The 114,480-nt window shown below is 31.4% G+C and overlaps 8 protein-coding genes and 4 pseudogenes across 9 annotated transcripts; 7 read left to right on the top strand and 5 right to left on the bottom strand.

Annotated features, from left to right (window-relative positions):
* Positions 1-1,882: 1,882 nt before the first annotated feature.
* On the bottom strand, positions 1,883-6,818 carry LOC125811795 (protein TIC 22, chloroplastic). Of its 2 annotated transcripts, none has more exons than XM_049491348.1 (9): positions 6,271-6,818; positions 5,822-5,884; positions 4,743-4,817; positions 4,187-4,237; positions 3,935-3,994; positions 3,759-3,824; positions 3,048-3,083; positions 2,269-2,453; positions 1,883-2,186 (listed from the first exon to the last, which is right to left on the bottom strand). In XM_049491348.1, exons 1-8 carry the CDS (start codon positions 6,706-6,708, stop codon positions 2,361-2,363), a joined length of 882 nt encoding a protein of 293 aa, XP_049347305.1. In that variant the 5' UTR covers positions 6,709-6,818; the 3' UTR covers positions 1,883-2,186; positions 2,269-2,360. The 2 variants fall into 2 exon arrangements, with proteins under 2 accessions (XP_049347305.1, XP_049347297.1); XM_049491340.1 differs by having other exon boundaries at positions 2,259-2,453; positions 6,271-6,811.
* Positions 6,819-26,435: 19,617 nt separating this feature from the next.
* Positions 26,436-29,780, top strand: LOC125811541 (UDP-glycosyltransferase 79B6-like). The gene is made up of 2 exons (XM_049491050.1): positions 26,436-26,955; positions 28,882-29,780. The coding sequence occupies exons 1-2, from the start codon at positions 26,436-26,438 to the stop codon at positions 29,760-29,762; spliced, it is 1,401 nt and encodes a 466-aa protein (XP_049347007.1). The 3' UTR covers positions 29,763-29,780.
* Positions 29,781-30,188: 408 nt separating this feature from the next.
* LOC125812012 (serine carboxypeptidase-like 13) lies at positions 30,189-36,734 on the bottom strand (annotated as a pseudogene).
* Positions 36,735-40,900: 4,166 nt separating this feature from the next.
* On the top strand, positions 40,901-42,470 carry LOC125811511 (UDP-glycosyltransferase 79B6-like). The gene is given in 2 exon segments (XM_049491019.1): positions 40,901-41,470; positions 41,565-42,470. Coding segments are annotated over 2 exon segments (1,476 nt in total).
* Positions 42,471-45,422: 2,952 nt separating this feature from the next.
* On the top strand, positions 45,423-46,823 carry LOC125811551 (UDP-glycosyltransferase 79B6-like). Its single transcript, XM_049491060.1, has one exon. It carries the CDS (start codon positions 45,423-45,425, stop codon positions 46,821-46,823), a length of 1,401 nt encoding a protein of 466 aa, XP_049347017.1.
* Positions 46,824-47,283: 460 nt separating this feature from the next.
* Positions 47,284-61,483, bottom strand: LOC125811606 (serine carboxypeptidase-like 13). Its single transcript, XM_049491129.1, has 14 exons — positions 61,337-61,483; positions 60,692-60,837; positions 59,666-59,742; positions 59,400-59,522; positions 59,210-59,312; positions 50,433-50,470; positions 50,226-50,327; positions 50,026-50,112; positions 49,780-49,923; positions 49,135-49,206; positions 48,259-48,395; positions 47,773-47,886; positions 47,613-47,658; positions 47,284-47,462 (listed from the first exon to the last, which is right to left on the bottom strand). Exons 1-14 carry the CDS (start codon positions 61,480-61,482, stop codon positions 47,379-47,381), a joined length of 1,419 nt encoding a protein of 472 aa, XP_049347086.1. The 5' UTR covers position 61,483; the 3' UTR covers positions 47,284-47,378.
* Positions 61,484-68,988: 7,505 nt separating this feature from the next.
* On the bottom strand, positions 68,989-71,920 carry LOC125813592 (serine carboxypeptidase-like 18). Its single transcript, XM_049493072.1, has 4 exons — positions 71,787-71,920; positions 70,740-70,893; positions 69,338-69,414; positions 68,989-69,139 (listed from the first exon to the last, which is right to left on the bottom strand). Exons 1-4 carry the CDS (start codon positions 71,918-71,920, stop codon positions 68,989-68,991), a joined length of 516 nt encoding a protein of 171 aa, XP_049349029.1.
* Positions 71,921-72,189: 269 nt separating this feature from the next.
* On the top strand, positions 72,190-73,576 carry LOC125813591 (UDP-glycosyltransferase 79B6-like; annotated as a pseudogene).
* Positions 73,577-95,579: 22,003 nt separating this feature from the next.
* Positions 95,580-100,981, top strand: LOC125811635 (UDP-glycosyltransferase 79B8-like; annotated as a pseudogene).
* A 675-nt stretch (positions 100,982-101,656) lies between these two features.
* Positions 101,657-108,584, bottom strand: LOC125811645 (serine carboxypeptidase-like 11). Its single transcript, XM_049491173.1, has 14 exons — positions 108,451-108,584; positions 107,608-107,753; positions 107,069-107,145; positions 106,499-106,621; positions 106,316-106,418; positions 105,973-106,010; positions 105,782-105,883; positions 105,592-105,678; positions 105,368-105,511; positions 103,806-103,877; positions 103,559-103,695; positions 102,797-102,910; positions 102,637-102,682; positions 101,657-101,740 (listed from the first exon to the last, which is right to left on the bottom strand). The coding sequence occupies exons 1-14, from the start codon at positions 108,582-108,584 to the stop codon at positions 101,657-101,659; spliced, it is 1,407 nt and encodes a 468-aa protein (XP_049347130.1).
* A 3,540-nt stretch (positions 108,585-112,124) lies between these two features.
* LOC125811563 (UDP-glycosyltransferase 79B8-like) lies at positions 112,125-113,699 on the top strand. Its single transcript, XM_049491071.1, has 2 exons — positions 112,125-112,658; positions 112,732-113,699. The coding sequence occupies exons 1-2, from the start codon at positions 112,154-112,156 to the stop codon at positions 113,598-113,600; spliced, it is 1,374 nt and encodes a 457-aa protein (XP_049347028.1). The 5' UTR covers positions 112,125-112,153; the 3' UTR covers positions 113,601-113,699.
* A 549-nt stretch (positions 113,700-114,248) lies between these two features.
* The window catches only part of LOC125813590 (UDP-glycosyltransferase 79B6-like), a 1,806-nt pseudogene continuing 1,574 nt past the window's right edge, over positions 114,249-114,480 (top strand).

The raw sequence follows: 114,480 nt of genomic DNA, 5'->3' as shown, positions 1-114,480 counted from the left end.
TATTACCATAAACAATTAAAATACTCCCATAAGTTGTTGTAGACTTGTGGTATGGTGGTCGACATGCATCTGAATTCAATTTTTTTGATGTGAAACATGAATTTATATATAAAAATTCTTTTAAATCACTATAATAGTAAATATGGATCCATAATTTTAATAATATAACAAGTTCAATGCTTAGAACTTTTTAAGTTAAACTCATACAACTTAATCAAGGATCCACTTCTGAATATGACGTTATATATATATATATATTATCGTCAAGGCTAGATCCACCCTTGTTATACTAGGTTCATCGGAATCCAGTACTTCCAAAGCGAAGAATAAATTTATGAGTAAAATTTTATAAAATTATAACAAATAGTAGATATAAACTTAAAATCATAACAGGTAAATACTATGAATATTAAAGGCTGAACTTATAAAGTTTAAAATTCATGATTCGCCTCTAATTATCAGAACATATGAGTTAAATTGTGTATTAGCTTATAAGCAGAGTGTCTTGCCATTTGGAGTAAGAGTTACTAAAATAAAATAAAATAGTGAAGACAAAATAATTAAGGAAATGTTAAAATTCACAATTTTGAAATATTTGGAAGGGCAGCTAATAGCTTAAGGCCAACAACTTGTATAGTTGGGCTGTCAATGTCTTATGAACAAACAAATGTCACTTTTAGCTGTTACAAAATTGCAAGGTCGCACCAATACTTGATTTTCTACACATTTTTAGAACTAATATAGTTTATTATATTGCTATATAGAACAGAATAAATAAATAAATTAAATAAATAAACAAGCAATGATTATCTTTAACAAATGATCATTTTAATAGGCTTTAGGTGAGATAACCACTCTTTACCAAAACAATAGATTCCCATGTTGATATTAGGGTAGAAAATCATTGTTGTACACTCAATGTCAACCCTTTCAATAATTTACATGAATATTACTCCACCGTCGTGATTTCTAAACATAATTATCTCAAATTATTTGTCATTTTATAAGTTTAAGATAAAATTAATAATTTGTTTCCATTCTGTCTTTAGTAGTAATTGTTCTTGAAGACTACAAACACATTAATATAGAATATTTAATGAAGAAAGATCATATCTTCTAACAAAAATGAGTGTAAGAACGAAACATGACTGGTAATTTTGAGATGAACAGAGTATTGCATAACAGGGCACCCTTGTAATCTATCATCTTCCTTTTCCTTTTTTTTGTTAGTTAGAGAGGAAATGATCAAAACTACTTTGTTAACAACATATTAAACCATGTTAATAGAAGGTACACTGTTGCAGATGAGTCAAAATTTCTCTTTTTTCTTTAGGTACATAGTCTAGGTAAGCTTTTAGTATAAAAAAAGTAGGCTTCTAAGTTATTTTGGCAAACTAAAAAGGTGCATGCCATTTTGACTGCATCACATATTTTTCCATTTCAAAAGGCTTCTGGGAACACTATTATCACAAAAACTTTTTTCCAGAGAAAAATGTAAAGGTAAAAAAGACCGACCAAAAATGAAAAGAAAAAATCAAGAAAGTCGAATTGTCTAAAAATAACCTTCAAATGAACTATTCAAAGAAGGCCGGCACATTCATTGAATTGTTCATTACATTATCACTACATATCCAGAAGAGACCTTTATTAAGTTTCCAATTATATTATACCAACAGCCTCAGCAGTTAGTTGGTGCAAATCACCAATCAGCGTGCTCAGCAACATCGTCTACTGGTGCATGACTCACAAGTCAAGACCAATAACACTGGATGACATAAAGCAACGCACCAAAATTTAAGAACATGTGGTTAATAGTGTACCAGAAGAGCACCACAACTTTAACAATTTTCATCGCAAACTGAGGGTACCACAACTTTAACAATTTTCATCGCAAACTGAGGGTACCACAACTTGTTATCGTTTCTTTCACTCTCAAATAAAATGGGAGGTGAGAGTGTGCAAAGCATCCTGGGATAATTTACCCCATCAATATAGAATATTGCTAAGAGTCAAAACATAATTCAACAATTCAAATTGTGCAATGTACAGATGACACCAAGTAAATTGTGCCTCTAGTTACCAACTCATTGACTTTTAATGTATAACATGTTAGTTGTTCCCTCCATTAAATATTCAAGCAAAAACTTGATCATTTATGTATCTTCTTTAAGCTAATCCAGCAGTACCTGAACATATCAAGAAATTAGTAAAAGCTTCTAGAAATTACTAATAAAACAAGTCAGAGGTAGAAAGCATACGGAGCTTAACTATTTGGATTATTCGGGTCGACCAAATGCAGAGGAGAATGTGAACCTGCCTCTATTTTGATTTGTTTCAAACAGGAGCTGCTTGCAAGAAATTCATGCTTTTGTAACATCTTGAATGTGCTGTGAATGGCTTTTACCGGGAGGAATAAAGATAAGGTCCTCCCAGCCAGAATTTCTCTGACTTATCTGCCACCGGAAACACGGAGAAGTTGAGAGAAGTAACCGAGAGAAGAGAAAAGAAAATAGGCGGCGGGTCCATGTCGGAATATTGTTACATTTGCTTAAACAAAGTATAGAATAGAAAAGCTTTAAGATGTTATCCCAGAAAACATTTCTTCTATGCTGTTTGAAATTCAAATTTGGCAATAAGCTACATAGCTTTTAAATTTTCATTTCTGCACTTGCGTGTTTTAATTTCACTTCCTTCTATCAATTTTCCAGCAAGGAACCATTTAACAATGGACAAACATCTTTTGACAGTATAAACTGCTGCTGTAAGTTTTTAGTATTTTCCTCATCCCTTTGGAAAAAAGGGTAGTGGGTAAAAGCTAGTAGATTAGCCTTAATTTCATTGGCTTATGGTTTACTCATTATGTTACTTTCTCTGAAATGAGTACTTATGGTATCAGTCCCTCAACAAGTTTCAGACCAAGATGTAATTGATTCATCTTTACAACATGTAGTGCGATAACAGATTTATTGATGCATGAAACTAAGAATTCGAAGTATAATTGAACTTCTGAAATTAACATATAAAATGTCCAAGCAGGAAGCACCTACCTCCATTTTTTTCAGGACATCTTCCAAAGTCCCTACCTGTTGATAAGGAAAAAGAATACTAGCAAGTTAACATTAGCTGCTATAGTATCTTGTTACAATGACAGGTCAGATGACAAAAAATCTCGACGAATACAGAAAAGCCAGTAAACCTTGTCCTTTCATGGACAAGCCCCTATGATAGTCCGTAAGGAAAAGAAACACTATTCTTTCGATAACTTACCAAAAAGATACGGCCAGTAAGAGGATCGGCAAGGTGATTTTTTACATACAAAAAGTTTTAAACAGCAAAGCATTAATGTCCTTAGCATTCATCAAACCTCTTTCAGGGTTCTTAACTCCGTTTCCTTCTTGTAATTGAAGTAAGCGATTTTGCATTAACATGATAATTAACTAGGGAGACATAGCTATATTTTTCAAGCAATAACTTTCAACCATTAATCCTCTCCATTACATGCAAAATTTACTATGGTAGACTCTCCAAGTGAAACCTGTTGCACGTAAATTCAAATTTTAAAATCCTCTCGGCACTCGGACAATGTTAGACTTGATGAAAGAGAGATCACTGCCAATGAAATTTACTCCAAGACACTTATAAAAAAAGTAAGTTCTCATAGACATCTTATATTCATCTTTTAGCATGTTTGACCATCCTAAATCTATCTGCACGCCCTATCAGAAAACAAACAGAAAGATAAAAAGTGATTGTGATACCATAATGTGCTGAGAGACACTAGATCCTCTCGATGCCCTTGACGATAACTCCTTTTCTATATCCTCCTGTATACCAGAAAAGGAAATCAAACGAAAACCATCACGAATAAATAGTTACATCTAGTTTTTTTTGTTTCTTCTGACTAGCTACAGTTAAAGATATTAAACCAACATACCTTTCGAAAGTATATTGGACAGTATCGTCTGTTTCTCTTTTTCACAACTAGGAGATCTGACTGCACAAGAACAAAAAGCTACAGAATTAAGCGGAGTTTAACCATATTCAGTGCAGCCCACCCCCCGATATACAAAATATTCAGCAAAAGCTTTCCAGTGAGTGAAGGTTCATAATTCAAAAAATAAACAGGCTGAGTATGTAATGCTAGAGGTTTTTTTGCATATAGTTGGCAAAAAAGTTTATATGGTACCTGGAAAACAGGGACTCCATCAAATCCAGTCTTCACATCAGAAGCTTTTAACTGTCACAGAAAAGGTCAATGTTGAGATGAACAGATCTTTTTAATAAGCATGCATTGAAATATTATGTTTAGCCAAAGAGGTATTTTCAGGAGGAGGAGACAGAAGTTGGGTGGCAATGGAGGTGAAGTCATTAGTAATCTATGCTTCATCTGCTAGGCTAGTGAGCAAGAGCCTACATACAGGGCATGTCAGTAACCCAAATTCAAATCTTGGAAAGACCTCCATTTTGGAAATTTTTAATTATCAGAAAAGAGAAGAAAAAATAAGGGCATAGCAGTGAACCTCCAAAATTGATGGGTTGCAAGCAATTCTACCGCCTCTGGAATCTGGTCATTAGTTAAAACTACATGCCAGTGTACTTTCACGTAATCACAGATAGATGAATATACAGTATAACTATCACTTGCACAACTGAACAGGCATCCTTGTGCAATTCTACTGCATTCAGTGGAAATTACAAGGATCCAGACCCAAAACTTAAGGAAGACCAATGCGGATAACTACCTCCATTGCATTCTTAATTTGAACAGGATCTGGCAAAAAACGAAATGCGATTCCTTCAACCTTCAACATGTAAACCTGCAAATTGATACCAAAAAGAAAGATGTGTAACCAATCAAAATGTGGGACAAGTGCCTAGCAACACCTTTAGGAAGAAATGGAAAAGCAAAAAACAGAAATTCTTGCACATACAGACAACTGCAACTAGTTGCAATAGATTACTTAATGTACACTGGACCTGTTAAATAGAGACAAAAATGTCTTTCATTCTTAAGTTAGGCTTCAACTTTTTCTTTTTAATTTAATAGCAGAAGAAGATATATTAAACGGGACAGATCAGACGTCTGAGGCTCAAAAGGAGTACGATAGGGTCCCCTTTTTTATGGATGAACAAGAGGTACGAAATGTATCAATAATGCATACAACTTATCTTAAAGATGTAAAAGAGAAGAAATCACTAAAAGGAATGGTAAAGGAAAATGGCTCAGTGAATTAATCTTAACCTGAGATGGTCAGGTAATCTAATCGAGCCTTATCTCAAGGGGTGCTTTTGAAAAGACTCCATTGCTTATGCTAAATAGCATGCATGCTCTGTTTTGATTCAATCAATCAACTATGTGTCAATCTAAACAAGTTAGGATCGGTATCTCCATTCTGCTGTATTTGAATCCAACACTTTTTTAACAAATGGACGATTCAATAACCATCAAAGTTTATACCCATTCTTGCAAGAAGAAGTTCTCAAAATATGCACAGAATTAGATCGAACATATACATACAAGTAGATCATCAGTAGCTTCTGACTTTCCACCAACCAATCTTGATGAGCACTAGAGACAAAACTATCCATCACTAATACCATATCTATTACCAGACAGTTTCATGGTACTAAAATTTCGCTAAAGTTCAATCCTTTAAACAAGAAAATGGCCTTCTCCATAGAGTAATCTAATGTCACTCCTAAAGTTTGCAATTCTTTTCTAATGAATGTACAAACTTGTAAAAAGAAAGAAGAAAAAAATCACCAAAGCAGATACATCTTTGGAAGAAAATTTCAAAGCAAAAGGAAACAAAAAATTCACCTGATCAAGCGTCAACGGAACTACCTTAGCTCCACCTCTCACTTCCCCCTTCCGCAACCGTACCTGAAAAACCTTCACATGTTTATTTCTCCGCAAACAAGCCTTCCATTGTATATCAAAACTTCTAAAACAACACCTCAATTGCAAACTAAAAAGGTCAACATTATCGGTCTTCTGTATCTGCTATCTTATGTATCAATTCCACTATATTCAGGTTCAATACATTCCAATAATAAATAATTTGTCCTTTGAAGGCAATGTTCCAATGATAAATACCCAATAATTTCTTTTAAAGCAATCATCTTTAACTTAGTTTTCTCTTTTGGGCTAGTTTATACATTTCTTTTTCCCTTCTTGCTTCCCTACTTTGATAAAGGAGTTCATCTCTCTCTTCACTCTCTTCTATAGAGAAAAAATTCTATAAATTTATTTTAAAAAATGAAGTTCACCTGAGCAAGAAATGCCTCGGCGTCCTCTTGACGGAAGCACAATAATCCGATTGACTTCGCACTATTCGGGTCCGAAATGAGCACGAATTCGTTGTTAGAATTGCTAACCGTGTATACAGAAGTTCCAGTTAATGTCTTAGCCACATAATCCGAGCTCAAACCGGTGTTTTTAGCAACCTTCTCTTGACGCTGCGACACCGAAGCGAACGGAAGAGATAGATGATAAGAATGCAACGGTAACGAACAACTCCTCCCTATCGCCGCCGGCAGCGGCTGCTGAATAAAATCGGCCGCGATTTTAGAACTCAGCCGTTTCGCTTCGTCGAAACGATTGGTGAGTTCGGCACCGAGTCGGGAGCAGTGCTGGTGGACGAAGGTGGAGAGAGAGAGTAGAGGACTACTGGAGGGGCCGAATCCGGTTGAGGGTTTGGACTCCATTGATTGTTTACAGAGAAAGGGGAAGGGGATTCGGAGACGAAGGCTTTCGTATTTCAAGTTTGGGCTTTCGGTTCACATTGGGTCCAATTATTATTGGTAATCCATCTACCAAAGGCCCATCCATCACAATATATAATAGCCTCGTTTGTCTGGATTATAGACAAATATTATATTAGAGAATATCGGCATAAGATATAAATTGACACACTCAAACTTGACCTCAATTGTCAAGTAAACACATCTAGACATCTCAACTTGGTCTCAACTGACAACTATATAAAGACTCCAATTTGTCCTCACTATTTCTCGTGGACACCCGACGCTGATGTGACACGTAAATTTTGGAGTTGTTTAAATGATCACTTACAAACCTGGGGTGTTCAATTGGACATTGGAGATGAGTCGAGGTGTCTAGATATGCAGACTCAAAGTTGAAGTGTTTACTTGCCAGCTGAGGTTAAATTGCTCGGTTGGCTGATCATTTTGTTCACAAACATCAAAAGCAAGATCAAGCAACTTGAAGCCAACTGTGGAGTTTTTGCCCAAATAAAAAAAAAAACTTTGGGATCTATGTTTATTACTACTTGCTTGTAAGATAGAATAGCAGAACATCTAGGGGTAACAAGGAGGGCAAATTTAGCCGATTTTAGTAACGGCAAGGACATAGTTGACCTCAACTAGTAACAAATGACAAATTTATTTCATTTGCATAGTTCAGAAGCAAATTTGACCCTTTTCTGTTCTCCTAAAGTAAACAAATACAAGGATGACTTCTCAATTAATTTTCATTTAACTTGTATACTAGAAAGTTGTGACACAATTAATTCCATATCTTCATTGTTGCATAAGTTATTTAGTTGGAGTAAGACCTAGTATAAACCACAAAGATGCAATAACAAAAAATAATCAAAGCTTATTAACTCAAATAACCTCCATTTTATGTTCACCAAATTAATGTTTGATAATACATAAAAAGTTTCTAATGATATGAAAAAGTGAAAATTTTCATATTTGACATATATTATATTAATATTTTCAAGTTATAGTAGTAGATTTAAACTTTCAAGTTGTAACATTAAAAATTTCAGGTTCTAATAATTTATTTTAAAAAAATTGTTTTTAATAATTGAAAACATTTGTTTTTTTAAAAAAAAAGATAAAAAAACATTTTCAAAGGCAAAAAGGTAAAAAATAGAAATAGGGGTGTTAATTTAATTTGAAATGAATGTAGATAATTAATAATTAGCACGAATTAAGGAATTCAAACTTATTAAGAATATTTAGTTTCCTTAATTCACTCAAATTAGTTAAACTTGATTAAAAATTTTGATTTTATCCTCTTTTTTTTGTTCAACGTTTCTCTCTCTTCAATTTTCTGCCAAAAATCTTCTCACTGTCGAGTAATTGAAGTTTTTTTTCTTTGAAAAATCTTGATTTTGTTGTGATGGACAACTACGTATCAATATTAATTAAACATGGTGGAAGATGGGATCCTTCAGGTTAGTATTTATTATTGTTTAGTGATTGGTCAAAATTCGTTTTTGTTAATTTTGTTCATAATACGTTTTGGTAAGTTTCCCTTTTTTTGTTGTTTGATTAATTTGTATACTGTCAAAACCATGATTTCGTGAGAAATAGGCGCAATATATGAAAGATTTGAGTATAAGTGTATAAAATATAAATAGTTTTATCGTTGTAGATTAAGTAGGTATAGTAAAATTGTAATATTGATTAGTGTTTTCTTTTTTCGAAAATATAAATTAAATGTAAAATGTTGAATGAATTTGGTAGTATAAATGAAATGAAATTGGTATGAAAGTGTGTTCACTAATGTATAAAAAAGTTATTTAGATTTTTGAAGAAAAGTATGAAAAGTGTTTTAATTTGGTATGAAATTTGAAATTTTATTGATTATATATGTTTTGTCATTTGTGTATAAATTTGTGTGAGAGTAATAAATTATTTGGTATGAGAAATGTATAAAATTGGTATGAATGATGATTGTTGTATGAAATGTGTATTAAGTGAGTATGAAATGTGAAATATTATTTTTTGTATGAAATTTGTTTTGTAGTGTACTGTCTGAATGATATTTGTATGAAAAAATAATGACGAGTGTGTATAATTTTGTTGTTATTATAATCAATTTATGATGGAACAGGAAAATATGCAATTCAAAAAGTGTCAGAGCATAAATTGATACAAAAAATATTGTTTCAGTGCGTATTATCATATTATATATAGTTTTGAAAAGTTTTTTGTACTTTTGTATTCTGTAATGCTAACACAATAATTTATGATGGAACAGGAAAATATGCAATTCAAAAAGTGTCGGAGCATAAACTATTGTCGTCTGGTTCAAAAAGAATTGTAGGGAGACTACAACATGAACGTTGGAAAGGATTTGTTGATGTGAAATGCAAGAGGTCTAAGGTTACATGCAGTACATATTGTCGGGAGGGACACAAAAGGAAGACATGTTCAAATTACTTTGATGGAAAAAAAAAAAGACATATTTATTTTTATTTTGTTTTGGTTGTTTTAATGTGACAAATTCATGTTTTGATTTATTTTGTCTTTTAAGTTAATGAATTATAATTTCAGAACATTTATTATGTGTACTAGTTAATCATTTGTGTATTAAGTGTTTTTCAAATGTATAGTAAAAAAAACTAGATAATGATGGTATGCAATTGATATCAACTGAAAATTCAAATCTTAGTATGAAATTGATATACATTTGGTATCCAACTGATGTCCCAGCGATAAAATTGAAAAAAAAAACTTGTAATTGATATTTCCACTGAAATAGCCAACCTAAAACTAGTTAATGTTGCATCTAATTTGTATATATTTGGTATCGAATTGATATCCCATTGGAAAAATTGAAAAAGGGCATGTAATTGAGATTTCAACCGAATTAGACAACCTAAAACTAGTTAATTTTATATCCAATTGGTATACATTTGGTATCTAATTGATATCCAATTGGAAAAATTGAATAAAACATGTAATTGAGATTTCAACTAAATTAGTTAACCTAAAACTAGTTAATTTGTACCCAATTGGTGTACACTTGGTATCAAAATAAAATTCCATTGGAAAAATTGAATAAAACATGTAATTGAGATTTCAACTAAATTTGTCAACCTAAAACTAGTTAATTTGTACCCAATTGGTGTACACTTGGTATCGAACTGATATCTAGAGTTGTCAATATGGGCTAGCTCACCCCATCCGGGCTAATCCATACAGGCTTTGACATTTTACGGGTCAGGCCAGGCTAGCCCATTTTTGGTGTGGGCTAGAAAACGGTCGGCCCAACCCACAAGTACGTGGGCTACAGGCTTGCCGGGCCAGCCCACTTTTCTAAAAGTTATATATTTTTTTATAATTATTAAATTAAATTATAAATTATAATTTAAAAATATTATCATAAATATCGATAAAACAATATTACATGGTGTTAATGTTACTACTTGTTAATCAAATCCACAAATAAAATTATCTTTATAATATTTATTAAGTTTTTTTCAAGTAAAAGTATAAATATCTAAATAGAAATATTAACCTAACTGTTTTGCAATGATCACAATAAAACACAAAAATTATGACAATATTCCAACCATAAAAATGTAAAAAATAAACTTCTTAAAAAATCATGAAACTTATGACGTATCTAACACTTCATGAAACCTATGACGTATCTAACACTTCATGAAACCAATGACGTATCTAACACTTCATGATCATCTTCATCTAGCATATCTGAATCAACTTGTGGGAAGGTTGTCTTAACATCTTCATTTTCATATGCAATTATATGCGGTTTCAATTAGTTAAATATTAAAAAATAACTAAATTGAGAATTATAATATTTAAATGTACACAAAAATATATTACCAGTTTGAGAAAAACCATGTAACCAGTTTCGAGTAGCAACAAGTGTTTGGACATTTTCATGGTGGATGCAACTTCTATACTTAGTGATTTCCTAAAAAACTTTAAATAGATTTTGAGTTTGGATCTCTTTAATTTTAAATTTTAATATTATATTATATTTTTAAATTAATTTGTATTAGCCCACGGGCCGGCCCTACCTATATTTCTCAAGCCCCACAAATCAGCAGGCTTATTCAGGCCGGGCTAAAAAGCCCTTTTTTTAAATGGACTCCAAAATTTTTAGCCCAGTCCTATTAAATCCCAGGTTAGGCCAGGCCGGCCCAACAGGCCTAGCCCATATTGACGGCTCTACTGATATCCCATTGGAAAAATTGAAAAAAAACATGTAATTGAGATCTCAAATGAATTTGCCAGCCTACCAACAATATTCATGTTTCATTCCGATACCAACTTCATTTTATAAGTAGTTATAAATTAATTATTTCACATAATTTATACAAAACTTAAATCAATTTCATATCAACATTCATACACTATATATAAAATTCAGTTCAGACCAATATTATTATGTTTCATTCCATATTCATGTACATAAATTTTAATAAAACTGTATACCATATTTGAAAAAAAATTCACACCAATATTATTCAAACATCATACCAGATTTCATGTGCACTGTGGCATTTAACAAATGACACTAAAATCAATTAATTGGGCTATTGATATCAAACTAATTTCATACCAATATCAAATAACACTTCATACCAGTTGAATACCAACATTCCATCACATTCATACAATATTCATATGTAATATATTAATGTCATATTCATACAAATATTATTCAAATTTCGTACAGTTTTCACATCAATATAAGTTTCATAACAACAATAATCATAATACAATATTTTTAACACAAAAAATACTAAATTGAATAATTCAATAATAAATTAAATATACTTATCCTAACCACTTTTTTGCCTTTTTTTGAAATTGGGATTTCTGAGTCCTCCTTCCTTGTTATTCTTCTTGTTGATTGGTTTTGAAGACTGACTAATATCGACATTTGTTGCTTTTTTGTTTTTTTTTCTTTTTAATCTCACTTACGAAATCTGAATCCGAAACAAAATGAGTCGCTTCTACAATTTTCACCTTCTTCTTTTTTCCCTTTTGATTTACATGGCTAACTGTTTTCTTTGCTTGACTAATCTTCGACTGAGAAGAAGCATCTTTTACCGGAATTTCATTATTTGTTGGCATTGCAGCACTTATCTCTAGTTCAAGAGCAGAAACCTTGGCCAACGCCTCTTCTCGAGCTGCCTGCTACCGACAACAAAAGAGTTGATAGAGAGAACAAAAGAATAGAAAGAAAAAAATCATAATTCATATCTGACATTCTTTCCTGCACATATAATTTTTAAAACATGTGCTGATTTTAAAACAAATACAGATCCACTTTTAGTGGGGCACAAGTAAGCATTCGCTTCTTCCAATTATCAAACATAACAAAAAATTCATACAGAAAAGAAAGTATGTTATCCTATTTTTTTCCTTCCACATCCATGGGCTCAATCGTGAGTTCTGCTGATTTTCTTTTTTAATGAAGAAGACAAACGTTGAAGATGGTGAGAGAAAAAATTAGTTCTATGTAAAAGAGGAACGTGGGGGTGGGGGTGTGAAAACTGGAAAAAAAATCTCTAAAATGGTGTAAGAGATAATGTCAATTGATTCTCTATTAATGTTATCCTTAAAATGGTGTAAGAGATAATGACAATTGATTATCTTATTTCTCTTACTTATTAATTGTAAGGTAATTATAAAATAATAACTAATTAATTAAATCAAATAAATTAAATTATAGATTAAAACTAATCTGTTAATACTTGTAATTAAACTGTTATAAGTAGTAATATAAAAAAAGTACATCTAAAGGCTGTAGTATTAAGCCTTAAATAGATATGTGGGGTGACTTTTCCTATGAAAAACGTCTTTCCGTACGCATATTGTTTTAAGACTTTGCATTTATATGCAAGTTAAAGTTGTAACTAGTGCTGGCAAAATGAGCCCATATTTTGGTAACCCGCCCAACCCATCTATATTTAATGAGTTGGGTGAGTGATTTTTTACATGGGTAAAATATGGGTTGATACCCATATTCAATCCATAAAAATATGGGTAAAATATTAGTAAACTATGGGTAAAATCTGGGTAAAGTATGGATTAGTCAAATAGGTTAAGCTTCTAACTTTTATTCACTATAAATTCATGATATCACTAAAAATATTGTAATTTGTCTTGCTTTTTATGTTTTTCTATAGAACTAATTATTTTTCACTATAATTGAAAAGGTAAAGTCTTTGGTCCTCCAAAAATATATATTTTAAATGTACATTTCTTTTGTTACTTATAATTATATTTTTTTTATTTGTTTAATTTTATATTGGATAATAAATAATAGTGTAAAATAAGCAAATCATGTATTAGTCTTGACATAGCTTAAAGTGCATTAAGCATGTTTTAGTCCTAAAATGCAAATATTCATTTACTTTGAAATTAAAAATATTTTTCCCTTGTTATTACATAATTTTATTTATATTGAAAGGTTATAGGATTTTTTTTACGTTTATGATACAATAAAATTAAATGAAGCATTTTCAACATTTTTCATCTAAAAAAAGACTAAAACATTTTCTTCATGTTGAATTTTTAAGTAGAGTACTATTTACTCATGAAAATATGGGTAAACTAGTAATTTACCCAACCCATTTCTTACCCAATCCATTTTTACCCATATCAAATATGGGCTGGTTGAATTATTACCCATTTTATGTTGACCCATTTTTAACCTGCCGAAATTTGACCCAACCCGCCCATTTGCCACCACTAGTTATAACTATTAGACTGACACTTCAATCTCATGTCAAATTATGTTTACATACACAAATAATGAAAATAATTACATGTATAAGTGATTGGAAACTGGATGAGAAACAAGTTATTCATATTAATTTTTGTATAACTTGTACACGTTTAGTGGGTGGATAGAATCATAGAAAATAAGTTATTCATGTATAAAATTAATACGATGTTTGGTTGACAATTTAGAAATCTGCACAACTAATACATGTATAAGTTATGATGTAATCTATGTATTATTTTATGTAGGATAGAAAGAGGAATAACTAATTATAATAATCTAATATATGTCTTATGTATAACTAATACATGAATAATTAATATCTGCATAAAACAATGTATCGACTAATTCATAAGTAATCAATACATTACTAATAGATATCGATGCATAACTCTAACCAGCTACCGAACGACCATCAGAGGTCGTTTGGTTATTTCTTATCCATTATTTGGTTACTGTAGCAAGATTAGTAGTAATTAGTATCATGATAAGTTATCTCGGGGGTGGAACAATAGTATCATAATTAATTATCTCGAGATAAAATAAGACAATGACAAAAATACCTTGACGTCCTTCAAACTATTTTCTACTATAAATGGAGGATATTTTTGTAAACAAACAAATTATTTTTTGAAATTATTCAATGCATGTTATTTTTCGTACTCCTAAAATAACTAATTGTACCATAACTTGTCTTCAAACCAAACGACCCCTTAGTGCATAGGCTTGCATATATAGGGGTGTACATAGTCTAGATTGGTTCAGATTTTTTAAATATCAAACCAAATCAATAAAAATCAGATTTTACAACCTCGAGTTTTTTCGTATTTTTCAGTTTTCTCAATTTTCTTTGGATCTTTTCTGATAAAGTATCGATACACAATGTATAGGAGAAATAGGAATGTTAGACCCTTATACTTGGCTCGGATTGTCAACTAGACATTTCTATTGATGATTGGTTTTGGCCTTTTCAGTTTAGAAGATTTACTGTTCTTGATGAAATGTCCTATTTTCTGTTCTGTTTTACCAATTGAATTTGCTCTGTTTCTATAAGTAATAACCAAGTTCAATAGATGGATGAACTCACTTGTATGAAACGTAGTATTGTTGAATATACTTGAAGAAATACCGTGTGTATCACTGAATTCTAATTTATTTAGTCTGTTCCTAATATGAAAATGATTGTCATTGTAGATTTGACTCTACTTGAAGAGTCTGGTCTTGGAGATCTAGAAACTAGCAGTACGTATGAAGGAAAGGTCGCTAAAATCTGTCGGCTTGCTGGAATAATCGAACAATACTTAGAGAAACACGTAGGACCACAACTACTGAAGACCAAATTGCTGTTCTGGAATCCCTCATTCAGAACCAAGAAAACATAAATGAGAGTGTGTGAAATTTTCTTATGAAATTTACTCATCAACAAAATAGTAGACTTTTTGGAAAAATACTTGTGTCTAAATATCCTCTATGTTGTTCTTAGGAAATTCTTTTTCTATTTATATTTGATTAATTCGATGTTTATGAAACACTAATTAAATTACTGAATGATTTTGATCCATTTCAGATTCAACTATCTCAAGTGAAGAAACTCATGACAACTATGCTGATCTTCCCAATGAAGAAATACCCGACCAGCTAGAACAAGAGAAAACAAAGCCATTTGACATCATGCAGAATTATGCAATGCCTTTTTCTCCAAATCTTCAACGTGATGAGGATGCAGTTGCAAGTTCCATTATGACAAAACTGCTTACTGAATCTAAGAAGGAGCCAATAGAAAATAAGAAGTTGAACGTTGATGATGAAGATGATGTTAAGGGCCTAGATGATGAACGTACCATACGCAGATGGGGCTAGAGAGCAAAACTGTAATAAGCAGTCCAAAGGAGATGGTTTACGGAAGGTGGTGGCTCAAGCTAATTAGTGGCCTAAAGCCAAAAATAAGTTGGAGGCATGAATTATAATTATTTTTTTATATCTGAGATTCAAGTTATTTCTTTCTTTTTAATAAAAAAAGTTTTATTTATTTTTATCTTAAACTAAAGATATATATATACCAAAATATTTTTTAATCTTGTGGTCTTAAACATATCATGTAAGTTAAATTTAAAAATTGATCCATAAAAAAGAAACATTCTTTAATGTTTCGAAACAAATTAAAACATTCTTTATTTTTTTGGGTTAAAAAAATCTTAAGAAAATTTTATTATTACTAAAAGATTATGCCTTTCGATTTTGGGGGTTTAAGGCATATGCCTCATCTTTAAAGGCATTGAGCCACCCCTGCATCTACGTGGCAATGCTAACCCTCCACAAATTTCTCCAAGTGAGGATCATAACTGTAAGCCTTCTTTTGTATGTGTAAGATATTTGAATGATTGATTAGCAACTTAATCAACCAAATGGTTTCTTTTCTTTAGAAAAAATGCTTGAAGTTACTACGTTATGCTTGCTTGTGTCTTACTGTGAAAATGAACCAGCGGATGTATAAAGAAGTAAAGGCATTGTTGAAACATTTCAAGTCTCGAGGCATTGATGGTGAAACATTTGGCAGAATGGAATGGTCGATTATGAAAGCCCTTGACTGGAAGATTCATGTGGTTACACCTTTTGTTTTCACGACGTTTTTTCTATCAAGGTTGTGCACACATTATTAGCTGGCTGATTGACATTAAAATCAAGTCGGACAAAATCATATTGAATGTTGTTGATGGTAATTAATTAACTCTTAGTTCGTTACCTTTTCCCTATTTAATTTGTCTTTTGTAATAATCATGAATTAAATTTTTGTACAGAGGGAACCTGTTGAAATATGAACCCCTCAAATAGCAGTAGGGGCAATCCTATTGGCATTGGATGATACTTTGACTGTGGAAGCCTTTGAAGCCTTGCCTTGTAGAGAATAGTAGAAGAAAAGTATAATTGGAGAACCCTTCTACTAGCCCAAGATCGTTAACTAAAATCAGAAGATTCAACTAAAGAAGAGGAAGCTAGAAAGGAGAGGAATAATTTGGATAGGAGAACTTGTATATAGAAGAAGACTCTTTTATTTGAGTTGTTCTTAGGTTGCTTGGGTTTGGGTTGCTTACAAATGTACAAGACCACCCATATTTATACTTGTTCACGGATGGTTCTAGAAATTCTTCTAGATACTTCTACAAAGAAAATTCTAGTGAACTTTATCTTCTAGATATCTAGATATTCTTTAAGATAATTACCCTAGATATTATCCTACACTATTCTAGAAACATTACTAGAACTAGGGGTGTTCACGGTTTGAATAAAAACCGATCCAAACTGAAAAACCGAACCAAACCGATAAAATAAAATCGATTTTATTTGGGTTTGGTTTGGTTTGGTTTTAGATTTTTGAAAACCGATAGTATTTGGTTTGGTTAAGCTTTTTTTCAAAAAAATCGAAGAAATAACTGAACCGAATCGATGAATTATATACATATATTTTATTAATATACATACTTAATATATTTATTTTATAAACAACTTTAAAGATCTTATATATATTTTCATTAAAATTTCTTTATAATTTACTTATTGAAAGCAAAAATGTCCAAGATGAAAATATTTTGTCTTATTGATTTTGTAACATCTCGCAAAGTGAAATAACTAGGAAGATATCAAGAAATTGGAAATAGTGATTTTAGGAAATAATGAAAATCTGGAAATTTGTTTAAATAAGTTAAGGCTGAGTTTTAGTCAACTTCAAACGACCATAAATCCTAGCTCAAAAGAAGTTAGATGTGTTTCCAGATATCGTTGGAAAGATCTTGGAATAATCTTTCTAACGCCACCGAGTTTGCATGATTTCGAGTTTGTATGAGTGAGATAGTCCCTTTGGAAGTTGGGCAGTTTAGATAAGAAAAGTCTACTCCGAATTTTGGAAGGGTATTTTAGTCTTTTCCTTGCCCAATTGTTTTATTTCGTTTTTGGTAATTAAGTTAGGGTCTAATCAGAATTAGACCAGTTAGAGAAGTTGAAGTTCACGCTAGGGCTTGGAGAAAAGAGAAAAGAGGAGAAAGGAGAAGAAAAGTTCAAAGTTCATCGATTTCTTGGAGATTTTCGTGTGGATTTCGCCAAGGATTTAATCCTACAAGGTATGTGAGGCCTTCATAACATTGGGTTCGTTCACCCACATGCCAAACATGTTTATTTTAGTGTGAATTCGTCTTAAAAGAGTTTGAAAGTTGATGCTCTTGATATGTATTCTTGAATTTGATATTGTTCTTGAGTTGGGCTGAAATTGGGAAGTTTCTGAGATCAATACGTCAAATTATTGAGTTGGTTGAAGTTAGGTTCTTAGGTACATTTGTTGAGTATCTGTATCTAAAAAGAATTTGGGAAAAGAAACCGAGTTTGGGCGAATTGAGACTGGAAAACGAAGAAGATATTTAGTCGGGAAAATCTGGGTATTGGCTTCGCGTCACGGACCTGCACCCCAAATTTGGGGAAAATGCTTTCGCATCGCGGAGCATTCACGGGCCGTTCTGCCTCAAAAAGTATTTTCGCGACCAAAATTTAAATACCTCTCCGCATCGCGGACCCATCCTCAGACAATGATTTTTTGATATTTTCTCATGTTTAGCTATCTAAAATCATTCCTAAACATCATGAGATCTTTCCTATCACAAATCACAATCCTTGAATCCATAATTCAATTCAAGGAAAGTTAAGAGTCAAGTCATGACAAGTCAAGTCAAGAGAAGTTTATAAAGTTTTCAAAAGTCTTTCACAAACGTTTTAACTTTGTTTTAAGACTTAAGTTTCAAGTTAAGGAAAGAGTAAACAGTTGAGTTCATTTCTCAAAAAGCTATAAGGGAACTAAGTATTCCCAAGAGTTTAAAATGTTTTCACATTTGAACAAGAAAGGGAAACACCAATTTCCAAGAGAGCTTTTAAGCTAAAGTTTTGAGTAATTATTTCAAACCAAAGAAAGAAGTTTTGATTTTTAAATCATATGAGCTAAGTATATTTTGGAGTAGTATTGAGCACCGATATGGAGATGCGAGTTCATATTAACTCAAGTCTTCATAAACTATGTAGTCATCATGGGTAGTAAATGATCATACTTTTTAGATGACTCCTTAAGATGTTTTTAGCATAGACTAGTAGATCCACTTAGTTAATCATTCTATATGACGGCAAAGTATATGACAGTTCTGGCAGCGTGGGCAAGAAATTGTATCACCACTTAGGCTCATAGTGATGGTTGTCGATTGGAAAAACACCCACATATATATTACTTTATTATATGAGTAAAGTTGAGTTTGTTATTGCATTTTCTTTAACGAACTAAATTGTTTTTCTACTATTTGAAAGTCATTCTATATATTGCATGTGGTTTTATTGCTTTATATTGAGTTAAGTTATTCAGGAGTTGAGTAAAGCCAATGTAAGTGTTCCTTTCAGATCCTTTTCAAGCTTAAGTTGTGTTTAGCATTCCAACTCGCATACTTGTAAATTCAATGTACTGATGTTAGTTGGCCTGCATCATCTTATGATGCAGACACAGGTAATCAGGATAACATCCAGCGCCTCGTTGATCATGTTGAGCACTCAAAGTCAGTTGGTGAGCCTCCTTGCATTCCGAATGACTCTTTTATCATTTGCTTTTCTAGTTTTCAGTTGTTAGGATGATCGGGGGTCCTATCCCGACATCCCTATTTGTTTTAGAGGCTTTATAGACTGTTAGTAGTTCAATTGTCTTTATATTATCATTTCATATGTTAAGACTTTAGTTGCCATTTTCGCCAAGTTGAATGTTGACTTTTAAACATTCTAAGTTGTTTTATTTAACAATTGAGTAAGTGCATTTGATCATTGTAATAATGCTTAGAGTCTTCCGCTGAATAAGTAAGCCAGGCCAAGGGTTCGCTTAGGGCCAGCAATGGTTCTCGAGTGCCAGCCACGTCCGGGGTGTAGTCTCGGGGAATGACATATTTCATGTTTATTAGCTCTTTCTTCTAGATCAATATAGTGAATTTTAAAGCTTATTAATGGTAAATTTAGTAATCAAAAGTTCAGTAATTTAAGTCATTCTAACTATTTTTCGTTTCGAATGGATTGTTGTCAATTTTTCACATTTTGAATGAATTGTTTCTTTTATTTTTTTGTATGGTTAATAACCGAATCAAACCAAATCGAAACCAATAATTTGGTTTGGTTTCGTTTTGATAATTTTAGAGCCGATTAAGTTGGTTTGGTTTTGGTTTTGGTTTTGACCAATAACCGATCCAAATCGACCTGTGAACGCCCCTAACTAGAACAATCTATCATATTCCCAAAAAATCAACTTTAACTTTTTCACACTTCCCCTTAAAGTGATTTTTTGAAAACTATCCCACACTTGTCATAGAAGAACTCAAACGAAGCTTTGAGCTACGTCTTGGTGAAAATCTCAATATTTTCTTCTGGACTCCTCTTGCTTCTTCAAATGATAATGATTTTCCGTTATCGAATGGTCCATGTAAATTATCTCCTTGCTGAGTTTTTGAACTCCCCCTTTCTCTTAACTTCTCGGCATCACTTACATGTGAAGTGTCAACACCAACATTGGATCCACTGCCATATTCTCTTATCAACTCCTCGATAAATTTGTTGGCAGTTTCAGAGCTTTCAAAAATCATATCGTTTGTCTTTAAGACTTCAATATCAGCTTCTTTCTCTATTTGATCTCTACTTTCTCCATCTGCTTTCAAAATTTGCTTTGAGTCATTAGTTGATGTTGATTTAGCAAATGATTGACCAGATACTTTCGTTTCCAATACATCTCCCTCGATGCTTTCACTGTAAAGGTCGCCACTAACACATATAGTTTCAGATATTTTTGGTTCAAGATCTTCTTCTTTGATTTCATCAATAACAACTACCCTGTCGCCAATGAGAATATCCTTAAAAATTTCTTGCTTCATGCCAACAATATCAATTTCTTGCTTCTCCACGTGATTGGCTGTATTATATTCTATATCCTCGATCCACCCCCTTTGAGTATTGATGGAAATCATGGCATCTATTGCTCGAGCCTCAGCTACTAAACAATTTCCCCACTCTTCATCTTCTTCTTCAACAAATTTTTTATCCATATTGCTCTCCTTGGCTCGGCAATATCTTTTTATGTGCCTTATTTCACCACACCGATAACATCTGATAGGCTTATTACCATAATAGTTAGAAGACTCTTTCTTCTCTCCAGGTGAGCGTGAACCACTTGAGGATCGAGAGTGTGGCACATCTCTTGTTTTTCCTTTAAAGTTCCTTTTGTTGGCTACCAGAGCATTTTCTTCTCCTTCTTTGACAAATACACTAGCTAACTGCTTGGCAAGTAGTTCCTGTGACGACAATAAATTTTCAAACTCCTCCAAGGATGGTTGTTGAGCCCATCCTTGAATCGACATCACAAATGGAATATATTATGGCTTCAAACCACGAATGACTATTCTTCTTATTCGTGCTTCTGAGATAGCCTCTTCCAGATTCAACAAAGATATCTCAGAACATAAGTTCTTAATCTTAAAAAAATACTCGGAGATAGAAAGATTACCTTGAGTGATGTTAGCCAATTCATTCTCCAATATCTGCAGCCGAGCTTCATTTTTTTTGTTGAACAAGTAATCAAGGGTCCTTCATATTTCATGAGCTGAGTTACACTTTATAATATGATCGAATAAATCGAAAGAGATTATCCTTTTCAGAATGAACTCTGCCTTCGCATTAATCTGCTTTAACTTTTTGTACTCACTGTTATTTTCCGATCCGTCATCATGAGGACTTGTGTTACTCTCATTCACAACATCCCACAAATCCTTGTTCACAAGGTATGATTTCATGCATGTTTTCCATACCTTGTAATTGGACTGACTCAACAACTCCATCTCCAGTCCATTAACACGACCACTAAAATCCATATAGACAAACCAGTTGAATCTACCACTAACTCGATCTTGAAATAAAATCCAGAAGTCAACGAATGACTATGGCTCTGATACCATGTTGAGAATAACTGAAGAAAAGTATAATTGGAGAACCCTTCTGCTTGCCCAAGATCGTTAACTAAGATCAGAAGATTCAACTAAAGAAGAGGAAGCTAGAAAGGAGAAGGAATAATTTGGATAGGAGAACTTGTTGATAGAAGAAGACTCTTTTATTTGAGTTATTCTTAGGTTGCTTGGGTTTGGGTTGCTTACAAATGTACAAGACCACCCATATTTATACTTGTTCATGGATGGTTCTAGAAATTCTTCTAGATACTTCTACAAAGAAAATTCTAGTGAACTTTATCTTCTAGATATCTAGATATTCTTTAAGATAATTACCCTAGATATTATCTTACACTATTCTAGAAACATTACTAGAACAATCTATCATATTCCCAAAAAATCAATTTTAACTTTTTCACATGCCTGTACAAGGATTTTTTGACATTGCAAGGTGTCCGGTCTTCACTTTAATTCTTTTTCTATCTTGTCATATTCTAACAGTTAATTTTTGTTGTTTTCAGGTTGATTTGTTCAAATGCTATGATAAATTGCGTGATCAGATGAAAGGCTCCATTTATTTCTCTCTCTGAATATATACGTTCTCTTTGAATATATACCATAGTTGTGCTTCCAAGACAAACTTATGACTGTTCAAGTTTGTTAGTTATGGGATAAACGTTTTTTAGATTGTTCAACTTTGTTACTATGCTTGCAAGTGTTATGGGATAAATGAAAGTGTGTTAAAATGGTAAGTTGTACTATAAGGACTATTGCGTGTGATGCATTAGTATTTAGTTAACAACTTGGTTAATTGGGATCAGAATGAATAACTAACACTTCCGAATCATCTATTTTAAGACTATTGTCACGGACTTAGAGTCTCACTAAAGCTCCGTGCGGCACTTGACAACTTACTCACTAATCTTTCAAGATCTTGTAAGCTCAAGTAAGCCCTTTGAAACTAAGATCGCTAAGAGAATGCAAGAAAACTAAGATCGCTAAGAGAATGCAAGAAAGACTTAGAAAGACTTGGGAAGTTTTGGAATAAGGCTTTGTATTGCTTTGTGGAAGATTGCTTACAACTTGGTTGGATGAATTTACAAATGGGAGGCCCTCTATATATACTACTTCCTAGAGGCCTAAGTATAAATAATATTTACTTTATAAATCCCTACAATATTTACACTTTAGTCCTATTCTAGAATTCTCTCCAATTTTAGAGAATTCCAAAGCCTTCATAGAAAATATCTAGTCCCTCCTCTAGAATTCTCTACTAGTCTAGAGAATTCTAAGACTTTTAAAGATATTTTCTAAGCATTCTAGAGTCTTCTAAGGAAAGATCTGAGGAATTCTAGAGTCTTCCACTAACCTCTCCATAACTCTAGATTCTTCCTCCTTATTTTATACCAAATTTGAAGGGCAAGGTGGCGGGTCATGACAGTCTCCCCCACCTATTGATGCGACGACCGTGTCGCATTGCTGTTGCATGGACAATCGAGTCTTGTCTTTTTGTATGCGGAACTAGTAGTCCATTGAATCGGTCAATGCCCTTGTGCAACTCCCTTAGCTGCTTCCTTATCTATTCTAGCTCGGTCTTATGATCTATCTCCTTCCTAAGAGGCAAGTGCCTTGGCGGCTCCTCTGGCATCACGAAATTGTTCTCTTCTAGAACCTTCTCCATGTATGGTGGCAAGGACTCTTTAGCCCCATTGTCTTTTTTCAAACTTGCAATGGTGGCTATAAACGTCGGTTCCTTCTTCTTAGGGCTTCTCACGAGTTGCATGACTGTTAGTCGGACTTGTCCTTCCGTCTTTGGTACCTTAACCAGGGGTACCATACATGACCCTTTTTGCTCCATGACCAGAAGTCGTTGGAGGTAAGGATCGATCACCATGTGGCACTCTTGGAAGAACTCCTGCCCTAGAATGATATCAAAGAGGTCTAAAAGAGCGACAGTAAAATTGGTTTTACTTTGCCACTCGTCTAGCGTGATGCTTACTTCATGTGCGACTCAGCACACGGGATTCATATGATCACCACTGTTTAAACGTATGAAAAAGAAAAAACCTCAAATTTATATTCATGAAATTATTGTAAATACATCAAATTTTAATGACATGAAAAAAGTTCTTTGGTATATCTTTGTAGGGGATACATATCTTTTCTTAGTTTTGTAGCACTGGTTATATCTCAATCACTTCAATCTGATTGGCGCAAGCATATTTGATTTCAAATACAACTCCAACTCATATTTGACTTTTATAATCAAACTCCCACTTACTTTGCGTTATTCAGATATCATGCGAGTTAAAATTATAACCATTATTAGACAATAACTTTAATCTCATGCCAAATATATAAGGTTCACATAGACACAAACGTAACAATATAGCATATTAATTACCTGTATATAAGTGATCAATAAACTTTAGGGCTTAGGTGTGCATGATATGGTACAACATTATCTACCTTGAAGGTGTAGTTGGGATGTGAGCCTCCACTCATATCTTTCCTACAATTTACTCCAACTTCCTATGATTCCTTATGAAGAGTAAAATTACGAGTACTTAGTGATATGGTAAAATTGTCATTTTATTTATTGATTTTAAGAGATGTATCAAATTAATACTGAATAAGTAAAAATGAATGGCTGAAATAGTTAATTATGTGATAGATACACTCGTATATATTGTAGTCCACGTGCCTTTCAAATATGAAGAGCTTGTTAGATTTCCGGGTCATTAGACCAATACTTCATGTGCTTGTGCCAATCAGACTGAAGTAATTGAGAATAAGTTTTTACGATTGGTAGTATTTTATTTATTTTTTTAAGTCATATACGTTGACAGTAATAAACAATTTTTTTTATATACTCATAATAATGTTAAGACTGTCAAAATGACAAAACATGTTTTGTTTAAGGGATAAAGCCCGATCCATTATCGACCATTTTCTTCATTTTTATTTGTCTTCTTCTTTTTTTTTAAAATTTTAGGAGATAATTTCTCAAATGGATGAGTGTATTTTTCATAGAAAATCACTCAAGTTTATTTTATAATCCAAAGTCACTCAATTAAGGATATAAAACAAAGTTAAGTAATTTTCCAAGCAACTATCTAGAGTTAAATGACCACGTGAGATATAATCATCTTTTTTTCTTCTTTTTTCTTTCCTTAATTTCTTGTTGAATGATTATTATGGAAAAAATAACGACTAAGAATTACCTAGAGTGAGAGACTTTTATAAATTGTTCTTGCCGCCCACCGAAAAAGAGAAGACTAACCACCATCCTGCTCGAACCTTAATTAACAATGTTTTCATTTCTTCACAAACGTTAAAAGTGCAACTTGGTAACTCTCATGACATTATTGTATTTGTGGGGTTCCTAGCTCCTCGTCCTTTTTACCTTTCACATGCTACTTGTTACGAGAGAGAGTTGTTCAGATGGTAAACATTTTTCACCTTCAATATTGCCATTTTTCTAATAATACAAGGATGTCTTTTGTTGACGTAGTTTACACAAATGCACTTTAGGTTTGAGTCAAGGTAAGAATTAGCTATCTGGTAGAGGGTGGCATTGTTCAACCATTTATTTGTTCTTCCAAAATTTGACATGTAGCCCATTCCCTAAAAGGTGATGCTCTGTGATAATGTACTGTGTTTAGTGTATCAGTAATTTTGCAGCAACAAATAACTTTTAGCGGTAATAAATGTACATATTAACAAAGAGTGTTAAAGCTTTTACCGACATTAATTAGTTAATTGTCACTAAATCCAATGTTATTAAGACTACCAAAATGACATAACATGTTTTGTATAAGGGATAATGCCCGACCTATTATCGATCATTTTCTTCATTTCTATCTGTCGTTTTCTTTTTCAAAGTTTTTAGGAGACAGTTTCTGTGATGATCACTCAACTCTGAAAAAATCACTTAGAAAATCACTCAACTTTATTTTATAATCCAGAGTCGCTCCATTAAGAGTATAAAGCAAAGTTGTCTAACTTTCTAAGTTCTAAGAGTAATAGGTTGATTATTTATTTCTCGTATATTGTTTCTCATAACAAGATGGATGTGTACCTCCATCAACAACAACACTAGAACCATAGACTCCTATATATTCTGGGAGCATATTAGGGCATAAGTCTAACCACCTCCAAGTTTCTGACATGCTATAGATATTAAAGTCTCTCAGACGAAAATCAGAAATATTTATAGAAAAAAAAAACTTATAGTACACTTGTCTTGACGTTGCAAGGATATCGAGTTTATCATCAAGTAATCATTTTTCACCAAACAATTGATATGGGTGTGGGGTTGGTACGAACGAGGGCTCACTCTCATTGTAGACTTGTTCTACAAAACACAGTGGCTATTACCATCATCCATACAAATCATCTCCATCATGATAATTTATATTTGATAAATTTGAACTTCACCTCTAATATTACCATGAAAACAAAGTTTTGAAATAAAGATCCTCTCGTTCTCAAAGAAATACATAAATAAATTCAATCGAGCTCACTCGGCCTTTAGATGGAACGGAAGGTGGCCATGGAAACCAGGAAGATAATAGTAGAACGGGAAGCAACTTCTTGTTGTTGTTGAAGAAGAAGCAAAACTCGCTGTTTCAACAATAAGTTTTCCATTATTCCTAAATTATTGATAGCCATTTTACTAACAACTTAAATGTAAAAATAGAAGAGATAACAGTTGTCTGTATATTATTTTATTGATGATCATAAAGAACCAACTAAGCCATCCATAATAATTTTAAAAGATACCCAAATCCGTATCCACCAACCCACCAACTATCAACTCTAATAAAAAAAACAAATATGACCCTTTTTCGGCGAATAAGTTGAAAGAGATATAGCGTTTCATCAAAGGCAAAAGAGAAAAAAAGAAGAAGATGGGAGAGTCCACGGAAGAGTCAAAGCTGGAAATAGTGATGTTCCCATGGCTTGCTTATGGGCATTTAATCCCATATATGAATCTGTCAAATGAAATTGCAAAAAGAGGTCATAAAATCTCATTCTTGTTGCCCAAAAATGCTGAAATTAGACTTCAAAAATTCAATCTTTATCCAAATCTCATCAAATTCCATAAACTGACAATACCTCATGTTGATGGCCTTCCATATGGAGCAGAGACTACAGCTGATGTTCATAGATCTTTGGAGAGTCTATTAGCAACAGCATTGGATGAATTGTTTGATGAAATCAAATCTTTTCTTCAAAATCAAAAACCCCATTTTGTTATCTTTGATTTTGCTTATTGGATTCCTGATTTAGCACGAGAAATTGGGGGCATCAAAACTCTGTTTTACAGAGTTGTTTGCCCTGCTGTATCATCTGCAACATTGATTCGATCACCGGATAAGGCTATTTTTATGGCATCAACTGCAGCTGAATTAGTAAAGCCACCACCAGGTCACCCTTCTCCTCCTCTTTCTTTTTTTTTTGTGCTTTTTTGGTGTAGTTATATTCAAAGGCGAATTTAGGTTCTGTTTGGACATGGTTTGAAATTAGATTCATTTGTAGCTGAAGTTTTGTTTGAATATATGCAAACTATAGTTCATAAACAAGATATTAGATATAAAGTGAATATATCTATATTCCTTATATAATAGGGCCACAAAGGTTAATCGCATTTTGTGGCCAAAAGGTAAACGAAGGGTATATTTGTATTAGACCCTTCTCCGTATAAATAAATATATGCGATGTTCTTAATTTAATTTTGTACATGTTTAGTAGTTAATTTTTTTATCACAAATAAGAAGTTCAGACTAAGGGTGTGTTTGGTATGAAGGAAAATGTTTTCCTAGAAAATGTTTTCTTGGAAAACAAGTTGATTTTTGACTTATTTTCTCATGTTTGGTTGGTGAGTAGAAAATATTTTCCGAAAAAGATTTTTAGTGTTTGATATATGAATGAAAAATGTTTTTGAAAAATTTCTTTTATTTTTACTAGAGTAGAAAATAATTGTTGAAATTGAAAATACTTTTTAAAAACAAACTTAAATTTTTTTTTGGGGGGTGCGGGGGTTGGTAGGGGGTGGGGGGGCTGGTAGGGCGTGGGTGGGGGGGTCAAGGGTAGGGGTGAAAAATTGAAATTTTAAAGTTAAAAATATTTTTTAAAAACAAACTTAAATTTTTTTTGGGGGCGTGGGGGGGTTGGTAGGGGTTGGGTTGGGTGGGGGGTCGAGGGTAGGGGTGAAAATTGAAATTTTGAAGTCGAAAATATTTTTTTAAAAACAAACTTAATTTTTTTTTGGGGGGGCTGGTAGGGGATGGGTGGGTGGGTGGGGCGTGGGGGGGTCGAGGGTAGGGGTGGAAAAAAAATGAAATTTTGAAGTCGAAAATATTTTTTAAAAACAAACTTAAAATTTTTTTTTGGGGGGTGGGGGGCTGGTAGGGCGGGGGGGGGGGGGGGGGCGAGGGTAGGGGTGAAAAAATGAAATTTTGAAGTCAAAAATATTTTTTTTAAAAAAATTAATTCTTTTTTGGGGAGTGGGGGGGCTGGTAGGGGGTGGGTGGGGGCTGGGTAGGAGGGTCGAGGGTAAGGGTGAAAAAATGAAATAATATTTTTAAAAAACAAACTTAAATTTTTTTCTTTTTGAAGGGGGTGGGGGGCTGATAGGGGGCTGGGGCGAGGGTAGGAGGTGGGGGTGTAAAAAAATAAAAAATTGAAATTAGAAATGTCTTTTAAAAACAACTTTTAATATTTTTTTGGGAGGGGTGGTGGTAGGGGTGGGGGTAGGGGTGAGGGTGGGGTAAAAATATTGAATTTAAAAACAAACTTTAAATTATTATTTTTTGGGGGTGGTTGGCAGGGCTGGTTTGAGGGTAGGAATCAAATAAATTGATTTTTTCAACAATTTTTTTTTAAAATTAGAAGTTGGAAGAGAGTTTTGAAAATGTTTTCCTTAAGTTTTGAAGGGAAGTCATTTTCCTTAAATTTGAGGAAAATGAGTTGATTTGGAAAACATTTTCCAAAACATTTAACCCAACCAAACATGAGAAAATTGTAAAACATTTTTCGAAAAATGTTTTCCTTCATACCAAACACACCCTAAAACTATTGAATTCTACTGAACGAGTATATTATGTTCAAACCTGCATCCGCCACGGGCTATATAGTATTTAGTAAGCAAAAGACATTAAGTTGTTTTAGGTCCCAAATTTGAATTTCCTGACTCCGCAACTGCTTCTATAGCTTGTTTGGAACAACCAAAGGAAGAATCGCCAAAACTGTAATTTAGTAATACTATTATGTATCATATAGTGCCATGATTTGCTAGAATAATTGCTATTCTATTTTGCTATCTAAAGATGTGGTCAATTGTTGGATCTCCAGGTTACCCTTCTACTACTGTGGTGTTGCGCGAATGTGAAGCTAAGTTGTTGTCATTTATATTTCATGAATATGGCAAGGGGGTGACATTTTATGAACGAGTTAAGAAGGGAATGACACGATGTGACGCAATAGCTATGAAAACATGTAGAGAGATTGAAGGAAACTTTTGTGACTACATCTCAACACAATTTGAAAAGCCAGTCCTTTACACAGGACCTGTTATTTCTGAGCCGAAAAAGGAGCCTTTAGAAGAACACAGATTATCGAATTGGCTTGAGAAATTCAAGCCAGGATCAGTAGTGTTCTGTGCATTTGGGAGTCAATTGATTCTTGAAAAGAAACAGTTTCAAGAACTTGTTTTAGGCTTTGAACTGACTGAGTTACCATTTCTTTTAGTTGTTAAGCCACCTCAAGGGACAAATTCAGTAGAAGAAGCCTTGCCAGAGGGATTCAAACAGAGGGTTCAAGAAAAGGGACTGATTCTTGATTGTTGGGTGCCACAATTGGAGATTTTAAGACACAAATCAGTTGGTTGTTTTGTGACTCACTGTGGTTATGGGTCGATGTGGGAGTCTTTGGCACTGTGTGATTGTCAATTGGTACTTTTGCCAAGGCCTATTGATCACATTTTTAATGCTAGGCTGATGGAACAACACCTTAAGGTTGGTGTAGAAGTGGAGAAGGATGAAAATGATTTGTTTACTAAAGAGAATTTGTGCAAGGCTGTGAAATGTGTGATGGATAAAGATAGCCAAATCGGTTGTCTTGTGAAAGAGAATCATAAGAAATGGAAGGAACTTCTTTCAAGTCCTGGCTTCATGAGTAACTACATCGATAACTTCATTCAAGACTTGCATGCACTTCTAGTTGAAAAGACCTAGATAATTAGCAGGGGTGAATCTACGGCGGACAGAATCCAATGTATGTCTAATCTATTCCAATCAATTGTTATCCTGTTTTGATATTCAGAACTCATAAGCTTAAAATCATGTATCGAATAATGTAACTTGCCTTTATCAGATACTTTCATACAGTGTGTTTAGGAGTAATACATCTTCCCTTCAAATTTAGACCTTTTTTTTTAATTAACATTTTTAGATCATTTAAATGCATTTATGAACGCTCAAAGAAAGATTGCATAACTGTAGATAATATTATGAATACGAATCCAAGAATAAATACATAATATCTGATTCATTCACAATTTAATACATGATTATTCTTTTCAATGATATTGTGGGCAGTAAAATTGATTTCCAAGAGTTAAAGAAAAGATTGTTTCATGAAAATAAAAATAGTGAGAAGATATATATAGATGAAATTGAGGACTATTTATAGAGGATCATGATTTATCCATCTTTTGAACATACCAAAACATTCTTCAGGTTTGTATCTACAAGCTGTGTGTCCCGATCCCTATTTTTTTTATAAAAAAAAACACACATAAAGTTAAATACAAATATAAAGTTAAAATAAGTCTCTTTAAATAAAGCTCAACCTGACTAAATTGAGATAAATTAATTATTTTCCAATTTTCATGAAAATTATTTCTACAATTAATTTCATACCTTCACTGTTGCAAAAGTCATTTTGTTGGAGTAAGATCTCGTATAACTACAAGGATGCGATATTAGAAAAATGATTAAGCATTATCAACTCACATAATAATAATTAGTTTTAAGAATTCATAATTGTAATTAAGGATGTTAAATCTGGAGATTAATTACCCAGCAACTTGATTATTTACGTTCCATGGACGCCAATCATCAACAATGGAGTAGTTTAGAGACTTTATCCATTTTTGTGTGGATTGAAAAGGTACCGAATAATCATGATCGCCACTGTTTAAACATGAGAAGAAAAAAAACCTCCATTTTATATTCATGAAATTATTGTAAATACATCAAAAAATAAAATTATAATGACATGAATAAAGTTCTTCTGTATATTTTCGCAGGGGCTCACATATCTTTTTAAGTATAATCTTTTTTTAGTTTTGTAGCACTAGGTGAGATTTAGGACCCGCTTAATCATGAAATTTATTTATTTATTTTCAGAAATTCTCTTTACTTTTTATGAAATTAGTATTTCGTCATGAAAATTTCAAATACAACTTGAATTTGTATTTCGAATCTAGAAAATACTCAAAACCGTGTTACCACTTTTATTATATTAGAAAAAATACATTCAAATTATAAACATTATTTGCAAAAAGTATGATCAAATACAATTCTAACTTTAAAAGTTTCAAACAAAATAAACAATAATTTTCATGATGAAACTTCCATTTACTTCGTGTTATTCATATATCATGCAATAACTTTAATCTCATGCCAAGTATATAAAATTTGCATAGACACAAACGTAACAATATTGAGTACTAATTACCTGTATATAAGTGATCGATAACCTTTAGTGCTTAAATTTGCATGATATGGTACAACATTATCGACTGTGAGAGTGTAGTTGGGAGGAGAGCCTACACTTTGAAATTTTGTTACATTGTACCCAGCTTCCTATGCTTCCCTGTGAAGAGTAAAATAACGAGTAACTAAGTGATATAGTAAAATTGTTATTTTATTTATTGATATTTAAGAAGTGTGTCAAATTAATATTGAATAAGTAAAAATGAATGGAGAAAATAATTATATGATATATATATATATATATATATATATATATATATATATATATTGTAAACCACTTACCTTTCGAATATGAAGGGCTTCTTGAACTTTCGGGTCATTAGCCCAATACTTCATATGCTTGCGCCAATCAGACTGAAGTAATTGAGAATAAGTTTCTACGATTAGTAGTATTTTATTTATTCATTTAAATTATATACAACAGTAATGTATTTTAAAAAAAGTAACTTTCATATATAGCAAACATATAAATTATATTTATATGTTTATATCTATAGTTTGTATAATTGCGCTCCATAGCAAATTTTATGTTTGCTATGGAGCTTTTGATTTGTACAATTCGCTAGATACATCCAATTTTATACAAATTGTTCAGTTTTGTATAAATTCATTTATATATTGTAATTTGTATAATAAGATCTGTATTTGTATAATTATAAGTGTATATGACGAAAATATATGTATTTGTAATACACTTTTCTCTCGCTTTTTACAAACACAAACACATTTTATACATTTTATACATTTGTATACAGAATGAGTAATTGTATATCGAAAATGGCTATTGTATACCAAATCAGATGGCAAAAAAGTGGGATGTTTGCTGCGAATTACAAATAAAATAAAGGGAAAAGGGTCAAATAAACCCCTAAACTATTCGAAAAGGTCTAGATATACCCCGTTTAAAGTTTGGCTCACTCATACCCTCATCGTCCAACTTTTCGTGTAGATATGCCCTTGTGGGCGTTAGTTGGCCTGCTGGAAATATCCAACTCATTTTACATTTTTTTAAATGCCAAATGAAATTGCCACGTCATTTTTACATTACCACGTGACATTTATATTTAAGGGAAAAGGGTCAAATATACCCCTAAACTATTCGAAAAGTATACCCCCTTTTAAATAAACTACCCAACCCGTTTTCAACAAAAAAAAAATTATTTTTATTTTTTCGGTAAATCCCGAAAATGAGTAATTGACTAATAAAAAATGGCAAAAATATGAAAAAAATATATATAAAATTAACGCCAAAAATTCACAAATAAATATAGTAACCTTAAATTCAACAATTTCAATAATTTTTTTTAATTTTTATTTTTTTAGATAAATCCCGAAAATGTGAAATTGATTAATAAAAAATATGAAAAATATGAAAATGACTTTATGCTGAATTTTTAGGTTATATTTTTCATACTTTTTATTAATCAATTACTCATTTTCTGGATTTATCGAAAAAAATAAAAATTTAAAAAAATTGTTGAAATTATTGAATTTAAGGTTACTATATTTATTTGTGAATTTTTGGCGTTAATTTAATTTAATTTTTTCATATTTTTCCAATTTTTGATTAGTCAATTAATCATTTTTGGGATTTACCGAAAAAAATAAAAAAATTTAAAAAATTGTTGAAAACGGGTCGGATAGTTTATTTAAAAGGGGGTATATCTAGACCTTTTCGAATAGTTTAGAGGTATATTTGACTCTTTTTCCTTTAATATAAATGTCACGTGGTAATGTAAAAATGACGTGGCAATTTCATTAGGAATTTAAAGAAATGTAAAATGAGCTGAATATTTCCAGCATGCCAACTAACGCCCATAAGGGTATATCTAGACGAAAAGTTGGACGGCGAGGGCATGAGTGAGCCAAACTTTAAACGGGGGTATATCTAGACCTTTTCGAATTGTGTAGGGGCATATTTGACCCTTTTCCCTAAAATAAATTATGACTATATCATTTAATTTAAATTAATAATTTGTTATTTCACACAATTTTCCCTTAAATTTTTTTATGAATTTCAAAATAATAAATTATGTTTTGTATAAGGATAAAGTCCCGTCCATTATGGATTATTTTCTTCATTTTTATCTGTCTTCTTCTTTTTTCAAAATTTTCAGGAGATAATTTCGGATGATGGTATTTTTTTTTAGAAAATCACTCATTTTGTTTAATAATCTAAAGTCACTTAATTGTATAAAATAAAGTTAAGTGACTTTATAAATTATTTATCTAGAGTTAAATAACCATCTGTGATATTATCAAATATATATTTTCGTTTTTTTCTTCCTTTTGTTTTAGTAGTATTTCTTTATCATCAGACATTGTAGGTTGAACGTTTATATATATACTGGGAGACTCAATTTTATTTTATAATCTAAAGTCACTTAATTGTGTTAAACAAAGTTATGTGACTTTCTAAACGAACTATCTAGAGTTGAATAACCATTTGTGATATTATTTGATATTATTTTTTATTATTATTTTTTTTTTATTTTAGTAGTATTTCTTTATCATCGGACATTATAGGTAGAACATCTATATATATGCGGGGAGCATATCAAAATATAAGTCTAACCGCCCCAATTGTCGTTTCTGACATACTATAGATATTAAAATCTCTCAACGACGAAAATCAAAGACCCACAAAAATTATTATTATTATTATTATTATAAAGAACTTACAGCACACTTGTCTTGATGTTGCAAGGAGATGAGTTTATCATCAAGTAATCTTCTTTCACCAGATATTTGATATGGGCCTTGAAGATAATCATATTTGCAAAAGGGCTCTAATATGTGTTCCCCATTAATGTTTTTTACCAACTGCATAACTATATGTTAATTTACTGACATTAAAATACTAACAAATAACCTTGTTAAACTACATCAATCGAATCGTTAATACTGTAAAACAATACTTATAAGTTATAACCTGCTTGAAAATTCGAAAGTCATTTGCACATCCTTTATTGTTGGGATCTATTTTTGTATATTCTCCTCCACAATTCTTCTCTAATGACTGTTAAGAAAAATCAATATTCAAGTTAAATTGACATGTCAATTTTTAAACCTAATTATATATAATGTAGAAAGTAATTAAAACAAATTAATTATGACTTAACCTTATAGAGTTCATCAGATATAAGTCCCATGCCATAGCTAAAAAGTATTTGATAATTGTCTTCTTGAGGACGAAATGTTCCAGGACTGCCAATTAAATATCCCTAAAAAATTTTTTAAAAAAAAAACATATTACTTGATGATGGTAATTAATTATTAGATAACAAATTCTAATTAGAGAACTATTAACCTGAAGATTAACAAATGGCTCTTTGCCTGCTGTATTTCCTGCATTTGCAAAATCAAAGAATAATTTCTTTAAGATTATTATATGTTATAAACGTAGTTTTTGATCTATAAGTATAATTTTCTAGATATACATTATATAATTTTGGATACGTATGTAATATTTTTATCGATAGTATACATGAACCTTACCATTTGATATCAATTGGGCTACAACTGGTATCATCTTGCCAGCATATGAGTTTCCAGACATGTAAAATGGATTTGAGATGTATTCTGGATGATCACCGAGCCACTGAAATAATTAATTCATGGTTAAGTAAACATGATTTCAATTTTAGTTTATAATGAAAAATTTCAGAAATTGTGTACCTACCCTTCTTAGGAATTCATAGACATAGTCAAATGCTTGTACATCAGTTTGCTTATATGCAGCTTCATTTGTTACATATGAAAATCCTGTGTTTATTGGTTGATCTAAGAATATTACATTTGCTATCTGAAAATCGATAATCGAATGATATATATGTGTGACTATTTTTTAATTATGTAGTATATAATTATAACAAATTTTTTTGGTCAAAACAATATTGAAAAAAGTAATAAATAATTACCTTGGTCCATGCGTGTGGGTTTAGTACGAACGAGGGCATACTCCCATTGTAGACTTGTTCCACAAAACGGAGTGGTCCTAAACAAGAAAATTTATTATTCTTATTTTGGAATATATATATATATATATATATATATATATATATATATATATATATATATTCTTAGCACTAATTAATTATTTCTAAAATGTATACATCAATTAATAAATGTAGTATGGGTAAATAGTTGTGACAATCATTAGTTTTTAATAATATGTCAAATTCTTTGGGATAAGGCATAAGTATCCCCTTAGATTATTTCAAATGTTCCTGGAAACTCTTGCTCCCATTGGACCATTTGTATCTGTATGCATCAGGATCTCGTTTTATGGATCTCTCGGTTCGACAAATCAAAATAAGAGGCTCGAACCATTTCTTCTGACTCTTTTTCAAATTCGATAAATATTGGTTGATCGTATATTTTATCATAGTTCTATGATTCAGAGTATTCTTTCTTATTTGATTCTTTTGTATTTTATATTCAAAGTTGCGATCGGATCTATTCATTAAAAATAATCGATTCAATACATTTCTTATGTACCCATAGGTACTATATTGGATTTGAATGACCTAAATCTCAGAGACACATCTTAACTAAACTAATGTCCTATTACTCCCAAATTCATTTTTTTGTAATTTTATACACCTTTTGGTTTACGTGGCACACTCCATGACTCCATGCAGTTGAGGTGCGTGAGAGATGTTTGGATGTTACGTAAGTAAAAAATGTGTACAAACTTACAAAAAAAATGGATTCGAGTAATAAAATTGTACTTAAATTAAGATGTGTCTATGAAATTTCAATTATCCTCTTTTCTTTTAAGACTATAAAATTGATAATATCAAAATCAGGCAAACAAATTAAATAAAATAAGAAGATGTACCTATCCCATTAACAATGGCAGTGGCAGCAGAGCAACCGGGCCCACCTGATAGCCAAATCAAAAGAGGATCGGTAGTAGGCTCGGATTCTGATTCCAAAAAATAGTAGAAAAGTTGCAACTCCTCATCTTTACCAACTCCAACATACCTATTTAATTATAATAATTAATTACAGTCATATAAATAAAATAAAATAGGAGTAGAAGGAGTAGTAAATGAAATGACATAAAATCACTTTTACTAATCAACCATTACCACCAAACTCCTTACAAATCATCTCCACCTTGATTATTTATATCTAATGTAGTTATTCTAAAATTTAAAAATTCAAACTTCGCCTCCAATATTACCAAAAAAAAACATAGTTTTTAGATTCTTCTCGTTCTCAAATAAATAAATAAAGTATAATTTATATAAATCACATAGTGTTATGCTCACCCGGTCTGTAGAGGGAACGGGAGGCGGCCCTGCAAACCGGGAAGATACTCAACAGTAGAATGCGAAGCAGCTTGTTGTTGTTGTTGAAGAAGAAGAAGAAGAAATAGCAACAAAACTGGCAGTTTCAACAACAACTTTTCCATTGTTGCTAAGTGTTATTGATACTCGTTTTTTTACTGATAAATTACTATGCATTATATATTGATGATAAGGAGCCAAGGGACCTCTTTTAAATTTTGCTGAACCAGAAGGTCCAAGGGAAGAAAATTCTACGAGCCCGTCGCACTCTGGATAGATAATGCCATCAATATAAAATTAGATTGATATGAATATTTAGATATGTAATTTAGAATGATTAAATTTAACTTTTGAAAAGCAAAGACTATATCATATATTACATAAAAAATTATTTTACGTTTAACTTGTTAAAATTTCATACAAAATTATAATGAAATAATTAAATTGAATTGAAGAAAGTATATATGTTTTGTGTGTTGTGTGTATATTTCTCTATGTGGACAAATTATAACAACAATTTTAGGTATCCGCAGAAGTAATTTTGGTGAATCAGTGGTCCTATACGCAAGAGGATTCGTACGTATTTGTTAATGTGGCAACAATAATGAGCTTAAATTCTCGAAAAAGACTAAGCAACTACTAATATGCTATCAATATCTTGGTATGACAAATAAGATGAAATGAACTTGCAAAAAGAAATTCTAATTTTAATTCAATGGAAGGGGCTAATTTAGTTTCTAATATTATAAATCTTACTAGTGGTGAGTCCAGATGCATGTATCTCGAGATATGTAAAGTTAAAATTAGGCGAAACTTGTTCTAGGTACACCGTATCCAAGTGGATTCACATGTATGTATCTGGGGTAGAATATCCTATGATCCGTTTGCACAAGCGATATGAAATTAGACTGATTTGAAATACAAATTTTATTTGAACATAAGCATGAATATCTCACAAATTGTAAAAACTATCAAAATTCTCTGCTCTTTAGCTAGTCCGAGAGGATGATTAGCCACACTAGAATTGAGACATGACCCAGACTCCTACAGGAGGTTGGGGAATTTTCTGCAATGGGCGAAAGCCTGACAGAGCAATGTTGTGTGGAGGTAGAAGGCCAACATGTCATGAACTTCTTTTTTTGGAGAATAAACAATGACGGCAGGGGTGGAGTCAGCCTTGTCCAAGGGGTGTCAAGTGACACCCCTTTGCCGAAAAATTACATTGTATATAGAGTTCACATTTATATATATATATATATATATATATATATATATATATATATATATATTGAAACGTCTCGACACAAGATGAAGATTTAGTTTAGTGATTAAGTGGTTGCAAAAATTCCTTGAGGTTGTGTGTAGCCTTGCTAGTCTCATATTTCTTTCTTTTTAGTATAACCATTGACACCCCTTAATGAAAATTCTGCTTCGTCACCCACGATTCATTTAATTTAAATTCTGACTCCGCCACCCAGACTCATTTAATTTTCTGATCCTAAACATTTTATTTCAAATATATAAATTTTATTTTAGAAAAATGGAAGATTAATGCCCAAATTCACGGTTAAACTTAAATTGTTTGACTCTCAAAATTCAAACTATGTCACATAAATTAAGACAAAGAAAATACCTTTTATTTTTACCGGTAAGATTACTTTAATCTTCGGAGTCTCATTTTCTTTCAATTTATGTGATACTTTTAACTTCTCGAAATATAAATTATGTAATTTGTTTTTATAAATATATCAAAATATTCCCTCTTTTGGTCTACAAAGTACAAACACATTCAACATTTCATTAGCATAGAAGAATTAATCCATTAGCTGCATTTCAAGATTTTAATCCAATCTAAAATTATACTTTTTAAAGAATTTAAAATTTAAAATCGTAACTTCAAATCACATATTCAAATATTAATTCGAAATTATAATTTCAAATCCTGATACAAAATTAAATGTCCAAATACAACCTAAAGCTTTTGTAAACGATTCATTTAATTTTGTGGTCCCAAATGTAGCCTAAACCTTTTGTTTTGGTCCGTAGAATTCTTGTATCTTTAAGAGACCCAATACATTTTTCTTTCTTCACTTTTTTTTTGGAATTTAAATTAAGTAAACATTTTTATAAATATCTCAAAATGTATCTTTTACCATATAAACATAAGAAGAAATTGTAACTTATCGTATAATTTTGAAACATTCATGAATTAATTTAATCCAAATCTAACTTTAAAGATAATTTAAATTTTAAATAGCAAAAACTATATCATAAATTAAAATATTACATAAGAATTTAATTTAATCTTTACTTTTTTTAAAGCTGATAGAAAATTTAAATAAATAATCAAATTATATAAAATGATGAGAGTACTAGATTGTTTTATTTGTTGCACGTACTTTTCTCTACGTGGATAAAATATAACCACACTACTTCAATTTAATATTTTAGGTATCCTCTGGTCCCGCAGAAGTAATTTTGTTGAGCTAGTGGGTCACGCAAGCTGGTTAAATGTGTGAAATAGAAGACTAATGGTAGGGGCTGATTCGAGGGGCGTTCAGCCATTTGACTGTAAGGAGAGGGGGCCTTCCGCTGCACCATAACACTAACTTGACTTTCTATTATATTAGTAAAGTGCTACTCGTACGTATTTGTTAATAAGGCTACAATAAAGAGATTAAAATCTTGAAAAAGATAACAACTATCGACCTGCTATCAATAACGAAATAAGATAGAATATTAAACTTAATTCTGAAAGAGAAAGGAATTCACTATCAAGATAGCTAGCAAGAGAAGTAGAGAGATATATATCTTATGGATCTGCCCAAGACATTGATGAGCTCAAACTTTAGCAATGGGTTTAATTTATTTGGTTAAGATTGATAAAAGGTCGGAAGTTTTAATTTGAAAATTACTTGTTTTTAAGAAAAATGGGTATTTTGGGCTGATTCGAGGCTTTCCATCAAATTAAGGATACGAGTGACAAGTTTGTAAATGAAGATAAAACTAGCAAAGTTGCTCAATATCTTTGACCCTTCTCCTATTATCCCAAATTAGGAAAAATTAATTAAATACACAGCTTATTTTATCATATGTTCTAAAATTTCCTACTATTTGAAAAAATTACAAAAATCTATACTCTCTCCTATTCTCGGATACATTACTTTACATGATGTGTCAGTCAGATACATCACTAACGCTATGATGTATTCGAAATCGAGATGCGATGTATCAGGATATTGAAGGATGTATCCGAAGCCGGGACACAATGTATTGGGACATTTTGGGATGTATCCAGATTCCAGCAAATTTAAGAAATTTTTGTAATTTGCAAAAGAATGGGGATAAGATGTAATTAGTTCTTAGCAATATCAAATTTGTGTAAAATTCGCTTAAAATTATACTGTATTTGATTGAAATTCTAATGTTATAGAAGCATAAGTTAAAGAAGTGGTATCAACATGGCTGTGTCTTGGCCTTTCAATTCAAACTAAGGGTAGTTTTGACATTTCATGATGTGATTATTTGATTTGAATTTGTGGACGTAGTTAATGTTGTAAATATCACATGAATGAAACATGTATCTATTCCTACTCTCTCATTTCGGACCAAGACAAAGTTAATACTCCCTCCGTCCCATTTTATGTGGCAATATTTGATCGGGCACGGAGTTTAAGAAATAAATGAAGACTTTGAAATGTTTACTAAATTGCCCTTTAAAAAGTAGACTCTTTTTTCTCTCTCCTCATAAATGTATTGAAGTATTATTTTAAGATTAAGTGAGACCAACAAAGATAAAAAAGGAATTGTACCTTTATAAACTTACCATATAAGGAAATGTGACATTCTTTTTGGGACTGACCAAAAAGGAAATAGTGTCACATAAAATGGGACGGAGGGAGTACATCAATTTCTTCACTCATTTTAATATCCATCTAAACAAAAGATAATGACAAATGTTATTCTCTTTGTCTAAGTTTATATAATTTATTTTCATTTTTAGTCAGTTCAATAAAATAAAATAATTTTATATTAAGTAACAATTTCACTTTAAAATAATCATTTTACTTTAATGAAATGATTTACAGTAATACAAATATCTATCACTTATTTTAGACTATAAGTTTCAAAAAAATTCTTTTCTTTCTTTAATTCTGTATCAAGTCAAATTAATTTATATTTACAATGTTGGGCCGGTGCTAGCACGGGTGTCCACCGTCTAGTTTATGAATATATCTCAACCTCCCGTAGGATAAATTGAAAGCAATTCATCAAAGGCGAATTTAGGAAAAAAAGATGACAGATTCTACAGAAGAGTCAAAGCTGGAAATAGTGATGTTCCCATGGCTTGCTTTTGGGCACTTGATCCCATATATGAATCTGTCAAATGAACTTGCAAAAAGAGGTCACAAAATCTCATTCTTGTTGCCAAAAAATGCAGAAATTAGACTTCAAAAACTCAATCTTTATCCAAATCTCATCAAATTGCATAAACTGACAATACCTCATGTTGATGGCCTTCCATATGGAGCAGAGACTACAGCTGATGTTCATAGATCATTGGAGAGTCTATTAGCAACAGCTTTTGATGAATTGTATGATGAAATCAAATCTTTTCTTCAAAATCTAAAACCCCATTTCGTTTTCTTTGATTTTGCTTATTGGATTCCTGATTTAGCACGAGAAATTGGGGGTATCAAGACTCTGTTTTACACTGTTTTTTGCCCTGCTGTAGCATGTATATCATTCATTCGATCACCGGACAAGGCTATTTTTATGGCATCAACTGCAGCTGAGCTAGTAAAGCCACCACCAGGTCACCCTTATTCCTGAATTTCATGTTTCTTTTATAATAAATAAATGTTTGTGATTACAAATTTTCAGATACAGTTATCTACTAGTCAATAATAATAGTAACTAGGTATTCTTTAATCATATAGTGTCATTATGCATTCTTAAGATGTGGTCAATTGGTGCATCTCCAGGTTACCCTTCTACTACTGTGGTGTTGCACGAATGTGAAGCTAAGTTGTTATCATTTCTATTTCATGAATATGGTAAGGGCGTAACAATGTATGAACGATTGAAGACGGGATTGACACGATGCAACGCAATAGCTATGAAATCATGTAGAGAGATTGAAGGAGCCTTTTGTGACTACATAGCAACACAATTTGAAAAGCCAGTCCTTTACACAGGACCTGTCATTTCTGAGTCAAAAAAGGAGCCTTTAGAAGAACACGGATTATCAAATTGGCTCGAGAAATTCAAGCCAGGATCAGTAGTGTTCTGTGCATTTGGGAGCCAATTGATTCTTAAAAAGGAACAGTTTCAAGAACTTGTTTTAGGCTTTGAACTGACTGAGTTACCATTTCTTTTAGTTGTTAAGCCACCTCAAGGGACAAATTCAGTAGAAGAAGCCTTGCCAGAGGGATTCAAAGAAAGGGTTCAAGAAAAGGGCTTGATTCTTGATTGTTGGGTGCCACAATTGGAGATTTTAAGACACAAATCAGTTGGTTGTTTCGTAACTCACTGTGGTTATGGGTCGATGTGGGAGTCTTTGGCACTGTGTGATTGTCAATTGGTACTTTTGCCAAGGCCTATTGATCACATTTTTAATGCTAGGCTGATGGAAAAAGAACTTAAGGTTGGTGTAGAAGTGGAGAAAGACGAAAATGATTTGTTTACTAAAGAGAATTTGTGCAAGGCTCTGAAATGTGTGATGGATAAAGATAGCCAAATCGGTTGTCTTGTGAAAGAGAATCATAAGAAATGGAAGGAACTTCTTTCAAGTCCTGGCTTCATGAGTAACTACATTGATAACTTCATTCAAGACTTGCATGAACTTCTAGTTGAAAAGACCTAAAAGTCAAAAGGTTGGCAGAATTCAGTGTATTGTGTTAAGAAATCTACTTAATATGAATGATTAATCCATCCCAACCAATTCAGAATTTATAAACTCAAACTGTCTATCTAGTGATGTAACTTGCATTTATCAGATGTTTACATGCCGTGTTGAGGGTTATACACTTCCTCTCAAATTTAGAGTTTTTTTTAACATAACATTTTTAGGCTAAATGCACCACTGGGCACTCAAAGAAGTGTATAAGTTTACATCTAAAGTTAAGTATGGTATATTTTAACTACAGGAAAAAGGGTCAAAAATATTATGTCTTTCTTTTGGTCTACAAATACGCTCAACATTTTATTAGCATAGAAGAGTTTAATCCATTAGCTGCATTACAAGATTTTAATCCCATCTTCAGCCCCTCTTCCAAATGACATGTAAAATCAGAATAGGGAAAGATTTTGTTCACAAACATCTAAAGTTGGTAAAGTTAAGAAAAGATTATTTTCAGTAAAATAAAATAGAGAGAAGATATATAGATGAAATTGAGGACTATTTATAAAGGATAGTGATTTATCCATCTTTTTAACATAACAAAACATTCTTCAGGTTTGTCTGTGTGTCCTGATCCCTGTTAAAGAAAAATAAATAAATGCAAAGTTAATACAAATATAAAATAAAAATAAAGCTCTTTAAATATAACTCAATCTGACTAAATTGATATAAATTAATTATTTCTTAATTTTCATGTAACTTATTTCTACAATTAATTTCATACCTTCACGGTTGCATAAGTCATTTTGTTGGAGTAAGATCTCGTCTAACTACAATGATACGCTATTAGAAAAATGATTAAGTATTATCAACTAACTTAATGATTAGTTTTAATTGAAAATTCATAATTGTAATTAAGGATGTTAAATTTGGAGATTAATCACCCAACAAGTTGATTTTTACTGCTAGGCTGATGGAACAACACCTTAAGGTTGGTGTAGAAGTGGAGAAGGATGAAAATGATTTGTTTACAAAGGAGAATTTGTGCAAGGCTGTGAAATGTGTTATGGATAAAGATAGCCAAATCGGTTTTCTTGTGAAAGAGACTCATATGAAATGGAAGGAACTTCTTTCGAGTCCTACCTTCATGAGTAACTACATTGATAACTTCATTAAAGAATTGCATGGGCTTCTAGTTGAAAAGACCTAGATGATTAGCAGGGGTGGATCTTAGGTTGAAGTTACGGGGTTTGCATAATCCAGTGCATTTTTGTTAAGAAATTTATTTAATATGTATGAATTATTCATCCCCAACCAATTGTTGTCATGTTTTAAAATTCAGAATTTATAAACTCAAAAACCATGTATCTAGTAAAGTAACTTGCATTTATCGGATGTTTTCATGTCGTGTATAGGAGTTATACACCTTTCCCTCGAATTTAGACTTTTTCTTTTTTATAAAAAGGAAAAAGAACTTTTTTTACCTCTATATACACTTCTGAGTTCTGAACACTCAAAGAAATGTACAAGTTTAGATCTAAAATTAAGTTTGGTATATTTTTACTATGGAAAAGGATAAAAAATATCTCTTATCATATCAAAAATACTCAACCGTGGAATGCGAAGCAGCTTGTTATTGTTGTTATAGAAGAAGAAGAAGCAGCAGCAAAATTGGCAGTTTCAACAACTTCTCCATTATTTCTAAATGACATAATACATAAATGTGCCCTTTTACTTGGTTTTAACTGATATCTATACCTTCCAACTTTGAGAATGCACAAGTATACACTTAAACTTGTAAAAAACTGAAAAAGTAGACATATGCATCCTGTGGCATAAGACACGTAGGGCGCCACATAGGACACAAAATTGTTATGTAGGACGCCATGTAGGACGAATGTGTCTATTTGTTCAATTTTGTACAAGTTTAAGTGTCTACTTGTAAACATTCAAAGTTAGAGAGTATAAATGTCAGTTGAAGCCAAGTTAAAGAGCATAATTGCCTTCCTAAATTATTGACAGTCATTTTACCAACAAAATAATGCTATGTATTATTTTATTGATGATTAGTAGTGGTGGCAAATGGGCGGGTTGAAAATGGGTCAACATAAAATGGGTAATAATTTAACTCGCACATATTTGATATGGGTAAAAATGGATTGGGTATCAAATGGGTTAGGTAAAATACTAGTTTACCCATATTTTACCATATTTTCATGAGTAAATAGTACTCTACTTAAGAATTCAACATGTAGAAAATATTTTAGTCTTTTTTTAGATGAAAAATGTTGAAAATGCTTCATTTAGTATTATTGTATCATAAAAGTAAAAAAAAAAATCCTATAACTTTTCAATATGAAATAAATTTATGTAATAACAGGGGAACATATTTTTAATTTCAAAATTCATTTGCATTTTAGAACTAAAACATGCTTAATGCACTTTAAGCAATGTGAATACTAGTACATGATTTGCTTATTTTACACTATTATTTATTATCCAATATAAAATTAAACAAATAAATAAATATAATTATAATTAACAAAAGAAATGGACATTTAAAAAATATATTTTTGGAGGGTCAAAGACTTCACCTTTTCAATTATAGAGAAAAATAATTAGTTTTATAGAAGAACATGAAAAGGAAGAGAAGTTATATTTTTGGTGATATCATAAATTTTGAGTGAATAAAAATTAGAACCTTAACCCATTTAGCTAATCCATATTTTACCTATATTTTTATGGGTTGAATATGGATATCAACCCATATTTTACTCATTTAAAGGTCACTCACCCAATCCATTAAAATATGGACCGATTGGATGGGTTATCAAAATATGGTTTCATTTTGCTGGCCCTAATGATAAGGAACCAATGGACCTCCTTTAAAGTTTTATGAACAATTAAATTCCTTATATCCAAAGACAAAATTGAAAGAGAGGAAGCATTTCGTCAAAGGCAAAAGAGAAAAAAAAAATGAGAGAGTCCATAGAAGAGTCAAAAATGGAAATAGTGATGTTCCCATGGCTTGCTTTTGGGCACTTAATCCCATATATGAATCTGTCAAATCAAATTGCAAAAAGAGGTCACAAAATCTCATTCTTGTTGCCCAAAAATGCTGAAATTAGACTTCAAAAACTCAATCATTATCCAAATCTCATCAAATTACATAAACTGACAATACCTCATGTTGATGGCCTTCCATATGGAGCAGAGACTACAGCTGATATTCCTACATCATTGGAGAGTCTATTAGCAACAGCTTTTGATGAATTGTATGACGAAATCAAATCTTTTCTTCAAAATGTTAAACCCCATTTCATTTTCTTTGATTTTGCTTATTGGATTCCTGATTTAGCACGAGAAATTGGGGGTATCAAGAGTCTGTTTTACAGTGTTTTTAGCCCTGCTGCAGCATCTATACAATTTGTTAAGTCACCAGATAAGACTACTTTTATGGCATCAACCGCAGCTGAGCTAGTAAAGCCACCACCAGATTACCCTTCTACTACTGTGGTGTTGCGCGAAAGTGAAGCTAAGTTGTTATCATTTCTATTTCATGAATATGGAAAGGGGGTGACATTTTACGAACGAGTGAAGAAGGGAATGACAGGATGCGATGCAATAGGTATGAGAACATGTAGAGAAATTGAAGGAACCTTTTGTGACTACATAGCAACACATTCTGAAAAGTCAGTCCTTTACACAGGGCCTGTTCTTTCCGAGCCGAAAAATGAGTCTTTAGAAGAACACGGAGTATCAAATTGGCTCGAGAAATTCGAGCCAAGATCAGTAGTGTTTTGTGCATTTGGGAGCCAAATGATTCTTGAAAAGAAACAGTTTCAAGAACTCGTTTTAGGGTTTGAACTGACTGAATTACCATTTCTTTTAGTTGTTAAGCCACCTGAAGGGACAAATTCAGCCGAAGAAGCGTTGCCAGAGGGATTCAAAGAAAGGGTTCAAGAAAAGGGATTGATTCTCGATTGTTGGGTGCCACAATTGGAGATTTTAAGTCACAAATCAGTTGGTTGTTTTGTGACTCACTGTGGTTATGGATCGATGTGGGAGTCTTTGGCGCTGTGTGATTGTCAATTGGTACTTTTGCCAAGACCTTTTGAACATACTTTAATTGCTAGGCTTATGGAACAACAACTTAAGGTTGGCGTAGAAGTGGAGAAAGATGAAAACGATTTGTTTACAAAAGAGAATTTGTGCAAGGCTGTGAAATGTGTTATGGATAAAGATAGCCAAATTGGTCATCTTGTGAAAGAGAATCATAAGAAATGGAAGGAACTTCTTTCGAGTCCTGGCTTCATGAGTAACTACATCGATAACTTCATTCAAGAGTTGCATGAACTTCTAGTTGAAATGACCTAGATAATTAGCAGGGATGGATCTAATGTTGAAGTTACGAGTTTGCGGAATTCAGTGTATTTGTGTTAAGAAATTTTGCTTAATATGTATGAATATTCAATCCCAACCGATTCAGAATTTATAAACTCAAAACTGTCTATCTAGTTATGTAACTTGCATTTTTCGAACGTTTTCATGCCGTGTTTAGGAGTTATACACCTTCCTCTCAAATTTAGAGTTTTTATTTTTAGATAACATTTTTACCTCTAAATGCACTTCTGAACACTCAAAGAAGTGTACAAGTTTAGATCTAAAGTTAAGTCTGGTTTATTATAACTACGGAAAAGGACCAAAAATATTCTATCTACATTTTATTAGCATAGAAGAGTCAATCCATTAGCTGCATTACAAGATTTTAATTCCATCTTCAGCCCCTCTTGCAAATGACATGTAAAACCAGAACAGGGAAAGATTTTGTTCACAAACATCTAAAGTTGATAAAGTTAAGAAAAGATTATTTTCAGTAAAATAAAATAAAATAAAATAGAGAGAAGATATATAGATGGAATTGAGGACAATTTATAAAGGATCATAATTTATCCATCTTTTGAACATAACAAAACATTCTTCAGGTTTGTCCGTACAAGCTGTGTGTCCTGATCCCTATCAAACAAAAATAAAAATAAACTCAAAATTAAATATAAATATAAAATAAAAATAAATCTCTTTAAATATAACTCAATCTGGCTAAATTGATATACATGAACTACTTCTCATTTTTCATGTAACTTGTTTCTAAAATTAATTTCATACCTTCACTGTTGCATAAGTCATTTTGTTGGAGTAAGATCTCATATAGCTACAATGATACGATATTAGAAAAATGATTAAGTATTATCAAGTCACATAATAATTAGTTTTAATTAAGAATTCATAATTGTAATTAAGGATGTAAAATTTGGAGATTAATTACCCAGCAACTTGATTGTTTATGTTCCATTGACGCCAATCATCATCAATAGAGTAGTTTAGAGACTTTATCCATGTTTGTGTATCTTGAAAAGGTACCATATAATCATGATCTCCATTGTTAAATTAAACATAAAAAGGAAAAACTTCCATTATATATATATTCATGAAATAAGTTGTTTCACTATAAACTAGTATGCAAATTATATCTCAAAAGTAATCTTAAAATAAATGATAAGTATCTTTAAATATTAAAAGATCATTTTTAATAATATAACACGTAGTTTGTGTTTGGTACGAATAATTCCTTTGACCTTTTGACATTATTATTGAAAAATACATAAAAACATTTTTTCCAGTTCGATTTATTGATGATTTGATTTTGCACATTCCTAAATTTGGATATCATGCGAGTTGAAATTATAATCACTATTAGACAATAATTATAATCTCATGCCAAATATATAGAATTAAAACAAACAATATTTATCTGTACATAAGTGATCGATAGCCTTTAACGCTTAGATTAGCATGATATTGTATAACGTTATCTACTGTGAGTGTGTCGTTGTGATGAGAGCCCTTAATTATATCTCTCCTACATTTTATCCAGCTTCCTATAATTCCCTGCGAAGAGTAAAATCACAAGTAAAAGTATCATTTTATTTAGAAAAAAATATCTAATCAGATAAATATCCTTATATTCGTTTTTATTTTTGTTAAGAATGTAATTACATCAAATACATGAATTTGGATAATTATATTTTAATCTTTATTTTTTTAAGTATGTAATTAAGGCGTAATTACATGACTAGATACTTATATCTTAATGAATATATCTTCGTATGCATTATTTTCCCTAAGTATGTATTTATGCACAGTTATACCGTATACATCACAAAATTGATATCAGAAAGATGTATTTATGCACCAATACACTAATATCATTATAGATACACTGAAAAAATCAATGCATTTTTTTTATACTAGATACACTAGATGAATTTGATATATACATATACAGTAGATACATCAGTGCATATTTAATCTTGAATATACAGATACTTGAAAGTGTGAAATGCAAATACATTATGAATACAGAAAAATAGAGAGACAAGAGAGGCAGGAGATAAATGAGTGATGTGAGATACAATCCAGTAGATACAATGTATCCAGAGACAACTCAAACAAAATACATAGTTATTGAATGCGTTGAGTAATTAGCATCTATACTATTATACTTTATGAAAGTTGCCCTTTTATTTATTGATTCTTAAGAGGTATATCAAGTCGTTATTATAAGTAAAATAAACGGAAAAACTAGTTAATTATATATATATATATATATATATATATATCCACGTACCTTCCGAACATGAAGAGCTTCTTGGACTTCAGGGTCATTTGCCCAATACCTCATATGCTTGCGCCAATCAGACTGAAGTAATTGAGAATGAGTTTTTACGGTTAATAGTGTTTTATTTATTCATTTAAGTTACATACACAAAAAATAAATATAATAATTTATATATATAGCCTAGGCCATTATCAATCATTTTCTTCATTTCTATTTGGCTTATTCTTTTGTCAAAAAATTTAGGATATAATTTCTCATATGGATGAGGGTAGTTTTTTTTTTTATATATAATGTCATTCAATTTTTGTTAACCTAATGTCAATCAACTAATTATAGTATAAAATAAAATTGAGCGGCTTTCTAAAAGAATTATACAAAGTTAAGTGATCATCATTTTTTTTTTTTTTTTTTTTTTGGTTTTAGAAATATTCTTTATTGTTATTAAACATTATTAGCTGGGCATCTATTTCTCATATATTGTTTTATATATAGAAAATTAGGGATATGTACCTTCATCAACTACAACAATAGAATAGACTCCTTTGCTAAGAGTATATGGGTATAGAGTCTAACCACCCCAACTTCCATTCTGACGTGCTATAAATATTAAAGTCAGAAAATATGAGATATAAAAAAAAAAACAAAAAAACTTACATCACCCTTATCTTCACGTTGCATGGAGATGAGTTTATCATCAAGTAATCTTCTTTCACCAGTCATTTGATGAATGTCTTTAGGATCATCATCATTTGTGCAAAAGGGCTTTAATATATGTTCCACATTAATGTTTCTTATCATCTGCATAATTATATTTTAATTTAATCACATAAAAATAATTAATAATATATTATCCACGTTAAACTACATCGATCGATAATACTGTAAAACAATACTTATAACCTGTTTGAAATTTCGAAAGTCATTTGCACATCCTGTATTGTTGGGATCTATGTTTGTATATTCTCCTCTAGGGTTCTTCTCTAATGACTGTTAAGACAAATTAATATTCAAATTAACTTGATATGTCAAATTCTAAAGTTAATTATATATATTTTAGAATAATGTAGAAAGTAATTAAAACAAATTAATTGTGACTTAACCGTATAAAGTTCATCAGATATAAGTCCCATGCCATGGCAAAAAACTATATGGTAATTTTCATCTTGAGGACGCATTATTACACCATTGCCAATTAAATATCCCTGAAATTAACCATGCATGAAAAAATAATATATATATATATTAAAAAGAAAGATTACTTGATGATGGTAATTAATTATTAGATAACAAATTAGAGAAATATTGACCTGAAGATTAACCAATGGTTCTTTGCCTGCTATATTTCCTGCATTGCAAAATCAATGATTAATTTCTTTAAGGGTGATGAGATTTAATATATGTATAAAAGTAATTTTTGATTGATATATACAACACAATTTTCTATTTAAGAAATATAATATTTTGACAAATTAAGAATATTCAATTGACCATTGACATTGTTATTGAGAGGCCAAAATTTCTTATTTTGGAGATAAAAACACCTTATTTTTGTGTTTGATCAATCAATAAAACTGTTTTTAAATGGAAGAGAAGTAGAAATAGAAAATTATTTTTGTCTAGATCAAAATATCCCTTTCATATTTACATATATCCCTTATATTTATTTAATTTTGTGCTCAATTTTTTGTATATAGTGATTTAATTATATTTAATCATATTATATCAATGTTAATTTTTTTTCTATGTATAATATTGATTGAAAAATTGAATATGTACATTTTCATTAATAAAAACAAAAATTTAACTAATTAGATGTGTGGAATAGAGGACTCGTACGTATCTATCAGCACAACTGGCTACCGTTAAGAGATTAAACTCTCAGATATGACTAAATGGCGCGCTATCAACTTCTCATCAATTAAATCAGCTCTGAACGTAGCTATATGAGATAGTTTGGTATGCAGAATTAAAATTATATGCTTTGAATATAGCTATTAAATGAGCTCTAAATGTAGCTATATGAGGTCGTTTGGTACGCCAAATTAAAATTATACTATATTTGGGTAGAAGTTATAAATTTATCTCAACCTCCTGAGATAAATTGAATAAACTGAAACAGAGGTAGCAATTCATCAGAGGCAAAGAAGGGAAAAAAAGATGTCAAAAGTCGATAGAGTCAAAGCTTGAAATAGTGATGTTCCCATGGTTTGCTTTTGGACACATGATTCCATATATGAATCTATCAAATGAACTTGCAAAAAGAGGTCACAAAATCTCATTCTTGTTTCCCAAAAATGTTAAAATTAGACTTCAAAAACTCAGTCTTTACCCAAATCTCATCACATTTTACAAACTGACGATACCTCATGTTGATGACCTTCCATATGGAGCAGAGACTACAGCTGATGTTCCTACATCATTGGAGAGTCTATTAGCAACAGCTTTTGATGTATTGTATGATGAAATCATAGCTTTTCTTCAAAATCTAAAACCCCATTTCGTTTTCTTTGATTTTGGTTATTGGATTCCTGATTTAGCACGAGAAATTGGGGGTATACAATTTGTTAAGTCACCAGATAAGACTACTTTTATGGCATCAACCGCAGCTGAGCTAGTAAAGCCACCACCAGATTACCCTTCTACTACTGTGGTGTTGCGCGAAAGTGAAGCTAAGTTGTTATCATTTCTGTTTCATGAATATGCAAAGGGGGGTGACATTTTACGAACGGGTGAAGAAGGGAATGTCAGGATGCGATGCAATAGGTATGAGAACATGTAGAGAAATTGAAGGAACCTTTTGTGACTACATAGCAACACATTCTGAAAAGCCCCGTCCTTTACACAGGACCTGTTCTTTCCAAGCCGAAAAATGAGCCTTTAAAAGAACACGGATTATCAAATTGGCTCGAGAAATTCGAGCTAGGATCAGTAGTGTTTTGTGCATTTGGGAGCCAAATGATTCTTGAAAAGAAACAGTTTCAACAACTCGTTTTATGGTTTGAACTGACTGAATTACCATTTCTATTAGTTGTTAAGCCACCCCAAGGGACAAATTCAGTAGAAGAAGCGTTGCTGGAGGGATTCAAAGAAAGGGTTCAAGAAAAGGGATTGATTCTTGATTGTTGGGTGCCACAATTGGAGATTTTATGTCACAAATCAGTTGGTTGTTTTGTGACTCACTGTGGTTATGTGTCAATGTGTGTCTTTTGTTGGGTTTATGACTAACCTGAATACAGGAGATAACATCTTTGGCGCTGTGTGATTGTCAATTGGTACTTTTGCCAAGACCTTTTGAACACACTTTAATTGCTAGGCTTATGGAACAACAACTTAAGGTTGACGACTTGGCGTAGAAGTTGAGAAAGATGAAAACGATTTGTTTACGAAAGAAAATTTTTGCAAGGCTGTGAAATGTGTGATGGATAAAGATAGCCAAATTGGTTGTCATGCGAAAGAAAATCATAGGAAATGGAAGGAACTTCTTTCAAGTATTGGTTTCAAGACTAACTATATTGACAACTTGCATGCACTTCTTGTTGAAAACACCTAGATTAGCGGGAAGGTTAATAGGTATGAATAATTCATGTACAATCAATGGTTATCTTGTTTTGAAATTCTGAATTTATAAATTTAAAATCTTATATTTGAATAAATATATTATACTAATATTTTCATAAATATAACGATCATTTAATATTGATTTTTTTAATTAAAAGTTCAGTTTAGTCTTTGATTACATCGGAATTTTAAGTTTTTTTGTATTTTGGATATTTTAATGTAGTTATTTAAGAGTTATACAGCTTCCTTCAAATTTAGTGTTATTTTTTACTACCTCAAGAAAAATACTATCCAGAGTTAGAGATACATTTGTTATATCTTATAACATGTATTGTGTTAGTAATGCTCCAACCTAGTATGATTAAGTTATTTTCTGAACCACTTAAGTTACTATGAACTAAAATTATAGAAATATTTTAGATCCCAAGGTGTTGATAGCAAAATATTAGGCGAATTGAAATGGTCAATTATATAAATTATTCAAAGTTTAATAGAAGTATTGAGATTTTTTTCATATTTACTTTTCATTTAATGAGGTTTTTAACTATTTTACATTTTCTATCCTAACATGATGAGATATAGACCCTCTAAAATATGTGTTGGTGAGAAATCCAATGTTTCAGTTCCTTGGAAATGGACGATAGATAAAGATTTTTAAAAATGTTATAAAAACTTTGACTATATAGTATAATATGTTAGATGATGTGCTAAATAATTTAAACTAATAAATTTTATTAGATATATTTATGTTATTTGAATTTTAAGAGTACTACATATTGATAATGCATCTTCACATAAAATTCATGAATTTACTCATTTTATAGGATACCTACCACTTAGGCTATCTAATAATAAATGTATCGTGAGCCAAACTCCCCACTTGACGATACTTTTCATCGATCTGATAATCGTTTGTGAATAATTCTCTCATAAATCATGTAGATAAACTTCACTCTATACATTTTACAAATAGCAGAAGAAAAAATTGTCATAACTAAAGCAAATATTATTAATAAATTTTTTAAAATAATAACATAATATCTTATGTATTCAATATTCAATAGCATGATAATGTTTTCAAAGATACGGTGAGTGATAAATTGACCTCAGTTTATAAGTCTTTTTAAAAAGTGAGAAAATATATAAGATAATATTAAGGATATTTATAAAGGATCGTGACTATTCCATCTTTGGAACATAACAAAACATTCTTCAGGCTTGTAGGAACCAGTTGTGTCCTGCTTCCTATTAAAAAAAACAAATAAAGTAAAAATATAATAATCAAAAGCTCTTAAAAAAATTCAATTTAGCTAAATTAAGATAAATTAATTATCTCAATTCTAATATAACTTATATAGTGTAAAATTAGTGGCACAATTAATTTTAAATACCTTCACGGTTGCACAAGTCATTTTGTTGGAGTAAGATCTTGTATAACTACAATGATACGATATTAGAAAAATGATTAAGTATTATCAACTAACTTAATGATTAGTTTTAATTAAAAATTCATAATTGTAATTAAGGATGTTAAATTTGGAGATTAATCACTCAGCAACTTGATTATTTACGTTCCATGGATGCCAATCATCGTCAATAGAGTAGTTTAGAGACTTTATCCATGTTTGTGTCTTGAAAAGGTACTATATATCATGATCTTCACTGTTAAATTAAACATAAAAAGAAAAAACTTCCATTATATATATTCATGAAATAAGTTGTTATCTGTTGGAAAGCTATATAATTTGATGATAAGGAAGGAGCCAATGGACCTCCTTTAAAGTTTTATGACACATATTTGTGAACAACTAAATTCCATATCTCCAAAGACAAATATGTGCACAAAATTGAAAGACAGGTAGCCAAATTGGTCGTCTTGTGAAAGAGAATCATAAGAAATGGAAGGAATTTCTTTCGAGTCCTGGCTTCATGAGTAACTACATTGATAACTTCATTCAAGACTTGCATGGGCTTCTAGTTGAAAAGACTAGATAATTAGCAGAATGAATCTAATGTTGAAGTTACGAGGTTGGCAGAATTCAGTGAATTGTGTTGAGAAATTTTGCTTAATATGTATGAATCTATAGACTCAAAACTGTCTATCTAGTGATGTAACTTGCATTATTCGAATGTTTTCATGCCGTGTTTAGGAGTTATAACCTTCATCTCAAATTTGGAGTTTTTTTTTTTTAAGATAACATTTTTACCTCTAAATGCACTTTCTGAACACTCAAAGAAGGAGTCTAGGAAAAAGGATCATAAATATTATGTCTAAATTTTATTATTAGCATGGAAGAGTTTAATCCATTAGCTGCATTACAAGATTTTAATCCCATCTTCAGCCCCTCTTCCAAAAGACATGTAAAACGAGAACAGGGGAAGATTTTGTTCACAAACATCTAAAGTTGGTAAAGTTAAGAAAAGATTATTTTCAGTAAAATAAAATAGAGAGAAGATATATAGATGAAGTTGAGGACTATTTATAAAGGATCATGATTTGTCCATCTTTTGAACATAACAAAACATTCTTCAGGTTTGTCTGTACAAGCTGTGTGTCCTGATCCCTATTAAACAAAAATAAAAATAAACGCGAAGTTAAATACAAATATAAAATAAAAATAAAGCTCTTTAAATATAACTCAATCTGGCTAAATTGACATACAATAATTACTTCTCAATTTTCATGTAACTTATTTCTAAAATTAATTTCATACCTTCACTGTTGCATAAGTCATTTTGTTGGAGTAAGATCTCGTATAACTACAATGATACGATATTAGAAAAATGATTAAGTATTATCAACTAACATAATAATTAGTTTTAATTAAAAAATCATAATTGTAATTAAGGATGTAAAATTTGGAGATTAATTACCCAGCAACTTGATTGTTTACGTTCCATTGACGCCAATCATCATCAATAGAGTAGTTTAGAGACTTTATCCATGTTTGTGTCTCTTGAAAAGGTACCATATAATCATGATCTCCACTGTTAAATTAAACATGAAAAAAAAAAAACTTCCATTATATATACTCATGAAATAAGTTGTTTCACTATAAACTAATATGTCAATTATCTTTAAATATTAAAAACTGAAGAGTAATTGGGAACCTGGATTTAAAAGATCATTAATAATATAATAGTTTGTGTTTGGTACGAATAAGTCCTTTGACCTTTTGGCATTATCATTGAAAATATTTTAATAACATTCTTTTCAGTTCAATTTATTGATGGGTTTGATTTTTTATACACTTCTAAATTCGGATATCATGCGAGTTAGAACTATAATCATTAGTTGACAATAACGGTAATCTAAAGTCAAATATATAAAGTTAAAACAAACACAAACGTAACAATGAATATTAATTACCTGTATATAAGTGATCGATAGCCTTTAGTGCTTAGATTTGCATGATATGGTATAACATTATGTACCGTCAAAGTGTAGTTGTGATGAGGGCCTTCACTTATATCTCTTCTACATTTTATCCAACTTTCTATAATTCCCTGCAAAGAGTAAAATCACAAGTAAAATTATCATTTATTTTTAAAAAAAATCTAATTAGACAAACACTCTTATATTTGTCTTTATTTTTTATTGCAAGTATGTAATTATGACGTAATTCCACCAAATACATGTATTTGAATAACTATGTTATCGTCTTAATTTTTTTAAGTATGTAATTACAGCGTAATTACACCGGACACTTATATCTGGATGACTATATCTTCGTTTGCATTTTTTTTTAAGTATGTTATCTATGCATAGATATCCTGGATACATCACAAAATTGATACCAGATAGGTGTATTTATGCACAGATATACTAGTATCATCCCAGATACAGTGAAAAAATCAATGCATTTTTATACTAAATATACTAGATAAATTTGATACACCCAGATACATTGAATATATTAGTGCATATTAAATACTGAATATATAAATACATGAAAGTGTGAAATATAAATACATTATGAAACATAAATACAAAAAACTAGAGGGATGGGAGAGGCGGATGATAGAGGAGTGAGATAAGATACATTCATTAGATACAATGTATCTAGAGGTCAAACAAGATTCATAATTATTGAATGCATTGATGAGTAATTAGCACATGTACTAGTGTACTTTATGAAAGTTTATTTTTTATTTATTGATTCTTACGAGGTGTATCAAGTCAATATTATAAGTAATATATATATATATATATATATAATCCACATACCTTCCGGACATGAAGAGCTTCTTGGACTTCAGGGTCATTAGCCCAATACCTCATATGCTTGCGCCAATCAGACTGAAGTAATTGAGAATAAGTTTCTACGATTAATAGTATCTTATTTATTCATTTAAGTTAAAAACACAGACAACAAATATAATAATTTGTATATATAGCCTAGGCCATTATCGATCATTTTCTTCACTTCTATTTGTCTTATTCTTTTTTTTCAAAATTTTTAGGATATAATTTCTCAGATGGATGAGGGTAGTTTTTTTTTAATGTCATTCAATTTTTTTTTAACCTAAAGTCAATCAACTAATTATAGTATAAAACAAAGTTGATCAACTTTCTAAAAGAACTCTCCGAAGTTAAGTGATCATCTAAGATTTTTTTTTTTTTTAGTGATCATCTAAGATATTATCATTTTTTTCTCTTTTTTTGTTTAGAATTTTTTATTATTATTATTGAACATTGTTAGCTGGTCATCTATTTCTCATATGTTGTTTCATATCGAGAAAATTAGGGATGTGTACCTTCATTAACTACAACAATAGAATAGACTCCTATGCTGAGAGTATATGGTTATAGAATCTAGCTAACCACCTCAACTTTCATTCTGACATGCTATAAATATTAAAGTCTCTTGATGGCGAAAATATGAGAAATAAAAAAACTAAAAAAAAAACTTACATCACACTTATCTTCACGTTGCAAGGAAATGAGTTTATCATCAAGTAATCTTCTTTCACCAGTCATTTGATATATTTTTTTAGGATCATCATCATTTGTGCAAAAGGGCTTTAATACGTGTTCCACATTAATGTTTCTTGTCATCTGCATAATTATATTTTAATTTAATCACATAAAAATAATTAATAATATATTATCACACGTTAAACTACATCGATCGATAGTACTGTAAAACAATATTTATAACCTGTTTGAAATTTCGAAAGTCATTTGCACATCTTGTATTGTTGGGATGTATGCTTGTGTATTCTCCTCTACAATTCTTCTCTAATGACTGTTAAGACAAATTAATATTCAAATTAACGTGGTATGTCAAATTCTAAAGCTAATTATATACATTTTGGAATAATGTGGAAAGTAATTAAAATAAATTAATTGTGACTTAAACCTTATAAAGTTCATCAGATATAAGTCCCATGCCATGACAAAAAACTATATGGTAATTTTCATCTTGAGGATAAATTGTTACACCATTGCCAATTAAATATCCCTGAAATTAACCATGCATGAAAAAAATAAATATATATATATATATATATATATTAAATAGAAAGATTATTTGATCATGGTAATTAGTTATTAGATAACAAATTAGAGAAATATGGACCTGAAGATTAACTAATGGCTCTTTGCCTGCTATATTTCCTGCATTGCAAAATCAAAGATTAATTTCTTTAAGGGTGATGAGATTTAATATATGTATAAAAGTAATTTTTGATTGATGTATACAACACAATTTTCTATTTACGAAATATAATATTTTGACAAATTAAGAATATTCAACTGATCATTGACATTGTTATTGAGAGGCCAAAATTTCTTATTTTGAGATAAAAACACCTTATTTTGTGTTTGACCAAACAATAAACTGTTTTTAAATGGAAGAGAAGTAGAAGTTGAAAATTATTTTTGTCTAGATCAAAATATCCCTTTCATATTTACATATATCCCTTATATTTATTTAATTTTGTGTTCAATTTTTTGTATATAGTGATTTAATTATATTTAATCATCATGTTAATATTATATCAATGTTAATTTTTTTTCTATGTATAATATTGATTGAAAATTCGAATATGTACATTTTCATTAATTAAAACAAAAATTTAACTAAAATTGTATAATAAATATTTAAAATTATTGCTCTCTATAAAATAATTTTAATAATAAAGTGCATTGATATTTGTCCTTTTACGTACTTTGACTCTTAAAAACATTTTAAAAAAGATTAGTCAAACATTATCTCATTATATAAAGCACATTTAAATGAATTAGCCAACACATATTACCTTTTTTCAAAATTACTTTTCTAAAAATTCAGTTTAACTAAAGTACTTCTAAAAATAAGTAGTTTTTGAAAGTAATGGCAAACAAGCTCGATGTGTCTCCATCATGATATTGATCTATTTTGTGTGTATATTACTTTGCATAAATTCTGCAATTACACTAAGAATTTGTTTTACTAAAAATGCACATAACCCAATATGTATTGAGTACCTGTATTTGGAATATCTACTCAATATTTTTATCGATCGTATAGATAAATCTTACCATTTGATATCAACTGAGTTATAATTGGAATATCCATGCCAGCATATGAATTTCCAGAAACATAAAATGGATTTGAGATGAATTGTGGATGATCATTGAGCCACTGAAATAAAATAAAAAAACTAGATGATTAAGTTAACATGATTCCAATTTGTTTTATAATAACAAATTTCAAAATTTACGTACGTACCTTTCTTAAGAATTCATCGACATATTCACATTCTTGCACATCAGTATACTTATATGCAACTGAATTTGTTGCATATGAGAATCCAGTGTTTACTGGTTGATCCAAAAATATTACATTTGCTATCTGAAAATCGATAATTGAACGATATATATGCGTAACTTTTCCTTAATTATATACTAGTATATTATTTCTATATTTTTTTTTTGTCAAAACAATATTATTGGATAATATTGTAATATGTATAAATAAATATACATGTAGCTAACCTTTGTCCATGCATGTGGGTTTAGTACAAACGAAGGCATACTCCCATTGTAGACTTGTTCCACAAAACGGACTGGTCCTGAACAAGAAAATTTCTTATTTTTAGCTTGGATTATTACTATTTTAATTTTATTTTTAAAAAAAGTGTTTGTTTGAAATGGAAAAAGAATTATGTTATGTTTGGAAAACATTTGTAAAAAAAACATATCGACAAATGTTTTCTAACAAAATTTTCTTTTGTAATTTAAACACAATTAATTCTCCCTCTACTTGTCCATTATTTCAAAATTATTGTTAATTGTCATTTTTAACATGTCAGTTATTAATTTTTCATGTTTTACCCTTAGCTTTATTTAGTTATTTCTCAAATCATTTTCCAAGACTCAATAATATTAAACATCAATTGATAGATATAGTGATCGAGGTCAAATAGTTATGCCAAATCTGAATAGTGAAAACTATCTTATTACATATCTTACCACTAATTATGAGTTTCCTAACATATATTGAGGATGATACACCTAGATACATGCATTTTTGCTATCAGATATTCTAAAATAGGGAGTGAGAGACGGGCGTGATGAGGATAGAGGCGCACGAGATAATCATGTATCTCAGATACATAGAAGAATGACGAGCGAGATGGGAGGGAGGTGAGCGAGCAAAATTTGTTATATATCTCAGAAACATGTGAATTCACTTGGACACAATGTATCTAAAATTAAAATTGCATCTAATTATGACATCACGTATCCTGAGATACATGTATAGTTAGATTCATAATATTGAAAACTAAAGTGTTTCTTAGTAATTAACTCTTAAACTCGTAAATATATATAAATATATATATATATATATATATATATATATTATTTTTTTTTTTTACATCTAAATGTGACAAATAAAAGAGAACGGAGGAATATACATTTTAAAATTTTAAACTGTAGATTCTTGTTTAAAAAATGTAGTTTCTAAAATTTGTACAATATCAAAATCAAATGACCAAATTTTAAAATAAAATAAAGTACCTATCTCATCAACAATGGCAATGACAGAAGAGCAACCTGGTCCACCAGATAGCCAAATCAAAAGAGGATCAGTAGTAGGCTCTGATTCTGACTCCAAAAAATAGTAGAAAAGTTGCACCTCCTCATCTTTACCAACTCCAACATACCTATTTTTAATTATAAATTATTATTACACTAGTGTCATATAAAATAATTAAAATATTTTAGCTACTTCGTCTATCTATTTTTACAGATTTTAAATTCTCTTATTGAAAATCTTGACCACGCCACTGACCACAATCATTACCTTCACCACCATTATTAGACACCTTTTAATCACCCCACAATCACAACTAGCATCAAACATTATTGAGTAATCACTAACATTAACTAACTTCATCATTACAATCAACACAGTCACAATTATTTGCCACTATCAGATTAGTCACTACAATATTTACCTCTTTCAGTATCATAATCACTATTATCACTGTCATCTCTACCAATCATCTTTACCATAATAACTATGTTTGACATAATTATTCTAAAATTTAAAACCTATAAAATTGATATTCAAACTTCAAGTTTAATATTACCAAGAAAATATAATTTTAGGACAAATATCCTCTCGTTTTCAAATAAATAAATGCAAATTAAGGAGCTCACCCGGTCTCTAGAGGGAACGGGAGGCGGCCCTGCCAACCGGGAAGATACTCAACCTTAGAATACGAATCAGCTTGTTGTTGTTGAAGAAGAAGAAGAAGAAAAAAAAGAAGAAGCAAAACTCGCAGTTTCAACAACAACTTCTCCATTATACCTAAATCATTTTATTGATAAATCATTTTACAGTATTTATTATTGACGATAAGGAACCAATGGACCTCATTTATTAATGATTATTTTATGTCCACGTTTTCTTCTCCTACCCTTTCAATATTAAAATTTTCTAAAGTTTTTTTTTTTTTTTGTTTAGTTTTGATGACTCTTTAATTTTAATTTTTCAACTGACATAATTAAATCATAAAGTTAAAAAATATATGATATATTTACTTGTATACTATTTCACAATTAATTTTGCACTTTTAATAAAAAATTATGGATTTTTACAAATGAATGAAGTGGGTATATATATTTTATTTAAATATATAAATTTTTATAATTATAAAATTAAAACAAGATCAAGATCAAATAAACATAAATAAGGACAGAATTAAGATCAACAATAACCAAAAGAGGATTAGTAGTTGCACCTCCTCATCTTTATCAATTCCAACATACCTACTTAATTAATTAATAAATAATAATTATACAAGTCAAATAAAATATAAAATAATAAAGTGAGTGTATATTTTATTTAAGTCTATAATTTTTTTTTTCAAAAGTTTAATTTTCTTAAAATTCGAGCAATATCAAGATCAATGACAGAAGAGCCACTGAAATAATTAATTAATAATTAAATAAATATGATTTTAGTTTTATTTATAATAACAAAGCACAACAATTGAAATAGGTAGTAAAAATTCATTAATATAGGAGTACTTGTTTACGGTTGAATTTGCTGCCCGGGTAGATTGCCAAATCAAAATCCAACCACACTCCAAAATAAGCTTTACTCTATCGATAGAGAGGTGAATAATAATTCTCTAAATTTAAAGAATTATTATTTATCGTATGCATTATATTTTTAAATAATTTTAATAATATTTTTATTATATATAATATTTGTAATTAATATATTATAAATCATATAAAATCATTTGTGAAGTCTCTAATATTTGTAATTATTTTCTAGAGCCATATATTTATTATATTAGTTTTAATTTTTATTAATGAGGTTCCATAAAAAATATTTGAAAAGTTAATTTTTTTTTATAATTTATAATTCTATTAAAAAAAATAATCATCAGGAAAATAGAAGGTGCACATGTTAAACGAGTAATTAAATAAAAAATATCTAAAATTATAATATTGACAAACATACTACTTCCATCTTGAATTAGCACTTTTTTTATGACTTTAAATATGTAATTTAAAATTATTATTTTTCAGTCTAGAATGTAAAAAATTTAAATGATAATTCAAACAATCTATTTTTATGTTATAGATATGTAATTTTATTGTATCAATGATTTCACTTTTATTTGAATTGTCTATTAATATGTATAATATATAATATTTGCTTGCAATTTATGTTATTTAAAAATTTAGAATAAAATATAATTTTATAGTACATGAAAATTTTGAAAAGAATAAATTCAATGATATTTGGAATTCAAATTGTGTAAATATCTCAAAATGTATATTTTATCATCTAAAGAAAAGAAGAAATTGTAACTTAATCGTATAATTTTGAATAGCTATATGTTAATTTGGAAACATTTATGAATTAATTTAATCCAAATCTAACTTTACAGACCGATCAAAGTTAACTTTTAAAAAGCAAAAACTATATCATAAACTAAAATATTACATAAAATTTAATTTAATTTTTACTTTTTTAAAGTTCATACAAAATTTCAAATAATCAAATAATATAAAATGAAGAGAGTACTAGATTGTTTTATTTGTTGCACATACTTTTTTCTACGTGGATAAAATATAACCACACTACTTTAGTTTAATATTTTAGGTATCCTCGGGTCCCGCAGGAGTAATTAGTAATTTTGCTGAATTAATGGGTCATGAAAGCTGGTTAGATGTGTGAAATAGAGGACTAGTATGTATTTGTTATTGTGGCTACAATAAAGAGATTAAACTCTCGAAAAAGACTAAACAACTACCGATCTGCCATTAATAGCGAGATAAGATAGAATATTTGAGAAATAACTTAATTCTGAAAGAGAAAGTGTCACGACCCAACCCACTGGGCTGTGCGGGCACCTATTCCAACACCTAGGTAGGAGAACCCTCATACCCCAATAGTTAAAACATGCGAATTTTTTTTAAAGGAAACAGAGATAATTGAAATAACATGATTTTATAAATAAGAACTTTTAAACCAATTCCGGGTTAAGACTTGTAAAGAAATTAACAATCCAAGAGATCTAGTCTAAACAAGTACAAGAGCTACTAAGAGTACAAATCAAGACATAATAATGAAAAGACACAACTCCCACAATGCGGAAGGAAAAATAGAAGCTGCTGGAGATTTACTTCGTCTTCACCTAATGAAACTCCACCGATCCTGCATCCAGACTATGCCAAAGGCATAGCAAGAGTAGTATAAGTACAAAACCACACGTACTGGTAGGCATCATCGGTCAACCCGACGCACACCGCATAATATAAGAAATCAACTGGCGAAACATGCAATAAAACCACTCGCTTTTCCACTTTTACCCCTCTCGAATACCTCAAAATTACACTAATACCCTTTCTACTAAATCCCGACTCAGTCAACCTACTTACTAGGTTCTTGATCATAGCCTAACCATTCTAACCCATAGAAGAGTCCACCATTACCAGCACCACATCCCCCCCGAACAACTAATCACACACGACATACCCCTTGCCTTCTCTTCATCTTACCCAGTCCTTGCCAGACACCTTTTATCAAGGTTTTCTAACTACTAACCACGAATCCCTTTCATTCCACGGTGGGATTTACCTAAGTATTTTCATCACGTACACTACCCCCCACTTCTCACCCTTGCCCACACGGGCAACTTTCCTCTCACATACCAGCAACTCTTGAACCCTTGTCCCTTCCCATATACCGCATCACGTTCTGGTTTAGGCTTTCCCTTTTCGATTCATTCAACAAGGAGATACATAATAAGTTTACTCAACAGAGTAGAACAATCAGATATAGGTCATCATAATCATTTAGCGATTCCGGAGAAATACAATATCAATTATCGAACAACACATAATTTCACAATTCTCAAGATATACAGTTATGTCAAGTCAATGGTTCTCTTATGAAACCCACACCCAAATAGTTAGTGTACCGGTACGTGGTACTAGTTCTAAGTAAGCGTGTTGGATCATGACACCCGTTTCAATATTTATGTCGGTACGTGGCAACCGATCCTAGTTGGTGTGTCAGAACACAACACCCGATCCATTCAACAAACCACAATCACAATCACAATCACAAGTATATTCTCATAATCATACAATCAAGTCATGATTCATGACATTCAATTATCCATCCATTCTCATTTACAATTAGTGTGATAAATAATGTAACATTCGCATACATCCATGTATCATAATGAAGCAAGAACAAACATATATCACACAACATGAAATCACAACCATCACCAACCCTAGTTCATCTTCTAAGGCTTCTTCCTATGATCTAATCATCTTTTATTCGGTACATGAAGGCTTACGTATAAATCCTACCATTGATTAAGATTATACTACGCAGTGAACACAATTTTACAACTACTCAATTAATAAACCTAACCTACCTGGGCGCCAAATAGCTGTACGGAGTTTTTGGCTTCGATTCTTGTTTCCGAACTTCGTGACGGTGGGTTTGACCAAGGATTCACAAGCTATCGACCTCCTTACGCTAGAAATTTCCTTATCCTTCCTTCCCAATCTTAGAGCAGCTTTTTGAGGGTTTCTAGGGTGGTTTACGTCTAAATTAAGTGTTTTAGGAAGAAAGAGAAAATAAGATTTCGCGTTATTTACATTCTGCCTTGCCCAACCCGCTCTGGCGGCAACTTACCCTGCCGTGGCGCCGCCGCCTTAGCGGCATCTGGCCCGCCCTGGCGGGACAGGGCCCCCAGTACTTTTCCAAAGTTTTGCTTTTCCTAAATAACGATGGGTCGGATCATTATAGAAAGGAATTCACTATCAAGATAGCTAGCAAGAGAAGTATAGAGATAGATTATAGATATCTTCTGGATCTGCCCAAGACTTTAGCAATGGGTTTAATTTATTTGGGTTAATATAAATAAAAGGTCGAATGAGTTTCAATTTGATAATGACTCGTTTTTAAGAAAAATCGATAATTTGGGCTGATTTGAGGCTTTTCGTCAAATTAGAGATATGAGTGACAAGTTTGTAAATTGAGGGATATAAATGACACATAGTATAACAGAGGATAAAACTAGCAAAGTTGCAGAATATCTTTGACCCTTCTCCTATTAAAATTAGGAAAAATTGCCTAAATATACAATTTATTTTATCATGTTCTCTAAACTTTCCTATCATTTGTAAAAGTTACAAAAATCTCTACTTTTTCCTATTCTCGCATACATCACTTTACACGATTTATCGGTCAGATACATCACTTTACATGATGTATCGGTCGGATACATCACTTACACTATGTATCAAGACGTTGAGTGATGTATCCGAAACTGAGACGCGATGTATTGAAACCTTGAGGATGTATAAGCTGGGACACGATGTATCAGGACGTTTTGGGATGTATTTGAATTCCACCAAATTTAAGGAATTTTTATAAATTGAAACAAAGAGCAAGGATAAGATATAATTAGTTGTTAACCATATAAGATTTAAAATTATGCTATATTTGATTGAAGTTTATGAATATATCTCAAACTGCAGTAGGATAAATTGAAAGTAAGTCATCAAAGGCAAAGTAGGAAAAAAAGGATGATAAATTCTACAGAAGAGTCAAAGCTGAAAATAGTGATGTTCCCATGGCTTGCTTTTGGGCACTTGATCCCATATATGTTGTCATGCCCCGAGCCTACACCCTGGGTGGGACTGACACTCGAAGATCATTGCTGGCCCCAAGCGAACCCTTGGCCTGGCTTACTTAACTCAGCGGAAGACAATATTCATATCTATAATGATCAATGAAATTAACTGAACTGAATAATAAAATAACTGAGAATGTTTTAAAGATTAAACATTCAACTTGGCCAAAAGTGGCAATCCAAGTCTTTAACATAAGAATGATAATGCAATGACTACTGAACTACTAACTGTCTATTAAGCCTCTAAAACAAAGAGGGATGTCGGGACAGGACCCCCGATCATCCTAACATCTGAAAGACTAGAAAGCAAATAAAAGAGTCTTCTGGAATACAAGAAGGCTCACCAACAGACTCTGAATGCTCAAGTTAGATCAACGAGGCGCTGGATGCTAATCCTGGTTACCTGCGTCTGCATCATAAGACGATGCAGGCCAACTGGTATCAGTATATTGAATGTACGAGTATGCGAGTTGGAATGCTAACAAACATAGGCTTGATAGAGGTTCTGAAAGAAACACTTACCTGGCTCTTCTCAACTCATAAATACTCAACTCAATGTAAAGCAATAAAACATATATATATATATATATATATATATATATATAAAAGGCTTATAAAACAACTGAAAACAATCTTAGTTCGTTAAAGATAAAGCAATAACAAACTTAACTTTACTCATTTAGAAAGTAATATAACTTTTGTGGGAGATTCTTTAACCGACAACCATCACTATGAACCTAAGTGATGGTACAACGTTTTACCTCACGTTGCCAAGGACCATCCTATACCTTGCCATCGGTATAGAACCTGAACTACTAAGTGGATCCACTAGTCTATGCTAAAAAGCACTAAGGAATCATCTAAAAAGTATGATCCATTTTCTGCCCATGATGGCTACATGTTTTGTGGGGGCTTGAGTTAATATGAACTCGCGTCCCCATATTGGTGCTCAATACTACTCCCAAAATATACTTAGCTCATATGTTTTTAGAACAACTTCTTCTCTAGTTTGAGGTCAATGCTCAAACTTAGCTTAAAAAGCTCTCTTGGAATCAATGTTCCCTTTTTGCTGTTCAAAACTCTTTTGGAAATCTCAGTTTCCTCTCATTTCAAATGTGAAAAACATTTACTCTTGGAAATACTTAGTTCCCATATATCATTTTAAAGAAGATGAACTTTGCTCTTACTCTTTACTCAACTTCAAAACTTAAGTCTTAAAACAAAGTGAAAGCGTTTGTAAAAGACTTATGAAAACTTGAAATGAACTTCTCTTACTGACTCTTGACTTCTTTTGACTTTACTCTTTACTTTCCTTGAATTTGAATTATGGATTCAAAGATTATGATTTGTGATAGGAAAGGTCTCTTGATGTTTAGGAATGATTTGGAATAGCTAAACTTGAGAAAAGTTACGAAATCACCGTCTTGGAACAAGTCGCGACGCGGAGATGTTTCTAAATAATTATTCGCGAAATTAAATTTTGAGACAGTGGAGTCCGCATCCTCTCCGCGACGCGGAGCATATTTTTGTTCACTGGGAGAACAAGTCCGCGTCGCGGACTTGTTTCATGAAGCTTACTCGACTTTTTCCTTCTTCGTTTTTCAGCCTCAATCCACCTAAATTTGATTATCTTCCTTAAATTCGTTTTAAATCCCGTTGCCCAGCATGTATACTCAAGAAACTAACCCAAAGCAACCCTAAACTCAATGTAAGGATCTCATAAACTTCTCAATTCGTCCTAATTCGCTAACAACTTTCGAATTCAAGAATATTTGTCAAGAACATCAATTTTCCAACTCTTCTAGGATAAATTTCAGTGAACTAAACATGCTTGGCGCGTGGGTGAATGAACCCAACGCTATGAGAGACTCACATACCAGGTGGGATCAAATCCGAGATCAAATCCTTTCGAAATGATGAATCTTGCTTTTCCTCTTCTCTTTTCTCTTGCGTTCTTTCTCCAAAAACCCTAACTCTATTTTTCAAAAGCGTAAACTGAACCCACTCAGTTTAGCCCCTAAAAATATTACCAAAAATGAATTAATTAAGTTGGGTAAGGAAAAGACCAAGCTACCTCTTAAAAATCCGGATTGGACTTTCCTTATTCCAACAGCCCAACTTCCAAAGGGCATAACTCACTCATCCAAACTCGGAATCGCCCAAAATTAGCGGCGTTGGAAAGATCATTCTAAGAGCTTTCCAACCATATCTGGAACTACACTTAACTCATCCTGAGCTAGGAGTTATGGTCATTTTAAGTTGACCAAAAACTCACTTTAACTTGTAATTTTCCAGATTTCTTTTACTTTCCAAAAATAACTATTTCCAGATTTTAAACTTCTAGTTCTTTCTAGTTGCGAGATGTTACATATGTATCTCATTTCTCAAACTAATAAGTGATAGTTTAGGTATGAAATTCACACTCTCAATAGTTTAGGTATGAAACTAAAAAAAAAAAAAGATTGTTTAAATGTGTTTTTGACAATTATCTCAATATTTTGACAAATTAAGAATATTCAACTGACTATCCTTTGGTCTAAGTATCTCCATCATGATTTTAATCTATTACTGTATATTACTTTGCATAAATTCTTCAACTACACTAAGAATCTACGTTATAAAAATATACATAACCTAATATGTATTGAGTAGCTGCATTTGGAATATGTACTCAATAGATCGAATCTTACTATTTGATATCGACTGAGTTATAATTGGAATGGTTATGCCAGAATATGAATTTCCAGAAACGTAAAATGGATTTGAAATGAATTGTGGATGATCACTGAAATAATTAACTGATGATTAAGTAAACATGAATTTAATTTTATTTATAATAGCAAATATAGGAAATTACGTATGCATTTGTTGCATATGAAAATCTAGTGTTTACTGGTTGATCCAAAAATATTACTTGCTATCTGAAAATTGATAATCAAACTATATATATACGCAACTTTTCTTTAATCATGTAGTAATTTACCTTTGTCCATGCGTGTAAATTTTGTACGAACGAGGGCATACTCCCATTGTAGACTTGTTCCACAAAACGGACTGGTCCTGAAAAAAAAAGAAGGAAAAATTACATAAATACACAACTTATTTTTACTATATTTTTAAAAATTTTCTATCATATTATTGGGTACATCACTTTACGCGATATATCGATCGAATACATCACTTTATGTGATGTATCGGGATGTTGACTCGTTGAGTGATGTTTATGAAATCGAGACGTGATGTAAAGGGATGTTAAGAGATGTATCCGAAACCGAGACGCGATGCATCAGGACGTTTTGAGATGTATCTGAATTCCACCAAATTTAAGGGATTAATTTGGAAAAGAGTAGGGAAAAAATATAATCAACTCTTAACACTCTATGATTTGTGTAAAATTCCCAAAAAATAAAATTTCTTACTCTTAGCTTGGACTAGTTTTTTTAAAATTTTTATTTTTACAAAGGTGTTTGTTTAATCTTATTTTTAAAAAGTGTTTGTTTGAAAAGGAAAAAGAAATATGTTACGTTTGGAAAACATTTGTAGAACATATCCATAAATGTTTTTAAACAAAATTTTCTTTTGTAATTCAAACACAATTAATTCTCCCTCTAAGTTGAATAATTAATTTTAGGGAATTAATTTCTTTTTAAAACCATTTTAATTTATTTTTTTTGTCTTTTTTCTTGTTTTGACGACTTTTAAATTTTAATTTTCCACTTGATATGTTTAAAATTGCAAGATTAAAGGATATATAGTACTTATTCTCTCTGTTCACTTTTACTTGTCCATTATTTCAAAAATAAATTTTTACTTTTACTTGTCACTTTTAATGTATCAAGAACATACAATAACTAATTCTAATTATACTTTCAAATAATTATGTATCTTACCATTAATTACTAGTTTTCTATCATATATTGGGGAAGATACACGTAGATACATGTATTTTTGCTACAAATACAGAGAGAGAGAGGCGAGCGAGATAATAATATATCTCAGATACATGTAAATCACGCTAGATACATATATTTGTATGTATCTACCTTAATGGACACTCATCCTTATGTATCTCAAATACATTCGAATCCACTTGGATACAATGTATCTAAAACAAATTACACATAATTATGACCTTATATATTCAGAGATACATGTATCTAGATGTATCTTTATGCACCAAAATATGATAAAATTTATAAATATTACAGACTAGAGTGTATCTGAATAATTAACTTCTAAACTAATAAAATTTCTCATCTAAATATGACAACTTAACAAAGTAATATATTTTTTAATTTAAAACTACAACATTTTTGGAAAAGTTTAACTTTCTAAACTTTGCGTAGTATCAAAATCAAACCAATAAATTAAAATAATGAAAATACAAAAGTACCTATCTCATTAAAAATGACAATGACAGAAGAGCAACCTGGACCACCAGATAGCCAAACCAACAGAGGATCGGTTGTAGGCTCGGATTCAGATTCCAAAAAATAGTACAAAAGTTGCACCTCCTCATCTTTACCAATTCCAACATACCTACTTAATTAATAATTAATTACAATTTATAGTGTAATATCAGTATAAATTTTTTAGAAGTAGTAGTAAATGAAATGGCATGGACCCGTTATCACTAACACATCATCAATCACTATATATTTTTCAGGCACCATTATTATCGGTGTTATTTTCACCACCTCCATTATTACTATCCACCAGTGGCAAGGTGAACGCACAACCTTGAGGAACTTTTGATACATCTTAATCACTAGATTAAGCCTTTCACTTGTGTCAAGATGTGTCAATATTTACATATATATTTTTAAATCAAATTTGATCTCTATATACACTGTAATTTTTCGATAAAGGGGTGTCGCTTGACAGCCAAGGGTGGATCCGCCCCTTTCACTTTTAAACTTTTTTTTTTGGAGGGGAGAGGAGTGGGATAAGAAAAAAATAAATCTTATTTTAAAAGCATTTTTTTAGGGGGGGGAGTCGGGGTACTCGGTAAAAAAACTTTTAAAATCTTTTGGGGGATTGGGGGTTTCTGGGTAGGGGATGGGGTGAGGTAAGAAAAAAAAAAATCTTCTTTACTAAATTTTAACATATAATTATTTGAATATTTTTTTTTACTATATATATCTATGAGTACGCAACATATACACATAAGTGGATAAGATGAGTGTTTTTAAATTAGTTAATCAAGTAGATGAGTGTTTTTAAAGTTGTCAATAATTGGGAGATTAAAGTAATAATTCATGTCAAGTTTAAGAATGTTTTCAATAATTATCTCTTATTACAATCATTAACACCAATCATTATCACTACCATCTCTACAAATCATTTCCACCATGTTTGACATAGTTATTCTTAATTTAAAACTTGTAAAATTGAAATTCAAACTTGTTCTAAATATATTAATTCGAGCTCACCCAGTCTCTAGATGGAACGGGAGGCGGCCCTGCAAACTGGGAAGATACTCCACCGTGGCATCCGAAGTAGCTTGTTGTTGTTGAAGTTGAAGAAGAAGCAGAAGCACAACTTGCAGTTTCAACAAGTTCTCCATTATTCCTAAATTATTGATAGTCATTTTACTAAGTAATAAATAATAACAGTTATCTATAGTAATAAACAAAGGGACAAAATTTATAGTAATAAAGTTTAGTTCCCACAAGTCACTCTCCATGCAGGTGTCCCACTCAATTGAGTTATTTTTCAATAGTGAACCGAATTAGTTTGAACCATAGAATCGAACACCAATATCTGCACAGCCGTACAAGTAACTTTGTCCCTTAATACAGGCAAGTCCCGAAACAGAGTAGCAATTCATAAAAAATGACAGAATTCATAGAGTCAAAGTTGGAAATAGTGATGTTCCCATGGCTTGCTTTTGGTCACTTAATCCCATGTCAAATGAACTTGCAAAAAGAGGTCACAAAATCTCATTCTTGTTGCCCAAAAATGCTGAGATTAGACTTCAAAAACTCAATCTTTACCCAAATCTCATCACATTATATAAACTCACAATACCTCATGTTGATGGCCTCCCGTATGGAGCAGAGACTACAGCTGATGTTCCTGGATCATTGGAGAGTCTATTAGCAACAGCTTTTGATGAATTGTATGATGAAATCAAATCTTTTCTTCAAAATCTAAAACCCCATTTTGTTTTCTTTGATTTTGCTTATTGGATTCCTGATTTGGCACGAGAAATTGGGGATATCAAGACTCTATGTTACAAAGTTGTTTGCCCTGCTGCATCATCTATAGCATTGATTCGATCACCGGTTAAGACTACATTTATGGCATCAACTGCAGCTGAGCTAGTAAAGCCACCAGCAGGTTACCCTTCTACTACTGTGGTGTTGCGTGAGAGTGAAGCTAAGTTGTTATCATTTCTATTTCACGATTATGGCAAGGGTGTGACATTTTACGAACGATCGAAGAAGGGAATGACAGGATGCGACGCAATAGGTATGAAAACATGTAGAGAGATTGAAGGAACCTTTTGTGACAACATAGAAACACAATTTGAAAGGCAAGTCCTGTACACAGGACCTGTTCTTGCTGAACCGACAAAGGGGACTTTAGAAGAACATGGATTATCGGATTGGCTCGAGATATTCGAGGCAGGATCAGTAGTGTTCTGCGCATTTGGGAGCCAAATGATTCTTGAAAAGAAACAGTTTCAACAACTTGTTTTAGGCTTTGAACTGACTGAATTACCATTTCTATTAGTTGTTAAGCCACCTGAAGGGACAAATTCAGTAGAAGAAGCCTTTCCGAGGGATTCAAAGAAAGGGTTCAAGAAAAAAGATTGATTCTTGATTGTTGGGTGCCACAATTGGAGATTTTAAGTCACAAATCAGTTGGTTGTTTTGTGACTCACTGTGGTTATGGATCGATGTGGGAGTCTTTGGCGCTGTGTGATTGTCAATTGGTACTTTTGCCAAGACCTTTTGAACATACTTTAATTGCTAGGCTTATGGAACAACAACTTAAGGTTGGCGTAGAAGTGGAGAAAGATGAAAACGATTTGTTTACAAAAGAGAATTTGTGCAAGGCTGTGAAATGTGTTATGGATAAAGATAGCCAAATTGGTCATCTTGTGAAAGAGAATCATAAGAAATGGAAGGAACTTCTTTCGAGTCCTGGCTTCATGAGTAACTACATCGATAACTTCATTCAAGACTTGCATGAACTTCTAGTTCAAAAGACCTAGATAATTAGCAGGGGTGGATCTAATGTTGAAGTTACGAGTTTGCAGAATTCAGTGTACTGTGTTAAGAAATTTTGCTTAATATGTACGAATAATTCATCCCAACCGATTCAGAATTTATAAACTCAAAACTGTCTATCTAGTGATGTAACTTGCATTTTTCGAACGTTTTCATTCCGTGTTTATGAGTTATACACCTTCCTCTCAAATTTAGAGTTTTTATTTTTAGATAACATTTTTACCTCTAAATGCACTTCTGAACACTCAAAGAAGTGTACAAGTTTAGATCTAAAGTTAAGTCTGGTATATTTTAACTATGGAAAAGGACCAAAAATATTCTGTCTACATTTTATTAACATAGAAGAGTCAATCCATTAGCTGCATTACAAGATTTTAATTCCATCTTCAGCCCCTCTTCCAAATGACATGTAAAACCAGAACAGGGAAGATTTTGTTCACAAACATCTAAAGTTGGTAAAGTTAAGAAAAGATTATTTTCAGTTAAATAAAATAAAATAAAATACAGAGAAGATATATAGATGAAGTTGAGGACTATTTATAAAGGATAATAATTTATCCATCTTTTGAACATAACAAAACATTATTCAGGTTTGTCCGTACAAGCTGTGTGTCCTGGTCCCTATTAAACAAAAATAAAAATAAACGCAAAATTAAATACAAATATAAAATAAAAATAAATCTTTTTAAATATAACTCAAAATTGGTATAAGATAGTGTTAAATTAGGTCTTGGGCCTAACTCACACCCCAAAAGCTAGCTCAAAGGGAGGAGGATTGCCTAAGCCTTATAAGGAGTTCACCCATCTCATTAACCACCGATGTGGGACTTTTGTCATTCTTTAACACCCCACCTCACGTCCAGTGCTTAGCATCTGGTGCGTGGGCAATTTTTGATTTTGGGGGTCCCAACATCGAGTGAGATGGGCCCTGCTCTGATACCATGTTAAATTAGGTCTTAGGCCTAACTCACACCCCAAAAGCTAGCTCAAAGGGAGGAGGATTGCCCAAGCCTTATAAGGAGTCCACCCATCTCATTAACCACCGATGTGGGACTTTTGTCATTCTTTAACACCCCACCTCACGCCCAGTGCTTAGCATCTGGTGCGTGGGCAATTTTGATTTTGGGGGTCCCAACATCGGGTGAGACGGGCCCTGCTCTGATACCATGTTAAATTAGGTCTTGGGCCTAACTCACACCCCAAAAGCTAGCTCAAAGGGAGGAGGATTGCCTAAGCCTTATAAGGAGTTCACCCATCTCATTAACCACCGATGTGGGACTTTTGTCATTCTTTTGGGGTGTGAGTTAGGCCTAAGACCTAATTTAACATGGTATCAGAGCAGGGCCCGTCTCACTCGATGTTAGGACCCCCAAAATCAATTAAGGTCCCATTTTTTCTTAAAAAATAAAAATCGCTCTTTGTTTAAGTATTTTCTCAAAGTTAATTTAATAGTGTAAATTATTATTATAACTACTTACTTAGTCATTTTCTCAAAAAAGGTTAGTCAATTAATTAAAAAATGATTTTTATGCCTTAATTTATTAAATTGGTTTAAATTATTATTTCAAAATGAATAAAATAAATTCTAATTAATCTTGTTTTATTAATATTCTAATCACTTGTATTTCGAGTCAGTTGTTCCATTTTGAATCCTTTTCTCTAAAAAATCAAAATAAAATGTGTCATTTATTTAAAAAAAATTTTAGTTAGCCAAATATTGTAAGTTATTCTTCTCATGTTAAATCACCTTTTCCAAAAATTGGTCAAAAATATGGTTTAGTCAAGTCGCAGATCAATCGCATGTTAGCGGACACTTCGAATGCTTAAACCCTTTTCGAAGTGTAAATTGAACTCCGAACCTTCTTTGGTATTTTCAAATGATTTTTTTTCTGTTTAAATCTTTGAAAATTATAAGTTTTCTTAATTTCTTTAAAAAATTAAGTGGCAACTCTTTCTAAGTATTTCTCAAATTGTTTTATACTTAGTGTTATGCCGTAATTTTCCTAACCTTTAGAAAAAATCACTTTTCCAAAATGTTCTAAGTATAAAACATTTTAAGAAAAATACTTAGAAAAGAGTCGCCACTTAATTTTTTTTTTTAAGAAACTAAGAAAACTTATAATTTTCAAAGATTTAAACAGAAAAAATCATTTGAAAATACCAAAGGGGGTTCGGGGTTCAATTTACACTTCGAGAAGGGTTTAAGCATTCGAAGTGCCCGCTAACATGCGGTTGACCTGCGACTTGACTAAAATATATTTGACTATTTTTAGGAAAATAACGATTTAATATAAAAATAATAACTTACAAAATTTTATTAACTTTGAGAAAATAATTAAATAAATGACGCATTTTATATTATTCTATTTTTTAGAGGAAGGGATCCAAAATGGAACATTTGACTCGAAAATCAAGTGATTAGAGTATTAATAGAATTAGATTAATTAGAATTTATTTGATTCATTTTTGAAATAATAATTTAAACCAATTTAATAAATTAAGACATAAAAATCATTTTTTAATTAATTGACTAACCTTTTTGAGAAAATGACTAAGTAAGTATTTGTAATCATATTTTACATTATTAGATTAACTTGAAAAATAGTTAAACAAAGAGTAATTTTCATTTTTTTTAAGAAAATGGGACCTTAATTGAAATATTTGAATTAGAGACAAGTAATTAGAATTTTAACGAAACAAAATGAGTTGGTTTTTATTTGAGTCATTTTTGGTTTATAAAAAAAATTATTTTTAACTAATAAAAGAAGAAAGAAAGTTTCGACTAAAGATTATAAATGAAAATACAAGAGTTGATAAAATAAGTTTTGTTAGAAACAAAACAACTCAGATGAATAGTTCGTCTTTTGGGGAATTCAACTAAGTTAATTAAAATTCTAAAGTTAGAGTTAAACAACAAATAATAAGTAATCGCAATTAAATAGTTAAAGCGTAAGGAAGAAATTGAATTTGGGCCTTTCTTGGGCCAAATTCGCTACTTTTTTGGGGTTTAAACAAAACCCGTTTTTGGTATATAGCTCATGTATATCAGTGTATATGAGCATGTATATCAGCTCTTTTCGTGTATCTCCTGCTTCCGAACACCTGTATTTCGCCTCAGCCCTGTATTCTCACATTTTCGACCTGTAACTTGCTGTATAATAAGTGTATACTGCTGTATACAACATGTATATTGGCTGATATATTGACTCCTCCCACATGCATATCAGCTTCCCAGTGACTTGAACAAGGTGGGATTGCCTCGAAGAAATTTTACTCGATGAAATGCGAGGAATGAGTCCGAAGTGAACTCGAATTGGTGTCATATGCACATAAGAGAATTGAATTAGCCAAGGGAACATGACATGGAGTTATAAAATAATGGAACAATCAAATGAATCACCTGCTCACTGAAGTTATGCCAAGAAAGAGACAAACAAACTTTACACTATTATACATTTAGAACAAATCAAGCATTAGTTTACTACAATAACAACACTGCAAAAGACTTTTTGTTTCAACACACTAAGGAAAATATAGCTTAAATATTTAATCTAAACACATACATAGCTATTAAGCTGGTCAAATTACTACATCTGCTCCATTCAAGATAAAGCACACAAAATCTGAAGCTTTAATTCATTAACGAACAACAATCTAATGGTACAAACTATATTCGGAATTGAAATGAAGAAAAGAAAAATAAGAGGTGACAATACTATTTTCATCATAGGCAATGCAAAGAAATAAGACCAAACCACCTGATGAAATTATGCAATAAAATATATAACTTTACATTCACACTCGAAGCCGGTATAGAAGTTTTCTTTTTGACGTATTTAGAGTAAACCAGATTAAAAGGCAAACAAAGACCAACTCTAGATATAAGAGACATGACCTCAAACAAAATTTCAAATGGTATTCCAAGCCAAACATTCATTCACGTACTCTTGATTAAAAGAAATAAAAAGAAAAGATACACCTAGTGTCAAGAGCATAAAGCAACAACAATCAAAACTCTAAACTAAAGCAGTGGCAACCTAAGAGATGAATACAAATCAAGGTACTTGAAATTCATAATAGGGATGAGAACAACATAAATGTTCATAACTATCTAAAACAGTAAACATAACATAAGTTATTAAACTAACAGAACAACCGAATGGATACCGATAAAGAGAATAATTACAACTAAATTCATCTTGCGAGAATAAGCAGCACGTTAAACTAAAGTAAATCGAGATTGGAAGAAATTTTACCTTTTCGAGGATAGTGAGCTGAGACGAACGAGCTTGAAACAGTGATTCTTCTACCACAAGATTCAAATACTAATAATAGCAAGAATTCTGGGCAGAATTAGAGCAACTATCTTTTCGGAATTTAGAATCAAAGGACTAAAATGTGAAATTCTAAAGTATAAAACCTATTTGCCGAAAACTCAAATCCCAAAAACTCCCCTAGTTGTGCTTTTCTGTAAAAAAAAATTCTCCTTTTTCTTTTTCTTCTCCTCCCAAACGTTAATGGAGTGAGAGTATTTATAGGGGAAATTTAGGGCAGAACTTAGGGGGGAAAAAGAGTGGAATAAGGATGAATTCGAATTTGAAATTTGAATTCTTTTGGAGATAGGCTTTGGCAAGATGTTCGTTGTCCCAATTTTCAACGGAAACTAAGGTAAAAGAGAAGAGGAGGACGCGATTCGCTAGGCTCGAGGTCCGGGTTTGCCGGGATTTTCTGAGTTTGCGTGTTGTACGCTTCTGGATGTTGTCCGTCTTCTTCGCTGGAAGAAGAAGAAGAAACCAGGTGGGGTCGGGCGTTTGGTATGCTATAAGTTTGCTTTTGGGAATGTGGGTATGTATGTCTTCTGATGGGTTACTTTGATATTGTGATTTGGGCTGCTGGTTGGAAGAATGGGCCGAAAAGAATTGAATTGGAGGAGGAAGTAATGGGTTGGGTAATTGGATTTAAGTTGGGCTACGGGGATGAGTCCAAATTGATGAAAAATTGGCTTATGAATTGAGATGGAATAAAGCTGAAAAGGGAATTGAAAATTGGCCAATTTGTAACTTTATGACTTTGGGTAAAATTTATATAAGACGAATTAATATAAATTAATCAAGGAGCTTCTTAATCTTAACGAAATAAAATAATTAAATCAATTATAAAATAATTAATTTAATTGCAAACTAATTAACTCAAAATTATAACTATAATTTAAACTAAATTAAATTAATAAAATATTTAACTAAATGTAAAATCTTTTGTGATGATTTTCAAATATTCTTAAAATATACTAATTATATACATAATTATATAAAACACATATATTATTTAAAAATTATAAAAATGACACAACTATTTAAAATAACTTGCAAACTATATTATTTTTATTTTGCGATTTTATAAAACTAATTGTTTTATTCGTTCGAAACTGAAGAAGCTCAATAATTAATCTATAATGGGGAGGTCTAAAATTGGATGTCAACACTTAGAACATTTCAAAAGTGATTTTTCTAGAAATAGGACAATAACGGCACAACACTATATTTCCAGCATTGCAAAATCAAAGATTAATTTATTTAAGGGTGATGAGATTTAATATATGTATAAAAGTAATTTTTGATTGATATATACAACACAATTTTCTATTTACGAAATATAATATTTTGACAAATTAATAATATTCAACTGATCATTGACATTGTTATTGAGAGAATATTCAACTGATCATTGACATTGTAATTGAGAGGCCAAAATTTCTTATTTTGAGATAAAAACACCTTATTTTTGTGTTTGGCCAAACAATAAACTGTTTTTAAATGGAAGAGAAGTATCCCTTTCATATTTACATATATCCTTTATATTTATTTAATTTTGTGCTCAATTTTTTTTTGTATATAGTGATTTAATTATATTTAATCATCATGTTAATGTTATATCAATCTTAATTTTTTCTCTATGTATAATGTTGATTAAAAATTCGAATATGTATTAAGTACCTGTATTTGGAATATCTACTCAATATTTTTATCGATCGTATAGATAAATCTTACCATTTGATATCAATTGAGTTATTGATAAGAAAAAAATAACTTGAGAACAGAAAATATAGAGTAAAACAGAGACAATACACGAGAAAAGAATAACTTGGCTTCTCAACATACTTACACTGCTGCAGGAGTCTTTTTATAATGCAAAAATACAGCAATGGCTAAAGCCAAAAAAAAAATACTTCACCAAATTTTTCTCCTAAAAACTAGATAACAGTCCTTGTTTTAAAGTACTTCCTAAAGACTAGGACAAACATAACAGTAGGCATCTTATTTACTAACGTGACTTATTAAAAACTAACAGCCTCCCTTAAACTGAAAGCTTTCAAGCTTCAGTTTAGAGTCAGTTTCTTGAACTCTTCCATAGTGCCGATACCCATCAACCTTCTGAGATTTTGAAAAAACAGAAACTTGAGAGGTTTAGTGAAAATATCCGCCAGCTGATCTTCACTTCGGCAACTCTATCGTTCCTCCATCGTTCTTCCATCGTTGAGATCTAGCAGGAAATAATACTTCACATCAATGTGTTTGCTTCTTCCATGTAACACTAGATTTTTAGATAGCTTGATAGCAGAGTTGTTATCATAGAAAATTGTAGTTGCTCTTTCTTGTTTAAACTGTAGCTCTTCAAGAATTCTTCTCAACCAAACAGCTTGACAAGCACAAGCTATAGCAGCAATAAATTCATCCTCAGTACTTGATAAAGCGACAATCTTTTGCTTTCTGGAAGACCATGAAACAGCCCCTCTGCTCAACATAAAAACATAACCTGATGTGCTTTTCCTGTCGTCCTGATCTCCTGCATAGTCACTATCAGCAAAACCAAGCAAACTTGATTTCTCACCCTGCTTATAGAACAAACCAAAATCCTTAGTTCCTTGTAAGTAGCGAAGGATTCTCTTGGCAGCTAGCAGGTGAATTTCGGCGGCGCTCTCCATATATCTACTTATAAGACTTACAGCATACATGATATCGGGCCTTGTGGCAGTAAGATACATCAAACTACCTACAATTTGCCTAAACAGTGTGCTGTCTACAACATCTCCTCTTCCAACTTTGTTTAGCTTCAGGCCGAACTCAACGGGAGTATTGACTGGATTGCAATTCTTCATCTTGAATCGGTCTAAAATTTTCCGTACATATTTCTTTTGGGAAACAAATATACCATCATCAGATTGCACTACTTCTAAACCAAGAAAATAATGCATCTTACCTAGATTAGACATCTCAAATTCATCCATCATGGACTTTTTAAAATGAGAAAACATGGCATTATCATTCCCGATAAATATAAGATCATCAACATATAAACACACAATGAACATTTTTCCTGGTTCTTCAAATTTAACAAAAATAGAGTGCTCATATGGACATTTCAGGAAACCAACCTTTTGAAAGTAAGTCTCGATGTGACTATACCAAGCTTGCGGAGCTTGTTTTAGTCCGTAAAGAGCCTTTTTCAACTTGTATACCTTATGCTCAGATCCAATTTTAATATAACCAGAAGGTTACTCGATAAATACCTCTTCCTCCAGGTATTTATGTAGGAAAGCCGATTTGACATCCAAATGAAAGATAGGCCACAAATTTTGTGCCGCCAATGCAATTACCATTTTGATGGTGTCATGCTTTGCAACTGGTGCAAAAAATTCTGTGTAGTCCACTCCATGCTCTTGTTTGTATCCCTTAGCCACCAATCACGCCTTATACTTGTCAATTTCACCATTTTCCTTGAGTTTCGTCTTATAGACCCACTTGACACCTATGATTTTGTGCCCCTTGGGAAGATCTGATAACTCCCAAGTGTCATTTCTTTCAATAGAATCAATCTCATCATTCATGGCTTTACGCCATTTCTCCTCTTTGACAACATTCTCAAAAGTTGTAGGATCGCAGTCTGCAAATAATGCAAAATGGGAAACATCTTCATTAACATCAATCCCTGTTACCTTAAAATCCATCATCCACGCGGGCCTTCTGCGAGCACAACGAAGAGGCTGATCAGCTGTATCAGTCTCTTCCAAAATTGATGCTGAACTTTCAGCAGCTGCACGAGGAGAAGTTTCATAAATATCAGGTACAACTGATGGTGAATTTTCAGCAACTTCTTAAGTAGAATTTTCAGAAATTTCGGGTACCGCAACTACTTTTTCGACTTCATTATTAATTAGGATTGGAGTAGACTGCTGCATATTCCAATCCCAAGTTCTTTCTTCATCAAAAACAACATCTCTGCTGGTCACAACCTTTTTTATCAATGGATTGAACAGTTTGTACGCCTTGGATGCCTCGCTAACTCCAAGAAAAACACATTTCTCTCCTCTATTATCAAGCTTCTTCCTTTTTGCTTCTGGAACATGTGCATAAGTAATTGAACCAAAAACTTTGAAGTGGTCTACTGCCGGTTTCCACCCGCTCCAAGCTTCATCAGGTGTCATATTTCTAAGAGCAAAAATGGGACTTCTGCTCAAGATGTGAATGCTCCAATTCACTGCTTCCAGCCACAATTCCTTTGGAACTCTTCCTCGAGCCAGCAAGGTACGAACCATATTGAGAATGACTCTATTCTTCCTCTCTGCTACACCGTTTTGCGCAGTGTATATGCTGTTGTGAGTTGTTTTCGAATGTCGCGGGTCTCACAAAATTCATCAAATACATTAGAGCAATATTCTCCTCTGCGATCTGTCTGAAGGTTCTTAATGGTCTTTCCAGTCTCATTCTCCACATGAGCTTTGAAGGTTTTAAATACATTAAAAGCCTCCGACTTTTCTTGCAGAATATACACCCATGTCTTCCTGGAATAATCATCAATAAAGGTAATAAAATACCTTTTACCACCATCCGAAATTGGGTTGATTGGGCCACAAATATCTGAATGCACCAGCTCCAAAACACTACTCGCTCTCCACGACTTCCCTTTTGGAAATTGAGAACGATGTTGTTTGCCAACAACACATTCTTTACAAATTTAAGAAGGAGTGATGATTTCTGGAAGACCTATCACCATCTTTTTCTGTTGGAGAGTTCTTAATCCATCAAAACCCAAGTGACTATATCTAAAATTCCACAACCATGAAGGATTTCTCACTTCTCCCATATAGCAAGATTGAACATTTTCAATCTTCAAAGGAAACAACCTGTTTTCACAAAAGCAATAACTCCTTTGGAGGGATCAGAAATTTCACATGCATCATTTCTTAAGGTGATTACATACCTTTTTTCTAACAGTTGATCGGCACTTAACAGATTGCTTTTCAAAGCTGGAACATAGAGCACATTGGATATGATTTCCACACACCCATTTTTGGTTCTAAAATTGATATTACCCTTTCCCATCACATTCACAGTTGAAAGATCACCAAAACTAACTGACGACCGAAAATTTTCATTTAAAACAGTAAAAGAAGACTTACTTCCAATCATGTGGTTACTGTAGCCAATATCTACATCCCAAATAAGTTGTTTCTCGGGCTCGTTCCAACATGAACCGCCATCAACAAGGTTTCTCCTTCCTTATTCTCAACAAAAAATTGACTTTTCTTCTTTCTCATTAGGCAGCCTTGTACGACATTCGGAATGATAATGACCAAATTTATGGCAACGATAACATTCTACCTTGGATTTGTCAAAATCTCTCCCTCTGCCTTTGTCGTAGTCATTATTGGCTCTGAAATTTCGATTGCCATCTTTGCTGCCTTCATCTCTATATCCTCGATCTCTTTTTCCTCTTCCCCTACCTCTACCCCTTCCTCTAAGATTTGAGAAACGAGTATTAGTAGAAGCCTTCAAAGCCTGCTCTTCAGAAGATGAACTGCGGTTCATCTTTTGCTCATGTACCAACCAGGAACTTTGCAATTCGTCAAGCGATAACTCATCTATATCTTTTGAATCCTCAATGGAGCAAATGACATAGTCATACTTCGGTGTCAGGGAGCACAATATCTTTTCCACAATTGTGACATCGGTCATCTTTTCACCATGAAATCGCATTTTGTTGCTTATCTCCATTGTTTTAGCACAATAACTCATTACAGACTCTCCTTCCTTCATTTGCAAAGTCTCGAAATCCTTTCTCAAGGCTTGAACCTGTGCGCGCTTCACTCTAGTAGTGCCTTGATATTTTTTCTTCATCGAATCCCAAATATCCTTAGAAGTTTCTTTGCAAAGAATAGTTTCTAGGATGGGACGATCGATAGCCTGAAAGAGATAATTCTTTGCCTTCAAATCTTTCAACTTTCTTGCTTCGAACTCTACCTTTTGAGCATTCGTTAAGGTTTCACCTTCCGCCGGAGCTCCGATTCTGTCCTTGATAATTGGCCAATACTCCTTTGACCGCAAGAAATTCTCCATCAGCATACTCCAATGGTCATAGTGACCATCGAAACGGGGAATAGCTGCTTGAACGTAATTGTTCTCCGAAGCCATAAGCTAGCGAAATTGCTCTCTGTTTTTTTTTTGTTGAATCTATTGGCTCGGATACCACTGATAAGAAAAAAATAACTTGAGAACAGAAAATATAGAGTAAAACAGAGACAATACACAAGAAAAGAATAACTTGGCTTCTCAACAGACTTACACTGCTGCAGGAGTCTTTTTATAATGCAAAAATACAGCAACGGCTAAAGCCAAAAAAAAATACTTCACCAAATTTTTCTCCTAAAAACTACATAACAGTCCACGTTTTAAAGTACTTCCTAAAGACTAGGACAAACATAACAGTAGGCATCTTATTTACTAACGTGACTTATTAAAAACTAACAGTTATAATTGGAATAGCCATGCAAGCATATGAATTTCCAGAAACATAAAATGGATTTGAGATGAATTGTGGATGATCATTGAGCCACTGAAATACTATAATATTTTTTTTGTCAAAACAATATTATTGGATAATGTAATATGTATAAATAATTATACATGTAGCTAACCTTTGTCCATGCATGTGGGTTTAGTACAAACGAAGGCATACTCCCATTGTAGACTTGTTCCACAAAACGGACTGGTCCTGAACAAGAAAATTTCTTATTTTTAGCTTGGATTATTACTATTTTAATTTTATTTTTAAAAAAAGTGTTTGTTTGAAATGGAAAAAGAATTATGTTATGTTTGGAAAACATTTGTAAAAAAAACATATCGACAAATGTTTTCTAACAAAATTTTCTTTTGTAATTTAAACACAATTAATTCTCCCTCTACTTGTCCATTATTTCAAAATTATTGTTAATTGTCATTTTTAACATGTCAGTTATTAATTTTTCATGTTTTACCCTTAGCTTTATTTAGTTATTTCTCAAATCATTTTCCAAGACTCAATAATATTAAACATCAATTGATAGATATAGTGATCGAGGTCAAATAGTTATGCCAAATCTGAATAGTGAAAACTATCTTATTACATATCTTACCACTAATTATGAGTTTCCTAACATATATTGAGGATGATACACCTAGATACATGCATTTTTGCTATCAGATATTCTAAAATAGGGAGTGAGAGACGGGCGTGATGAGGATAGAGGCGCACGAGATAATCATGTATCTCAGATACATAGAAGAATGACGAGCGAGATGGGAGGGAGGAGAGCGAGCAAAATTTGTTATATATCTCAGAAACATGTGAATTCACTTGGACACAATGTATCTAAAATTAAAATTGCATCTAATTATGACATCACGTATCCTGAGATACATGTATAGTTAGATTCATAATATTGAAAACTAAAGTGTTTCTTAGTAATTAACTCTTAAACTCGTAAATATATATAAATATATATATATATATATATTTTTATTTTTATTTTTTTTTTACATCTAAATGTGACAAATAAAAGAGAACGGAGGAATATACATTTTAAAATTTTAAACTGTAGATTCTTGTTTAAAAAATGTAGTTTCTAAAATTTGTACAATATCAAAATCAAATGACCAAATTTTAAAATAAAATAAAGTACCTATCTCATCAACAATGGCAATGACAGAAGAGCAACCTGGTCCACCAGATAGCCAAATCAAAAGAGGATCAGTAGTAGGCTCTGATTCTGACTCCAAAAAATAGTAGAAAAGTTGCACCTCCTCATCTTTACCAACTCCAACATACCTATTTTTAATTATAAATTATTATTACACTAGTGTCATATAAAATAATTAAAATATTTTAGCTACTTCGTCTATCTATTTTTACAGATTTTAAATTCTCTTATTGAAAATCTTGACCACGCCACTGACCACAATCATTACCTTCACCACCATTATTAGACACCTTTTAATCACCCCACAATCACAACTAGCATCAAACATTATTGAGTAATCACTAACATTAACTAACTTCATCATTACAATCAACACAGTCACAATTATTTGCCACTATCAGATTAGTCACTACAATATTTACCTCTTTCAGTATCATAATCACTATTATCACTGTCATCTCTACCAATCATCTTTACCATAATAACTATGTTTGACATAATTATTCTAAAATTTAAAACCTATAAAATTGATATTCAAACTTCAAGTTTAATATTACCAAGAAAATATAATTTTAGGACAAATATCCTCTCGTTTTCAAATAAATAAATAAATAAATACAAACGAGCTCACCCGGTCTCTAGAGGGAACGGGAGGCGGCCCTGCCAACCGGGAAGATACTCAATTGGTGAAAAAATTTGGCTCCAAAAATAAACTCAAAAATTTAAATAGTCATTCAAATACATTTTAATTTTTGAAATCTAGCATATTCATCATTTATTGAAAAGTTGACTTAAGAAAACATTATATAACAGTAAAAGGGTAAAGTTACTTAATTTCTTAATGCAAGTGCAATCTAAAAAGATGACATATAAAAAGAAACAGAGGGAGTATATACCTTTTCTTTTGGTCCGTAAGTTTTCTTTCTTCATTTTTTATTTTTTTTTGAATTCAAATTATGTAAACATCTCAAAATGTATATTTTATCATCTAAAAATAAGAAGAAATTGTAACTTATCGTATAATTTTGAATAACTATATGTTAATTTGGAAACATTCATTAATTAATTTAATCCAAATCTAACTTTAAAGATTGATCAAATTTAACTTTTAAAAAGCAAAAACTATATCATAAATTAAAATATTACATAAAATTTAATTTAATTTTTACTTTTTTAAAGTTCATACAAAATTTAAATAAAATAATCAAATAATATAAAATGAAGAGAGTGCTAGATTGTTTTATTTGTTGCACATATTTTTCTTTACGTGGATAAAATATAACCACACTACTTTAGTTTAATATTTTAGGTATCCTCGGGTCCCGCAGGAGTAATTAGTAATTTTGCTGAATTAATGGGTCATGCAAGCTGGTAAGATGTGTGAAATAGAGGATAGATTATAGATATCTTCTGGAGCTGCCCAAGACTTTAGCAATGGGTTCAATTTATTTGGGTTAAGATAGATAAAAGGTCGGACATGAGTTTCAACTTGGGAATGACTCGTTTTAAAGAAAAAACGGGTAATTTGGGCTGATTTGAGGCTTTTCCTCAAATTAGAGATATGAATGACAAGTTTGTAAATGGAGGGATTTAAATGGTTACATAGTATAACGGAGGATACTACTAGCAAAGTTATGGAATATCTTTGACCCTTCTCCTATTAAAATTAGGAAAAATTACCTAAATACACAATTTATTTTATTATGTTTTTTAAAATTTCCTATCATTTGTAAAAGTTATAAAAATCTCTACTCTCTCCTATTCTCGCATACATCACTTTACGCGATTTATAGGTCAGATACATATATCACTTTACATGATGTATCAGTCAGATACATCACTTACGCTATGTATCAAGACGTTGAGTGATTTATCCGAAATTGAGACGCGATGTATCGGAACATTGAGGATGTATAAGCTGGGACACGATGTATCATGATGTTTTGGGATGTATTTGGATTCCATCAAATTTAAGAAATTTTTATAAATTGAAAAAAAAATAATAGGACTAAGATATAATTAGTTGTTAACCGTATGAGATTCGAGTAAAATTCCTTTAAAATTATGCTATATTTGATTGAAGTTTATGAATATATCTCAAACTCCAGTAGGATAAATTGAAAGCAATTCATCAAAGGCAAAGCAGGAAAAAAAAGGATGACAAATTCTACAGAAGAGTCAAAGCTGAAACTAGTGATGTTCCCATGGCTTGCTTTTGGGCACTTGATCCCATATATGTATCTTCTGAGAGGTGTGTTTCTTAAACGAATAAGTGATAGTTTAGGTATGAAATTCACACTCTTAATAGTTTAGGTATGAAACTGAAAAAAAATAAAAATTGTTTAGGTGTGTTTTGACAATTATCCCAATATTTTGACAAATTAAGAATTAGAGGCGGATTTAGGATTTAGAGATCGTGGGTGCCACATCGCCCAAGTAAGATAAACGGGTCGGTTCCTTTAATTTTGGGTTACAATTCAGATTATTTATCTTTTTTTATTTTTATAAAACAATTTGATTAAATGTGCATGTTAGTATATTTTCTTTTAGTTATTCTAAGATTGGAGATAACTAAACAATTCAACTTTTTTTTGGATTTAGAGGCATTCTCTAAAACTTTGAGGAAAAAAAGATTTTCCACATTAAAAATACGAATTTGTATAAACCATCTAATAGTGTTAACTTAATATATTCATATTTCATTGCCTTTGTGTTATTGCATATATATAGTAGAGAAAAAATTAAAATTGGTTTCAACCCAACCATCTTACTTATAAAGAACGTGAAGATCGGAATAACCTTAAAATTAAAAGAACTCTAACATGATAATATTCATCATTTTTTAAAACTTATATTTAAAAAAAAACAATTTAAATATATTTATAGTAATATTTATGTGACTTTCTTAATACAATACTCATTAATTAATAAAGAATAAACACATAAAAAATTTCACAGAAAAAATGAGTCAATTTGAATTATGTAATAAAGAATAGTAGCAAATAAATAAGAACCATTCGGAAAAAAAAGACAAGAAAAAACAGAAAGAAAAAAAGAAAAGAAAAGAGCTTAGAAAGCCTTCAGTTCATACAAGAATCCAAAATATAATGTTAAGAGAGAGAACCAAACCCACATTGCGGGTGCGGAGATTTGTGTCTTTTGCCAACGACACCAATCACCAATTTGTTTAATGGGTGGCAAATTTTATTTATAACGATTTCTTAAATATATACACATATATATACGAAATTTTAACTGAGATCACTGGGTACCGTGACACCCCCACACATACATATAGATCCGCCCCTGTTAAGAATATTCAACGGACTATCCTTTGGTCTAAGTATCTCCATCATGATTTTAATCTATATATATTACTTGCATAAATTCTTCAACTACACTAAGAATCTGCGTTATAAAAATGTACATAACCTAATATGTATTGAGTAGCTTCATTTGGAATATGTACTCAATAGATCGAATCTTACCATTTGATATCGACTGAGTTATAATTGAAATGGTTATGCCAGAATATGAATTTTCAGAAACATAAAATGGATTTGAGATGAATTGTGGATGATCACTGATTGAGCCACTGAAATAATTAACTGATGATTAAGTAAACATGAATTTAATTTTATTTATAATAGCAAATATAAGAAATTACTTACGTACCTTTCTTAGGAATTCATCGACATATATATATACGTAACTTTTCTTTAATTATGTAGTATAAATATACATGTAATTTACCTTTGTCCATGCGTGTGGATTTTGTACGAACGAGGGCATACTCCCATTGTAGACTTGTTCCACAAAACAGACTGGTCCTGGAAAAATACGCTTGAATCTTAACCACTAGACTAAACCTCCCACTTGAGTCAAGAGGTGTCAATACTTATATATATATTTTTTTAAATCAAAATTTGATCTCTATATACAACGTAATTTTTTGGCGAAGGGGTGTTGCTTGACACCTCGGCCAAAGGATGGGTTCGGCCCTGCTACCCACCCACCCAAAAAATAAAAAATTTTAAACTTTTTTTGGAGGGGAGAGAAGTGGGATAAGAAAAAAATAAATCTCATTTTAAAAGTAATTTTTTAAGCGGGGTGGGGGGGGGGGGGAGTCAGGGTACTCGGTAAAAAAACTTTTAAAGATTGGGGAGTACCTGGTAGGGGATGGGGTGAGGTAAAATTAAAAAAATAAAACAAAAAAATTCTTCTTTACTAAATTTTAACATTTAGAGTGTGTTTGGTATGAAGGAAAATGTTTTCCATGGAAAATGTTTTCATGGATAGAAAATGTTTTCATGGAAAATTAGTAGATTTTTTACTTATTTTCTCATTTTTGGTTGGTGAGTAGAAAATATTTTTCGAAATTTTTTTTTAGTGTATGATTTATGAATGAAAAATGTTTTTGAGAAATATCTTTTATTTTTACTAGAGTAGAAAATAATTTTTGAAATTGAAAATATTTTTTAAAAAACAAACTTAAATTTTTTTTTCTTGGGGGTGGGGGGAGGGGTCGAGGGTACGGGTGCAAAAATAAAAATTTGAAGTTGAAAATATTTTTTAAAAACAAACTTAATTTTTTTTTGGGGGGTGGGGGGTCGAGGGTAGGGGTGAAAAAATGAAATTTTGAACTTGAAAATATTTTTTTAAAAACAAACTCAAATTTTTTTTGTGTGTGTGTGGGGGGGGTGGGGGGGGGGGGGTCGAGGATCAGGGTGAAAAAATAAAATTTTGAAGTTGAAAATATTTTTTAAACAAACTTAAATTTTTTTTCGGGGGGTGGGGGATGGTGGGGGGAGGGTCGAGGGTCGAGGGTAGGGGTGAAAAAATAAAAAATTGAAGTAGAAAATATTTTTTTTAAAACGAACTTTTTTTTTTTTTTGAAGGGAGTGGTGTAACAACCTGATTCCGTCGTTAGGGAAAAGCCAATGAAGAAAGAATTGGGGCCAGAAAACTTCTTCATAGTAACTTAAAATTTCCCAACCTAGTCCAGATTTGGACGAATTGAAGTCATTAAGGTGTAGGAAAATCTGGTAATTAATGAGAGATCTAATTATGATTTGGACCACATGAGTAGATAGCAAAGACGTTAAGAAACCTGTACGACTTTACGGAATCAAATTTGGGCGAGTAGAACTTTGGAAAATGATCGTAGCGTGAACGGGTAACATTCTATCTCCGTGTAGGCCGCCAGAATGAGATTGGTGTCGCCAGAAGGAGCCGCTGTAGCGGGATGGGTCCGTCGTGGCGGGCCAGACGCGACTTAAAGTCATTAATAAACCCCTACACGACCTTAGTTGACACTTCTCAATTTTTAGAGCTAAAGAATGAACCTCAGGTGACTCCTACTCATTTTTCACCATTCTTGAGGCTAAATGTAAGCTTTTCACTCCCCAAATCCGTTTTTCGATCCGTAGAACGTAATAGAATGGGTCAATATTGATGGAAGAGGATTTTGTTATAGATTTTATGGTGGAAACAACCCTAATTTGGATAATTGGGATCATGGGTTTGATCTAAGGTTCATAGAATTATTATAGTTTTGGGTAATTAGTGATTATTTGTTGATTCCCGTGTTATTATGATTGTTTTTAGACCACGAACAAGCGAGAAGAATCCGAAAAGGAAGATTCAAGTGCCTTAGGGGATTAAAGCTTGGATTCAAGGTAGGTGATGGTTGTGATTTCATGTTGGTGTGATATATGTTTGTAATTGCTTCATTATAATGCATGTATGTATGTGAATTTTGCATTATTAATCACCCTAATCATAAATAAGGATAATTGAATAATTGTATGCCATGAATCACCTCTTGTTGTATGATTGTGAGAATATACATTGTGCTTGTGATTGTGGTTTGTTGAATGGGCGGGTGTCACGATCCGACACACTAACTAGGATCGGTTGCCACGTTCCGGCATAAATATGGGATCGATTGCCACGTTCCGACATAAACACGAGGTCGGCTGCCACGTTCCGGCACACTAACTTGGATCGGATACCACAAATCGGTATGCTAACAGTTTGGGTTTGAGTTCCATGAAAGGACCATTGAATGAGGTTCCATAAGAGGACCATTAAATTGTGTTGTGTTTCTACTTGTGATGATTACGTTCATATCTAATGATGATTGATATTGGAAGACAGTATGTTGCTCTAAATTGATAACCAATGTGTATTATTGAGAATGTGGGATGCTACATTGATCTTGAAAAGATGACTAATATTGTTTATGTTCGGTATATGCATGTTTATAATGTTGTGGTTACTTGCATGTGTTTTACTTATTGGGATAGCCGCGTGATCCTACTAGTACATTATGGTCGTGTACTGATACTGCACTTGCTCTTTCTTTGTTGAGTATAGGGCATCTTCATGTGGCTATTGATAGACCTCAGCTAGGTGACTAATGAGCGTGACCAGATTCAAGGGTGAGCTAGTTCTTTCGGGTTGCCATGGGGATCTCTTGTTTAAGTCCATTCTTTTTGGACTCATACTATTTGTTAAGGTGTTGTTTAGTTTCGGGGTTGTACCCCTGGTTCTTAGACTTGTCGTTAGTAGGGTTTTGGTACAATGACTTTCAGGTTCTAGGTATTTAATTCCACATTTGTTTAGTTAATTGACTTGCTTTCGTAACTTAATTGTCTTAGTTTTGATTTAGTTGCTTAGTTTGGGTTGTAGTAGTGATTCTCCCACCGGATGGTTAATGTGGGTACCAATCACGACGGTCTGGGTCGTGACAGGTAGAGGGGTTGCTAGGGGGCGAGGGTAGGGGGTAAAAAAATTAAAAAAATGAAATTAGAAATATCTTTTAAAAACAACTTTTAATTTATTCTTTTTGGGGGTGGGGGTGGGGGTGGTGGTGGTAGGGGGCTGGGGTAGGGGTGAGGTAAAAAATTGAAGTTAAAAACATTTTTTTTAAACAAGCTTTAAATTATTATTTTTTGGGGAGGGGGTGGGGTGGTTGAGGGGCTGGTTTGAGGGTAGGGACAAAAAAAATTGTAATTTGAAGTTGGAAAAGAGTTTTGGAAAATGTTTTTATTAAGTTTTGAAGGGAAGTCACTTTCCTTAAATTTGAGGAAAATGAGTTGATTTGGAAAACATTTAGCCCAACCAAACATGAGAAAATTGGAAAACATTTTCCGGAAAATGTTTTCCTTCATACCAAAACACCCTTAATTAATTGAATATTTTTTTACTATACATATCTATGTGTACGCCACATATATGCATAAGTGGATGACATTCTGCATAAGAGGGGGTGTTTTTAAATTACTTAATCAAGTAAAGGGGTGTTTTTAAGATTGTCTATAGTTGGAGGACTAAAGTAATATTTCATGCCAAGTTTAGAGGTATTTTCAATAATTATCTCTATTACAACCATTAACACCGATCATTATCACTACCATCTCTACAAATCATTTCCACCATGTTTGACATAGTTATTCTAAATTTAAAACTTATAAAATTGAAATTCAAACTTCGTTCTAAATAAATTAATTCGAGCTCACCCAGTCTCTAGATGGAACGGGAGGCGGCCCTGCAAACCAGGAAGATACTCCACCGTGGAATTCGAAGCAACTTGTTGTTGTTGAAATTGAAAAAGAAGCAGAAGCAGAAGCACAACTTGCATTTTCAACAAGTTCTCCATTATTCCTAAACTAGGGTACTTGGCCGTGCTTTGCGCAGTTATAAAAAAATTAAAATAAAAGTTACATACTAATATCAGTAAATTAATTTAGTATTTTATTTTTTACTAATCACATGATTTCATAGAAGAGAAGCTATGAAAAATATTTAGGTTAAATATAAAATTCATTAATAAATCAATATATATAAGCTTCTGATAGTTAAATATTAAATTAAAAATAAATTTAATAGAGAAAAAGAGAAGGTAATATTAGAACTACTGAAATGTAAACTTGAGATGTGATCATTTTTTTTTTATTTGGGATCTTTTTTAGTATAATTAATCTATATATATATATATATATAAACTTGAAATTTGATCATTCTTTTCTGCTTCATTGTAATCTTTTTAATTGTATTCTTAGTATAATTTTTCGACAATGTGTAAAATCAGATTGTCATTAATAGTTATTATCCATGACTACATCGTTAGCCAACACTATTTTTAATCATTATCCACAATTACTATTATTTATCGTCGTCATCACCAAATCATCACATATTTTAATTATTTTTATTGTTCAATATGAGATTAATTTAATATTTGATTAATAACTTTTTACTAATTAAATATTAAATAAAAATAAGTGTACATATTTAAATGATGAAAAATAACAATCTTAATTAGTTAGTTTTCATATCTTAATATATTATTATTATATTTAGGTTCAAATATCCAATTATTTTTTGGACAACTTATATTGGGAAAACAAAAGAATGTAAGAAAATAAATTTAAAAATAAACATAAAAGAGAACAAAAGAGAGAATTAACTACGCAAAAAAGATTTAAAAAAATGACACATACAAATTCCTATTTCTTTTAATTTTGGTTGGCTTAAACACAAAAATATTATAAAGTATATTTCACATTTAAAATAAATATTACATTCAATATAATAAATTCCTAAGAATAAAGAGTCACAGTAATTAAGAGGTTTAAGAATGTGGCTTTGGACTTGTTTGTAACATAGTAAGAGTAATACTTGTACATTATTTCACTAATAAAGAACATTAATTATAGAAAATGAAAAGACAATCAAATTAGAGTTATTGAGACAAATATCTTATTATAAGTAAATAGAAAGCAAGGAAACCAACTGTATTTTTAAAAGTATAAATTAATCGCAATTATGAAATAATTTGGAAACTCCTGAAAAACAACAAAAATGAAAAATATAAAGACTGTTTCTTGACTTATTAATAAACAACTTGAAATCTCCTATAAAACAACAAAAATAAAAATTTAAACACTGCAATTATACACATTAATAAATAATTTATTTTTAATAAAATCAACTATATTTTCAAAATTTTAAATTAACTTTACATTCTCATGTTCTATCATTTTTGTTAATAAAAATTGCTCAACCAGACTATGAAAGTATATGTATGTATTTCTTTATATATTTTTAATATAATATCGATATCCATTGACTCATTTCCTGCTTCTATGTGTTAAAATATTATAGCCCACAAACACAATAAACTAATATTATCAACAAAAAATGAATTTACCTGAACAAATAAATTTTTTGAAGAGTGTTATCAATATAATGTAATCAAATTATCTAAGAATTATATAGAGGTCTAAAGAGAACAAGTTAAATATTTTTGTTCAAAAAACTCAGGATTATATCTTCACGAACACAAACAAATAATATTAAATGTATGACTTCAACAAAGAAAGAGTTGTAATTATATTAGACATATCAAATTATTTTACCTTGTAAAATCAAATTATGCAAGAATCTCTAACCATTTTTATTAAAGATATATCTCCTATAGTCAGCAAAATATGATCAAATAAGTTAAAAAATTATCTAGCAAAAGACGAAAAAGATAAAGAATAAGGAGAAAATTGCATTTAATCATAAGTCCTCCTACACATATAATCATTTTTGACAAAACATAAATAATTCAAAAGGAAATAATATAATAGAAACATTATTTCTTAAGCACCTAAAAAAATAAAGAATAATCAATCTATATAGCTAAAAATCCATTAATCTCCATCTATGGATGATTTCATTTCATCCTATATACAAGAGTCATTTCACTAATAAATAATAACAGTTGTCTATATATTACTATTAATGATAAGGAACCAATCAACAAAGGGACATGCAGGTCCGCCTCTGTCCCCGCACCCCACCCCTCACATCCATTCCCCACTTTGTCCCTTAATACAGGCCAGTTGATTAGATGTCCATTATTTGATTGAAGTTATAAATTTATCTCAAGCTGCTAGGATAAATTGAATAAGAGTTAGCAATTTATCAAAGGCAAAGGAGAAAAAAAAAAAAGATGGCAGAATTCATAGAGTCAAAGTTGGAAATAGTGATGTTCCCATGGCTTGCTTTTGGTCACTTAATCCCATACATGAATCTGTCAAATGAACTTGCAAAAAGAGGTCACAAAATCTCATTCTTGTTGCCCAAAAATGCAGAAATTAGACTTCAAAAACTCAATCTTTACCTAAATCTCATCACATTACATAAACTGACAATACCTCATGTTGAGACTTCAAGACTCTGTTTTTCCTACTTGTTTCCCCTGCTGCAGCGTGTAAACAAACGGATAAGGCTACTTTTATGACATCAACTGCTGCTGAGCTAGTAAAGCCACCTCCAGGTCAGCCCGTGTTACTTTTATAAATAAATGTTTGTGATTATAAATTTTTCAAATGGTATCTATCTCCCTCCAGGTTACCCTTCTACTACTGTGGTGTTGCGTGAAAGTGAAGCTAAGTTGTTATCATTTTTATATCATGAATATGGCAAGGGGGTGACGTTTCAAGAACGAATGAAGGGATTTTCACTATGTGATGCAATAGCTGTGAAAACATGTAGAGAGATTGAAGGAATCTTTTGTGACTACCTAGCAACACTACTTGAAAAGCCAGTCCTTTACACTGGACCTGTAATTCCCGAGCCCAAAAAGGAGCAACATGAATTATCAAATTGGCTCGAGAAATTCGAACCAGGATCAGTAGTGTTCTGTGCATTTGGGAGCCAAATGATTCTTGAAAAGAAACAGTTTCAACAACTTGTTTTAGGCTTTGAACTGACTGAGTTACCATTTCTTTTAGTTGTTAAGCCACCTGAAGGGACAAATTCAGTAGAAGAAGCCTTGCCAGAGGGATTCAAACAAAGGGTTCAAGAAAAGGGACTGATTCTTGATTGTTGGGTGCCACAATTGGAGATTTTAAGACACAAATCAGTTGGTTGTTTCGTCACTCACTGTGGTTATGGGTCGTGTTGTGCCGTAATTTAACTATTTCTAGAAAAATCACTATTTTGAAATGTTCCAAGTATAAAACAATTTGAGAAATATTTAGAAAGAGTCGCCACTTAATTTTTTAAAGAAATTAAGAAAATTTATAATTTCCAAAGATTTAAACAGAAAAAATTATTTGAAAATACCAAAGAGGGTTCGGGGTTCAATTTACACTTCGAGAAGGGTTTAAGCATTCGAAGTGTCCGCTAACATGCGGTTGACCTGCGACTTGACTTAAAATATATTTTTTGACTAATTTTTAGAAAAGGTGATTTAACATAAGAAAAATAACTTACAATATTTTGTTAACTTAGAAAAAAAAGTTAAATAAATGACACATTTATTTTATTTTATTTTTTAGAGAAAAGGGATCCAAAATGAAATATTCGACTCGAAATACAAGTCATTGGAATATTAACAAAACTAGATTAACTAGAATTTATTTAATTCATTTTTAAACCAATTTGATAAATTAAAACACAAAAACCATTTCTTATAAATTGATTAACCCTTTTTTTTTTTTTGAGAAAATGACTTAAGTAAATATATATATATATATATTTTTTATTATTATTATTAATCAATTGAAAAGATTTTGACTAACACATTTTTAAAGTTTATTAAAAATAAAAAAAAAGAATAAAAAAATACTTCAACTTAGAACAATTTTGAAATGAGAAAAGAAAAAAAAATGCTTTAAATGAAGAAAACCCTTAAAGAACATATCTTTAAAAAATATTTAGGACAATAATTTAACATAAAATATACAATAATTTTACGATATTCGATTAACTTTGATAAAAATAGTTAAATAAAGTATTTTATAATTTTTGGAAAATTGGATCTTAATTGAAACAACTTGGTCAATTAGGATTTTAACAAAACTAGATTAAATAAGATTTATTTGCGTCATTTTTTAGAAATAATAATTCGAACCAACTCGGTAGACAAACCAAGACATTATTTTAATCTAATTAAAGATGAGTGAAAGTTTTGACTAAAAATATTTGAATAAGCATAAGAGTTGATAAAAAAATGAATTATTTTTAAAGAAACTAACATAAAGAACATGGTTTATCTTTTGGGGAATTTAATTAAATTAAGTCACAATTTAAAAGAAAACAAATAAATAAATAATCACACAATTAAACAAGTTAGAAATTGAATTTGGGCCTCCTTTTTGGGCCAATTTCACTGCAATTTCTGGAGATTTTACTCGATCCCCTTTTTGGTATACAGCTGATGTATATCAGTGTATATCGGATATATACAACCCATTTTTCCGCTTTTCGGGACCTGTACGTCAACTCCAAAGACTTGTTCTTCAATTTTTCAAGATTGGCTGACTCGATAAAAGAATTTTAGGGCCTTCGTGGTCCCCTTGAAATGCAAGGCGATGAGGTGGAGTCCATTATGGACTCAAATGGAGCAGATTTCATGCAAAACAATAAGCAAATAAGAGAATTAGCATCTATTTGCGGCAAAGTTGATAAAATAATTGCGGGATAATGGAGGCAGTAGTATCTAGACTAGGAATGAATAATCAAAAAGGCTAAAGTTTCAAAGGGAAGTGTTGGTCTTAGATTTCAATCTAAGCCAAATGCAGTGATTATAATTTAAGAAATCTTACAAATTTCTAAACAAACTAGACAATTGTAAACCCTCGTAATTGGACAAACTAAGCAGATTCGGAACACTTAAACAAACATCCAATCTTTATGAATAAACAACAAACAGTCAACATAGAACTAAAAAAAAAAAACTGATCAACTTGCGAAGTTAATTTCGAACTAACATAAGTCGCTTATGTTTGACTCAAAACAATGGACAAGCTAAGAAGAAGAAAGCACAAACCATTACGGCATCCGACCACAACATATTTTAGAGGACCAACACGAGATAAAATGTAAAATGACCCCCAGCGAAGAATTTAAAGCATCAGATCATGTCGACTTATAAATAAACCCATCATTTTACTAATCGATCAAGAAGACATGCTTCAAACAAGCCAAAATTAGTACAAGATATTCAATCAGCAAACGCAATAAATAAATAAATAAATAAAAGAGGGTAAGGCAATAAGCTATTCGATCCATATTGGTCATGCTAGTTAAGATATAATCGAAATAATCAACCTACGACTTGTTAAGAAAATAAACCCACAATGATAGCCAACCAACAGTGAACTAAAAAAAAGGCATGAATCTTCAACATCTCAAGTAAAGATCTACACAAGGAGATATTTTTTCAAGCTTAGAAACATAACAACCGGCAACATACGCAATACGCAAGTATATTTTGCATCAACATAATTTTAGGGGAGAACAATGAATCGAAACCCAAACTAACACAAATGAACAAAGAGACCAAGATCTATGTCGTATATCTCCATGAAACAATAGATAAACTTAACACATGTTGTCCCAATACACAAATACAAATCCCAGATAGAAGAAACAAGGACGAACTTGAAAACGAATCGAACGAGACTAAGAAAAGGCCTTTACCTTATAATGAGCAGCGAACCGGAACTCGGGCGAGCTTTGGGAGCCACAACCTTTACCAACGATGAATTACGATAAGCTCCGGTGAACAACAAATAAGAAAGAACTTCTTTCGCACCTATTTTGCTATACTCGAATGAATCTAGAGTATGGATTGTGTTCTATTCCTATCTCTATGTATTTCCTTTTGACTATATATTTTTTTTTTCAACCTTTTCCAACTTAATCCAACCTCACTCTTTTCCTTGAAGTGTATTTGGTAAGTATTTAGTTATTTTTGGTGCCTAAAAAAAATTTTCCCCCCCACTCTACAATGAATAAAAAGCGACGTTTATATAGAGGAAATTCTAGGGTCTGTTCTTGGGGATGAAAATTGGACGAGGGCAAGGACCAAAAAGGAAATTCCTATCCAATCTTCAATTCAAATTCCTTTCCCCAAAGACCAACGGACTGCTGCTTGTACCAGATTTTCAATCGAAATCCCCCAAAATCCTGATGGAAAGATCAAGATGGGCGGTTGTTGCAGAGAAAGTTGTGGGAGTTGTTGGATATTGACGCGTGAGGCAGAAGAAAAATGCACACTGCTGTTGTCTGGTTCACGTGAGCTGTTGGGTTTGCGTAGAAGAAGGAGATGTGCAGGGGTCGGGTCTCTTTGTGAAGGGAAGAAGTGAATTTGGGCCGGGTTGAGGGTAATGGGCTGTTGGTTGGTTGATGTACGTTGTTGTTGTTAATTTTGTTGGGTTGGGAATTTGAATGAATTAATGGGTTGATATATGTTGTTGTGTTTTAAAGGGCTGCTGAAGGGTGAAAGGAATGGGAGTGGAATTTGGGCCAAATTTGATCTTAAATTTGGCCCAATCAAGGAGCAAAGTTTGGTTATATTTGGATTTTAGGAAATAAATAAATGGATCTCAAACTTGGCCAATGGGAATTAAGTAGTTAGCCAAATTAAATTTAATTGGTGAATTCGGTTAAAACTAAATAAGATGAAATAGCATAAATTAATTAATGAGCTTCTTAATCTTAACGAAGTAAAAAAAAAATAAAAAATTATTAACTTAATTATAAACTAATTAATTCAATTACAAAGCTAATTAACTCAAAATTATAACTATAACTTAAAGTAAATTAATAAAATATTTAACTAATATGTAAAATCTTTTGTGATGATTTTCAAATATTCATAAAATAGCGTGATTGCAAAAATATACATATTTATTATTTTTTAAAAATGATAAAATTGTTTTTAAAAATAACTTGAAAGTATTTTGAATTTCATAAAACTCATTAATTCAAAATTATAACCATCCCTAATATTTAAAATATAAAATCTTTTTTGAGACGATTTTCGAATAATCATAAAATATACTAATTATATACATAATTATGTAAAACATATATATCATCTAAAAATTATGAAAAGTGACAAAACTATTTAAAAATCTTGCAAACTATATTATTTTTTATTTTTTTTGTTTTTTTATAAAACTAGTTATTTTAAATCGTTTGAAATTGAAGAAGCTCGAAATGATTAATTTATATTGTGGAGGTCCAAAATTGGGTGTCAACAGGTCGATGTGGGAGTCTTTGGTGCTGTGTGATTGTCAATTGGTACTTTTGCCAAGGCCTATTGATCACATTTTTACTGCTAGGCTTATGGGACAACACCTTAAGGTTGGTGTAGAAGTGGAGAAGGATGAAAATGATTTGTTTACAATGGAGAATTTGTGCAAGGCTGTGAAATGTGTGATGGATAAAGATAGCCAAATCGGTTGTCTTGTGAAAGAGAATCATAGAAAATGGAAGGAATTTCTTTCGAGTCCCGGCTTCATGAGTAACTACATTGATAACTTCATTCAAGACTTGCATGGGCTTCTGGTTGAAAAGACCTAGATGATTAGCAGGGGTGGATCTTATGTTGAAGTTACGGGGTTTGCAGAATCCAATGTGTTTGTATATTTTTGTTAAGAAATTTACTTAATATTTATGAATAATTATCCCAACCAATTGTTATTTTGTTTTGAAATTCAGATTCTATAAACTATGTATCTAGTTTATAAAATGTTTTCATGCCTTACCTATGAGTTATACATCTTTTCTTCAAATTTTGTGCCATTTTTTTTAAGGTCTTGATATATTTTAACTACGAAAAAGGGGCAAAAATATTCCCATCTATTTTTCGCTCAAGACTACTTCTCAAATTAACAGCTAAAACCTGACACCTTTTGCAATTTAAAATAATTGCATGAGCTATTATGATTCGTCACATGTAATAATTAAATTTAATAATTGAATCCACTCATTTCTTAAAACCAAACTGTCTCTAATCCTCGACAAAAGGGAATTTCTAGTATGATAAGCACCTCTTACTTCCAATCCAAATGTTATGAGTTCGAATCAGCAACAACAGAACAAAAAGGGTGGAAGCTCTATCTCTTGGAAGGGGGAAAAACAACTTGTAGAGTGTTGGTGATGGGGGTTGTTTCAAGAATCTTTTGAACCTTGCAATTTCTATTTATTGCTCTTCTAGTATGTAAAATGAAATGTGGAACCTAAAAGAATGATAACATCATAGAGGATTGTGATTTATCCATCTTTTGAACATAGCAAAACATTCTTCAGGTTTGTCGGTACAAGCTGTGTGTCCGAATCCCTATTAAAGAAAAATAAATAAAATGCAAAGTAAAATACAAATATAAAATAAAACCAATCTTAGTAAATTGAGATCAGGGCCGGCTCTATGTATACTTTAATAAGGCATTGGCCTTAGGCCCCCAATTTTAGGGGGCCTCAATTTTTTACCAAGAATAAATTATGTGTTAATTTTTTATAAAAAAAATATTGATTATTTATGATAAAAAAAAGTATATATTTAAAATTATTATTTTATTCTCTTCAACCCCATTTAAATAGAAGAAATCAAGAAAATATTATTTTATTTCTTACACTCTCTCTACTAATACTCACATTATTTTCTTTTTTACTCCTTTTACACTTTCTTCTTTAAATTGTTGATAAGTTAGAGTAATATTCTGTCAAAAATATCAATTAATAGTCGAAAAGAATTGAACAAATTCAATTGTAAATTCTTTTTCCATTTCTTCTCAGATTTTCAAGCATTACAACAACCATAGTAAAATGTGGGGTAACCAAATTATCAACTTCATCAAAGCTATGGTTCTAACTCTTATATTTATTTGAAATTTGTCAACTTATTACTTGTAGAACTATGTTAACAATTCATATAATGATTGCCCGAGTAAAATAATATTTTTCAACGTTGAATTAATAAAATCTTATTTAAAACTAATAATTGAAAAAGAAATCGAATAAATCATTTATATATAAAAAAAAATATTAAGTAATACTTTGCATTTAAAAATGTAAGAAAAATAAATTTTAAATAAATGCATGTGAAGTTTATTTAGATTTTAGGCCTCTAATTAAGATTTCGCTTTAGGCCTCCGATTACGTTGAGCCGCCCCTGATTGAGATAAATTAATTATTTTTCAATTTTCATGAAACTTGTTTCTACAATTAATTCCATACCTTCAATGTTGCATAAGTCATTTTGTTGGAGTAAGATCTCGTATAACTACAAGGATACGATATTATAAAAATTATTAAGCATTATCAACTCACATAATGATTAGTTTTAATTAATAATTCATAATTGTAATTAAGGATGTCAAATTTGGAGATTAATTACCCAGCAACTTGATTATTTGTGTTCCATTGAAGCCAATCATCAACAATAGAGTAATTTAGATATTTTATCCATGCTTGTGTGGATTGAAAAGGTTCCATATAATCATGATCACCACTGTTTAAAACATAAAAATAGTAATAAAAAAATCGTCATTTAATTATTGTAAATACATTAAAAAAAAAAAAAATTCTAATGACAAGAAAAAAGTTCCTCTATATATTTTTGTTGGGGACACACATCTTTTTTAGTAATCATTTCTTAGTTTTGTAGCACTTGGTGAGATTTAGGACCCGTTTGATCATGAAGATTATTTATTTATTTAAAAAAAAATTATTATGTTATTTAAAAATCAGTATTTGGTCATATGGCAATTTCAAATCAGTATTTGGTCATATGGCAATTTCAAATACAACCTGAAGTACCAGACACAACCCTATCTGATAGTATATTTCAGATAAATTAGTCAAGTTGAGTGATTTTGTTAATTTTTAGAAATTGAAAGGTATAAATTATATTTTAAAAAAATATATTCAAGTTCTAAATATTCTTTATAAAAAGTACGGCCAAACATAACTCCAACTTTTAAAATTTTCAAATAAAAAAATAATTAATTTCCAGGACCAAATGACCACTTACTTTGCATTATTCGGATATCATGAAAGTTAAAATTATAACCATTTGACAATAACTAATTAACCACATGCCAAATATATGAAGTTTGCATACACACAAACATAACAAATATTGATTACTGTTAATTACCTGTATATAAGTGACCGATAACCTTTAGTGCTTAGATTTGCATGATATGGTATAACATCATCTATCGTGAATGTGTAGTTGTGATGAGAGCCTCTACCTATATCTTTTCTACATTTTATCCAACTTCCTATAATTCCCTGCAGTAAAATTATCATTCTATCTGTTGATTCTTAAGAAATGTGTCAAGTCAATACTGAATAAGTAAAAATTATGTGATATATATACACTCCTATTGTAATCCTCGTACCTTTCGAACATGAAGAGCTTCTTGGACTTCAAGGTCATTAGCCCAATACCTCATATGCTTGCGCCAATCAGACTGGAGTAATTGAAAATAAATTTCTATGATTAGTAGTATTCTTTTTAGGCGGAATAGCCTGAGAGGCCCTTGTACTTGACTCGATTTGACAGTTGGATCCATGTACTTACGACTTTGTCAACTAAACCCTTAAACTCGTGCAAACACACCATTTTAGACCCCTTTCTCATCCGATGTGTGTGTGTAGTACATTCATTTTACACATGAAATACCACGTCATTTTTTAATAACACATCAGAAATTAAATATTTAAAAATAAATAATATTTTAAAAAATGCAATTTTCTCTCTCTCTTACTCATTTCACCTCCTTCCCACTTCATCCTCTTTATTCCCACCTTCTACCATTTTCATCCAAAAAATAAAAACCACCACTTTCATCTTTCTTCATAATTCACATTCAAAAATTTCTTCAATCATAAATGTGATAGATTATAATTAGTTCTTGCACATAATTTAAGGTTTTATTTATTTTTATTTAATAAAAAGAGATATCAAGAAAACTTCAAATTGGAAAAAAATATGTTTATATGTAAACTCAAGTAATAGATCTTAAAGAATTAAGTTTATAAAAATGGTGAACGGTATATTTTCTTGCAAAAACTTCTTTCAATTTTTTATTTGATGATTTTACTGTGATAATGTGTACGTCAAAGAAGAATAAGAGAAAAGGAGTAGGGGTGGGGGGGTGGGGGTGGAGACAGAGGTTGAAGAAGAAGAAGAGAAAAAAGGTGCGGTGGGGTGGGGCGAGGTGGAGTGGAGTGAAGAAGAAGGAGGTTTTCAAATTTTTTTTTAAAATTATTATTATTGTTTTGTCTTATAATTTTGATAATTTTAAAATAAAAATATTGTATTCACTTACTTCAAAACGCGTGGGGTCACATATTTGTCTAACTAAGTCATTTCAGTGCCACATAAGTCCGGTCAATGGTTAGAGGAGTTTAAAAAATAGAGTTTCATTGAGTTTAAGGGTTCATTTGGCAAAGTGATGAGTACAAGGGTTCAACTGACAAACTAAACCAAGTACAGGAGCCTCCCAGGTCATTCCGCCTTCTTTTTATTCATTTAAGTTATATACACAAATAGTAATGTATCCAAAAAATCATATACTCTTGATAATGCTAAGAAAGTGATTCAACTTTGTTTTATAATTCGAAGTCACTTAATTAAGGGTATAAAACAAAGTTGAGTAACTTTAAAAGCGAACTAATTAGAGTTGAATACCATCTGACTTTAAAAGCGAACTAAAAGTGATTCATATTTTTTTTTCTTTTGTTCTTTCTTTTGTTTTAGTATCTTTTTTATATATTTTTTTTTGTATATTGTTTCACACCAAGAAGAAAAGGGGTGTGTACCTTCAGCAACAACACCAATAGAATCATAGGCTAACTCCTATGCTGAGAGCATATCGGGGTATATGTCTAACCACCTCAACTCCAATTTCTGATATATACTATACGTATTAAAGTCTCTCAACAACGGAAAACTTACAGCACACTTGTCTTCATGTTGCAAGGAGATGAGTTTATCATCTAGTAGTCTTCTTTCACCAGACATTTGATATGGGCTTCGAAGATCATCATCATTTTTGCAAAAGGGCTTTAATACGTTTTCCACATTAATGTTGCTTACTATCTGCATAATATTAATTTAATTTACTATGACATGTTAAATTATATCATCGATAATACTATAAAACAATATTTATATACAACCTGCTCGAAATTTTGAAAGTCATCTGTACATTTTGTATTATTGGGATCTATGTTTGTATATTCTCCTCCACAATTCTTCTCTAATGACTATATTAAGACAAATCAACATCCAAATTAAATTGACATGTCAAGATTAAACGTAATTTTATATATATATATATATATCAAAACAAATTAATTGGAACTTAACCTTATAAAGTTCATCAGATACAAGTCCCATGCCATGGCAAAAAGGTATATGGTAATTGTGATCTTCAAGACGACTTGTTATAGGATTGCCAAGTAAATATCCCTGAAATTAACAATGCATGAAAAAAATAAATTAAAAAGATTACTTGATGTTGATGATAGTAATTAATTACTTAGTTAACAAAAATTGACCTCAAGATTAACCAATGGCTCTTTTCCTGCTGCATTTCCTGCATTGCAAAATCAAAGATTAATTTCTTTAAAGGTGTTAATTAAGATATAATATATGATTTTGATCAATATATACCACACAATTTTTTATACACACATTATAATTTTTTGACAAATTAAGAATATTCAACTACAATTTTGAATAAATTATTCAAATACAATTTAATATTTGCGTTACTAAAGATGTACATAACCTAATATATATATATATATATATATATATATATATATATGTACATCAAACTGATTGATTTGAAATAGGTATATACTTAGTATTTTTATTAATTGTAGACATAAATCTTACCATTCAATATCAATTGGGCTATAACTGGAATAATCGTGCCAGCATATGAGTTTCCAGAAATGTAAAATTGATTTGAGATGTATTGTGGATGATCACTGAGCCACTGAAATAATTTATTCATGATTAAGTAAACATGACTTCAATTTTGTTTATAATAACAAATTTCAAAAATTGAGTACATACCTTTCTTAGAAATTCATCGACATATTCACATGCTTGTACATCAGTGTACTTATATGCAGCTGAATTTGTTGCATATGAGAATCCAGTATTTACTGGTTGATCCAAAAATATTATATTTGCTATCTGAAAATCGATAATCAAACAGTTTATATGCGTAACTTTTCCTTAATTATATACTCCTTTCATCTCAATTTATGGGTACTTTTCGAATTGCAAAATTCAAAGTATAATGTAATATGTATAAATATGGAAAATATACAAGTACCCCCCTAGACTATGACTAAAATCTCAGAGACACACCTTAACTAAACTAAGGTCCTATTACTCTCTTGAACCCATTTTTTTTGTAATTTTGTGCACCTTTTTGGCTTACGTGGCATCCAAATATCTCTCACATGCCTCAATTGCGTGAAGTCACGGAGTGTACCACGTAAGACAAAAATTGTACAAAATTACAAAAATATAAGTTCAAGGGGATAATAGAACCTTAGTTTAATTAAGCTATGCCTCTGAAATTTCAATCATAGTCTAGGGGGTACTTGTGCCTTATCCCATATACATGTAACTTACTTTTGTCCATGCGTGTGGGTTTAGTACAAACGAGGGCATACTCCCATTGTAGACTTGTTCCACGAAACGGAGTGGTCCTAAACCAAAAAAAAATAAATCTTATTCATAGCTCGAGCTAATTAAATCTGTTTTTTAAAAAGAATATTTTTTTAATATTATTTTGACTAGTTTTTAGCTTTAACTTTCTATTTGTGATGTTTAATCTGACAAAATTTAAAGAATATATAGTATATTTACACCCTTTAATCACTTTTACTTGTTCATTATTTCAAAAATAAATTTTTATTTTTATTTGTCACTTTTAACATAGAAAAAATTACTAAGTACTTAATAATATTTTATAACATTAATTATTTATCATCCAAATTATTTTCAAAGACCCATCATAAACATCAATTAATAAATGTAATGTGATCAAATAGTTGTGGTAATCATTCGTTGATAAAATGAGTATATATTTTTAATTTAAAATTTAAATTTCTTAAAATTTGTATAATATCAAAATCAAACGAACAAATTAAATTTTTTTTTAAAAATACCTATCTCATTAACAATGGCAATGACAGAAGAGCAACCCGGACCACCAGATAGCCAAACCAAGAGAGGATCGGTTGTAGGCTCGGATTCTGATTCCAAGAAATAGTAGAAAAGTTGCACCTCCTCATCTTTACCAATTCCAACATACCTACTTAATTAATTATAGAGTCATATAAATAAAATAAAATAGAATTTTCAAATATCTGGAAAAAAAAATTGTTTTACTTTCACAAAAAAAAATAAAAAATGTAGCAGTTATCATTATTACAAACCACTAAGAAGTAACACCAATATTTATCATCATTACGAAGCATCTCCACTGTGATTAAATTCTAAAATTCATAACCTTAATCATTGAATCATTGTTCAGCGCTTTCTCTCGCATGCCTCTGTGGTCAATGGGAGCAGCAAAAGATCAAACCCCACCCCACTCGGCTCATGCCGAGGAGTGGAAAGCCACTTGACTGTAAGGAGAGGAGTTTCAGTTCTTAAGATTTGAAAATCCTAGTGCGCTATTGCACCTGCTAGAAAGAACAGTTGAACTGCTATTGGCCCGGGTTCAGCCTTTACTTTGAATTAGACAGGTTTTAACGGAGCTTCTTCCTACATATCGATCAATTACCAATAGATTTCAGACTGATGCAAGGCTTGAATAGACAGGAAAAGGTGGCTAAAGGAAGATTGCATATTTCTATTCAAAGAAAGCCCTTTCTTTTGAGTATCTTTAGTGAGCCTACAGATGAAGATTTAAAATTTAAATTTGAACTTAGCCTCTAATATTATGAGAAAAACATAAATCCTCTCGATTTGATGGAAATAAATAAATAAATTCGAAGGAGACTCACCCGGTCTCTAGAGGAAAGGGGAGACGGCCCTGCAAACCGGGAAGATACTCAGTCGTAGAATGCGAAGCAGCTTGTTGTTGTTGAAGTTGAAGAAAAAGAAGAAAAAGAAGAAGCAGCAAATTATTGCTACTCATTTTACTGAATGGAAAAAAAGAAGAGATACCAAGGGACCTTTCTTTTATTATAATATATATACTTTTAATTTTATATAATTTTTTTAAAAAAAAATACCAAGTAGAGATCAGATCTGATTATTTTGTTTTATTTTGCGGGGAACTGCACCATCACATGGGACCAAAATGCTAAAATGAACATACATTTGATTTGACTTTAAAGGACATTTTTATGTATTCTAACTTTTGAATGCATATAAGTGAATATTAAAATTTATGTAATATTGAACAAAAAGATATATGTGTCTTATCTTATAATACACATAGAATGCTAGGTAGTACATCAATTGTCTCATAAAACGCCACATAGAACGTGTATATTTATTTGTGCAAAAGATAGTTTAAGTATTTACAAGTATACACTCAAAATTGAAGGGGAGTAAATGTTAGTTGACTTTTGCCTAAGAGTCCATGTTGGATAAAAAAGAGACAAGCGGTCTCTTAAAGTTAAGTTAAATCTAAATTCATCTCTTTAGAACTTCGTTTTTAACTAATACCCATTTTCATTAAATACTTTAATAATTATAATAAACTTTCTTGAAGTAATTAATGTAAAAGAGAACCATAGTTATATTTTTAGTATAATTTTTCGACAATGTGTAAACTCAGATAGCCATTAATAGTTATTATACATGACTACATCGTTAGCCAACACTAATTTTTTTTATCATTATCCACAATTACTATTCCTTGTCGTCGTCATCACCCAATCATCACATATTTTAATTATTTCTATTTGTCACGATCCGAGTCTACACCCTGGACGTGGCCGGCTCTCAAGAACCATTGTTGATCCCCAAGCGAACCTTCACCCTAGCTGACTACAAGCAGAAGATTGCCACGAAAGGGGTATTTTGCACCGAGATATTAAGGGATCTACTTTGTTGATTGACAAACATGGAATACTAAAATTATTGTTTTTTTATTTGCGAACTACTTCAATCCAGAAAAAGAGCATCCTCTTTCAAGTTGAGTTGTCACACTTTGGTAAATAGCTCCATAAAATTCTACAGATTATGAAATATGTATTGATCTTTGGAGTGCAGGCTTCCTCATGGTTGAAATGTTTACGGGCAGCCTATTCTGCCTGGTCTACGATACCAGCCGAACTTTCAAAAAAGTTAAAGTGATTTTTTATAGGTGAAAGTTAATTAGGTAGATCATCCAGAAGTCAATATCTATCAATATCTCATCAACTATAATTGATTCAGATTCTTCCAAGGGTTGTTTATGATATAATAATTGTTAAAAATGCTCTAGGTGGAGCATCTACACAAAATATTGAAGCTCTATTGTCTCTAATATACTTAGAGAGGATTATCGGAGGAAAATGAACTTTCAACTTCCTTTACTCTGCTATATATATACCTATATGTATAAAAGGAGGAGGTTTTAAGGCACTTCCCTGTATCTTCTTGGGGGATTCTAAACGTTCTTCGTTATCTGATTTCTTTCCATTTTTCTTTTTCTCTTTTCTGTTGCCTTTGATTCTTTTATTTGGAACTGAAGTGGTAGTGATTGATCTATCAATAGTCATTTCACGTGAATAAGTCAATAAGGACTATAATCTTTAATTGGAGTGTCATTATGTTTCTTTCACTTCTGCAGATATAGTTCAGCTATACTTGCAAATGCAATGTCTCAGAGGTACTATCTGTTACTTATTTATGGAACAACTTTTTGGAAGGTTACCTATCCTATAACTCCATATATATAGAAGCTTTTTTTGCTTCACCAAGGATCTGATCTCCATGAAGAAGTAGTTTGTTAGAGTATCGGGTCAAGTAGTTCGATTGAAACAAAGGTTCATTTCATTGGATCTTCATTTGCCTACAAACTTATTTGTCAATGTGTTTTATTCTCATTTGCCTATAACATTACTGAGCATCCTTTACTGAATTTTAAGAAAATATTAAATGAGAAGAATGACGTCTACGCTTTCGGCACTACTCCTAAAAGAACTGATAGATATTTAAAGATTATGCATTACTTCAATGAAAAATATTAATATCTATAGATATGACAAGAACGCCGTGTATCTACTTCTTTTTTAGCAAATCACGTGTATGTCATCTTATACGCCAAGCCATGCCATTTGAGTCTTCATACTGCTAAAAAGAAATAAAAAATCACCAAACAAATTGTCATCTTTTCTCTTCAGGTGAGTTCTCTTCTTTACTTTTTTTTCATTCTCTTCTTCTAACCTAATCTCCTTCAGTGAAAGATCTTTCACAAGGTTGGTGCGTGGATCGAGATTTTTCAGTGCTCTTACTTCAGATAGCTAGGTGGCTAACATGTCTTTCATCATTCCCGCACAGTGTTCTTACTTAAAATAACTAAGTAGTCATCTACAATGTCAGCTGCAAGAAGCCATAGGCACTATTTGTGACCTATTTGCGGACCAACTTTTAGGAATGTTACCTATCCCTGCTCCATATATAAAAAATATCTCTATTGAGATATGTGTAATAGTTGAATTGATCTATCTGATAAGTACCTTGACAAGAATTATTTACTCCATTGTCATTGATGTTATTTTCTCCTTATTTATTTATCCTCGAATTACAACACAAGCAAATCACTGTTGGGCCCGTGCTCAGCACGGGCCTTACCCTTCTAGTATAATAGAAACATTACTTCTTAAGCACCTAAAAAATAAAGAATAATCAATCTATATAGCTCAAAATCCATTAATCTCCATATTTGGATGATTTCATTTCATCCTATATACAAGAGTCAAGAAAAATAATAACAAATTATTAGTCCTAAAATGATTCTCCATTTTTATGGTTATAAAGAGAATCATAATGATAACAAACCAAAATAATTTATCCAAAAGAAACAAAAATATGCTTTGACATATTAGCTTTACTTGCTAATTAAAAGTAGTATATGAAATCATATTTGGAAAAGATAATGCACCTCAAAGCTTAAAAAAATTGTGACATGTCTTCCACTAATTCTCTAACCGAAGATGACTACAAAATAACACAATTTTAGTGTGATTTTATAGTGTTAATATAACCTTCTTCATTATATAATTAGAGGTTATAAATATGAAAGGATTGAGAGGTTATGAATATAAAAGGTTTGGGAGTTATGAATATTATTAGTACAAATTTAAGAATAGAATTTATATAATTGAAGAGGTATAAGTTGAGAAGATAATTTTGCAAGAAAAAAATAATTGAAAAAAATAAGAAAAAATGTCAAGAAAAAAAGAAAAAAAAATATGAATGGAGGCCATAGAGAGGTGTTAGATCACCTTCTCTATGTTCCTCCTTTATATAGACAGAGATATTATTGATAGTCATTTTACTAATAAATAATAACAGTTGTCTATATATTATAAATAAATGATAAGGAACCAATCAACAAAGGGACAAAATTATAATAAAGTTTATATGTCCATTATTTGATTGATAGTCATTTTACTAATAAATAATAACAGTTGTCTATATATTATTAATGATAAGGAAGCAATCAACAAAGGGACAAAAAGAGTTAGCAAGGCAAAGGAGAAAAAAAAAATGGCAGAATTCATAGAGTCAAAGTTGGAAATAGTGATGTTCCCATGGCTTGCTTTTGGTCACTTAATCCCATACATGAATCTGTCAAATGAACTTGCAAAAAGAGGTCACAAAATCTCATTCTTGTTGCCCAAAAATGCAGAAATTAGACTTCAAAAACTCAATCTTCATCCAAATCTCATCAAATTGCATAAACTGACAATACCTCATGTTGATGGCCTTCCATATGGAGCAGAGACTACAGCTGATGTTCATAGATCCTTGGAGAGTCTATTAGCAACAGCTTTTGATGAATTGTATGATGAAATCAAGTCTTTTCTTCAAAATCTAAAACCCCATTTCATTTTCTTTGATTTTGCTTACTGGATTCCTGATTTAGCAAAAGAAATTGGGGGTATCAAGACTCTGTTTTTCCTACTTGTTTCCCCTGCTGCAGCGTGTAAACAAACGGATAAGGCTACTTTTATGACATCAACTGCTGCTGAGCTAGTAAAGCCACCTCCAGGTCAGCCCGTGTTACTTTTATAAATAAATGTTTGTGATTATAAATTTTTCAAATGGTATCTATCTCCCTCCAGGTTACCCTTCTACTACTGTGGTGTTGCGTGAAAGTGAAGCTAAGTTGTTATCATTTTTATATCATGAATATGGCAAGGGGGTGACGTTTCAAGAACGAATGAAGGGATTTTCACTATGTGATGCAATAGCTGTGAAAACATGTAGAGAGATTGAAGGAATCTTTTGTGACTACCTAGCAACACTACTTGAAAAGCCAGTCCTTTACACTGGACCTGTAATTCCCGAGCCCAAAAAGGAGCAACATGAATTATCAAATTGGCTCGAGAAATTCGAACCAGGATCAGTAGTGTTCTGTGCATTTGGGAGCCAAATGATTCTTGAAAAGAAACAGTTTCAACAACTTGTTTTAGGCTTTGAACTGACTGAGTTACCATTTCTTTTAGTTGTTAAGCCACCTGAAGGGACAAATTCAGTAGAAGAAGCCTTGCCAGAGGGATTCAAACAAAGGGTTCAAGAAAAGGGACTGATTCTTGATTGTTGGGTGCCACAATTGGAGATTTTAAGACACAAATCAGTTGGTTGTTTTGTCACTCACTGTGGTTATGGGTCGATGTGGGAGGCTTTGGTGCTGTGTGATTGTCAATTGGTACTTTTGCCAAGGCCTATTGATCACATTTTTACTGCTAGGCTTATGGAACAACACCTTAAGGTTGGTGTAGAAGTGGAGAAGGATGAAAATGATTTGTTTACAAAGGAGAATTTGTGCAAGGCTGTGAAATGTGTGATGGATAAAGATAGCCAAATCGGTTGTTTAGTAAAAGAGAATCATAGGAAATGGAAGGAACTTCTTTCGAGTCCTGGATTCATGAGTAACTACATTGATAACTTCATTCAGGACTTGCATGGACTTCTAGTTGAAAAGACCTAGATGAAGTTACGAGAAGTGGATCGACTGTTGAAGTTACGGGGTTGGCAGAATCTAGTGTATTCATGTTAAGAAATTTACTTTATATGTATGAATAATCTACCCCTAACCAATTGTTGTCCTATTTTGAAATTCATAACCCATAAACTTAAAATGTATATAATGATGTTACTTGCATTTATCAGATGTTTTATGTGGTGTTTAGGAGTCGTACACATTTCCTTCAAATTTAGAACCCTTTTTTGTTAACATTTATAGACTTCTGAATATTCAAATTACTTCTATCGTATGAAAAATGGCTCATAAATATTTTTTATTCATCTTTTGTGCTAAATATATCTTATTTATCGTATGAAAAATGGCTCATAAATATATGTTTTATGTGCTACTGCCTATGCTAGAGCTTAGAGGTTAGGTAGAAGTTATTGATTGTTGGCTCTTGGCTGCTGCCTGCTACTACATTCAATTCGAACATTTTGCTAATTTTGTTCTCATTTAAATGCATTTGCACTGAAATAATCGTATAAGAAACATCCAACTGAATTAGTTTGATTTGGTGTTTGGTGTACATCTTTTCAAAATCAATAAAAAAAAAGAATGAAATGCCCACTCCTATTTTGTTGAATGAGTCCTTAAACGCAAGCTGATTAGATGTGTGGAATAGAGGACTCGTACGTATCTACTAGTGCGGCTGGCTACCATTAAGAGATTAAACTTTCAGATAAGACTAAATGGCTATCAACTTCTCATCAATTTAATCAGCTCTGACTGTAGCTATATGAGGTCGTTTGGTATGCAGAATTAAAATTATATGCTTTGAATATAGCTACTAAATGAGCTCTAAATGTTGCTATATGAGGTCGTTTGGTACGCCAAATTAAAA

The sequence above is a fragment of the Solanum verrucosum genome, unplaced genomic scaffold, assembly GCF_900185275.1.
Source record: "Solanum verrucosum unplaced genomic scaffold, falcon-dt-bn FXZP01000235.1, whole genome shotgun sequence".
Lineage (NCBI taxonomy): Eukaryota > Viridiplantae > Streptophyta > Magnoliopsida > Solanales > Solanaceae > Solanum > Solanum verrucosum.
This window is presented reverse-complemented; position numbering and strand designations above follow the sequence as displayed.

What these genes read in the sequence shown, in the direction of transcription:
- LOC125811795 (XM_049491348.1), bottom strand. Translation starts at nt 6,708, where the DNA reads ATGGAGTCCAAACCCTCAACCGGATTCGGCCCCTCCAGTAGTCCTCTA. An exon ending in ATGGAGTCCCTGTTTTCCAG is followed by an intron (nt 3,995 to 4,186) that starts GTACCATATAAA and finishes GTTCTTGTGCAG; the next exon opens with TCAGATCTCCTAGTTGTGAA. An exon ending in ATGTCCTGAAAAAAATGGAG is followed by an intron (nt 2,454 to 3,047) that starts GTAGGTGCTTCC and finishes TTCCGGTGGCAG; the next exon opens with ATAAGTCAGAGAAATTCTGG.
- LOC125811541 (XM_049491050.1), top strand. Translation starts at nt 26,436, where the DNA reads ATGGGAGAGTCCACGGAAGAGTCAAAGCTGGAAATAGTGATGTTCCCA. An exon ending in ATTAGTAAAGCCACCACCAG is followed by an intron (nt 26,956 to 28,881) that starts GTCACCCTTCTC and finishes TTGGATCTCCAG; the next exon opens with GTTACCCTTCTACTACTGTG.
- LOC125811551 (XM_049491060.1), top strand. Translation starts at nt 45,423, where the DNA reads ATGAGAGAGTCCATAGAAGAGTCAAAAATGGAAATAGTGATGTTCCCA.
- LOC125811606 (XM_049491129.1), bottom strand. Translation starts at nt 61,482, where the DNA reads ATGGAGAAGTTGTTGTTGAAACTGCGAGTTTTGCTTCTTCTTTTTTTT. An exon ending in TATCTGATGAACTTTATACG is followed by an intron (nt 50,113 to 50,225) that starts GTTAAGTCACAA and finishes TTGTCTTAACAG; the next exon opens with TCATTAGAGAAGAACCCTAG. An exon ending in ACTTTCGAAATTTCAAACAG is followed by an intron (nt 49,924 to 50,025) that starts GTTATAAGTATT and finishes ATAATTATGCAG; the next exon opens with ATGATAAGAAACATTAATGT.
- LOC125813592 (XM_049493072.1), bottom strand. Translation starts at nt 71,920, where the DNA reads ATGGAGAACTTGTTGAAACTGCAAGTTGTGCTTCTGCTTCTTCTTCAA. An exon ending in CCGTTCCATCTAGAGACTGG is followed by an intron (nt 70,894 to 71,786) that starts GTGAGCTCGAAT and finishes TTAATTAAGTAG; the next exon opens with GTATGTTGGAATTGGTAAAG. An exon ending in TTAATGAGATAGGTACTTTT is followed by an intron (nt 69,415 to 70,739) that starts GTATTTTCATTA and finishes TTTTTTTTTCAG; the next exon opens with GACCAGTCCGTTTTGTGGAA.
- LOC125811645 (XM_049491173.1), bottom strand. Translation starts at nt 108,584, where the DNA reads ATGAGTAGCAATAATTTGCTGCTTCTTCTTTTTCTTCTTTTTCTTCAA. An exon ending in AGCCATTGGTTAATCTTGAG is followed by an intron (nt 105,884 to 105,972) that starts GTCAATTTTTGT and finishes TGTTAATTTCAG; the next exon opens with GGATATTTACTTGGCAATCC. An exon ending in TATCGGTCACTTATATACAG is followed by an intron (nt 102,911 to 103,558) that starts GTAATTAACAGT and finishes TGTTTTAAACAG; the next exon opens with TGGTGATCATGATTATATGG.
- LOC125811563 (XM_049491071.1), top strand. Translation starts at nt 112,154, where the DNA reads ATGGCAGAATTCATAGAGTCAAAGTTGGAAATAGTGATGTTCCCATGG. An exon ending in GCTAGTAAAGCCACCTCCAG is followed by an intron (nt 112,659 to 112,731) that starts GTCAGCCCGTGT and finishes ATCTCCCTCCAG; the next exon opens with GTTACCCTTCTACTACTGTG.